The sequence below is a fragment of the Melospiza melodia genome, chromosome 3 (genome assembly GCF_035770615.1).
Source record: "Melospiza melodia melodia isolate bMelMel2 chromosome 3, bMelMel2.pri, whole genome shotgun sequence".
Classification (NCBI taxonomy): domain Eukaryota; kingdom Metazoa; phylum Chordata; class Aves; order Passeriformes; family Passerellidae; genus Melospiza; species Melospiza melodia.
The window spans coordinates 34,145,164-34,253,245 of NC_086196.1; the positions used below are offsets into that span (position 1 = coordinate 34,145,164).

The following is a 108,082-nucleotide window of genomic DNA, read 5'->3' on the forward strand; positions in this document are numbered from 1 at the left end:
GCCTTCACTGAACAGATATGCAGAATGCCCTTCTGTGTTAAGCACAGGTAAAGTGAACAAGCATATTAATGTACGCAAAGCTTCACTAACCACACTTATTTATATTTTAGGCAATTACTTCATCATGAAGATCAGCATTTATTCCTCATATTCATATCTGATCATATTAAGGCTACTGGAATAGTTCAATAGCATTGCAAGAGAACTGCAGCTAGAGCATAGATAGGAATGAGATCTCTGAAACCTCTTCAGAAACACCTATGCTGTTTCAGCACTTCAGAAACTTGAGTGCTTTAGGACAGAAAGAAAATTCAGCTTCACATCACTTAGACACACATACCTCTGCCACACGAAGGAAAGCCTCAGAGGTGAGTACTGTTAAAGAAAAAAAGTAATGGTTGTGCACTACTGTCTTCTGACAGTCAAAACAAACCTTTGGCAGGGAAAGTGATATGACACCTTCATTTGATCTTATTTTAGGATTCAAAAAGCAATGGCAGTTCCTTTATGTTAAGTCAATGTCAAGATTCATTATGTAATTTCCACTTTTGAAAATCAGCATTGTGGCATTCGTAAATTCCTATGGATTTGGTTATTACTTGAACACAGTTTTGTTGCAGTATGGTAACTAGGCGTTTCATTACACAAAAAGTCTTGTGTGAGTTTCTGCAGGGATCCAAGACTGCAAGATCAGGTTTCATTTCTCAGTGTGGCAAGGATGGCATTAATAGCTCTGGGATTTCTGCCTAGAAAAAAAAAAATCTCAAAATGTCATAGGAAAGACTGAAATGTGTAAAGCACAAAGGACTGAACTAGGGAATCCATTAATGTGCTCAGTAGGTGGAGTATCAAAATCCTCCTCATCATCAGACATGTCCAGGACCACCTGCCTGCCAAGAACATATCTGCATTCACACTACAAACATGTGCCTTTGGATGCCATTCCCAGCCTCTCCCCACATGCAAGCCCAGTCAACTTGGGCTAAACCCAAAGCTTTGCCAGGGGAAAGGCTAACACCAAATCAACACAGCATCCAACTCAGGCCTTCTCCACTGACTGGGACCATCCAAAGTTTGTGCGTCCAAAAAGGAAGAAAAAAGTTCTTTTCAGGAAATCACACTTGCCTTTCAGGCTCATTTACATTTGAGGTAAAAACGTGCTTATTTGTTCAAGCAATGAGCATTCACTTTCCTGTTACCACTATTTGCTGACAGATTGGAGTATTTCAAGTTTCAGCTCCACCATTGGAGAACAATTTGAAATAACTTGAAAATTATGTCAAATGTGAGCTCACAACATCATAAAATTGCCTATTTACAAATAGCACTGCTGGTAAAAAATGCAGACTCTAAACATAAGCCTAAATTCATCCTCTGTAAGACAAAATTAACTATTACTAATGCATCTGGATGTAAAACGAGGAATATGAATAGGATCGTAACTGCTTTATGTAACTGTCCCTATGAAAGAGAATCAGTGAATCATTTATCTTAATGATGCCAATATTCTGCCACAAGTAAGATAAAACTTCACAGTGTGGATAGAAAGTTCAGAAACTCATTCAAGCACCAAGCAAATTCTCATCAGCTATCAGGAAAAGTAACTCATTTACTACAGAGTCAGACAAGGTTTACAAGGAGAGCAATATTTTTATTAGACTACCTGATAGAGTTTCTTAGATCAATGGCTGAGCTAATGCAAAGATATTACAGGCTTTGATTTTCTCTGCAGCAGAAGGCATAACCTCACTTGCACCCTTGGGCAAGCTCAGGTACAGGAGCATTCCCTAATTGCAGGACACACGTGGGACAAAGTGCTGTCCCATGACTGCACATGGAAGTGGTGCTGCACAACCAGCGCTGGCAGGAGCTGCCACGGCAAGTCAGGGTGGCACTGACACCTCACGTCAGAAAGGCCGAACAGCACAGGGGCACAGGAGAGCACGCTGTGCCTGTCCCAAAGCAGGTAAGGTCCTTTATCCAGCCACTGTCCTCCTGTGCCTCACACACACCACAGTGGTGGCTCCTGGTGCTGTAGGACAGACGAGAAGAACCACCTGCAAACCAGGTCAGTATTTTCTGCACTGGTGGAGGAGAGGCCAAGATATTCTTTTTGGGGTACTGCATGCCCTGACATGTGAGATTTAGTTAATCTTTCTTAATACCAAGTGTTATTTTGTAACCAGCTACCCATGTTGTACATATAAATATACACTGTTTTAAGACAGATTAGCATTAGAAGGTCATAGGCAGCTCAAAATAAAATTACACAAACAGTTACCTCCTTCAAAGTCCCCATACACTTCATTGCAATATGCATGTGGGTTAATTTCAGCTGCTGTAACTCACTGATCTCCATTTAGCAACTTCTGGTTTTTTCCCTTTTTTTTTTTTTTTTTTTTGTTTTTAATGGCACTTTGAAGGCATGGGCTTGTAGACAAGTGATGTAAAACAACAACCCAGGAAAACAACCTAAATTAAGCATCTGTTCATATCACTGAAAAAAGAGGGGAAAAATGAGATGTCTTTTCCTTCTGATAGTATTTTCAAAACCCACACAACTAGTGTGTAACTCTTTAACTTTTCCAATGGATATTTTGGGGGTTTCCCCCTGCACAAAGCCCTTTCATGGAACTGTTATCATGCAAGTCTTATGTTCCACTCACATTTAAATATCTCAGATCTTACTACTGCTCTTTACCTGTTGTTTGTTTCTATCACAGCACCAGTCAGAAATGTCAAGGAGAGCCTGACTGTAAGACACTGTGTAGCACAACCCCAGAAAGTTCTATTGTGTCAAGTAAAATTTGCTGCTAGGAGAATTATTTAATAGTAAAATATTGTTGTAAGAATAGATCTCGGACCTTCCAGGAGTCCATGTGTTTTCTGTTGCTCTGCAGTGAAGGCACCTTCACAGGCAGGTGGGACAACTCATTTTCATCATACAAGGGCATATTATGACATAAATCTACATGGTTTCTGTGAGAACTTCTTTAATAGGCACACATCAAGACACACAGCCAGAGCTTCCAAGCAATCTTCTGCCTTTCTTTTGTTTACTGGAGGAGCTGCAATAGCTCCTCTATCGAGGAACTGCAGCAGTGATGTGCAGGGTGTGTACTATACAGTGGCAGCTCGTTCCCCCGGTTATGGTCAATCAGTTTGGGATTCCTTCCATGCTTTCACTGTCTCTTCCAAATTAAAAATAAAAAGAAAAAAGAAAAAAAAAGGGGTGAGAAAGAAAGGAGGGAGGCAAAAAGAGGAAAATTTCTCAGCCTGTTTCTTTCGCATGGAGCCCACGTGCAGCCTGCTTCCTGCTTTGCCATATTCTGTGGCAATCACTTTGATCCCTGGGGAGGTGAGACGGAAGTTGGTCCTCACCATTTAATTTTTTTATAGATAGCAAAGTCCATCCTTCCACCTGCATCCAAAGCATTGAGGCAGCTGGCAGAACAAAGCAGGAGAGAAAAATAGTTGACCAGAATCTATCTGAAATTGCCAGCATACAGGTGCAGCCTTGTTTTTCATCTCAGTTGCAGCAGTCCCCAGTGACTGTCAATGTTTTACTGAGGCTAATTAACCCTTTTTTGCCTAGAAAGGATCAGAGAAAGAAAACAGCCAACAAAAAAACCCCCAAACGCTATCTGAACTAGAACGAAATGACATGAGTAGAGAAATGCAAGAATCATATCTAGTTCAGAACTATGCTACAAATAAAAAGGCTGATATGCAAGTAAAAAAAACCCAGCAAATCTGTGGGGAAAATTTGCATCTCTGGATTGCTGAGACAGTTCCAAGGTTAGCATGTTACTTCTAACACCTGAGCCTGGTGGTAAAGATAAACAGAGAAATCACTCAAGAAGCACCGTCAAGAGTAAAGGAGCAATTGTTTAGCAAGGAATAGTAAAACTGAACAATAAACTTGGATAAGCACTGTAGACGGGAAGTCAGCAAATCTAAACAACTGAAATAAAAGATAAGACTTTGAGGATAGATAAGAATTCCCAAAGCTGCAGTTTGGCGGAGCCGTCCACATTAAACATTCCTTCAGATCCTCAAGGAGAAGTGGCAAAGGAGCATTGTGAGCAAATTCAAGTGCTGAAGGCAGGACTGTTCCCTGCACTGTGGTGCCTCGTGCTCCTTCTCTGGCTGGTTGTTCAGGTCCTAAACTACAGGCTTCCACTGCTACCCTGAGGTGATGGTCCCGTAATCTCAATGTTAAGATTTCTCCATTTACATGTAGCCCAAGTTTTGCTTCTCATTTTCATCTCATTCCTGCTATTTATACCTCCTTCCATTAAAAAGAAAATGTCCATCCTTACCATTATTATACATATTGGCCTCCTTTTCACTCTCTAGCTAAGCAGCTGTCATTAACAAGGGTGTATTTACTTCTCTGACGGCCTCTGGGGAATCCACCTGGCAGTGAAGGGTCTCTCCAGCCCTCCTGGACCAGGCTCACTGCAGTGGCTGCAGAGAGGGAAAGGCCCTTGTTTCTTGCTTCCGTCACCTGAGACCTTAAAATGCCCCTCTCAAAATGCACCGGGCTTTTCTTTTTTTCCTTTCTCCAATCACATGTTGAGTGCACATCTAACCTCACTAGCAGGGCAGTTTCTCACCTTGCAGAAAGTTTATTTGGTCCAGGTTATTTTTTCCCCCACCATCAGTTTTTCCATAGCAACTTGCATTAGAACTAACTGTCCCTCTGATTTGTCACAAATTCTGAGAGCTGCCTACCCACCACTGAAAGCTGAGTGATGGCAGGACAGACAAGTCAAACACGCAGGCAACATCTGGGCTTGTTTTTACCTTCAGTCTTGTGTGCCCCAGCTTTCAGGGTGGAGAGTTGGTAAGGATGCTCTGCAGCTGCTCTTCAGCTGTGACAAAACCCAGAGTTAGCTCTGCCAAAGCCTCTGTAGCTGTAAATAAGGCAGTTTTGGTAAACAGAGAATAACGCAGAGGTCTGGGAGGAAAAAGGGAAAACGGGGGACAAATGCTCAGTTGTGCTGGTACAGCAGGAGCTCAGCGCCGGTGTCAGAGCTACTGAGCCCTCCCTGATTCACCTCTCGCAGGCCAGCTCAGAACAGCTCACCAGGAGCTGGGGATCCCAGCTGCAGTCACACTCCTGGCCCCAGCGACACCGCCCGCCCTGGCCCGAGGAGCAGCGATGGGAAGCGATGCCTGCAGCCCCGAGAGCCCCAGGGCTGCCCCGGGGCTGGAACTGCAGGAAAGCCGGGATGTGATGCAATCCTTTGGCAATCCCCGGCTGCGCTGCAGCAACACTTGCCTGGCTGTGCCTTCCAAAGCCCTCGCTTTGGAGAATGAATGCCATGTGCAGAGTCAGTGAAAGGGAAAACATTTCCCTTGCCAGGAAACTGCAGCAGCAAGTCTTGCATATTCTGTTGGCCGTAAAAATAGGAAACTGTTTGGTGATGGAGATGCCCAGTTTCTTCAGACCTCTCAGTTCTTCACAAAATGTTTTCTCAAAGTCTTACCTGAATCTTCCTCACTGCAGTTCAAGCCTGTTCCTTCTTTTGCAGTCAGCAAGATAATGGAGAATAGCTTGATGTTTTCCTCTTTGCAGCAATGTTAATAGTATCAACAGATAATTACCCTCTAATGAAATGGAATGGGATTGAGAAATATCAGCCATTAGGAGCCTTCAGCTGAAAGGGAGATGAAGTGTGACAAAACCTTAAGTGTAGTAGTTCAGGATTTAACTGGATTCACACTGTTAAATGGAAATTCCACAGCTAATGGAATTCTAGGCTTGCAAAACAACTTCCTCCCATTTATAAATGGTATCACTTTGCATATATTTGAATGGTCAAACATCTATTTAGTCCCTGGAATTATTTGTTCTTTCATTAATGGAGACTAGATGAAAGCTGCAGATAACAGCTAATAGTGACTGAACATAAAGTAAAACCCCTTTTATTGTACAGGATCTGCAGCCCGGGCACCATGGCAATAATCTAATGATGCCAAAACTTGGATGCCCTTCAAATGCTGCAGAACAAAGGGTGCTGCCAGCATGACCTGCACGAGGCAGCGGCGGCTGAGGAGCCGGGCTCGGAGGCTGCGCTTTAACTCTGGGCCTGGCAGCGCCCGGGGCACCCTGGCAGGGCTGTGCTGCACAGAGCTGGGCAAGGGGCCAGCGCTGCTCAGGCCAGCTCCTGGGGCTCCCTCTGCTTTAGATCCTCTGCAGTCCAGCTGCCAGAACTCAGGAGGAGGGGAATCTGAGTCCTCATCAGGGTATTCCAGAGCAGGGAGGCCCAGCAGCTCCCATGGACTCCAGCAAGACTTGCCCAGCAGTGAAGCTCAAAAACATCTCTGTTTGCAGAACTTCCACATTTTAATGTCGACAGGGGCTCGGTCTGGGTAAAGGGTGTGAGATGAAAGGTGCCCCTCCAGCACTTTGGAGCCTTCTCAGGGACAAGCATGCAGCACACTGTGGACAATTAAATGCACTGATTGTGTGCACTCAGCTGTGCATCAGCAACTCCTTTAGAAAAATTCTCCAGCTTCCGTCATTTGACACCAAACCCCAAATTATTTGAATGGCTGGTGGGATTATTCAATGCATGTGCCATAAAATCCACATGTACTCTAAGTAGCATAAAACTAAAGCACTGATGGAGAAAATACATTTTACTAGCAAGCAATAAGTGATTTCTCAGACTCTGAGTAGATCTGGTGCTTTCAGAGAGTTTGTGGGAATGGGAAAATGTAGGGAAAACAACAAAACCAAAACATGGTAACATGGTGTAGTTAATTTCCTGACTATTATTTCTCTCCTGTCCACCACATGGTTGCATTCCAGACTACCCTATTTCCTGAACAGAAATGTTGTTAATTCTGTGTTGTGGAGAAAGAGATCCCAGAAAGAAAAAATGTGAGGACATTACAGACCATTCACCGAGATCACAAAAGAAGAGAAATGGACAGGGAAAAGGCCAACTTCTTTGACAGTGGGACATTTCCAACTGTACCACAGTATTTATTTTAGTTTAAACATATGGCTCAGTGAATTAATAAAATGAAGGTGAAGAGGTCAGGACCCACCAGAACTACCTCTACCTACTGTTGTCATATAAGTCTGCATATTTTTCAAAAGCCTAACTGGTCACAGCTTTTATTAGTCCCATTTAAAAGTAAAGATACTTCCACTTCTTAATGAGAGAGTGCTTACAATTGAGATAAATACTGGATTTGCAGCATGACCCTCCTATCTATGGATAGGACATTATTATCTCATGTTCTGTAAATAAGCAGGGTCTCCTCAACTACTTTTTAATACATTTCTTATTTGTTATCAAATCAAGACGGCATTATATTTGCTGGGCAGGCATTCCTGTTTGTAGAGGACAGCATCTTGGGTCCTTTCCTTGCCAGCTTATCCAGCATTTATCTTTTCTCTCTGTTTTGATGGTAATTATCACTTTTGAATGCAAGAAACCTGAGGGGAGAAGTAACCTCTCTTTCCTTGCCATGGAACATACTTCAAGGCTTTCAGTTTTTCTGGCCAGACTCCCATCCCAGATTTTTGGAGCTCCACTGGAGCTTGCTCTACCATTATAGCTGCCAGCAAAGTGTATTGTAATACATTATAGTGTCCAACTACAGCTGAGTAATCCACCTTTACAAACAAAGGCCTTTCCCAGAGCTTTCTCCTCTCATGCCTGATAGTCCCAGCCCCAAAAATAAAATAATCCAAATTGCCCTTCCAAGCCATAAGACTGAAAAAACATGATTTTACAGAAGTACTTAAAAAATCCCCAAACCCTCAAAACTTAGTCCCACCATAAATACAGACTACTTTTCAACTACTGAGTCATAGGTATTTGACAGCTAAACTTTTAAGACTCTGCTTGAGGACTGGACATTGTCAAGACAGTCTTATACAGATTAGCTCTCGGGCTGTCCACGGGAGAAATATTAGTATCTTCAGCTAAAGACAGGGAAATTGAGGTGGAGGTTCAATTTACCCAAGGTCATGCCATAAATCACTGGAGAAGCACAATAAAAACTGAATAGCCATGGGCTTACGAGTTCTGGAGAAGGACTCAGGGTCAGGATTTTTGCTCCAGCTAGAGATTTATGACAGAAGAGATAATGAATAAAAAAATTTTCACCGCAATTTTCTTCTAAAAGAATGGTTGTTATGCACCAACACTGATCTAAGTGAGTCATACAGATGCTATTTTAGAGGAAGAAAAAGACAACTAATAATAGTACACATAACAAAAAGAAAGAAAGGAAATATATGATCATATAATTTAAATGGACTCAAAAATACTTTTTTTCTCCATCACCCTGCTGTAAAATAAAACTAAACTTTTCCATGAAAGAGAAAAAATAATAGATGATCTTTTTAATGAAATCACATGGGCATAGACTGTACCAAACAGAGCTACCTCATTTCTTGCTTTCTGTAAAAACTTTAAGCATCCCTATTATGTCTCCCAATCTTTACCTCTTCTACACTAAAAATTCCAATCCCTTGCACCTTTTTGTAGGTTTCTAAATCTCTTGTCATGCCACTGGTGTTCTCTGAACCATATTCAGCGTGTCTGCCAGCTCCAGTATGCAGTGCCCAAAATTAAAGCAAAGTATTCCTGCTGAAGATTCACCAGCATAACTTGGGAAGAAGTAATAATCTGACCTTACACACTTCACCTCTGCTAATATCACTCAGGTGACCCTTTTTTCCAAACAGACATAGTGTGTTGATGATTCACTTAGCTTGCCTTTGAACCTGTCACCTTCCACATTTTTCTGCAATTAAACTGAAAAGCCACTTTGTATTTTTGTCTTTGGTTCCTTCTTCCCCTAACACAAATCTTACTGCCTCCAATTTTACTGATTTGCACCATTACTTCCATTTTCCAACGTGATTTTTAATTCCGATCATGTCCTACAAACAGCCTGCAAACTGCTGGTGTCACGCACACATTTTATAAATACAACTACATCATCCAGCTCATTAATGGAAATAGTGAATAGAACTGACAGAGAACTGACCTCAGGGACCTCACTTGCAATATCTCCCTGGTATGATAACTAAACTTGGATAACTCTTTTTTGAATACAGCTTTTCTTTTTTAATTAGTTATGCATCAACTCCTTGTGATAGTTGACCATATATTCCCCCCCACATATTTTTTTGGTGATAAAAAACATCATATAAGACATTATCAAAAATCTTACTGAAATCAAAAGTCTTGTCACTTATGCACTCTTATTCACTTAGACCACTTTTACTGCCCAATGAGTGAGTTGATTTGAATATCCAACATCAGTATTTTTCATAGAAAGATTTTTCCCCAAAATGGTCTTTAAATAAGCGCAGAATTTTTTGGTGAAAAACTGTCAACATTTTCAATATTTCCTATGACAATGTAATCCTATTCTTTTCTAAATTTGTAAAATCACTGCTGGTATTTTTTAATAAATACTGATAAAATATGGCTAATGAATTATGTCTTTGAGTATTTAGACACAAGTTTCAGATTAAAGTTAACTAATCTGATTTCAGTTGAAACTCACAAAACCAGCTGTAAATTAAACTCAGCAAGGTGGAAACAAGTAATCATTTCAACATCTTTTGATAGAGTGTTTCCTTGGTTTTCAGACAGCACTAAGAACCAGATCACAGCTTTTAATTTAACTTTCCAAATGCTTTTCTTCTTAGAGCAGACACTTCAACACCCTGGGACAGAAGAAGCAAAAACTCCTTCCACTCACACCTTTCTAGCCAAAAAAGTTGTAACAATAGCGGCAAATCGGCAGCCCACCTGCCTACACAAAAAAGCCAACCTTCAAAAGGGCCGATGTAAAACAAGGCAGCTATATCAATATTTATACAGATTTTTGCAGGAGTGAGTAAGTTCTTTGAGCCGCAGGAGGCCCAAGGAGTGAGTCACCCCAGGGATGGACGGCAGCGTGTCCGTCAGGGAGATAAGCGGCGCTGGGTGCCCGGGCGGCTGGCACGCTGCCACCCATCCCATTTCTCCATTTCAGCCCGAGTTTTACACAGGAGGCAGGAGGCCAGCAGGGAACTGAGGGCGGCTGGGAGGGGGAATGGGAGCAGCACCACAAATTGCATGTCCTTCCAGGAGTCCTTAATCCCATGTGACATGTGCCACTGCTCACAAATCTGCGCAGAGCCAGGCCTGTTTTCCACACTGCTGCACTGTGCAGAGAGACTGCCAGTGCCCTGCTCAGGCACTTCTCTGCTGGTATTGCACAGGTCCAAATGGCAGCAAATTCTCTTTTCCTGTCTCTGGCTGAGTTCTTACTCAATTTACAGGATTCAATCTGACCCTGTGAGATGTATTCATGACAAGAAACTGCATTTCACACCAGAACTCTGCAAGTGAGGTTAACCAGCATTCAGCTACTGTTGCAGGCACAAACACATGCATCTTCAGTTTGGGAACTGTGGTGGTCCATTGCTGGGTCCTAAGAAAGCAAGTATCTAAATTTAGCTAATTCTAGCTCTAGGAATAGGAAAATATGGCAACGCTCTGGAAAAACATACCAACGGTTGGTTCAAATGAACTAGGAATAGATTTCTTCAATTATACAAATTCCCAATGTTTTACCACACATTCAAAAAAAAAAAAAAAAAAAAAAAAAAGAAAAAAGGAACAAACCACTTAAAAAAAAAAAAAAAAGATAACCCAAAACATTCACAGATGTTACAGCACTGATCTTAGTGTGGGAAACTGGTGGAGTTCAAACGACTCAATGAAGAAACCTCAGCCTCCAAAAAGACCAAACCTTGACAGCATTTGACCAATGTCAGCCCCAATGTGCTAAACTAGTCACTCTTTCCTCTCCTTGCAAAACGTGTCCTTAGAACAAGCAGCCTGAGCTAAATATTAGGTGCATCACCTTTGGTGACAGACCTGGTATGGACATTTAGGCTGGAAGATATTTGAGTCTTACAGCTTTCTTCTTCTAGTTGTCATGGCTCAGGAGAAATCTTTGTTGATAGTGATGTTGGTAATGGCTATCAGAATTACTTGTTCTGTGTTGCCTTCTGTTTCACTGGCATGAAAAAACAATTAATGCTAAGCATTGTTAAAAATATCAACTCTCCTGATGAAGCCAACTGAATCCAGCTGTTGCTAGAGGATAGCACAAACCATCAGGAAATTGTATCTTAGACCATGTCTACACAGGTCTCTTCCTCCAACACAGAACCTGACCAATGAGCAGAACCTCAGAATTATCAGACAATTTTTTTCCTTGTGAATTCAGGCTACTCAGGGATGTAACTGTAGGCAGCCAAGTCTCTAACTCTTGTCCCACAAACTGATACCAAAAACACTGCCTCAAGTAAGTCTCAGCAACAGCCAGGTGCCCAGGTTCCCAAACATGACTTGAAAAGCCGCACTGCTGTGGTGACAAAGAGTGCAAAGGGCAAAATGCCAGAGACACTGAACTCAAAGAGTTGAGGGCTTTTTCTGCTTTCAGAGAAAATCTAACCCTGGCTGAAAGAACAGCAAGGAAAGACAACTGCAGCTACCACCTCAACCGCGTGTGAGGCAAAAGCGCTGCCTAGAAACCCTCCTTCCCAGCGCTGGCTCGGTGACTGGCACTCATCCCTGGGGAGCAGGCAGCCCCAGCCCTGGCCCTGCTCAGTATCAGCCCCTAAGGAGGGTGCCCTGGGTGCCCTTGCTGACTCTAAGGGCAGCCCACCTCCTTCTCATCCAAGCCTTTGGATACAGGCAACAAATTAGAACCGTTGGGGTCTAAACTGGGAGTCCTGATTTTGGGATGTTTCCCATGGAGAACAGGACCTTCAAGGTCCAATGAAGGTGTGTCCCTGGGAAGCAAGCCAGTGCAGGGCCACGTGTTGTTCCACACCTTCTGCGTGCCTGTGCACACCCACAGTGCATCACCAAGGAAAGCCACCCTGGGATGCTCGTGGCTCTGTAGCTCTGTCTCAGTTGACAGGAGAGCCACTTTCAATCACCCTCCAATGCAACCTGGACCTGCTCAGCTCTGCTCATGCTGCTGCTTAAGGAGCAGGGATGTCAGGAGTGCTTGGCCACACTGCAGAGCACATTTACTGCCCCTTCTGCCCTTTCCCTGATGTCACTTTTTTATTATGACATTATACTAAACAACAATGGGGATTAACCAGCCCCGTATAAGCTTATTATAGGCTTATGCAGCCTGCTAAAGCTTGGCTTTGGATGGCATTTATTTTAATTAATCTCAGGCTGATGTCACTATTACACCCATGATTGTATATCCCCATCAAGCTCTAAAAGGAATGCAGAACATAACATGAAGCTGCTTTATACAGTGTCTATACAAGATGTCAAAATCCTGATGACATACACTGAAAAAAAGCAGGCTGATGATGCAATGGCTAAATAAAAACGTTGAGGTGAAACTAAAGGAATAATTATGGTCCATAAAAAACCAGCACTGCCAAGTGAGTAACACTTGGTGATGATGACTACTTGCATGTACTCTGCATGGCTCACCTGCAGCAATGGATATGCAAAAGCTTAACTTGTGCTCTTTGAAACATGCAGTGCAAGTGAGGGAGCAAACCAGCCTATTCTACTTATCAAAAATTTGGGAGAGGAGAAAGAGGATTTTCTTCAAATTATACAGTTGCACAGGGCTGAATTAGCTAAGTTTAGCTGTGGATTAATAGCAGGATGTTCCACATTGAAGAACCTCCAGAAAAAGATGAAATTCAGTATTTATTTTACCTGAGAACTGAGACAATGAACTTAGGATAAGCAGCTGAATGCAAGGACAACCTGCCCTAGTCACCTCTGCAGGAACTAGAGACATTAAAAAACTGGTTTGTGATAGATCTGTACTATTTCTCTTTGCAACTCACAGACAATTTCATTGGAACTCTTTCACTATTGTTTAACAAAACCAAGAGTCTTAAACACAGGCAGTAAAACAAATATGGACTGATCAAGAAGAAAGTTAAACCAGCACTGAGTGTCTCAGCTCCTCTTATTAACTTCATCAGGAAAAGGCATGGCTAGGCCTGCGCTGACTGAGAAAATGTGTGAAAAGAGGTCCCTCAGTCGAACACGTCCACAGAACTTCATTAACTCTCCTTCTGATCCCAGAGCAGTAGGATTTAAGCCAATATATTCTGCAACAATTTCCTTCCCAGCTAGTGCAGGCAGAGGTACTGAGTCTGCCATGTGCACTCCAGGATGCTGGTGAATGTGAATCTGGTGAAAAATTTCTACATAACAGAAAAACAATGGTAACACTGGGCTACCTTTTCTTCTTTTTCCTTTAATACCTGCATTTTATGTGACTGCAGAGTTTTCAAACAGCTATATCATAACAGTCTGTCGCAAGCGTATTGGGTGTTTCAGTTTGCCAGACCTGTCATAATAAATTAATTACAGGATGTTGCAGAAGTGGCTGAGTTCCAGCAGCATCTTGCACAGTTTAATATAGACCTATTTCCCCATTTCGATGTATTTGTGGTTAGATAAATCCTCAGAAAATTTACAGCTGCTACACACTAGTTTATTATACTCCCTGCCTTTGCAGGAGATATAAATGCAAGAAAAATTTGAAGTCTGCTCAGAGCATAGATTTTACTGATATTGCTTTACCCGTGTGGAAACATTTTTTCTGCTAAAAGTGGTATCTGCAGCTTCTGCTGATTGTTTGCATTTGAGCATTACACAGGACTTGTAAACTTGCTGGTCACAGCCAAACACACTGAAAGTTCATTTGGGTTGACAAAGTCCTCACAAACAATCAGGTGGATGAAGTTTTGTATGAAATGCAGAGCTGACATCTTCATGTATGACTGCAAGAGAGAAAATGTTTTCCAGCCTCTAAAGTTGGTATACACAAGTTGCAGCCATGACGTTGTGGCTCAAAGCTGGTTCCTTGCTGCTTTTGCTGGAGCTTTGAGTACAGGAGTCCATCTACTCTGAGCAGCTTGCAGGACTGGCACTCTACATAAACATCCCAGTGCTGGCAAACAAACCCTTCTGAAGGGAAGGGCAGCAAACAACCTGCACACAACAGATGAACAAAAGACAAAACTCTTGTCAAAACCTATGAGCAGAACACATCTACATGTAAGAAAGGGATCCTATGACATTAAATGTTTGAAAGAGCAGCTTGATTCTTGAAGTTCCAATCTCTGCTGCAGCTGTTTTGCACCAGATGAAGAGGGTGGAGAGGACTGAATCAAGGCAGAGGTGCCTATCACAACAGACAACTATAAAGGTGCCTCCTGAAAACCTGTACCAGAAATCAGGGAATGAAAGCTTCATCTCTCCTAACAGCTCTGCAAGTTATAGACTACGTGGAACTCTGTAGGCTGCAGCTCAGAGTTAGAACACCAGAGAGCTAAGAGTTACTGGGGAGACACAGAATGTTGTTCATGGGTCCCGAGAGTTCATCCCGAAAGTTTCTGTAAATGGCACAAAACAAATGTTTTAAAAAGTGAAGTGGTTAAATATCTGAATTTCTAAAGTCTAAAAAACACGACTGAAGCAACCAAAGCTCTGCTATAACACACCTACATGCTATCTTCTGTTTCTTCTTCTGAAGTTCCAATTTCTAATTGCCACATTTTTGCAAGTCTCCCCCAAGCAGCAGCTTTCTTCTGAAGTTGCTTATTTCCCCCTCTCAGACCTCCTCTTGTTTCTATTCCCCACATGCAGCAGTTTTGTTCTTAAAGCATGTACGCTAAACTCCAAGCAATAAACCCCCTTGACTGAACTAACAGTATATTTTTACAAGTGCAGGTGTACTTAAAATAAGTCAATTTGTTTGCAATATTCTGTATGGGCACTGGACACAATGCTAAAAGGAAAACCCTGGAGTACCAATCTTTACATGAATCACTCCACTAGTCAGAACATATTTATATCCCATCCCAATTTCCACATCCATAAAATAGGTTGTACTGCATACATACTAATTTCATACGTGCTGAAACAGGATCATTAAAAAACCCCATCACTCTTTGTGTTTACCAAACAAGTGTTTTTGCTCTAGTCTGTTCCCGCCTTCAACGAAGTATTTCCTATTCACCTGAGTAATTAGAGCAGAAGGATGTAGTGAATGAAGTGCCTCATTATCAAGTTTGCATCCATGGTTCCTGCAGAATGACTACCATGCCGGCTATTTTTCATAGCTGTCTGCTTTTGCTTGCAGTGGGCCATTGTTAACCCTAAATGATCCTGACATTCAATTCTCCGTCAGACAATTGCGTCCAGCCGGCAGATTTAGTTCACTAGTCAACAGAGACTTTCGGTTGTCATGTTCCTCTGTGTTCTCATTAGCCCTTGTTTGACTGTGATCCATCCCCTACTGCCTTCTGAATTAAGTGATGCTACAAATACACTTATTATGTTTTATGATGTCTGCTCCTCAAATTATTTTAAGGAAAAAACTAAATGCAATTTGATGGCTATTGGGAAACACAGGAAAAACACGGCCACGCATTTTCTTCTGCGTTGCTGATTTACACACAGTTCTCAATATCTCTGCCCTATCATAAAAACATAATAGCCACTCTATGGTGTAACCACACACACAAAACCTACAAACACCAGAGCAACGAAAGACCCACGATGCTGCTATTGCCAGGCAGCTATGAATGTCTAATATTAACACTTTTAAAAGCAACATTTTATCTGGTTTCTTCCAGCAATGAACTCATGTCACTCTCTAAGGAAGTGTCACAGAGACTTTTATAACTCTTGCATTTTAATTCGCACATCATGGCTCAGGGAACAATTTTGCAGGACACTGTAACGCTTCATCTAATAAAAAAAGAAAATTTTCAGTAGGCAATCTGAATCCTTCTGGAATTCTTTCCTTCCACTGAAATTTAAGTCCTCTAAGTACTCAAGCAATATTCAGCAAATATACATGATATTCACTCTAAAGTGATTTTAGAAAATATGTAGATTGCATATTTTCTAAAATCACAGAAACAAGAAGCATTATATAAAGTTTTTTAATAAAAAACTTCCTTTTAAACCATTAAAGCATTTAAAAGTTTTATCCTTTTTTTGAAAATTTAAAATACCAACAGCAATATCTGAAGAATAAAAACTCTACTGATACCAAAAAGCAGTTCTTCTAAAAATGAATGCATCAACCATATTTTTGAACAAAAGGTAAAAGCTGTCTTTGCCATTGTGCCACACTCATAATTTGTTAAAGAGATTTTAGGGTGAAGGCTCTAATTTTAATACTGAAGGATCATAAACCTTTTTAAATTTCAGATATTTTTGTTCCTTTTCTGTGAAATGAATGCAGAAAACTAGCACCGCAGTGACACTGTGTATAAAGTAAAAGAAGTCTCTAACCAACCATGTGGTAGGGAAGAAAAAAAATTATAGAAGCAAAACAAAAGCTACTGCAATTACAAGAAAACATTATGAAAAGTTTATTTTCAACTCCTGCATTTTCATGTTTGGCTCTTATCTGATTCCTTCTGCTTAATTGTTATTTGGAACTGTGCCTTGGAAGACACTACTGCTGCCTCTCCTCTCAATTTGGAAAGTGTGGCAAAGCAGCTCTATTCAGCTTCAGAGCAGTGAACATAATTGGAGCCCTAGTTCGCAAGCATGAAAGGAGGTGCTGTGCCTTTGATTAGAACTACCATCTCTCCGTGGTGTTTATCTGAAGTGTTATTTCTGTCTTCAGTGTCGACAATGGCAAATTAACATTTTACAATGCTTTCCAATGAGCTCCCAGATCTTGGCTACTGCTCAGCTCTTCCTGATGTCACGCTCTGCCCTTGTTTTAAATGTGACCCAGGACATTTTAAGAAATGTAAGATGTGGAGATTTTTCCCCATTATAAAATCTCTAAATGGCACATGTCACACAGGATGATGAGCTGGAACACACTGCAGGAACATAAGAGGTGGGGAGCCTGGTCAGAATCAGGCAGCCCCAGGAGTGAGGTAATTTTACACCACCTCTGACTGGGGAAAGAGACATTACTAAGTTTCCAGTACACACACGCAAGCCCCATTTAGGGCAAGGCTCCATGCACACACTCCAGGCAGAGCAAAGTTAGGACTGCTGGCAAATAGCAACTACCAGTGGGGGGAAAAGAGAGGATTTGCTGCTGTGCTTTACTAAAAAGAAAAAAAGTTTACAGATTTTTCTGGCTTCAAAACATGTGCAAGGAAGATATTACAATATACAGCAACTAGTCCTCTGCATCTGGCTGCATTTCACACATCAGTGCCCAGCATTGTTATTTTCACTTCTTTTTTTAATGGAATCAAGTGACCTGTCTACTAAATAAGGGCTTTCTAATTTTATGTTATTTATTGCTTCAGAGGGGGAGGAGAAAGAATTTCCTAGCAGAGTAAAAATAAACTGGACATCATCAGCCAGAAAAAATACCAACACTAACTGATAGAAAGTGTTTTGTTTAATATAAAACATAACTTATTTAACACCGTAGTAAATTAGTGAAGTCATTAGTAAAAGTTCACAAAATAATACTCAAGTAAAAAAATAGAGTAATGATGCTTACAAGTGAATAAGGACTACAAGTAAAACAAACAGCATAGTTGGATATGAAATATTTCATTCAGACAAAAGAAAGTATATTTGGCAAGACTGCTGCCAAAGCAGCCAGGAACTCTGACAAAACTGCAATGAATCTTTACTATGTGCAGCACACCTCCTCTGAAAAATACAACTGCCTGGAATTTGCAACACTAATTAATTTTTATAAGAACAAGTAGTCCTACTGAAGACAATGTAGTTGCATAGGTAGCTACTCCACAACTCCCTTCAAAGCTGCAAAATGCAGTCCAAACACGTATTTGATGTCAGGAAAATATTTTTTAAAAGCTTGTGTTTTCAGGTACACCTTAATGTCAGCACTCCTTTGGTATTTTACCATCCTGAACACTCTTCTATTTAACTTACATCAGACTTCAAAATGCTACTTTAATAACTTATGTAGTGGTTGGGCATGTTTTGCTCTAGATCACACTTTTTCACTTGATTCTTTGCTTGCCATGGATTGATCAACAGCCTACACAAATGCCTAAGTGACAGTTTAATCAGATATCAAATTAGGAAACATTGTATTTGACAGTTTCAGTTCTTTTCCAGTCCAGTGAGGAGCTGAACCTTCAAGTTCTGTTGAGTTCAAGGAAGCCAGGGCAAAAGTCATCCAAAACAGGTTTGTACTATTGATAAGTCACAACTGGTACCATTTTGCATATTTAAGTATTTTAATTTATTTGTTTGTTGTTAATCCTGGAAGAGAGATCATAATTGCAGCCTTCAACGCGTGTAATGAACATCACCCCAGCATTCAGAAATAAATTACGCCTCTGCGTCATGGTGCTCCAGCTCAAAGGCAATATTTGTCCTTCCACTTGTGCTTAAGTTTGAGCCTCTTGCTGCCTTTTTCTTCTTCTTCTTCAATTCCACCCCACGGGATGCAGGTTCGTTTTCAACACCATTAGTTGTAACTGATGACAGAGGAGTATCGACGCTCATTAAGTTGTGCTGATTTTCTCTCTCATTCCTTTGTATCCTTTTCTTCTTTTTCTTTGTACCTCTAGAGGAAGGTGGATATAAAAAGAGTAAAAGAAACACAAAGTTAGCCCAAATTTAGAGCTTTTTCCACCTACAGCTGATGTGTTAGAGCAATTGTCTGCCTGTCCTCTTGAGCACAATGCTGAAACAACTACAAAAACTACTGTTCCACAGCAGAACAAAGGCAGAAAAACCATGAAGACAAAATATGAGACCACTCCACTAGTCTACTTTTTATCATAGCATTGCTTTGAAAAGAACTGCTCATGATCTTAAAAATCAGCTCGTCTTGATCAACAGACAACAGATGCAATTAAAAAATACAAATTACCAGTCTTCTCCTCTCATAAAAGCAATTGCACTTGTTTTTTTTCCACTTTCCTAAGCTCAGACACCAAAATACTTACAATTATGTAGATATTCCTGGTGTATTTATGCAACAAGAATAAGACACCCAGTCCAAGTGCCTAAGATTAGTTTTTCCATTTTAATATACCTGAACAAGGACAGAGTCGGAAATGGTTTTAATGTCTATTTATTTCTGCTTATCAGTCTTCATACAGTGCCAAAAGGATTGGTCAAGCTCCTGTATTCCAGTTGATGCCTCTAACTGGTCTTACACATGATGGCAGGGATTATGCAGATGTTACACCACTTTTATCACAAATTCCCACTCTTGGCAAAAGTTGCAACTTTAACTATAAATACGTAACAATACCTCAACTCTGACCTTTCAAAGGAAGGTACTGTCTTTGCTCAAAATTTGTATTGTGCCTAGCACAAAAGGCTCTTGGTTTATGACCTGAACTGTTTAATGCTGCTGAAACACATACGCAAAGGGATGAATCAAAACTGAAGAATGTAATGTGTGTCTTTTCCACAAAAATGGTGTTAAAAGTGCTGCACTGTTGATGATACTGTCCTAATGTAATTGGGTTTTACGGATGAAAATGTTTACACATCAGCCTTGCTAATGAACCGATGAATATCTGTCTGTAGTTGGAACTTTTTTTAAAGCTAAACTGTATACTCATGAATATGTGGATTGCTGCAGCTTGAGTACTGGAACATTCTAAGGAAAAGGTTTGAGAGTCTAAGAACCTCTGTGTCAGGATTCCTAGAACAATTTGAGGAGTGCTGCTGCATGAGGAAACTAGGGTACAGAGCCATAATTATTCAGTGTTGTAAGTGCCAGTGTACCAAACCCGGTGTTCAGCTGGGTCTTGTGTAAATTTATGCAGAGCACTACCTAGTGCAGCTCAAGGAAACCACACAATGGGAACACACCTAAGGACATACTGGCTGTGCTGACAAGTAGCAGCTAACCATTACTATTCAAAGGGTAAGGTTACTATGCTATTTCCAATATAAAGGTAGTCTAATTTTGAGAAGCAGTTCTCATCTTTTTATTATTTGAACATCAGATGTATCAAAACTTAGACTAAAGTAACTTAGCATAATTTCACTATTTCTTCTATCATGTGTCTTCTTCATGCAGAAGACACAATAACTGCTTGGCTAAGATAAAGATCTACTACCATCTTGTATAAAATCTGTTTTACTATTGTAAAACCTTATTTCCCACCCAGAAATTCTCAAAAACCAGATATTTCATAAGGACTTGTCATTCATGTTCTTTTACAGTAGGTATTGTGGCTGTAGTGAACAATACTGTTCTAATAAACAAAGCAGTAAACATTCATTTGGCTTAGCAAGTGTGCAGGTATTAAAGTTTCACTTCTCCATACTGAAAGTGTGTATTTGACAACCACTGGATTCTTAGGAATTATGCAGTAAATAAATTTCATATCATATATATCAGTGTGACATGAATCTTAAGTGTATTTTCACAGAAAACAGGAAAAAAACAGCATGTTTTAGGTGGAGCAACCATTTAAGTACAGATTGGACTGGATCTCAAGTCATGTTGATATTGCTGTTAGATGCTGAAATATAAACCTTTTCCAGTTAGGATGGCATGTATGTAAATTTTTAGGGGTATTTCAAGACACATTGACTGCAGTGACCAAGAAAACTAGAGTCCTGGCAGGTCATATTTTTGGTAAAAGTAAAGTGAGAGTTTTCATGAAAAATAGGCAGCCCTCTTTCTGAGCTGTTTCATTACCTGACGTGTGCTGTATAAATACCTATAAACTGAAATACTGACAGTTGTTCACACTAGTGGCATCAGCAGTGTCAGAGGATTCTTTTCTAGCTTCAAAATAAGGCAACAGATTGTAGTCTTTTCTGAAAAAAACCTGGTCCACGTGGTCACTGCTGCGAAGTGCTATGTCATGGAGCATGCATGATTCAGACTGGAATCTCCATGATGCTCCTGCTCCCTATGGTTCAGAATGAAGGAGCACATTCCAGTGATTCAAGCACATAGGTGTCTTCTCTCACTTTTTTGAAAAGTAACTGAAGTAATTTTTGGGCTCTATTTCTTCAGTGTGACACCTTTTCAGGATAGCCCTAGCTTCAACTGAAATGAAAATTTGTATTTGGTTTGACCCAAAATTCTTGAATCTTCTTAAATCATTTGTGATTCCACATTTTAAATCTCTGGTCCCACATTTTTCAGTGGATGCTCTGGAAATGTCACTCAAAATATTTTTTCCTGAAGTCCTACCAATGGAGTTGAATTATCCCAAATTTTTGATACTGACTTCTAACAGACTGTGTCAACTGTCACAATAACTCTGCTTTTAAGGCATTTCCTTATTAATGAATATAACACTAGAATAGTTGTGTCCAAAATTCAACACTGAATTCTTTCAATGTGTGGTTGCACAGCCCACTCCTCATCATGGTTGAGAGTTAAACTTTCCACTCACAATTTCTTTTCAAATTGAGAGACAGCTGGAGATACAAAATTCAGAATTTGTATCTACTAATAATCTACGTAATCTAAATAATCTACATAATGCTGTAAATGCAGATACATACCTGAAAAGGCAGGTTCAAATGAGGTATGTATCTGCATTTGCAGCATAATGTCAATTATTTATATGAGGAAGGAACCAGTCTGGAAAATGAGCAGTGAAATAACTTTGCTTAGGTGACAGATACAATGGCAAGCATAGGAAGTATTTTCAGATATCAATTTTTGAAGCAAAAAAGATTGCAAAAGTTAAAGATATTGTGGAAGCTCCTGTTCAAAATGCTGGGATCTTATCTGCTTACAGCTTTCACGCAACAGAGAGCTACGATTTTTAAGAAATGCAAGTGTCATCATCAAAGGTGCTGCTGGCATCTTTTTAGAATGTGAAAGCCTTTTGGAATTTACATTAATTAACTTTTAGAAGGTGTCTGCAGCAATAAATCCTAATATACAGCTAAGGGAAGCCAGTGAGCAACCACATATCCCAGAGTTTTGACTGCCATGTACATTATAGTCCTTGCTCTTCTGGTGATGGCATATGTGTATGAACTGTTATTTCCTCCACATTTTGGGTGTGAAGCACTCTCCCACTGATCACCCTAAAGCTAACTTCTTGTTTTGCTTGAAAAAAAAAATCAACCCTTCCAACCTTTCTCACAGTTTTCAAACAACAGTTGTAGGAATAACACTGCAAATTGTTAAAAGCATTTCTTGCTTACTGTGTTGCAGCTGAGTCTCTATCTGTGTCATGTCTGGAGGTAAATTTCAGGTCCCCTGACTTACTGGTGACTGGTGACATCTGTAAAAGAGACAATACAAGCAGGAAGGTAAAAAGACGACAGACAACAGGGCCAACATGTGCACAGAAAACCCACCAGCTTCCTGAATAAGGAGAGAATATACCTCGTTTGAAAAAGAATGTCTATCAGCCATAAAATGTTAACTCCTGTGTGGTTACAAACAAGGAAACAGTGCCCGGCTACAAAAAAAAAAAAAAAGAAAAAAAAGAAAAAAAAGGCTGCTTGCAAATGAAAGACAGTTTTCAAGTATGTGTAGAAACAAGAGGTTATGAATCTGCTTGAAGCCAGCTTAAAACGCACATTGTTTTAAAAGAATTATTTGTGCTTCTACAAGTAAAAAAGCAGAATGCTAGAAAGCCCTTCTTATCGCATAGTTTTCATGAGAAAAACCTGTATTTTTTAATCCTGCAAGTTTCATTCAAAAGCAGTTCAAATCACTCCAGGTTACCTTGTAGTTCAGGGCTAAAATTTCCCCAAATCTGGAGAAGCAGATTCTCTCACTTCCAAAGTAATTAGAGGGTCTCTGTACAACTTGCTCCCTCTACAAATAAACCTAATTCTAACAGGTCTCAAACCTAATGGAAGAATTCCCATAAGGAAATATGAATGCCCTTCCTGAGTCTTTGGGGACAGATTATTTTTTTAGTTCAATATTATTTTTCTGCTGACTTACAATAAACAGGATGAAGCTCCCATTGACTCACTGAATTCATACATTTACACAGCACACAACCACCATGTTCAAACATTAGTCATTAGAACTAGTCTGCTGTAAAAACACAGATTGCTGGATTAGTTTAGACAAAAGTCAGCCTATTAGAATACAATAATGCAGCACTGGCAGGGCTAGGAAGAAAAATCATCTACTTCACACACAAAATCCTTCTTAATACAGTAATAAACTTGAGACTAAGTCAATGGTAAAAGTAAACACAAAAGAAGGAAATATAATACCACTGATATGAAAAATACAAGGGAGTGTTGTAAAGGGAATGACTCCAAGTAATTAATACTTCCTTCAGCATTTATAACCTTGTCGTTCCTTGCCATACATACAACCATTAGTTCATTCTGCTTGCAGTGAAAACAAAATATTTTTCAGAAAATCCTGTGTGAATGATGTTGAACCATTTTACCCACATTCTTGAGCAAATATTACGGAGTCTTCTCACTATACAATTACTATAATAAAATATAAACCATTCCAAAGAACTGTAGAATTCCCTGAAGTGCTGCTACAGAAGACTGACCTCTTATAAAAACTACACTAAGATTTTGAATACTTTCAGATACCTAAACACAGAAAATTATCCTTGTTTTACAGTTAGAAGCTTAAAGTATCCACTAAATTAAGCTGCTTAACTGAAAATTCTTATGATCTGTTTTAAAAAGAACTCATCACATAGCCTTTCATATATTAAAGCCCAGCTTTTTAGTATGAGTACCAAGGAAAGAGGAGCACACATTTGGAGGCCTTCAGATAGCTGTTCATCTCACATGGCAACTCATGAGAATTCCTAGGTCTGTGGAGACCCAACAGTCCAAAGTACTGTTTATGACAGCTTTCTTACTTCATTCCTACAAACTTTCAAGCATGCAATAAAGGAGGAACTAGATAGTAGATCTTTATGAATCAGATCTTGCTGCCACTACCTGCTTTTGTCCGTCCCACACACCTTTGTGTCCCTCAGTCTACTACTCCCTGACCTTCTTTTCCCATCTTAGTGACGTTAAGAAGTAGCAGTACTGAAGAAACAAGGGGATCAGGGGCAGATGCAAGGAGCTGGTGAAACAATGGGATGAAGCATCAGGAGGAAGAAGTGGAGGCTGGGAAAACATGCAGATCTTCGGCAAAGGATGTGTGGTAACACACACTGGGAACTCACTAAGGGCATGTCACTGTCAGGAGCAAGCCAGGGAAGGCTGGAATATGGAGGAGTTGAGGAGGCTGTTGATCTCATCTTTGTTCATTTCTAAACATCTCAATCACTTGTTATGCATGGGCAGATCTCCCAGGAAGCTCCAAACAGCTCTGCACTATCATCACTGCCTCTGTACGAAAATGCAGTAGAGCTGGTGCTGGAACAAGCATGGTGTGAGCCATGACACTCCTCCAGATCACAGAGCTTAAATATTAATATAGCATTATTAGGGCAGTGTTTGCTTTAAAGAAAAACACCCTAATGTTTCAGACACTTCTGAATATTTTTCTGTTCACAAGAACAAATGCTGAACACAGTACAAAAAAATGAGCTTATTTTTATAGTGCCACTAACAGTGTTCAATTTTGTTGCCATGTTCTAATTCTCCCCCTGTTTGTGAGATATAGCCCACCAGAAGAAGAGAACATTAGTTCATGTCAACTGTAGAAGCCTGGCTTTTCCAAAGGGTTTTTTTGCTTTATGATCTTAGAAGTGAAAATTGTAATAAAGTACATATTGTCCTTTTCTAAAGGGCTTGCTTGCTTTACAGCTCTTTCATTTCATACTTAACATTCTCTCTTGCTTCCACATAAGAAGCAACCAAAGCAATATCAATAAAGGCAAAATACACAAAAGCATATCAAGTTCCTGATCCCTGCTATAGAGTCCACAGCAGTAAATCAAGCACTAAACCCTTCCTCTGCAACTTGTGGGAGCAATCAGGTATTTCAGAACACACTTTCTAGAAGAACCTGAAGCAGAGGACATCTAAAGGAAATACTAAAGACATAGTCCCATCTAAATCCATGTTTCTGGTGGTGCTTTCCTCTAGGCTGTGCAGAGTTGTCCCTAAGATTGGTCTGCAGAGATTCTCTGGCAGACTAGGAGGTAGATGGACAGAATAGAGTGGTGCAGGGAATCTATTCAGATGACTCAAGCCATGACAGTAAATGAATTTGCTCCACAGCCTACAGAGGAACTCTCCCATAGAAGCTGTTTCTACAGAACTTCATCTAATTAAAAACTCATTGGATCACAGATGGCAAGAATGAACATGTCTCTGTGCCTTTTCATGCTTGTCTTTAGGACACTACACTCAGCACTAACCCTCTATCTTGTTTTCTATTGTGCAGTCCATGGATAAAAGATTCACAGCCACGTATTTAACTACCCAAAACTATGCCAATGCCTGCTGTCAAAACTGTTCTAACAAGTCAAGTTCAGGAGAAATGTGACACCACACCTCCCTCATCACTTTCTTCCCTGCTATTCTGCATCCGTCCACACATTTCCCCATTAAATGAACAACTGGCAGAGACCTTTGCTACCAGAATTACATATATTTATTTCGTCATGATCTTCCTATTTAAAATGCAATTAACTTACAATTACTTTCCCCCCCTTCAGTGTTTTTAAAGAACAACCCTGTGTAAATCAGACCAACCATATTCTGGCCCTTATATCTAACAGTATTAGCTTAGATCCAAGTGAGAATCTAGAAGAACCATGGCTCAGTATACACGACAGACATTGGCATGAATTTCTCTCTTCTGCATACAGGGAAAAATCTGTTGGGTGAAAACTGTAGTCATGGCTTAACACCAGCAAATACTGCATCTCAGAAATCAAATCCACTACATGAGTTTTTGAGGGATAACAAAAGGAGGAGGAGGAAGAGTGGAGACAAGATACTTCAGATTGAAGCAGTATGGTTTAGAACACCTGTTTTCACGCTTAACGATTTGGCCTCTGGGAATTTATATGGGATCACAGCTTTGCATTAACATTTGCATTAAAATTTCAATTTTCTTCAGAAAGAGGCTAAGAGGACCCAAGGAGAAAAATGAGTAAGGGGAAAACCAGCTTGCTCCTGAGATAATATGTATCACCAACTCAGCGGCTCAGCTTGATTCTTCCTGTCTTTAAACAGACTGGTCACCTACAGCAAATGTCTATGCATGAAGTTCCCCCTTCTCTTTTTTCCCCCAACAGGTATTAATTTGCTTATAAAGCAGATACCTTTTCTATCAAGGATTCAAGTAATACTATAGACACAGGTGTAAATATTTCTTGAGACAGAACACGTAGTTACCAGCTTACCAATAAAGTAGCACCACACATGCTTAAGGGAGAGTAATTCAACTTGCACGTGCAGCTGACACACTGGAGGGAAGGGATGCCATCCAGAGGCACCTCGAGAAGCTTGAGAGCTGGGTCTATGCAAACCTCATGAAGTTCAACAAAGCAAAGGACAAAGCCCTCTACCTGGGTTGTGGCAATCCCAGACACACCTACAAGCTGAGCAGAGAAGTGATTGAGTGCAGCCTTGTGGAGAAGGATTTGGGGGTGATGGCTGATGACAAACTCAGCTAGCCATGTGTGCTCACAGCCCAGAAGGGCTGTATCCAAAGAAGTGTGGTCAGCAGGTCATAGGAAGTGATCTGGCCTCTCTACCCTGCTCTTGTGAGACCCCACCTGGAGTGCTGTGCCCAGTTCTGGACGTGGAACTGGTGGAGCAAGTCCAGAGGAGGGTCACGAAGTTGATCAGAGGACTGGAGCACCATCCCTATGAAGACAGGCTGAGAAAGTTTGGGCTGTTCAGCCTGGAGAAGAGAAGTTGTGTGGAGAATGTATGGAGACCTGATAACCTTTCAGTGTCTCAAGAAGGCCTACAGAGAACCTGGAGAGTGACTCTTTTTCTGTGTCCTGATTTCAGCAAGGGCAGGGTTAAATTTTGTGCAATAGCTGAGAGGGGCACAGCAAAGACCCAGATGTGATAGGACCTCATATCATTGCCAGGGGTGGGGGAAAAAGGACTCTCTTGGAGAAGGGTGTTCCTTCCAGTCCAAAACTTGGTGAGGAGAAGCCAGAACCATCTGACACAAATTTATTGTAGCAGGCTCCACAGAGAGCATCTTTGGGTGTGAATCACTTTCTCTTTTGTACACTTTTGTTATTAACATTGCTGATGTTATTGCTCACTTTCTTATCTCATTGCTGTTTACAGTAAATTCTTCTTATCGCAACCTACAATCTTGACCTTTTGTGCCTCCAATTCTCTACTTCATTCTGGTGCAGTGGAAAGGGGGAAGGAAGCAGGAGCAAGAGAGTGGTGTGTGGACTGGGAGAGCCTCAGTGGGGGCACTGAACTGGGGAGTACTATTCCCACAACAGCCTGTAATGACAGGAAAAGGAATAATGGGCATACATGGAGAGAGGGGAAGTTTAGGTTACATATTAGGAGGGAATTTTTTACTGTGAGGGTGGAGAAACACTGAAACAGGTTGCCCAAGAAAGTTGTGGATGCCTCAACCCTGTGAGTGTTCAAAGCCAGGTCAGATAAAGCCTTGAGCAACTTGGTCTAGGGGAGGTGTCCCTGCCCATGACAGAGGGGGTTGGGAGTGGGTGATCCTTAAGGTCCATTCCAACCTCTTCACATTCTATGATTCTATCTCAAACAGTACAAACTGCATTTTAAAGGAAAAACAGAGTACTAAGAAATAGGAAATCTAAGAACTTAAAAGCTAAAATATGTTAATACTGGGTAAAGATTAAGAAAAATGGCCCATTCCTTATAGATAGTGCCATAGTAACATTTCCTTCAGATGAATGATTTCTTAAACAATGATCAAAGTAATTAGTACTTCAAAAGTAGGATTCATAAAGAAATATCTATTTTATAATGCTATTAAACAATATATGTAGAAGAGTACACAGTAGCTTTGCAGATTGATTCTAGAAAAGCAGTTTCAGCCCAGATGTCGATACCTGCAGAAAGAGAGATCTGTAATCATATCAGCTGGGAATGAAGCCCAGTATTATGAACTTCACTACAATACATTCTAATTCAATTGAAAATCACTTTTTTCTGCTATCTCCCTGAACCTTGAAAATGAACAGAGTTCATGATGTGTCAAAAGCCTTTAGCTCTATTCACTGCAAGAGTTTCACTGTATTAATTCCTTAGTATTTCCCTCATTAGCATAATCATATCTTCCTATTTCTCCCTCCTCTTCCTAAAAGATAATCAGTCTCTGAAGTGTTCCTCAGTAACCTGAAGAAAGGTAACACTAATGGAGAAAATAGAAACTGTACAAACTATAAAATAGAAGTACTTGATGAAACTAATAGGAAAACTTCTAGCTATTATTTTTGAAATATGGAACAAGCTTTCCATGCTTTTTAAACTTTTAGATTCAATAAATAAATTTTAAGCCCACAAAATTACCCTCATGTAAACAGCTCAAGCCCAAGGGAAAGCATCAATTGCTTGGCAGGTTGGTTTCAGACACACTGGGCTAAGTATTCACAAAGTCTGACAAGGACCTCCTCCAGGGGAAGAAGAGTGAGACCATGAATTATTTATGTGAACAGTGATAATCCCTAACTTTGTTTAAATATACATGGAATCAAGTTTTGATGACCTTTGGGTAGATTATTCAAATTGTGTAACAATAATGTGGTTCTTGTCAGTAAACCTTTTCTTTTTTTTTCTATTTACATCTTGACATCATTTTCCAAAGATAAATATACCAGAAAGAATACTTTTTTACACTTTTAATGGAAGTTTTAAATTTACTATTTTGTCTATTACTACTTCCTACTATTCTCATGTAACATGGCATTGCATATTTAATATTCAAAATCCAGCTACATGTATTTCATGTAGTGAGTGGCAGGCCACTGAATTATAAAACATGTTCACAAGATCTTATAGCCAGCAGAAAACTTCTGGGGGAAAAAAAAGGCACTCTATCGACTTTGAAATGTTTCTGATTGGCCAAAATTTTGCAAAACCCACACTGGTTTCTAACAGAACCCTATCTGAATCCCTGTCCTTTCCACCTTCATCTTAAGGAACCTGAAAACAACACATTAACTGGAGCAGCCAGTTGATAAATCCATCTCTGTTTCTTGAAAGTCTTCATCAGTGCAGTGAGAACTTCACTCCATGAAATTTCAATTGGCAGTTTACATGCATGTTGTAATTAAAGATGATTATGACCTAATTCTGTGGCTCAGGAGTTAAGTAACTCCTAAGGCAGGAAAACAAGGTTTGCATAAAATTATTGTTATGAATGCAAAACTGATGGTAGAAAGTATTTTGAAAGAAAGTTCTTTGAACTAAAGCTTTTCTAGAAATTATTTGCAAAGCTTAATATTAGATCTTAAGTATTACACCCTCTTCTAATGTTAATAATTCCACTTTATTCACTCATAAAGCCCTGACGATTAGCTAGATATGCATGTGTAATATCTGCAATTTTAAAACTATTCTTAATAAGACTATTCCCAGTAATTAAAATCATAGTCATAGTCAATATTTTAAGTGCCTTATTTAGTCTTGAACAGTACCAAAATCTCACAAGTAATTGCAAGGATGATTTTCACAGTAACTGTTTTGCAGTCTTAACAGTGCTAAATATTTGAGTAATCCTCAAAAAAACCCAGAAAGAACAATAGATATAGCAGACCTAGGTATAAGTAAGTATTTGGGAAAACATTCTTGTGTCCGAAAAAAATCCTAACTAAAATATTAATTTATATTTTACTGCTTGTGTCAACAACTTAAGCAACAATCTAATTACTCAATAAATATTTTTGGATTAAAAAAATAAAAGCTTTTCTGCAAAAGCAAGGAAAAAAAAACCCAAACCAAACAGAGCCCCAACAAAATGCAGGGTTTTACTAAATTTTTCTAATCTCCCCTATAAAGGAAATTGGCATTCCCCTTCATCAGGTCTCATACTGAAAAAAGTGAAAGGAATAGGAAGAAAAGCTGCTGTGTCACTGCTGCAAGACAGGAACTGCCATAACCGATGAGCCCCCTCAGTGGTCATCTTAGCAGTTTTGTCTCAGAAGTCCCTGGTATTGCCTAAAGCCAAAGCCCTGTAAAACTTTCATTCATTCTAGCAAACAGCTGAATGACAAGTTGTTTCTTCTTTGCAGAACTCTGCAGCTTTTGTAAATCTATTACATTTCAAGGCATCGTAAGTACTACAGAGATTTGATTCATCATTGGTTAAAGTCACTATCCTCTTGATGGTTTATACAGTGATGATGTGACTTGAAATTTAAAAAAATCCATCAAATCGTCTTTCCCAGTCATTCCAATGCTTCTGAAATCTCAGCCATTACCTCAGCCTAAAACATGTTATTAAAGCAATTAATCCCTATGCACACACATTTAAGAGTGTCTTGTAGTAGTTGAGCTCACCAGGGTAACAAAGCATGGCATAAACAAAATTTTCCTTCTACCAATAGTAGATGTGTTCCATTCCAGCTCTTAATGCTCCCTGATCTTGTTTAACAGCAGAAGGAAAGAACAGTGAAAGAAAGAAGAGTGCATTGACTTCACATCAAGTATTACTTTGTATGCCCTCTCCAGTGTTCATTCTTTGCTAGTTTAATCTCATATGTATATCCCCTTAAATAATTTTTTCTAGGACCTGTTTCACAATATCCCTCTAGACTCTGTATGATTTTGTACTACTCTTGGCTGCTGTGCAAGATGAAAAGCAATGTATTTGCTTGGTTTTGGACTGATACTGTACATTTGATTCATTATGTCTTTCTTGTAGACTACTACAAAATTCCAACTAATTATTAAATATGTAGTTAATTTAACTCAAGGTACAAGCAGAATTTAATTTAAGAGCATTTTAATTAAATAATATTAAAACTCATTGTTACTAAAACAAGTACTACCAATAACAAAAAAACTAGTGTTAAAAAAATAAGTTAGCCATAGACACTTGAGAAATTCTAAGCAATCAAAACTAATCAAATGTTGCTTCGCACACAGCTGAATAACAAATATGGGTTGCAAATGTTAGTAACAGTAGCTGGTGAACATAAAAGTATTGTGATACAGTAAATTGACTAAATTCCAACCAGATTAAAACAGAAAAACATGTGTGGATAACAATGACAAAGTCTAATAAAAATAGGTATAACAGCGCTTCTCTCTCTCTTCTAATCCAGGTATGAGTGAAACTGGGTGGTTTCAAAAACATCCTCTGGGATACCCTCCTTGCCTCTAGCCATGTACACAATAAATTAAAGAAATCATTAGTAACATGATTTTTCCTATATTTATTCCAGTCTACCTTTATAGAAGTATCTGGAAGTAGAGCACCCTTGCATTTCCTGGACAATGGTTTGCCTAGGAATTTCTCAGCTACAGAGATGTAAAGGATACTTCAGATTATTTACTACTACTAGTAGTGATTTTTCAAGTATAGTTAGGAACAAAACACTGAGTAATTCAATTTATAGCAGTTGGCTTCAAGAAGACAGCCAGCTTCAACAAGATTGCCAAGTGAGTACTTAAATGCTATATCTACATTCACCTACTAAAACCAGAAGCTGCACAAAAAAGGGCAACAGAAATAGTCTTGAGGGTTTTAACCTTGAATATTGCAATGTCTTTTCCAGCCTAAATAATTCTATGATTGTATACACCATGGAGCAAAGATTAGATGAATCATTTGAGAAGTCCCCAAAAGTTGTAACTAAGCAACACAGAATATGCTTGGAGTCTTGCAAATCAGATACAAAATATTAGATTCAATTTTAGAAAAGTACATGTTCAAATAATTTGAAAGAAATCTGAGCAATACTTTTAAAGTAGTCATGTTAGTACCATCTCAGTAAATGAAAATGAAAGTTGTGGAAAGTACACTTATTAAGGATACAAACATTTTGAAATAAAAATTTCTTAAATTCTAACAATTGTTGAACTAATTTTTAATTACTCTTTTTCTTAGCAGATATCCCATGTTTTAAGACAATCATTGGTTTTATTTCACAGAAGGGAAACATAAGCATGCAAAGTTTCTAATTCTCTGAAGAAAGGAGATTTAATTGGCCTGCTTTACATATAGTGAAATCTCTGAAATTCAGGGGAAAAAACCCCAATCCATAAAAATCAAAAGTCCACTTCTTTTCCTGGACTAAAACCTGGGTCCTGTTTCTTCTTCTTCTGTACATATTGTATATTCTGACTAACAAAAATCACAGGAAGAGGAATGCTTATGTACACATAACGTCTGTAAACTTGGAGTCAATGGGAGATTTGCCACCCATTGCAATGATGGAAGTAAGCAGGATATTTAATTGCCACACGATGAAACAGCTGATTCCACACAAGATAAATATAAACTTCTACTGGAAGTATACCTACTTGCCTGGAATGAGATCTACACTTAAGAATTTTTTACATAAAAGATCAAAAATTAATACAGTTCATGTGGCACACAAAAGACAACCTACCTCTACTTACAGAATCCTTCCTTCTCAAATTATTACCTTATCTAGTGTCAGAAAACCTTCCTCTGCTTCTGTTGGTCCTTCTGGTAGGAGAGGAGCAGAATCTGGTATTAATCCTGAAGGTTGTTCTTCATATTCTTCTAAAAAGAGGAACCACAATTCACCATTATTAGAGCTATGAAAGAATTTGTGAACCACCATGATGTTACAATCTAGCCAAAATCAGGATGTGAACAAAACCAGGTGAAAAATTTTTGAAGGCAAATTATGAGAATTTATGAAAATTTATCGCAAAAACCTTCATTTATACCAGCAAGTTTAGATTTAAATGTGATTTATATATTGGTTAATGTATAAAACCATTCAAACATTTACCTAAGAACAAAGTCCATACTGTTAGGAAGCAGTGGATACTTAACAAATGTATCTTACAGGTTTCTTTTGATTCAATAAGATGATCATCAACTGCAATAGCAAATTATTTACCAGAGATTTTTTTTCACAATTGTACAATGGCTTCAAAAATTTTGTTTAGGTCTTGTCTTTCTTTGTTTTTCAGAACACTTTTTTAAGGCCCTCACTGAAGACTCTTCCTTCAGACTTCTCTCTGGGTTATCTTACAAGGAGAAAAGGCAGGGGAAAGTGCACAGGATGTACAAGGAGAAAACAATAGGAAAGGGCATAGTCAATCTAACTTTTAATTGACCCCATGAAGTGAGCACAGTGTTATGTGCAAGTGTTTTTTAGGAAAGAAGCTTAAATACTGGATTTCACTTTAAAGACATAGGGAGGAACTAAAAAATGGGGAAAACCATCTTGAGAAATATTGGGTTAAAAGATTTCTAAATACCAGTATAACTGATAATTTGATAGTTTAGGAAGGCAAATGAATTTCTTGTAGTGTGCAACCACATGCTGTGTCCACAAGCTGAATATTTACACCAGCACACTGAGCATCTTTACAGCAGTGGACTAATTATTTGTTCAAAATCATCTAGGTTAGTCTGTATCAGTTTAATCAAAACTGTTTTAATGAAAAGGACCTGGTAGCAACTTCAGTGCTCAAATGTGAGATTTAACCATTACTGTTCTTTTAAAACTTACTGAAATCCAGATATTTGGGAAGTGAACATTCTCCATTAGAGCAGGGGGAAAATTAAGAGTTTGTACAAAAGCTAGATTTAATGGAAATTGCATAAGAAAAAACCCCAAGATGTTTGTGAAATACTTTGATGTGTCTTAAAACATTGCCAAGCTGGGGCCTGAATTAGGTGGCTCTGTGTTAGAAGAGACAAGGGATCAATCCAGCTGACAGGTAATTAAGTCAGTAGTAAGCTGACTTATTCCATAAGCTGAAACTGCAATGGTTAGCTAACTTAATACAATTTTTGCACCACAATAAGTCATCATTATGCCACGTGTGTACTACATAAATTCCTATCTTCGGAACAATAAGCAGAACAGCACGGTAAAATCTTGGAGCATCAGTTAAACCCACACCGGTATACCAGGAAGACAGCAGTAAACTTACTTTCACCAGCCACATAATTAGCTGGAAAATAGCCTTGCTGTCCATTTGCTAGGCTGCCAAACCACCAGTTATCATTATCTTTGTATAACACTTGGATAATGTCACTGCGATGGATGGTTAGCTCATCTGATCGATGCGCTGTGTAGTCATAAAGAGCCACTACCTAAAAGAGAGATAAGAACACCACAGCTTTATCACAACCATGCCACAGAGAAAAAAGCGCAACATTCACTTCCTCTTGCAGAAAAGCAGCTGAAACCAAAGCTGCACTTTGGTAAAAGCTGAGGCTGCCTCAAGTTTTGCTAATGGGATCAGGGGTGGTGGGAAAGCAGCAGGAGAGGCAAGATAAAGGACTGTGGGATTGCAGAAATGGTTAAGAACATTCAATTCACTAAGATTAGCTTCAAAACAGCAGCTGTTAGTTTTATAAGCAATTTGCTTGTGAAGCAAAAGGGAAAAAAAAACTTCATACAGTCACTTTCTCAGAATTGTTACACCACCTTCAGATCCCATTCTCTGTGTGCTCATGAAGCATATGTGTTTGAATAAATACTTCAACAGTATGACAGCTTTATCCAAGGAAAAATTTAATACAAAAAGACATTACAAAGTTTTGCTTTGATCAGTCCATTTTTTCTTTTTTACTTTCTATTTTTCATTTGTTTTGTTTAGCAATAAACATTTGGATATACAATTTTATAAATATCTGCAAAAAATACTTTTATATTCAATTTCACATAATAAATCTATTTGACATTGAAATTCAGTGTAGCTATACTTTTATGAAAAAAAGTACTAACAGTCATCAGGACCATGGATACTACATATAATAAACTACTAGAAGCCCGCTTTCTACCCTGAATATGAAAATATCAAGTACAATTTCTTATTTGCCTTATGAACAAAAATCTGTCCTAGTGAACTCTGAGCAGAGAAGCATGAAAGGAAAACAAATGAACTGAAAGAATAACGGAATTGCTCACTTCCCTCATCGTAAGTGAAGAGCAAAATTATGACCTATTTTACACACAGAATGCTGCTTCCCTACCTACAATCTTCACCTCATATTCCTCTAATAAATTGTAAGTAGAGGTCAGAAACAGGGATCATTAGGACCAATAGGAGGGGTAATGGGATTGAAGAAGACAGATAGGAAAAAACTCTTATTTTTTTATTACTCATGCATGCATTTAAATTTTAATTCTGCTGAATTCCACAGTGCTATTTACGTTTGTATTTCTGCTGTGAGCAGGATCACCTGCAAGTTGCGTGTGTAGAAATATAGCCAATGTCACTTGTATTTCCATAATTCCATGTCACCAATTAAAGAGATTAAATCAGTTATGAATGGGAAAAGATGGAAGTGATTCTACCATTGTAAATTTTATGTGGCAATTTGTGAGCTGGTCAGCACCAAAGAATTAGTATCAGCATAGTTTTCAGTAGACTGGAAATTTACCTAAATATGCATTCAGTAGTCCTGAATTTACATAAAGAAGCTTAACCATGAAATGTATTTTATCATAACTCTCCTCCCTGCATTAGGAAAGCTAACAGTAATTACAGGTGATGTTGGCAGTACAGAAATATGAACTGTAGAACAGAACCAAACTAAACCACACTAATGAGCACCATGGCCATGTCCAGTAAGAGGTGCTCTAACAGTGCCCACTTCAGTTAAGTGACAATCTCATGAAACCATGAGGTCACTTAAGGTAAAAAAACCCAAACCCCAAAATGGAATGTAGGAATGCAACACTAATTACTTGGCAGCATGAAAAACAATGAAAGGCTAATCGAGAACTACTTTTTTTTTGCCGGGTCTTTTGCATTATACTTCCAGTGCAAATGCTGTATTTTTTTTTTTTAATTACAAAAATTCTGTCACATGGAAACTGCCACAAACAGTTCAAACCAATCAAGTCCGTCTCTCAGAAATAAGAAATTAATATACCAATGTGTCCTGTAATACAACTAGTTTAGTAAGCCAGGGAATTGAAATAAAATGTGGAATTGCCATTATATTCTCTGTCAAAATATGATCAGAAAAATGACCATAACAGGATATAAGAAATGCACCTCAGAACCAAAGAAGAATGTATACCACACACAATTACACCTAAAGCAGTGGAATTTCTTCTGGTGTAAAATTTAAAAATTTGTCAAGTTCTATTTGGGTCAATGTCCAAGCAAAAAAATATAAAAAAAAATATATTCAACAAAATTTTATGATATTGTTTTTCAAGACTGATAAACCCAGAAGTAATGCAGTAATACAGTTATGAACATCTCTGTAAGAATTAAAAAGTCTACAGCAGAAAAAAATGTCCTTGGGATCATGCTAAAAGAAAGACATGATTTCAAAAGCAGATACAATATAACAGGTACAAAAGATATTGCAAAAAATTACATAATACTTACTGTCTCTTGCCCGGGTGGACAACTGTTTCCTCCTCCCACTCCCAGTGCAGTCAGGCTGTCCTCATTCTAGAAGAATAAGTTGTTTTAAATTTTAATATGAAGCATTTTGCTAAACTATGATTATATTTTCATTTTCCCTGTAAGACAATAAGAATTATCTACAACAAAACGCTTTTTTTACAAAAGAAAAAGCAGAATTGATGTTAAGCAAAACTGAGTAATATTGGCTATTGGCTGGTAGATGTTTAGAAAAAGATATTAAACTTTTCAAGTATGTACACTGCACTAAAGACACAACTGGACTGAAGACTGTGCAGTCCAAGCTTGTTTACGTTGCAAACACTACAGCAGATATTTAAGAAGTTGTTGCAGTGGACTTTACCTCTAAACCAGTATGCAAAAATGTCACTTCCATATAATGGAGAATTTTAGGTTGGTCTTAATACTCAGTACTTTAATTCTAATTGTTCTATCCTCACCACTTGCTCTTCAGACTTTCAATGAATTCAAAAGAATAGTAGGTATATATTGCAATAATCAGGATAAGCCTGTACCTTAAAATCATTTGATTTCTGTAAAATAATCGAATGCTTAAGCTAAAAGAAGTCTTAGAATAGAAAAATTATGAAAATTAGCAGAGGAAAAACAGACTAGGGGGAAAAAAAAGGAAAAGGTGGAAATCCTTTGCTGGTGTTACTTAATTTTTTTTACAATGGTCTTCTAAACAAAGGGGAAACCAATTTCCCCTTCATTTTGTGTGCATCACAGTATACACACTACCATACAGTATAGAAATACTAAACAGCAATTAAAATATTTTAGAAGTGGTAAATGTGTGCTTTGTGAAGTAAACATTTCCACCTCTAAAAGATATATTGCATTATAACCATTTAAATCTGAAAATTTTAATCCAACATAGTTTATCTCTTTCATATTTTACAACCATTCCTATATATATATCTTTTGCATGAACTTCTTTCTCTTCTTCTGCTTTAAAAAAAATCTATCTATAATTATTGTTCTTTTTATTTTCAGCGTTTGCAGTTTTTTAAAAATTTTTTTCTTATGGTGGTCCAAGGAACATCATTACAAATTACAGAGAAAATCCTTGCAAATGCTCAGTAGAATAAATGCCATTCTTGAGAATGGATTCTTGCCCTCAACGTGGTTTCCATAATTTAGCTGGGCTTATCCCATATGGGAAAGAAATCACTGACTATCCTGATCTCCATCCAGTCTCCAGATTGTTTTGGTACTGCCACACTAGTTACAGACATACACAGTAGTTACAGATGAACTCAGTACAAAAGCAAACAGTTGCACTCAGCTCTTATCATCTACCAGAACATCTAAGCCTACCACCTAAAGAGTTCTGAATAATTATTTACATGCACAGAAGGAAAAAAAAAAAAAAAAAAAAAAAAAAGTGTAACTGCCTGATTTGATAAACAAATTTTGAACAAAGACTGGTGGAGCTGCAGTTCAGAGTACACTGCTTGTTCAGTGGTCTATTGGTAGTCAGCACTGTTGTACAGGTTTTAGCTAATTCTCATTTTCAAGGTTAAGAGAACTGTGCAGGCAATGTGCTTAGCCTGTGGGATGGGAGTGCCTCCTGTTGCTCAAAAATGATTCATCAGAATTATTAGCAGTATTATTTAGGTATCTAGCTCGGGTACTCATATTGCCCCATTATTGTGTCTCAATCTGTCTCTCTCTCATTTTTTAATAAAGTATTTATGTGACTCTCAAACACTGGAGAACAGCTTGAAGAGAGCAAGCTGTGTGGAAATAACAAGCTAACATCTATGAGTCACCCTGAGACTATGCTGAATGTTCTCAGACACTGCCTTAAAACTTTTAAGGCAACAACAATCCCAAGAGGTGCCTCCTGAAGAGGTGCCCTGGGTACGTCCCCGGCTGCACACAGCTCTACCTCCAGCTGTCAAGGGCAATTTCCACGGCTGCCACCACACACAGCAACTGCCTCTGCTGGGCCCTGCCATCCCTCCAGTAGTGCCAACTACCAGCTACACCAAAAGAAACATCCAACAAAAGCTAGTGCCCTTTCAGCTTAGAAATCACATTTTTTAAATGCTGTGTCACAAGATTAGGGCACATTTTCAGGTATTTGAAAAAAGCAACAGCCATATTGAATGGTATGAATACATCATTCTTAATACAATATTAATGTCTCCTTTTTTTCCTGCAGGATGGAAACTAGCTAATCCTTTTCTTGCACTGGAACAGATGTGGGGCTATAGCTTTGTCCTGTGGAGTTGGTCTTTCTGGGAGGCAGACCATCTGTGGAGGCAGAAACAAAGTGCTTGCTAAAAAAGTGTGCCATGTCACACTGATTGTGGTTGAACAAAGCTATTAGGAGCTTTCAGCATTAAGGAACATTCTCAGAGGAAGACAAATAGATCCATCAGTTGATGCAGAGTTCTACACCATGGAGTATCACACTGGTTATCCGCGACTAACCCTCTTAGATAACCTTGACATTTCTAACTCAAAACTGAACAAAGATGTTTCAACATGCTGATACAAAAGAGACCATTGCATGTGAGAGTAACCTGACACATTGTCGTATCAATTTGTATAGAGTCATGATAATATCCCTAAATAAAATGTTTAGGACTAGTTTTTAATGGGTCAGTTTCAGTGATTGCTCAAATGGAGCTTTTGCTTTTTGATGCAGATGTATAGTGGCATGTATACAGAATTTGGACATTAGACAGTACTCATTCCCTTAGGAGAAGGAGCACTGAGAAAGAACAAGTGATATCTCATTGCTGCCTTTTCTGCAAAAACATAAGGATTTCATTTCTAGTACTGAACCAATATACTTCAATTATCACAACATCAAAATTCAAAGAAAAAAAAATTATTCATATAGTTTCATATGCTTCTTCCTTATATGTAAACATACTCTTCAATGTAACAGAATAAACATACAGACTAAATTCAACCTCTAATTAGCCATTAACTCTTAATAGTAGCACGTGGAAAATAAGCTTTTCTAAGATTAATTTTAGGCAGACCCAACACATACTGGGGTGAAGCCCACTATGCACACATGGCCAAAGTCATGCTTCCTCCTTTTCCCATCAGTGACAGACTCAGGGACATGAAGAAGGACAAACATCTATTGCCTGGATGCTTCCCAGTAGCACTGCTTCCCTCCACTCCACCTCCCCACACCTGCTGACACAGTGCAAGACAAACTGGGAATATTACTCATGCAAACACTCCAGAAAAAAAAACACAAGGAATATGTGTTACAGCTTCTCTCGTGTGTCCAGTAAATCTGAGCCTCAGTGTGAAATAGCCAACATTCTGAGGCTGTTACCTTTAGCAGATTTCTTTTGTTGCTGCTTTTGGTTTTTGGTGGTTTCTTGATTAGTTTTTTTTTAAAGGAGAAAGAATAAGAAATTAACTTTTAGAGTCTGATTGAAAACCCTTGGTTGGCTTAAAAGTTAATATGCAAAACATTTGAAAATTCTACAGAATAAATCTGAGATTTTACCGTTGCTCCATTGTCCTTTTCCTTAATATCCTAAAGGTCACAGATTTTCCTCCCCTAAGAACACTATGCAATCTCTTTACTCTTTACTAAGTGAAGTTTTAAATTAAATGCTATGTAAGATGAGACTTAGAAGAAAACAGCTGGATACTGTTAGCACTTTTGTATTTTGTTCTCACTCTCTGGTCCTAGCTCAGGACAACTAAGTACAAATTTAGTCTATAGGAAACAGAAATACAAATACTAGTATTAATAGCTAAATTAAAATCATGCTAGAACTATCAATTGGCAAGAATGATAAATTCTTCTTCAGTCATAATTAATGTGTCCATAGACACTGTAAAGTGACTTTCTTAGGCTTCAGATAACTACAATCCAGATTTGATTACAGCCATTCAATATTTAATAAGCATGGGAATCTATAATTTGCCTAGAGGAAGAAAGGACCAAAACTGCACCAGGCTGCACTTTATAAATACCTGCAATGTACAAACAGAAATCAGAAATGCAAACATCGCTGCTGCAGAAAAACCTACAAGGATTACAAAAAAAAGACAGAAAAGAAAAAAATAGAAAAAGACCAATTCAAAAACATGTTAAATACCCAACTCCTGAAATTATTCAAAACCTCCTCAGGTATTTCACCATTTCTAAAAATGTTCATTTTTAATTTTAATTACTTGGTTAACCTGCATTTATATATATTAATGCGTTTATAATAGAAGAAGTAAAAAATATATTCAAAACCTTAATTTAGCCCTCTCAAATAAAAGTATTTTAAATTAGCTGCTACCTAGCATTTCACAAAACAGTTGGTCCTGCAAAAGTTTATCAAGCCTGCTGTGATGGAGAACACTACATTACTGGTTGAACAATATATATTTTACCTAAAAAATTAGATATGATGGCTAAATATTTGAAAACAGGAATCATTTAGCAACTAACATAACCAATGTAAAACCATGCTTTCAAAATTTCTGGGTGAATCCTGTGTATCTAAGCTTTCCACAACTATCTCAACAGATTCTCTTAAAATAGGTACATCCAAAAAATCCTAAAGCAACCCAAACCAAACCCCAAACTGAAATTGTAAAAGAGATATAAATAACCCAAGGTAATTTATGCCCATTTATTAAATTTCTCTCAAGAATTAAAGTTAGTGCAATTACAACAGAATATTAAACCATGCCATTCTGTCCATGGGAGTAGGAGGATTAACATCTCCAGTACAACAGGCCCAGCTTCATGGAGACACAAATGCACTCAGTATTCAGAAGCACCACTGATTCTTTCTTCTCTAGTTTCTCCATGTATTTTGTGTTTAATACAGGTTCATCAAATGTATAGTTGCAATTATTGGCATTTACAGATTCTGTTGGATTTTTATTATGGTGATCAGGAAACCAGAAATAAATGAAATAACGAATATAATTAGGAGAAGCTTACAATCAATATTTAAGAGATAAGCAATGGAGTAAACAGAGGATAGCTGTGATTTAACTTGTTACAAAAAGATGAAGTATGAGTAAACAATGAAAACATGGGCTGCAATGAGAATTTAATTCCAAGTTATTGTCTTTGCTTTTCTCTCAGCTACTCATCAATGCCTGTTTTTTTAGTAAAAAATAAAAACCATATGAGTGTGATCTTATTTATTTATTTCAAACAACAAAAATTAAGTAATGAAAAAATACAAAGCTTTTGATTTGCAGATATCTGATCTCACTACCAGCTGGTCACAGCATAAGCTAATTTGGCCATGTAGACAATTGGTTTGAAGGCACCTCTTTTGGATAAAGACAGGATAAAAAAACACCGCTCTACAAGAGAGAGAACTTGTGAATAGTGACATTTGATAGTTAAACATCAATTTAAAAAAAATGCAAAGAGAAAATTCCTTACCTTCTGTAGTCTACCCAATAGTGTTCGACTAAGAGGATTTCCTACTGGGCTGAAGCACCCTGTGAAAAGAAAAGGCTGTGAATTTTCTGCTTGTTATCCTTTTCCATCGAATAAACCATTTTATTTTAAAATCATTATGTTAGCAGGGTGTGTTTGACAAAATTCTAATGAAAAGCAGCAGCATCTTTCAATCACAACTATGCATCCTTCAGTCAGGAACAGTTGGAGGGTTTATTTAACTAACAGACCTGACACAAGGTTAACTAATCCAATATTTCCATTCAAATGATTTGGAGAAGTAGCTCAAGCTATGTCCACATGCCACCTCGTGCTCAAAGCTGACACTATTATCTAGGCTGTATTGCTTTTCTCTTCATTGAAATTCCAAGTAATGCATACAAAGTTTTCCAACAGAAATGATCACAAAAACTCACAAAGGAATTACTTCCTTATTTTATCTGAAAGAATAACTATTCCTATTCAGTGTTTCCCTTTGATCATCTGAGTTCCTATCACAACACATCTTGCTGTTTATTTTATTCACTCTCTACATAGAACACTTGAACAAGTACTTGTAAATTCTTTTCTTTTCAGACTATTATGTTAACTACTAAGCTCAGGAAAATCCTTTCATCATCTATGGATTTATCTTTCTGTTATTGGTCTCCTCAGCTGTATACTTAAGAAAACATCTTAAAAAGAAAAGATACAAAAAAATTGGAAAATCGTTGAACATGACAGTGAAAAATGCTACCGCTTCACTGGAGAACAGTTTCTCAAGTACAGAAATGCCAGGCAACACAGAGTTAAGCTCACTGGATTTTCTCTGTGAGACACTAGCTTTGAAACAAATTTTGTTTTTAAAGAAAAATAAGTTCTGAAAACTCATTTTCATCTGCCACACCAAAAACCTGCTTTTGAGGAGTCTAGTATCTGAATAAAGGGGACTTTACAGATTCAGATTCCCATGTAGTGACAGAGCTCCACAAGGAAACTTGCACAACTCCACCTACAGTATATTTTCTAAAGCCTAGTGGTTTTGACTTTCACAGGAGATTTACTCATAAATGTTTAATCATTAAGATATTTAGATATTTCTAGCTAGAATAAAAGCTGCAAGTTCAAATAATGATAGCTAAACCACGCTCCTGCAAATCTGCATGTGACTAATCTACTTGTGAGAAATACTAAATACGTGCAATAATGGATTATTCAGCTTCGTGTATGAATTAAAGCATCTTTATCTTAATAATTTTGGAAAATCTTGTATAAATTCGGAAATACTTTATTTTGAAAGGCTTACTTTGCTTTTAATACTTTTTCCCATCTCTTTTAAGAAGAAGAATGAGATGAGAATGTAAACCATTTTCTGAATTCAACCCATACTTAAAGACAGTAGTCCTGAAGGCAACGTTTTTTCAAACAAGCTGTTTGCTAAAACATTTGTTCAGCACTAACCAAAACTCAGTGGGGATATTACTCCTATTAATATTGTTATCTACACACTCTCTAAGTCAGAAAACCATAGATGATACTACATATGGATATACTATCACATACACATGTTGTATCAAGTCTTTGAACAAAAAACAAACAAACTGAAAACCAATAAAACGTCTGCATGATAAATGTTTTTTGAGACAGGCAATCTGAGCATTGGAGTGTTGTGCCAACTCACACAAACCCATATTAAGATAAAAGATATATAAAATATTTGATAAAAACAATTGTTTGTCTGGAAAAATATTCAACTTTTAATTAAAAACAACATTAATCTGCATTTTTATCTGTAACATCATTGACCTTCACATTTTTCTAAGGAAAACATGCATTACTTCCAAGTGCTCCTGGATTGTATGTTTATGCATGTCAGTACTGCTGTGCAGCCTCTATATTCAGTTGTTTATCAGGTGAAAACTGTATGGTTAGACTGATATTCCCAATTCAGCCCCAATGAAGGGCAGCACAGAGCTGCTATGCTGCAAGTGTAGGACAGACAGATTTGTTACTCAAAGATATAAGGAGCGCTGTATGGAATTCTAGAAGCTGGCACTGGTTCAGACTCAGTGTTTTCCATTACTAGAGACAAAACAAATAGAAAATTCTTATTACTTTGCTTGAGGTATAAACAGACCACAGCACACCTGCGCACAAATATTCTATGATCATGCCTATTGCTTACTCCAAAGTAGACTTTAGGGCTATCTCTTACTTTTTTTTAATTATCAAGCATCCATTTTTGTAGCCCCTACATTCAAAATGGTCATATTAAAAACTGCCAACCAAACAAAACAACCCCAAACCAACAAAAAAATTCTGCTCACATCTTCCTCATTCACAAAACAAGCTCCATTCAGCAGGCAAGGGAATATCCATTCCTTCTTCCCCAAATGAAGCAGTAGAATTTTAAAGCAATGTTCCACAGCTATGGGGTTGATATGGTTCCATGCTTGATGAAGCATGTAAATGACATCAAGCAGGTGTGACTAACAGCCTCAGAGTGCTTGCTCTGGTTCTCTCCCATCCAGGCAGTACATGCTTTTTAACTACTATATTGACACTGAGGTCTGCATTCCAGGAGGACATTTCCTCTTGATCTAAAAATAAAGTTTACAGCACACCGTGACCTGCTGAGACTCTCGCTTAGTCTGAGCTCATGGAAAGGTCATTAAATTCTTTGTAAGGTCAAGGCCAAAACAGCCCCAACACCCAGGGTAATCTGAACTATCCTATCTTAAGGTTGCCTCAGAATCACTAATGGAGAAGCATTTTTATTGATGCAGATGCTTTACTTGTTCTCTCCAACAATCTTTTTTCTTATCTGCTGTCTTCCCATTTAAAACATATACATCTTGAGAAGATAATCTTCCCAATGAAAGTATCAATATCTGAATAACTGCATTTCATCTTACTCTGCATGGATTCTTCAGTGGTTTCCTTTACATGGAATTTTATATGAGAAGATCATACTACTTCTAGAAGAACTTACCGCTAATGTCTAGTTGCAAATCAGGCATCTCAAAACAACAGATGCTGATCCTTTACTTCAAATGATCAGAATTTTCACATCAACACAATTTAACAGCAGGACATTTCTTTAGGGTCCACATAACCCTATTGTTACAATTATGGCACGAGCCTATCAAAGAACTGGTTTGAAAAACAGTGTACCTGTCTGCCTTGAGAGGAGTCTGAAACCATGCTAGTTTCCCATACTATTTGAACAGAGAACTGAAAGTGTACCCTCAGTTCCCCTTGGTCACTTCTGGCAATTTATTATTTGCCAGTATGACTGCAGCCTGAGAGGAAAGAAGACAGAAGTTGTCCTGTCCAAAACGTGTCTGTAACACCAAGTCTCAGTCTTATTGCATGCTTTCACTGAAAAGCTACTCTCTGCTCTAGATCACCTCACATCAGCGTGAGGTGATCAAATTCTAAGTAGTTGGACTGAAATGCACAAAGTAGATGAGTTCACTACCAAATAGACTTGACCTATATAGAAATTGATATGACAGCAGCCCCTGAATAGAACTTGTAATAATTAAGAACACTTCCTTTAAAATAACAGCATCTTTAGTGATTTCGTTTTAAACTAATAGCATGAGAAGCAGAAGAGGGAAAAAGTCTTTCTAAGCAGTCACATCATTCCACTTTTATCCTACTGGACTGTCTATAATCACCCAATGTGAAAAGTTTTTGTGAAAAAATGCTATTTTGAAAAAGGCCTGGAGAACATTTGTTACAGAAGAACTCCCGTTTTAGTGAACTTTTCAAAAGAAGGCCTTTTCTCACTTTCTGAAATGTTCTTGAGAAATTAATTTTGTAATTACTAAAGGCATGTGAGTATAATAAATCTCTAAGGCTTCTAGTCACATAGAATCTGTAGCTAATGAAATCATCCAGAAGTTCACCCTGGAAAATTCGCAGAAAATCACAGCGCAAAGGACAAATATATATCTAACAAAACTGAACTATGTTAATATTCAGACATTTCTGTGACAAACACCTCTAAAGCATGCAGAGAGAGAGAGAAAAAAAAATCTCACCTACTCTAGTCACTATTCTGTTTTTAATTGAGTTTATTTAGGTTTATAATAATTGCTAATGTCTCAAAACCCACAAAAAATCCTGGAAGACATGAAAATAAACAATGCCTCTAGGAAATTGTATTTCTTATTGCAGACATTCTTGTGAATTATAAAATGGTCTATTGCAACTCAGTGCAGTTAAAATAAACCAAATTAAATAACAAACAATGGAAAAAAGGTCAATTCAGAAATGAGATGAATATGTGTAGATCAGTTCATTCCTCTTCCTACTCATCTTCTGAGACTTTAAAACTGTTTCCAGTAACGAGAATGATGTTCTCAGCACAGTCACCTTTTAGTATGACCAAAAGTAAGGCCTTTGTGACCAAAGGATCTTTTAGCGTGCAATATAACCTCTACTTTAGGTTCCATAGGTTTCAAAGGAAAGTTTTGAGGTTAATAAAGTAAAAGCTTTCAGCTATTTCTGAAATTTCATTTTCCTAACTATGTATAATGTAAGGGAATGAAGATAATTTTGTAATGACCTAAATATATATTAATCTTCCCTCAAAGACTTTATCCTCAAACCAAGTATACTCTAATAGATCAAATATTATATAAATATAGTATTAAATATATAGAACATTAAATAACATAGAATTCATTCTATAAAAAGATTGTTTATATATTGGGTAAGAACCTCTTTTCCTTTATTTAAACACATGATCACAAATAGATTTAAAACCCACCACAAACTTTTTCAGATGCAGTTCACACAAGATGAAAGGAGCACCTACTTAACACAAGCATACCTTTTCATTTTACCAGCAAAGCAGATGTTTCACCAATATCCATTGCTTTACTTCCAACTCTGCTCTCCATAATTTAGTCTAGCACCTATGATTTTGAAGATAATCCAGACTGAACAGCAGAATTGATAGGAGCAAAGTGTATTGAAAACTGGTTTAGTGAGGTTTAATCTGCATCACAGTGACAGGACATGAAGAAATTATCTCAAATTGCATTAGGGGAGGCTCAGGTTAGACATCAGGAAGAATTTCTCGTGAAAGGGGCTGTTTAGTTATAGAATGGGCTGTCCAGGGAGGTGGTGGAGTCACCATCCCTGGAAGTGTTCAAGAAACTACTGGATGTGACACTTAGTGCCACGGTTTAGTTGACAAGGTGACCCTTGGTAAAGCTTGAACTCAGTGATGTTGTAGGTCTTTTCCAACCTAAACAATGCTGTGATTCTGTGATCTTGCAAACCACTTAAAATGCAGGTGCTTAAAACAAGCAGCTCTCATGTGCTGTATATACAAAGGTGTTTGTGATGGCAACATTACTGAATGCAAAGGCCTTCTATGAACACTCATAAAATTCTTGCAGAGTATTCTGCACTGACAGAAGTCCACCCAGTGTCACCCCATGCCATTACTACCACTCTCCTTGTCTCTTCCACACCTTTTTATTCTATCAAAGCATCTGGAAAAAGTTGAACTATATCCTCAATGTCATTCTCATTTTCTAAGTGGGGTTCCAGTTTATTAAACTAAATCTATTCACTTAAAACCAAACCCCAAAATCTATAGGACAAATGGAATCCCTCTCTCTTTACTGTCTCACTTTTTCTAAGTTATATAGAGAAACATCTGTTTATTTATTTTGCCCATTGGATATGAGAGCTGTTTACATGCTATTACACTTCAGTAAAATGAGAGACAAGAAATCTCTGGCAGCTCTACTGCTGCCAGAGGTCATTCCTCCAGTTAGTGGAGATTGACTTAGATGGCAGGCATAAAAAAAACCCAAATCCACCCCACCTTACCCTCTCCACACTCAGCTGAAACAGCTGGGCTGATAGGTGGAAAAGCATTACTTATTTTTGTTTCCTTTCCCCATCCCTATTAATACAATGAAAACTTGAAAACAAACAAAATAATATTGGGAAATTATCTCAATAGATCAAGCTTTGTTTGCCATTCAAAATATTACACTGTATAGAAAAGTCTGTACAGAAGGATATGCTTTCAGTGAAAAAGTAAGTAATGGTTACCTTTTCAATCAACTGTTTACTAAATACTGGTATGAAAAAGAGTTATCTAAAAAAAAAAACCTCTAGGGAGTAGCACAATTCAGGACCATGCAGCTCCATATATTGTGCTACAGCTTTTTTAAACACAGCATGTGATTTCCCAGTGGATGCCTGAGCTACTAGGAGAACCCTGGCTTCCCAAACCATGAGCAAGTCACAGTTTTCCTGAAGTGAGAGACACAACTGCTCTAGTATGCTTTAACACAGTAACTTCCTTATCTAAGGATTGAGGCAGTTATCTCTAGCTAATGCATCTGGTTGTTTGATTCCACAGCTCAAGTGACCAGGTAGTTTGTCCTTGCAGCAGAGTTAAGTAAACACTGGAGCAGTGGAACAGAGCAAGGCTTAAATTCACACCTGTAGATCCACAGAGAGATACCTTTGCTGTAACATCAACCAATTCCAATCTCATACAAGAGACCTCAGAATCAGACAGCACTCACATGAAAACACTGTGCTTCTGGCAGTGCCAGATCCCACAACATAATTATATCTCCCATCAGCTAAAAGAATGCATAGAGATATTCATTCAACGTTAGCCATCATTTTCATTCCTGGTTCAAGGTATATAAGAGCACATATATGTGTTTGCTCAGAATAATCCTCCACGAGGAGGACTATAGAGATCATCTGCCTGTCACTGGCTTTGGGTTTCATTTGAAAACATTTATTCTGTACCTAGGCACAATGAAAAGGCTGTATTTGGCCCCTATTTACAAAAAGCATAATGAAGTAAAAACTATTGCATCACAAAAACAATTTAAAAATCCAACTTTTTAATTAGAGATTAAAATCAAATACATTTAGCAGCCTACACACCCACCTAATTATTTCTGAGTAATCTTATCAAACCATCATCTCACATTTTTCTTGCAAATGTTAAGTTTCTACAGTACCATATATAAACAATGCAAGTAGTAGCACGTGTCCCAAGTATTCTTTTGAAGTAAAGAACATTTATTGAATTCATGCTAATCAGGAACGTGCTAATTTACGACAACTTCTAACATTACATCACAATGGCAGTAGATATCACTGAAAATGAGCACAAGTTATAGTATCCAGTTGTTTCTTTCTACAACTTGGAGAACATAAGGTGATTCTACAGCAAACATCAATAAGCCTCCAGAGATAACATCAGCTTTGTGAAATCAGATTGGCAGCATAATTTACAAGCTTTAGATAGCAGATAAAAAAGATGTAAGGAAAATGCAGACTATGACGCATTCTTTGTATTAATAAGAGTTATTTTTCTTCTAGTGCTGCAGATATCCTGAGAAAGTCATTATTAGTTTTGCTAAGCTCACCTGGACTATTTAAAAGCAAACAAACTATAACAAAATAGAAAAGAAACTTATTTTGCATTCTATTACATGCAGTTTGTGGTGCTCCCTATCAAAAAATACTTTACAAAATATAAAAACTGCAGTCCCTTGGAGTTGTAGATGCCCAACACTGAAGTAGCAACCTTCACTTTTGGGCTTAATATTTTTGCCTCTTTAAATTACTTTAAATTACCCTTCCTGAATCAGAGGAAATGGAGCTCTTAAGCAGGCTTTATTATTATTATTATTGCTTTCTAAAAATATGTAGAACAGTTAAATTTTATTTATTAATACAGTTAAAAAGAATTTAAATCTATCTGCATACAGTTAAATAGAATTTAACTCTTCCTGCAACTCTCAAAGTCAAGTATCTTATCACCTCATAACTCTACTTGTGTCTTTAAAAAAACATACTTAACTACAGATAAAAGACAAAGAATGAAAATTATGCAAGGAAGGAAAACAAAGTAATTTTTTCACATGGCTCTTCCCACAACAGGAATTCAGCAATGGCTAGTTACTAAGAGTTACTTAAATCAAATTAGTTTGCCATTCTACAAGTGGAAAGTTGTAAGAAAATATGCTTAGGATACCACAAATACCTTTCAAAATTAGCCATTAACACATTTTTGCAATGCAAAGTCTTGTCAGCTCAGTAAAAACAACCAGTTACTGCATAAACTACTGAATTTCTATATTACCCAGTAAGCCTCACAATGTCAATACACATCTTGACTGGAAAAAAAAATCTAAAAAAAATTTCAAGTCTTGTAAATGCTTCTGTAGCATGTTCCTAACATTTACATTCAAGGTAAAATAGTATCACCAACATCATGTGCAATATGCTGGAAAAAATAAGTCAGCTTGATATTTCAGGTCTGTATCATGACCAGAATAGCCACTACTTTCTCTATGACATCAGCACTTTCAGCCAGTACTCAGTATTAATTCTGACAAAGTGTTACCAGAAAATTCTATGAAACAGCAAACAGTTCATACATTATCAAACCTGAAAAAATGCAAGACCATTGGCAAACACTGTATCAGGAAACCATTATGTAAGATTTTAAATTTTGCCTCAAATCAAGAGTAAGGAAAAAAGTTCACAGCAAACATAGTTCTATATTCAGAAATAGATCATGTCTTTAAAATACACCCCCAAGTTTACTTTCCATTTTGTAGTTCAGAAATTAAATTAGTCAGATATTTTATGGAAATATGTGTGTGGTGAAACCAAGCTACTCCAAGAGAATTTTCCCATACACACACTTTTTGAGTTTTCAGAAAATTTATTAATAAACTATTTTTAGAAGGTTTTTCTACATATCAGTGACTAGAACATGTATTAATAAGTAAGCCTTTTCTAATTAGTATCCAATTGCATAGGAAAATAAAATAATGGCCTGCAACCACTTTGGTAACAAAAATCTGAATATAGTTCCTTGTAAATAACATATGAAAAAGCACTTGAGACTAATATTGGTATCATATGTTACAGAGTAAAATATACTGAAATGTTATGTACAACATTAAAGCAACACACTGGAGATCCAACTGGGCACAGATTTCAATTACATTGATTTTTCAGTTTCCTTTACCTACAAGGTCTGCAAAGCTTTTTAGAATGCAACAGCAACCTGTTACTGCTTTTACAGCAGTGGATTTTTAGAATGTTTGGGTCTTAGATGGGGAATGTGCAAAAAAATTAAGCATGGAAAATGTTTGCATTGAACATATTTAGGAGGCAATACTCCCTTTAATTTACAACAGTAGTACCTGATCTGAGGTGAGGTAAAAGAAGGCAAATCAAGACAGGCAGATTCATAAAGAGTGGCTGTGCCCAGCTTTAGGCTAAGACCATATTTCTAAAACTCTGGATTATCCTGGAGGGAACGGAATTCTCTACAAGGTTCAATCAGGAACACAAAATGCTATATCTGGGATTAGAAGACAGTAAAACTTTTCACTATCTCAGTGGCAAGTGAGAAAGTAGAAGTAACAGTCCTATCCAGTGAATTAGTACCTTGTTTGTATAGGAATTTGCAAGCAAGACTATTTGCACAGTAAATCTAAAGACATAAACAGAATAATGAAAATTAAATTCTGAATGAAGAAGTAGCATTTAACTAAATATTTTTTATAGTATCATGAAATACAATGTAAGTGCCTAATACAATACCATACTAGTTCTTTTCACATCATCACATAGGTAGTGGCAAACTCCTAAAAACTACTTTAACATGTAAGCCTAATGATATGACCCATCCTCTCTAGTCTGACTACCAGCTTCAGCTAAAATCCCTACTGACTATACTCATACAGCATCTCCAATAAGCCAAAACCCACACAAAAGCAGCACGTTTTCATAACCATCAGTAAGAGGGAGGTGATTAAGGCCTGAATATTCAAGGACAGGAAATTCTTCTCCATAGCCTTTCTAAAAGGAATCACCCATTTCTATGCATTATGAATATCTGAGTTTGTTTCAAACTGACTTCATCATCAACCGTTACAAATATTTGCTTCTTCAAAAGGAGCAAACAACTGAAAACCATAGAAAATTGTCTAGTAACACTCTTAAGTTTGGAAATCTCAAAGTACTTGCTTTAATAGCCTTATTCAGTAAACCTTCCTAGATGGTTTTTGCACACATTTGCGTGCCAATTATTAACTCAAGAATGGTGATACAGACAACCCTGGACACACCTTGTTCTCTCTGAGTGATTACTGGAACTTACTCTGAAAATTGTTTTGGTAAGAAAAGCTGATTTGCAGGAAGAGTCTTAATTGAAACCACATTTTCAACTGCTGAAGATCCTTTACATGTGTGTGTAGTAAACAAAGATGGAAGTTTCCTTTATGTTCTGTACCAGAAGGAAAACAAATTTCCAATCAAGTACTGTTATCAAGGTACACTTGATGTGGTAAGTTATAGATGTGCATTAGGTGGGCACTACACCCCAAATCTTGCAAGTAACAGTAGAACAACTATATTTCTCCTCCTCTTGTTGCTGTTTTTTATGCAGAAGCAGCCAAATCAGAAGCAAATACAATTTAGCAGAACATACATTGTATTAGATTGAACTGCTGGACACAAAAGGTGAAAAGTCACCACCAATTGATCAATATATATATTCAGAACTTGTGTTTTAAATTATTTCAAAAATGAAAAATTCCAAGAATATGCTTGGAATCCTTACAGGAAAGAAACACCTGCTTGGTTTTAGCTAGGGCCCAGCTCACAACAGAAGTTGTTCAACTAGCAGCATGCATAACTCTGTTACATTCTCCTGAACAAGCAGAAGAGGCTCACACCTCATGGATACCTTCTCAGTACAGAGACAGACACAAACTACCCCTGCACCCCTCCCAACTTTAGGGATAAGCTCATCCTTTTTCACTACAGAGGTGAACTCTGCTTAAATGTGATTATCCATTAATGAAAACTCAAAGATGCAGGAAGTAGGAAAATGAAACCTATTCAAGGTCTTCACCTAAAAATACAACACCTCACAAAGTGAATCTTATGCTCTGTAGGTGCATAGTGACAACCAGAAGTTGGTGAATGAATTCTCACGCCATTTCAAATTGCCACTAGGCAATTTGTCACACCAAGAGATGCTCAACACATATTTTGAAAGAAGCTCCAATTTTCTGTATGTTATTATTTGGCATATTAGCTGCAGCAGTCTGCTTCCTTTGACCAGTCAGGCTCTGGAAGGATTGCAGAAAGACCTGTATCAACACATGCCACTGCAACACCCTTCAGCTAATCTGTAAAAAGCCCCAATCAGTGAGGCACCAGAAGCTAGCATAGATAGACAGCTGGAGTAGAGATTGACAGGACAGGAAAAGGGGATGTGCAATCTTGAATCATATGGGGATGCAGTATGCTGGAGTCAATCTTTAGATGAGATACAGAGTGTCAAATATTATCTGTTACATGGTCGAGTAAAAGCCTTCTGTAAAGAGACAGTCCAGCAAGCCAGAACAGAGCCCTGGGTCAAGTGAGCAGGGGAGACACTAACAGAGCTTTTTTGAATTTGCCTATTTGTCACTTGAATATTTTTCTTTGCCAGCAAGTAAAAACTGGAGAAACTGAGCCTTAATTGTAAGAGGAAAACATGAGAAAGGAACCTCTGCAATCCTTCACTGCATGCCATAAGATTGCAAAAAACACCCAAATACAGGTTTTCAGAGGCAGAGTTTTAAGAAAATTCTAACGCTTCATTTGAGGCCAGCAAGGAACGAGTCACTGCTCCTTACAGCCTCCAGCGAGCAAGAAAGCAAGCTAGCAATGAGCATGCAGGCTCCATGAAGCTCTCATTTCATCTGGATCAAGGCAGCACATTGAGGTATTTAACAGCAAACTACTGTGTGACAACAGCAATGTCTGAGTTACACACCTATAGAAGCCCTCACTTCTCTGCACCTGCCTTCTGCCTTCTTAATGCTTTCCCAAGCCACCATCCTCTAGCATTACCTTCTACAGGATCAACGTGATCCATATCAAACTACAACGACCAAACTGCATCAGTACCACAATCTAGTGCAGAGCACACTACAGACCACATATACTCAAAGTCAACTTAAAAGATGTTATGGTGATAGAATTAATCGTGTCAGGGAGGTTTGTTCTCACTGAAATCAGTGCTTCAACAACAAATGTAACAAGGTGCATATGAATCCATGGAAGTTTAATTGCTTCACACATAAATATCTATCAACAAAATTAGCAAAGGCTTTTTAAAGCAGTTGAAAAAGTATGCATGTGTACCAAAAATGGGATGGATAATGTACATTTAAAACACAGATTTTTTTTTTTTTAATGCACTTAGGATTTGCTAATTTGTCAAAATCAGCAATGAAGTCAAAGTACTTTGGTCTCCTCTTGGGAGATGGAGCTGGCTCCCTCCTGTGCACCATGGCTGCTACTGGGGATTTTGCATTGTCCTCCCAGCTCCTCTGGAAATTACAGGAACAGAAGAATTGGAGCAATACAAGCAGGGATCAATTTCCCCATTTTATTCACTCATGTTTACTGCTGTGCAGACAGCATCCTTGCTGATGTGAGTTTTCTGCTGGACAAGAGGACTGACACTTTACTGCACAGTCCTTTGCAGAAGGATTGTTTCCCTCTCTGTGACCAACTGAAATTTCATTCAAGCATGTTGTTGTCTCATGGCTCAACAGCCCAAAATTACAGACAAGTTCAGAGTGAAACAGTTAACAGGACCTCTCAACTTAGGAATTAATTAGATTCAGTTGTTTTAGGATCCACAAAACTGAGAAAGTAAGGGCACACTTAGGCCAAATCTCTTTTGGCAGAGACTTACCACAGTACTACGTCACACCCCGATTTTGCAATCCATATCCATTGCTGCCAAGCAGAGAGTAATGCTTCATTTAATCCACACCCTTGTATAATTTGGCTGAGAATACTTCCTTTAGCCTGAAGGCTCAGCAGTAATTACCCTAACATACACCAATTTCAAGTAAATATAAATGGTGTTCTTTAGATAAAGTTTTTGGAGTCTTCAAAGATTGCTGTTATTGTGCTCTGTATTTAGTGTAATTTTTAGAGAAATATTTTAATTAACTTACCTAGAAGAAATATGAGAAAGAACATATAAAAAAGGAACATGTGTATCTTTGATCTCAGTATAAACAATTCTAGCAAGTTTAACTAGAAAATACAAACTCTTCTGACATTTATAACATCTTATCAATCAGACAGAAGAAACTGGATAAGCAACCTTTTACAATAGAAGAACTAGACTGTCAATGTTAATGGTTATGTCTCTCTGTCTTTACTATTCTATTGGAACATTTTTGTGGTTAGATGAATCAATTTATAAAATTTATTGTTTTCAAATTAAAAAATCATTTTTACTATTCATTTTTCAAGTGTAAACACCCAGCTCTTCTACCATAAGACAAGGTCCTGTATTCGTGGCTTGAGCCAGAACTCTGTCCAATGATGTGGGCAGCACAGCAGGGTCACAGAGCTCTGAGGAAGCTCCTTCTCCTGCAGAATGGCCTGAGCTGCCTGTAAGCCATGATGAAGGCACAGGCGTGTCCTGATACTCTTGATTTTTATTTACTGCCAAAGTCAGCTGTAAGCTGGAACATCATGAGCCTTTGTAATCTATTTGCACTAAAGAAACTGAGTCACAGCTACTTCAAAATGTAAATGGTATAGCCAAATAGGTTATAAAAGGAGGAGGCATAAAAAAATAACAAAAACATCTTGTGATAGATATTCCTATTGTTTTAAAAGAAAACTAACTTTGAGAAAAATATCTGTAAGCTGTATTTTTCAGTTCTTCCATAGCATTATAAGCAAATAATAAAGAAAAAAGTTTTATTTTCTTTCTTTCTCCCTTCTCTTACACATTTCCCTTAAGTCAAAGTGAGAGACATGAATATCTTAAAATGAATGATCATTTTCCCCAGGGGAGTTCCCATTCAAATTAGCAGACATATATAAAAAAAAGTACTTTAGACTTAATGCTCTTCTGTTTATGGTAAAAATACTTAGCAAACAGTGTAATTACATCCGTTGCCGCTGAGAGCTGATCTGTGGTGTTGAGCTGGTGATTTCTCTCTACTGAGTTCTCCTACCAACTTTTAAAAAATAAAGAGAAAATCCATTAACTGGATCTAAAACTTAACTAATTATAACAAATACTCAGTGACTATGCAGTAATCTTTAGTTAAAACAAAGGCTTGTAATGACTGTAAAGGTATGTTTACCTTTGGTTAATAGGAGGAAAAAATCTCACAACAGAATAATATATTCAAAAACTACGTGCTAGTATTCTGCATTATTGCTATCATTATTGCTATCTATTATTTAGGACCAAGTGGCAGTGGGGATGTTTAAGTAATTCAGTTTCCAAAAGAAAGAAAGCATACATACTTGATCCAGTCACAGAGTTAAAATCAATTACATCCTACAAATTACAGAAAATGTGAGAATTGTTCAAAGTAGCAATAACATATTTATTGCAATAACAGAAAGCAACTCGCATTTCTACATTTAAGAATGTAAAAGAAACTACTAGGCAAAATTCTTAAGTTTTTTGGCATCAGTGTCCCATTAGAATAATTAAAAAAAAGGATCACATTTTCAAAAAATCCATCTCCATAAAAATATAAGAATAGTCCTCTTAAGAATTTTTAAAAGTTTAAATTTCTGAAAAGTGTGTCAGGAAGAATTAGTTCTTCAGATATGTGACAGAGCAGGAAGACAGCAAACTGCATAAGACCATTGAAATATAACTGCAAAGTGAGAGACAAGTACTAGGCACTTATTTCTTTCATCATGATGCACATTCCCCTTTTTCAAACACATGACACAATCTACTAGCAGCAGATTGCAGCTTGCAGGAAGCTAACCACTCCACAAGCATTTATTCTCATGCATCACTTCCTATGTTGGCAGCACCTCCATAGCACACACTGAAAGTGTTCTGCATTTCTGCCCAGCCCCAGACTCCATGGGTAGCAGAGTGCTATCAAAACATATTTTGCTCACTGTCTGATCAAGGCCACTAGGAATATCCCTTAGTGAAGGGGGAACTTGCATTTCTTCCTCTGTAGAAGAAGGAGGGAGTAATTGTAGCAAGAATAAACGGAAAAGATAAACAGATCAGGCAAACAATGAAAAGACTACTAAACAATTTTGCACAGGCCTCATAACATCACTTCATTATTTTCTCAATCAATAACACAAAAAAAGGCCAGCAGACTCACCAATGCTAATGAAATTGAGAAACTTTGTGAAATTATTATACATTACCTACTTCCCTTTTGTAAGTTTTTTCATAAATAAAAAATAAAGTAAAATTAGTTCCCCATCGTGACCTATAGCAGACTGTAATACACTCACACCACTAATAGTGTGAGTTCTGATTAGTCTCAACTAGTAGTGTGAGTTCTGACCCATTTTTAGGTGCGTATTTGGTTCTCTTCGCCGTAACATTTCTGCCCCAATTTTAAGATGTGGGGATAAAAAGAAAAATGTCAATGGAACTTAGACATTATGACAAATTGCTACAGCATTTCCATAGCTCTGATCTGTGCAGCCCTGCTAGCTTAATTGCTTTCACCATCACGGCAAATCTAAATGAAGCTGCTGGGCAAGCTAATGAGGCAGCATACATTACAATTCAACAAGGAACAGATATACCCAATATCCTTTCAAAACAAAATTGAGTTATTTTCTTGTGTTTATATTCTTAGCAAGAAGTCTTTTATCCATACTCAAGACATTTCTCTTAAAAACTGGATAGGAAGATATTTCACTCCTATGTTAAAATATGATTTGTTAAAACACAATATTAACACAAAAATGCTAGGAACAAAAAAAGTATGTTTTCAGTGATCCATGTGCCATTCAATTTGCCTGATTTCTCCAAAGAGCACCCCCTCTAAACAAAAACATTCCCCCACCCTAAAATTACATATTTCCAGCACAGTAGTGCAGGGAAGATGGCAATGCTGCCGCCCGTACCACATGGCTTCTTTTAGTCATCTTCTGTCTTCCAATCACCTCTTTCACGAGGTGCTACAAATACTGTACTTCATCCTATACTTGGACTATATAGTTCACATACATGCACTCTTCTATTAATATATAGTCTTGTCATTTTTTAGTATCTGTCTGGAATATTTTGTTAATGATTATTCTAAAATTAGAAAAAAAAATAAGTTATTACACTAACAAAATTGAACTAAATTGTTCATTTGATACATGTTCAATTACACCTTGTGTAAGTCTTATTTCCCCTAAGAGTTTCTCAGTAAGAGATGAAAAGAATAAGGCAACACTGAACAAGCTTTCTGTAGAGATTCTTCCTTGAGTGGCACAAAATTATGTGAAAGGCATATAGCTACCAAAAAACCCAAACAAGTCCATCCAATTCCTTCAGGGCTGTTGCAGTACTGAAGGATAGATGTTACAGAGTTGGGGAGAAAGTATGAAATATTGGGGGGGGATAAATGATTTAACATACATATGAGATTGCAACTTTTGACATGCATTTCTGCAGCATTTCTCCACAATGTGAATTTTGCTACTTGGTGTAGCAAAATTGTACCTCCTTTTTCTGATTCTAAAAAAAACCCCCAAGAATAAAAAAATGTATTTTAAGAACATTTAACTGATGCATTAATATTCCTGATATCTTTATGTAGAAATCTATTTCACCATCTGCTTGGGACTGAAATAAGCAGTTTTAAATAGGCTATCAAATGTAACAGAGGACTTAAATATGAAGTCAGTTTTGTTAATTTTTTTAGAGAGTAATAAAGAGTGCTTTGAAGCTTTCCCTTTATATAGGTGGAAAACACCTTTGACTGTCAGTTGTGTTAATGGAGAGAAAATTTCTAATTGTTCTCAACCCTGCCAAAATGTTGTGTTTTTTGTTTTTGAGATTTTCTTTAAAGATACAAGAACCATCACGTTTCTAGCACATACGTAATTAATTTTTAAGAGCAAGTTTAATTAACTGGTTTTATTGAAGTCCAAATTTCAGTGAACAGATCTGTGTAGTATTTATAGTCAAGCTTCAATCTCCCACATAATTAACAATTAGGGTCACTGTTAATTACAATGACTTGAAACCTAAAACTTATTTTAGAAAGCATGTCCTGAACATTATGGTAGTTACTGAAAAATCACTGTTGAATAAAGCCCAAAGATGCCAGATATTTCTTTCATGGCATGCCACAGACCTCCAAAACAGTGTCTCATAGGAAGGTGATTTCACTGTCCAAAGATACTCAGAGTCTTAAGGACGAAAGGCAAACAAAATTTTCCAGAGGGGATTTTAATGTCTGTGAGCTAGAATGAGCAATTGAAAATCTGGAGGTTTTGCTACTTCTCTATTTGTTAAAAAAATAACAACTAGGAAATGGGTCATCCTGGAAGAAGTTATGAAAGAGGAGGATATGAGAAGAAAGAGCCAGGAATGTTTAAGACAAAGTTCTGGATAATGCTACAGTACAGTGCTGCAGAACAGCACTACAGGCCAGGTATGATAAAACTGGCTCTAAGCATGAGCATAGCCAGGGCTATACAGCACAGGCAAGGTAAAACCTTAATTCTGACTTTCAAAGACAGATCTCAATCAAATTGCATTTCCAAGGTAGGAAAAAAAAAACAAAACAAAACAAAGGAAAGCAAAGGAAGAGGAACAGAAGTTAAGCAACCTTAAATATTACATACCTCTAGGGACAGATTCCTGACAGTACTAAACACCCATAAGACTTTGTGAATCTAAACTACAAATGTAAAACCCAAAGGGGATGACTTTCTCCAAAGACAAACATCTAGCAGACTTTTCAAAATTACTGACATGTTATGAGCACAGGTACAACTATACTGAGGCAGACACAAAAATTATTCTGATGTGGTAAAATGAGTCACAATTCTGATGAAAAATTTCAGCAAACAGGTCGTCATGACAGACAGTAAGAAAAACTAAATTCCACGCCTTTCCCTCAAATTTTAAACAAACTTTGTGAGAGGAAGGCACACAACACACATTTTCTTTAATTCTGTTAAATCTGATGAAATGTCTCTAATGAAGTGCTTTATACGTAACACATAAAAATAAGTGGATCCATGTTGTACCTGCTTTGTGGCACTTATTTGCTAATTACTATTTGACAAAATTCATTATGTTTTTCTAGTAATTCTAACCACACTCTTGACCAAACTCTCTCTTGCACAGCACTGCACAGAATCAATGGGAAAGCAGTAGATGTTAACTTTGAATTTGGCAAGATTTTCAACACTGTCCCCCATAACATTTCCACAGATGAACAGCTCAGGTGGGCACTGTGTAAAACAGACAGTGCAGCAGACTGGAAGCTGGCTGAGCTGGGGAGTTTAGAGGCTTGTAACCACTCACATGAAACCTAACTGGAGACTTTAGACCAGTGGTGCACTCCTCAGGTCAGTACTGGTGTCCACACTTGAACCTCTCCATTAATGACCTGGATGACAAGACTGAGTGCATCCCCAATGAATATGCAGATGAGAAAAATCTGGGAGGAGGAGCTGATACAGCAGAGGACATGCTGCCATTCAGAGGCACCTTGACAATGCACACAAATGGGCCAACAAGAACCTCTGGAAGCTCAACAATGGGAAATGCCAAGTCCTGAACCAGGGGAGAAATAATCCCATGTACCAAAGCAGACTGAAATACACAAAATATAATTTCAACATAATTCAAAATCCTTTCATGTGAGAACCGTCAAATATTGTGATAGGTTGTCCAGAGATGTTTTAGAGTCTCCATCCTTAGAGATATTCAAAACCCAAATGGACACAGTCACTGAGCTCTAGGTGAATCCACTTTAAGGAGGAGGGTTGAGCTCCATGGTCAATAATATGATCTTGTCTTTACTCATCTCACATAAAGAATATTCTGTCATTGAGAAAGATACTGAAGCTCTCTATCAGATAATTAAACAATTAATTACTTTATTTAGAGCAAACTGGTTGGAAACAAAGGCAGTCCTGCCTTGGCATCCATGAGCTAACTATTCTTGAGGGAAGTGGGGAAATAGAATAAATAGCAGAATAAGGCTGGGGCTTTGTTAAAATCTATAAATCTGTGAAATTACGCACTTGAAGAAAAGCCAAAACACACGATATGTCAGGGTATACAGAACCCATTTGTCAAAATGAACTCACATATTTAAAAGCCATAGCAGTGAACATTATTTTTATTTGAAGTATTATATTACAAAGTCACAAACAGCCAATTCTGCAAATGTATCTGGATATGAAAAGATTTAAACGTCAGGAAAGATCTGCTGTATTACTGCTACTGCCCATATAGCACATAGATGGAAACACTGCTTTTCCACTGCTTCCTGCCTCAGGCAAGACTGAGACAATTAAACCGTCTTTTAAAAGGAAAGGGCTGCATATATTCAGGCTGCTACACTCCCCATACTACAAGATACCAGCTACCACCTTACCAAACTATTAGAGCATGCACATACACCAGTTACGTGGTTAAAAATCCTGCTAACAGAGCTTTACACATGTAAATGGGAATTCTGCATTTTGCTTTAAGAAGCACTAAATGCACAGTAAAAGGTGACAGAACTGAACTGTCAACATAACCTTCAGGAATATGGAACCATTTGCTGGATCCCTAGTACAGGCCATTGCTAACAATGCAACATCCCAATTAAAATAAGTACAAAATGAAAATATATTTTGTATATAAAACCAACACAGAAAATAAAGGTTCTGTCCTCACAGCACAATCAATAAATCAACAGAAACATTTAAGTACAGATTATCTATTATTCAAAAGCAAAATTTATCTGGCAGTTAGGACCTATGAACACCAGCACTTATCTTCACAATTTATAACCAATAGGGAATGATGAAATAGATAAGTAAATCTTTTTCATATTTCACTGAAAACAAGTCTACGATAATAGAACAACCTGGAGGCCCAGAAAACGACAGAGAAGTATTTCACAATTTTAAAATATTTTCTTATAGAAAAATCTATTTTAATTGTGGCCCATTAGTATTTTTATGGTTGCTTTCCCTTAAAAATATTCCTGTTCACATGGCGGCTTCTTAACTATGTTTCCTATTTTACTATGCTTCCCTGGTATAAATACTTTCCTGTACCTGTGGATCATCCTGGAAGTAGAGATCAGCTTTGGAAACAAAACCACAGAGTGTTCATACACAGCTGTAACATACACCTATGTTCCCTCATGCTACTTAGGAAGTCACCATCAACATTTTTATCTGTGCTTCTGCATAAACTGAAATTCAAGAAAACAGAATTACTTGGTTTAAGCAATACTAGGAACAGCCATGTAGAACAACTTAAAAGCATATGTTAATGTTCTTTAAAGGGTTGGTCCACTTACTTTAAGTGTTCAAAATTTGTAAGCATATGTGTTCTACTGCCTCTGTGAGATTCACACACAGTGGAAATAACATGTATCCATTAGCAACAGATGAATATTATTATGGTTCCAAACTCTTTTGTTTAGGTAGACAATAAAAACACTGAAGTTAACTGGTGTATGGCCATTTGCATTGTGAATTAGTGACTAAAAGTGATTCTGAGACCAGCGGTCTATCTTTTAGACCAAGCTAAGGACCATTTCCCCAGCTGCTCAGAAAAAGTAATCATAACTTCACTTGCAAAAAAAATTGTCTGCCTTTAGGAGATAATTCTATATAATTATAGAGATTATTCCTATCTTTACTATCTACATTTTAAATCTCTATTACGTGTTTTTATTTCATTATATATTCCACCCTCCCTCTGGAATTCTTTTTACTCCTCTCAAGGATACAAAACAAAAACACTTTGAAATTAAGGTGCCAATTTTCTGTCTTATTTTACAGGTGCCCAGAAAAAATGGCATGAAATTATAAATTTTATTATTAAATACTGTGATTATCAATGAAACAGATATTATTAGCAAAGTAAGCATCACAAATGTACATAATTGCATTGCTTACCTTTTTCTCCAAATCTTTCAATATAAAATATCTTTAGGGGAAAAAAAAATCTAAAAATAGATTAAAAACAACTGCAAATAGACTATCAAGCACTAAGGTTTTGTAGTAGTATATATGCTTTTAAATCCTATTCTTTTTGAATGCTCATGTTTAAGATACTTCAGTAAGCATTCAAATATTATCAAAATATTAAATTAAGAAAAGCTAGCAATCTCATCCTCTTCTATGAATTTACAGCACTAATAAATAGGTGTACAGCTTAAATAAAGAAAAATTTTACAAAGAAACATGCATCAGCATTGGACTGTATCACACTGGACTTAAACAGTATCACATATAACAAAACTGGGTTAGTCCCTGAAAGAGTTGCACAGCAAAATTTTAAAAGGCAGAAAATAAAAAAAATCTCATAGAAGTTATCACTCCTTCTGTACAAAGAGTGAAGAAATAAAGAAACTTACCACTTTCAGCAGTGAAAGAATACAGAGGATTCAGTGGAAGACTCAGAGCACCCGACAGCCTTAGCTTGGAGTGCGGTGACAGAGATGATGGTGCAGGAAGCAAGAGATTTGAGTTTGCCTGTAATAGGAAGACAAATCAGAAAGTGAAGTGTAATTTCCTGGGTCACTTACTGATGCAATAGCTAGAAGAGAAATACGTGTTTACTGTAAATAACTATTAAATTCCAGGAAAAAAAATTAAAGCTCAAGTCGATGAAGACTGACAACTTCAATATTTATTTTTTCTTAGTATTTGGAGATACAGACTTGGAAAAATTACTGGCACAGCAACAAACTCAATTGCGTGTTTATATATGAATACTAACTCTCAAGCAATGCAAACAATGAAACAGAATTGTCTGGACCAGCATTTTGTTGCATCTTCCTGTACAAACATAACAAGATGCATATATGCTCATAAACTTATAAGTGTAAAATAATTTCTCATCTTTGAGTACTCAAACTACACTACATCCATGAATAGATACTCCACTATAGGAAAAAAAATCTTAAACCAATCCTAGCACAGAACTGATTTCTGTAAAGCAATAAACACCAAAATCTCAGGCACTTCCTACATTTAAATCACATATAATATAATTCCAGTCCTAATCTCCATAGCAACAAAGACAATGTAGTTAAAATCCATTTTCCTATGGACTTTCTATATATATATACACACACATACAACTATTACAAAACAAAAGCCCTTCCCAAACTTTACTCTTGTAATATTATCCAATACAGTCTATGAAAAAAAAATTTAATTATCTCAAGTTTTTGGTTGATCCAAATGAGAATTTTACTGTTTGTCACATATATTTTCACTGCCTTAATACACCAAAGCCAAGGCAGAAGAAAAACAGGCCTTGAATAAAATATTTGTAACTTTCCTCAAGTAAGGTATTCATATGCTAAAATTCATTAGAGTTATTTACATAACATAATTCTTGACCCTTTTAAAAGTCAAACCTATTTCATCATATAGAATAAAAGAATATGGTTACTCAATCCAACTAAAATTTCCCAGTTAGTAAAGTACTACCTCTGGCCTCAGTAAACTCTAGATCAGAACCTTAAACATAAGTGGTTGGCCAGTGATATCTTGCGAGTTTTCAAACTACTGCATTGTAAATTCTGTTTAAAGAAAGGAGACAATCACCATTCAACTGGGTTTAACTATCTCAAAAATGACATATTTTATATAACAATTCTTTCTCTAATTCAATATTTATTATTCAATTCAATAATGCATAGTATTTGGGTATTGGCAAACTACCTGAAATGCAGGTAATTTAGCAATAAAAATGTGTGTTGAATTACTTGACTGGGCCAGAGGGTATCTGCCACCAAATCCTCTGCACCACTACACCTGACCACCTTGATGTGTCTGGTTTTTGTGCAGGAATATGGATTTCATTATAATGTGGAAAGTTTATACAAAAATTATCTTTGACTAACAAGGAATCTTGCAGCAAAAGTGCACAACTGTAATGACTATACTCCAAAGCTAACAGAAAGAAAAGTAAGATAAAAAAATCAGATTAATTCATTGAACATGATTTCAAAAAAGCATTAAACCTACTAGATTTTACTACAGTATACAAATCTAAATGAATGCTAGTAAGCAGTAGCTGGGAAATGTTATCAGAATGGAAGCCTGTTTTTCTGAACAACTGCAACAATAAAATCAATCTGCTTTTCTTACATTTACATATGCAAGCAAGCTTCATTAATATAAAGTTTTCCCTTATACAAAAGAATGGTGGAAAGCCATTAGCATACATATTTACTCAAATACAGAAAAAATAATCTGTTCTGCAAATGTTTTGATCTCAGCTTCCAGTATTTCATCTTCTTTAATCCACTGTAAACTCTAGGGAGAGCCTTTTTCCCTAGATAAATGAGAAGATCTCCCCTTTGCATGAATTTATTGCTAAGTGCACAGTACACCACAAGACAAACAGAGGCTTTCCAGTCAAATACTTTAATGGAACTCTCTTTCAAATTTACTATCAAAAATTAGATTTCAGATAACACCAGGAAATGAAGAAAGGTTGAATATACTGGCCTTTGGAAATCAAGTTTAACAGGACAGAACAAACTATTGAAAACTAACACTTAATAGATGCCTCCCCAGTTCATCCTGGAAGGAAGAATTATAAAGCTAAGCTTGTCTTGATTCTGGTCCTTGAACAAAGTATACCAGGGATTTGGAACTCTATGTAAATTATTCCTGTGCAACAGTTAATTTACTTCTTTTTATTTTCCAGCTGTATACCTGCCAAATAGTGTGCTTTGAAATAAAATGCAACAAGACAAAGAGAAGAGAGGGCTGAATGTGCAGTCCTGAGGATTTAAGAAAATCACCTGTTCTAAAATGCAGCCTAAGTTCCATTAGAGTACTTCCTTTCTGTCCAAGGCCTTAAAAACAAGAGGACAACCTTTTTAATAAAAAAGATATTAAAAACTAAGTTTTAAGTAGTCTTACAGGAAGTGATTTATACCTCCCCTTGATGGCAGTGAAGCTGAATTCAGGTGAGCAATAAAAGACTCCCCATCCAAAGCACAGACAAAACTAGAATTTTAATGACCTTTCTGCCACTAGCTCTTAAGCATTATTTAAAGCTCTAAGAGGCCCAAGGAGGAAAAAAAGTCACAACATTGTAACAGAAATGGGAAGCACTCAGCTAATAAGTGAGGAGTTGTGATTCAAGCACAACTGCTTCCAGGTGAAGTACACTGTTCTATGAAAAATAATTATCCTACAACAGGCAGACATAAGACTATTCACAGAACCACATTACTTTTTTTTTTTTTTTTTAATATAGGCTGTGGGAAATCATTGCTAAATATCTTCATAACAATGAGCAAAGCTGGCTAAGATAGCCAACCATGAATTTACTTATTTTTCACAACAGGCTCTGCTTTCTTCATGCATGAACCACAGCTTTATCAGAGACACAGTTTACTACTACTGTAAATTGAGCAAAACTAAGAGTTAAAACACTCTTATTGTTTCCATCACAATCAAGATACCTATGTAATTTTTGCCAGGCTTAAAGAAAGATGATTTGCATTTTCTTTTCTGGGTTAGGGCAGCTCTATGCAAATTATGCAAATACACACTTTCACTGAAACTAGTTTTCACATTAAAAGTGAATTACATGAGACAAAAAATAGAATGCTCTAAGACCTGACAATGTGGCAAAAGCATATATTGAGAGATAAAGCAGCCAACATGTAATTTTTTCCAAAACTAGTACTACAGAGTATTTACAGATGCTATTTGTAAGTGCCACAAAGGTGTCAGACATCTAAAAGGCAAATTTCAGAGCTAGAATACTACACCTTCAAAGAAAGCTCTTCTCTCCATACCTACACAACATATATCATCCCCTTGTTATGGACAGTTACAAACTGTTTTTTTTTTTTACTGCTAGATGGAAGCAAAACTAAAAAAACATAAATAGTAACATTGAATGAAAAACTCTTATAAGAACTTCCAAGAGCCAGAGATGAATTAAATGTTTTCCTATCAAAAACCTCCATTAACAGAATCATGCATTAGTATTAGTTCCTTGAGGTAGAGACAAATAACTGCTGCAAAGATTCACTACTCTGTAATTTCTCTATTTGGAAATGAAGCTAATTCTGCATTCTGGTTTCACACAGAAATTAATTTTTACATTTGTATCAAAACGTCTTAGCTTTTGTGAATTGCTAAAGCTTTAGCACAATAATCAACTCTTTGTTCTAATTTCTGGGCTAAGAATGGCAATGCTGCAGAAGAGAAGAAACTTTATCTATAATTTGTTAAGGTTCAAGTTTAGGTAAAAGGAAGAAAAACAAAAATAAAAAAAATTATTGGCTCTAACAGGACCTGGAAAGGGGGCATGGGTCATAAGACAAAGAACCCAATCTTATATGGGATCAGAGTATTCTCTATCTAGCTTAACCCAAATGTAATGTATTGACAGTACATTTTCCAATCCGTACCTAAGTCACAGAACTCTAAACTCTACACTTTAAAGTTAGTTTTAAATCCAGTAGCTGTTAAGTTTTAAAGTTCTAAAGTTTTAAATTTTTCAGTTTTTAATTCAGTATGCTGTTAAGTTGACACGTGTGAAAACCAGAGACACCCACGTTGGCAGATTTGCTATTTGTCTGTTCCAGCACATTTGTCTCACAAAACATGACTCCAGGTGTGACCTTAGGCCAGGTCTGCAAGGTGTGCTGCCACCATGCTTGTCCCAACATAGTATTTCCCACATGTCTGTGACAAGGGCATGCAAACATGACCCAAAGACCAGGATTACTCTGCGCTGGGGCCGCCTCACCTTAAACGCCTTGCGCAGTTTCAGGTGCCACAATGTAAGAAAGACATTAAACTATTAGAGAGTGTCCAAAGGACAGAAACAAAGATGGTGAAGGGCCAGTAGGAGAAGCTGTACCAGGAGTGGCTGAGGTCACTTTGTCTGTTCAGCCTGAGAAGGGGAGACCTCAGTGCAGTTACAGCCTCCTCACGAGGGGAAGAGAAGGTGCAGACACTGTTCTCTTCTCTGGGGTGACCAGTGACAGGGCTCAAGGGAATGGCCTCAAGTTGTGTCAGGGAAAGTTTAGGTTGAATATGAGGAAAAATTTTTTCACTCAGAGGGTGGTTGGGCACTGCAACAAGCTTCCCGGAGAAGTGGTCACATCACCAGCCTGACAGAGTTCAAGAAGTATTTGAACAATGTTTTGGGCACATGGTGTGACTCTTGGGGTTGGTTCTGTGCAGTGCCAGGAGGTGGACTTAATCTCTGGAGGTTCCTTCCAATTCAAAATATTCTATGATTCTGTGAAATACATACAAGGTAACACACCTGCGTTCTCATTTGGATTTTTAATGTTCCAACTCGACCACAGTGCAGCAAGCCATCCTACATGTGGTTTCATTTTTCTCCATTTTCACTCGTCATTCTCAGAAATATTAGCACATTCTCACAGAAATATTAGCACATTCATGTGGCTGAGTGGCCACTTTTAAGAGTTCTACTTTGACAAACACTTTAGCAAACCATTCATGTGAGCATGCAACTCTGATAAGCCTTCCAGCAAAGCCAGTACTCACATACATGCATCATATCTCATATGGGAAAGAGAATTGCATACACATTAAAAACTAATTCTCAATTACAAATTAATAGAAATTTGAAGTTTTATGTTGTATATTTTATTCTGGGGCTGTCCAAAATGTGATAATCAGGCAGGCAATACTGTGGCCACATGCAAAAAATTATCCCATGCCAGCTTGAAAAGTATCTACTGCTGTCACCTGAGTCTCATGTTGGATCACTGAAAAGATCAGCATCAAGACTCCTTTCAAAGAAATCTCCTCCCCCATATCTCAGTGGGTCATAAAGTCCTGCAAGGAAACGCTCTCAGTGTTCATAATTACTACTGCTATGTGACAGATATCAAACTGGATGTCCATTCTTTAAACCACCATCCTGTACTGTTTGGAAACTCACACAGGGAGAAGACTCGGATGAACTTTTGGACCTCTCCCACGTGGCTAGACGGCTTGGAGGATGCTGTCAAAAGCATTGATCATTACTCTGCTCACAGTGGACTTACTCATCCCAAACTAGTCAATGGAAATCTAGTGTTACAAAACTCCAGTGGCTGAAAGTTATTCTTTCAAACACAGTTGTAGGCTTACCTATTTTATCTAGTCACACAGGAACATGGAACTTGTAGATGCTTCTGCTAAACCAGATTTGTCTTCCACAGTCCAGAACTACTGGTTAATCTGGGACTAAAGAGTTGCAATGATAAAGGTTCTCATAAACTCTCTAACCCCATCATTTTCTTCATATGGCCAGACATCCAGAACAGTAAAAATTTATCCTGGAGTATCTTCCTGGAATACTTGTCCCAGACACAAGGCTACACGCTCCATTCTCTCCATGTTGTGCCTTTCTCTCATAAACAACTTGACAGCACCAGCACTCACTTTGTAGGTGAGCAGAACAGAATGAGCAGAAAGTAGAAACAAGGTTTGCTTCCTTGTGTCAGGCCACACGTAATTGAAAGGTAGAAGCAGCATACTAGTGTTATTCATGAGAGCTACCGTGTGCTGTTTCATGAAGGGGTTCACTGGGAGTTCACAGTTCAGAAATCTGTGGTCTGTGTGAAGGTCTGTAGGATAGCTTTCTTCCAGACAGTTTCAAAGTTTAGGCCTAATGGGGATGCCAAAGCCAAGGAACCAGAATAAATCTAATCCAAAGTAAAACCCCTAAAGCATGATGACAGTAGTTACAGCAACCCCAGCAACAACAACTTTCATCTACTCACCAGCTTCTTTTGTGATTCACTACTTATTAATGCAGACAAAACCTAAAACTACATTTAAAAAAATCTACACGCACTCAAAAGTACTTCAAAATGAAAAACAGTAAATGCAAACTCAAATGTGGTTCATGTCATTGTGAAAAGTAATTATAACTTCACAGTGCTATTCAGGAACATTCTGCATCCTTGTTGCATGCAAAATTGTCTCAAGTTGGGGAATTTAACTTAATTAAATTTATTGCCAATTACAAAAGTTTAATTACCAATTTGAGTACTGAGAAACAAGACAAAGAGTAAAACACCCAGCCAAAGAAAACACTTTTCATCCCTTTTTGTCTGTCTCCACTTCAGGCACCTCTTTTTTTCTCCTTTCTAATCCCCAGTCTCCTTAATTTTGACATTATATTACACTCAGTCCCCTTGGAAAGGCAGTGGAAGGGTGGGGCAGTAGAGTGAGACTAGTGCATAGTGACTTGCTCTTTTTGACTCTTCTTTTTTCTTGCTCTTTTCAACTGCTTAATATGGATCCTTCACCACCCAACATCCTTGGGGATTGCACCTGTCCAGCATGGATTCTTCCACTGTTTGCAACACGGTCAGAGATGTACCATCATGTGTGTTTTCTTTTGCATGTCCTCGTGTATCTCCTGTCTTTCCCTTCAAGCCTACTCTGTTATTTCCCTAGTATTTCCATTTCTGCATTGTTTTGAGTCTCTTGCATCACCTTCCTGCCTCCTTCTGTGTCTTCTTTCATATCTCCTCATTTCACATGACTCCTCGCATCCCTCCTCCTGTATCTTCACTTGCGTCCCGACACGTTTTCCTTTGCATTTCTCCTCTGCTGTGGTGTTTCCTGTCTCTAGTAGGTTCTGACCTTTGTTAAGTCTCTTTTCTCAGAGGTGCCATATTCTGTCTGGTTCCAGTTTCAGTTGTGCAGTTGCTCCATACTGCCCTTCAATGAGCTGCCTTGAAACAGCTGTGCCCAGCACAGGACATGCTCTCCTCCCTGCCCTGCAGCTCCCTAAACCCCCTAGCATTTATGCCACATACAGTTTTTAAGGTGGATAGGAATCTCAACCATAATGATCTATGGATCACTGATTTCACATAAATGGACAAACAGCAATGGGCACCAGCACAAAAAAAAAAAAATCCCTTGTCATCAGTACTTAAAAAACAGAATTAGGTTTTTTATGATTGCTCTTAAGAGCTACTTATACCTGCATTAGTATAAGTGACAGATGTATTCATTTCTAAAGACCAGATGCCATGATAATACATATGTGTTTTTTTAAGTATACCAGTTCCAGAATATGGGAAGACTATATTTCTGAAATTAATTACATTTGACTTACCATAACAGAATCAAGTTTTTGTTTCACCTTCTGCATTCTCATTGATGCTCTTGCAACACTGACAAACTGATCTGCTGGAGACATCACTGAGTTTTTTTGCACAGGAATTTCAGAAAAACTGCCAATGAAGTGTGGCCCCCTTGGTGCAGCTGTGGTAAGTGATGAACTAAGATCTCTTACAAGTTCAGCTTCCTGTTGAGCAACTGTAGAAATAACCAATATTAATGTCTCAGGTGAAGCCTTACATTGCCATGGGAACAAAAATGGAAGGATCACAGTAATTTTGCCAGCCATGTCTCCAGTCAAATACCATCAAAAACTGTACCAACAGTACTATTGGGAAAACCTGATAGTGACATGAAAATTTCCCCTTACTACCCCATTTTCCCCCTAACGCTTCTGATCACAATATCATACTTTCAGTTATTTGATTTAGTAATCTCTCATACAGAAGTGGTACTTTTGTATTGCTTATAAACAATAGTGTTCCTCATACAGAAATATGGCATTGGTGGGGGGGAAAGAGTGGGAAGAGAAAGGAATTTTTCAAGGGCAATGAAGTTGTAAAGCCTGCACTGAGTTCAAGCTGGGGACATTTCACATTTTTTCCAGCCTAGTTCAAGTGAGTTTATGATGCCTGAGCAGTACTTCATAAGTTGACAGACATATTATCCAGGCACAGGACACAATGACTGACAAGTTGACTTTTGCAATTTTTTTGTACTATGGTCTCAAGCCAACAAAGGTTAGAAGAATTCTTCATGGAAGTTCTGCCCAGGACATTAATAAAACTGTTGGTGTATCTAAAACACATGCTGTCAGAGTCTTAAAAATTGCGTGAGTGACTAAAATTAGTATTACTATATGTTTAACTCTTTCAACACTGTGGCAGTATGACTATTTTCTGAAAGAAAAAAGAGTGCTTTTAACCAAAAAAGGAACATAAAGATAGTAACCAATAATACAAAAAAAAAAAAAGACTACAATCTATGAAAAGTCTTATTGTTAGCAGTTGGGCAGTCAGAAGACACAAATAACTACGATTGTGCTGTGTGGTCTCTAAATGTGTATGCCCATATATATATATTTCAAACTACTATGTTAAGTTTTTTAGACTCACTGCTCATCAAAAAATTCTGAAGAAACCCTTCACCCCCCAAAATCATATTGTTTTTTTACAATACCAATATCTTTCTTAATTGAATATAGCACTGAATATTGATTGCAAAGTCATTCCACTTAATGTTCCTGTAAAAGTTAACCAATTCAACAGATAACCTACACTGAGATTTTATATGAGTAATCCTATTACTACATGTTACTTAAAAAGCCAGTACATAAAGACAGGATCAATTTTACAGATCTATGTCCCCTGCAAACATAATTAATACAAAAAATAACTGCATAATTCATATTAACACATTAACTCCCTAGATGAAAATGTCCTTATATGCACACAACTATCAAAAAAGCCTGTGAAGGACAATCTGAATTTTATTTTGTATACCAAAAATTCTAAGTTAGCATTTATTACTATCTTCTCTTCAATAAAACATGGGGAACAAACACATCTCTGACATAATGACATCACAGCTATAAGAGCTACTTATCAGAAGTCTATACACTCTCATCCATTTCTATACAGCTCCTCAACATTATTTTGTAACATGGCTGGCACAAAATACTCAGATTCCAATTAAGCTACTAATTGGCTTTCCAAATAATTGTATTTTCTGGATTCATAATCTACCTTGATACTGCAAAAAGGGCTTTTGTACAATGCTGCCTATATATGATAAAGTGCTGCAAAAATCACACAGTGGGAAACACAAAATAACTGAGGGACCTCTGGTGATTTTGGCTGGGCCAAAATGCTTGACGCTTAAAGCAGCATCACATAGAACACGTAGTGCAGGATCATGTTCAATTCAGTTTTGGTATCTCCCAGAAAAAAAGATATGCATTATCATCAAATGACTGTTTTCTTTTCCTCTCAAAAGAAGTACAAATACTACCAAATTGCTTCTAAAAATAAAATACTTACAGGTGAGTACCAAGAAAATTTGTACTGTACCTTTATAATCATAAATGTATACAAGTATTGGATGGTTTTGACCAAAGGCACAGAAAGACACCATGTGCTCGTGTGGATGAAAGGCAACATCACGAAGTGGAGATGTGAAGGAGAGATCAGAATATATGGCCACCTGATCTCCTGCAGAAGTGAAGTAAGTTTATTAATGCTATGGAAAAATATTTGAAACATTCAATACAGCAGAATAAGAGCTGGTTAAATCTTGTATTACTACAATGTTTGCCACTGTAAATAAATGTTCTTCAGTCAATTTCCTGATTGAAAAGTTGTATTTCAGCATAAGACGAAGGAAATATTGCAAGCTTTTAAGTTATTCAGTATGTCAGAAAAGTTAGTGCTGTTGTGATAGCTGCAGGAAATGCCAGAGGAGGATGCACCAGGTTAGATGAGTTCTCTCGTCCTGATAAGCACGTTCTGGAAAGGTGGCGTTCCACAGTATTTGTTTGTGCTTGCATTGTACAAAGATAGGCATCTTAGCTGTGGATCTCAGCTATATAACACTGATAACAGGAGTGAAAGTTGAGGACAGAATTATTAAAAATATAAATAAAATTAGCTCTTCAGCTGATGGCACTATAAATGCAAATACTGTGTGGAAACAAAAGTCAAAATCCGATAAAAACATACGAATAACAAAGTTCCTCCTTCCTTTTATTTTTGTGCTTTTTAAAAAGTTTTTAGGCAAATTATGTAGTGACAGAGATTCAAGTTAACATAGTTGGAAACATGGAAAGAAATTCAAAGCAGAACTGTTAGTTATCCTGCCAGTTTCAAAATATTTAACTTTTTTATTTAAAAATACTATATAAATTACAATTACAGACAGAATATAATGTCATCAAATCCAAAATAGTATTCTGCTACTTTCTGCTCTTATTTTCATCTCTTTTACCTCCTGTACAAGAAACTCTACCCTACATTTTTGTCACATTTTTTCAGAAAGATTTTGGTAGTTATTTTGAAACTCCTTGGCTTGGGGACTAATTCACAGTGAAGTCTTATATACCACACACCAAAAATATTCAGTCTCTGACCACCCACCACAGAGATGAAGTGGTTCAGCACAAGAGCCTCATTCTCAAATCTAAACAACACAACAGAAAAACTTACCTGACCTAAAACATTTTTGTGCATTCCATCTTAAGATCCTCACCACATGTAAAGAGCTGCAGTACAAAAAAGCTGAGCCTCAGGTGCTCCAGTCATGCTGGATATCACAAATATTACCCCTACTAATTTCCTCTAGAGAATTAAATCTCAGAGATTAATAACAGCTATTTAGAAGGTTGAGCTAAAGCTTCAGGATTTAAGAACATCTTACCAAAGTTTCATTCCATATCAAAAGTGTTTCGATAAACCTTAAAAAAATCTTTTCCCCCTCAGCTTTGACAATTTGGCTTAAGCCCATAAAATGATTAGTTACCTGTTTCTGGATTCCAAACATAAGCCTTTCCATCTTCACTTCCTGAAAATAGGAACGTACCACATGGTGTTAAGGTGCTGTGAATCTTTTCTCTGTAATTTGTGGCACCTACATATTTCTTTGTCGCCAAGCTAAAAAAAGTTTGCAAATATAGAAGATATATTCAGAATAGACAATGTAACTTTTTAATTCTCAGTTCCCCCTCTATTTCTCAGAAAAATCAGTAAACTTTGCATCTCAAATACATATGCAAGCACACACTTTTTGCAGAATGAAGTATTTATTTTCCCTAACCTTCACACTGCACCTGACAATATAGATAAAAATGTACATCCTTGTCTTTCAGTAGAAAAAGAAAACCCTCAGATCTAGACAACAGATAAAGATGCAGTAATTTGCACTATCTTGATCCTGGGCTTTGCAAAAAAACAGGGAGATTAGCACAATTACACCAAGCTCTGTTAGAAAAGTTTTCATGATGCTTCTTGAGCTTGAATGATTACACCTATGCAGCAGCACTCTTCAGACTAATGTCTCCTTGATCAGAAACAAGCAGTAGAATCACCAAATTTCAGACATAAATGCTGATTTACTATAAATGTTCGCTATTTTTCAGCTTAGGTATCCTAATCTTTTTTCAGTGAAACACTATTGGTCAGCACGGTAATAATGATCTACTGTCAAAGTCTGTTTGCATCAAGTAAGAGAGAATCCACAAAAGGATGGAAAGAAGATAAATGAGCTTGAAAGAGGCATAGCCTGGAAAAAAGATGTCGAAGTTCAACATGGAGACTAACCCAGCAGCAGTACTACAATGCAGAATTTAAGGCAAGAAGAACAGCAATAGGCCATCATAGCCTCAAGGACAGAAGACAGCATTATTTCACATTTGCTACTGCAAAAACAATGAAAGTATGCTGGGAGAAGTACAGTGCATTTAATATTACAGGAAAATTATTTCAAACAATATTCCAAATAAATATATCCTAGATGATCAAACAGCAATATTAGCTCAAATAAAAGTTCCATATTAGCCCAAATAAGAGTTTTAGCTGTATGAATAAGAAAGATAGTATCTCTGAGATGTCATGAGAAGAGCCCTGCAAGATGTAAAACTAAGCTTCATATGAAACCCTAAGGAGAGGGCTGAACTAAAACCAAATCCCTGATCACATACCTAAGTGACAGGACAGCAGTATTATCCAAAAAGATCAAAAAAGCAAGTTGAAAGAGGAAAGTTAAGAGCAACCAGCTGTCAATCAAAATGAATTGTGTTCATCTGTGACCTCCACCCCCTCTTTTCTCATGCAGGGAATGAACAGTTAATGCTGACGTGTAAAATTATCACTGCTGGGTATCTGACCCTGTGGTTTATTGATAGACTTAAAAGTCAATGTAACTGTGGGCTGTGGTCGAAGTAGAAGTCCTGGTGGTGTCCTCTCCACCCTTATTTTCCCAGGCTCTCCCTCATTTCTTCTCTTGGGTAGCTATCAGATAAATTGGATCAGAGTTGATAATAAAATGAAAATTAATCATTTTTATTTGTAGGCTAATTTTTAGTCGGATCAGCTCACTGATCTGACTTACCCCACATCAGAAGACCTCTAGAAATTATAAAAAAGAAATGCTAGGAATATACAGCCAAAGGTGTGGGAGATTGCAGGAGATTGTACATCCAATGGATAAATTTGCTTAAAATAATTGTGAAATTGCACCCCATATTAAACCCTTTCTTAAAGATTAATATGCATGCCAATGTTTCCCTCTCAAAATAAAACTTTCTGCACGTTTTAGAAAGAGGAGCAACAGAAGAACACTGGCCTAAAAACAACAGGTTCCCTCTCTTAATCCAGCAATTTCTTCCTTTGACTGAGTGGATAGTTCAGCTTCTAGCATGGTCATTATATTTTATCAGTTACAGAAAAAGAGAAATGTGCACCGCACCATAACACAGCAGAGTCCTCAGCCAGCTCAAACATTCGATCCAGGACAATAACAGAACTGCTTAATTTCAAAATGACCTTCCAGATCACTAACTTCAACTGTTAACACAGCACTGTCCCATCCACTACTAAACCATATACCTAAGGGCCACATCTACACATCTATTAAATAGCTCCAGGGGTTTTCTGTGTGCTGAGGGGCAGAAAGAAACCTATCAAATTAAGGATGAAACATTTTAGAAAAGTTGTTCATATCTTTAATGTGACTTTCCAGAACAGAATGTGCATCTTATCTACATATGTAAGTGGTTGGTGAGAGACTCTGCTCACTCCCACCCAATTAAAGGACAAGAGGGAATGGCCATCAATTGAAATATAGCTAATTCTGTTTAAAAATAAGAAAAAAGTATTTTATTTTGAGGGTGAATGAACACTACAACATGTTGCTCACAGAAGCTGTAAAATATTCATCCTTCAAGATGTTAAAAATCCAATAGTATAAGGCTCTGACCAGCATGCTGTTGTGATTTGATTGTTGGGTTGAACTGGTCACCCTCCAAAACCAACCTCAAGTGAGTCTATAGTCCTCTTGCTTGTTATTTTCATTTGTCATTAAAAAAATCATGTTTATAACAATTAAAAATGAGAAAATCATCATAAACTGCAAAACTATCTCACAGCCTGCTTAATAAACCATAAAAAGTACATCACTACATTTTTTAGCATTTATGATGATAACCATTTCCATTTCATTATCAAAATATCCTTCCCAGAGTCTTAAAAATGCAAAACTACCGCACAAATATTACCACTTCCAAGTTCTTTTCATGCCCAGATTGTATTTTAAAAGGGATTTCAATCTTTAGAAGACTAACATTGTATTCTTCATACCACTTTAGGCTCCCAAAGAATCTAGGAAATTTTAGATATTCTACTCTAAAAGACTTAGTCAATATCACCCAAAGACTTACTCAATATCACCCAAAATGTAACACAGCAGTGTTTTGAAACAATTTCCTAACCCTAACATTTCTATCCTTGATTATTAGGACATCTTTTTTCTCCCCAGCTACACAACCAATACCTTTGTGGTATTTTATTTCCCCGTGTAAATTTGAAAACATAAAGGAAATACACGTTAGTCACCAAAAATACCAACATTCTGAGATCCATAATTCTCAGGGTACTGTCTTTGGCATGGATTAATAAACGCCTTCCATTTGGATGCACTTCCAAATGATTTACTGGTGTTCCTTTAATATCATTTTCTTTTATTTCCTACGGAAGAATGGAAAATACAGAAAATTATATAACTTTGTGATTTAAAACTCATGTTTTTATACATTATTGCCCATTTTTCTCTTGCATTACTATTTTTCTACTCAATTCATTTTATTTGGTTAAGGAAAACGTTTGTTCTTATATTAAAGCATTACATCCTAGACATCAACTTTTTACAACTATGAGGCAGATTTCTGTTGTGACTGAATTTTCAAATTTCTGAATTTCTAAAAAAATTAAGCTGATGACAAAAAGGCTGACTGAACATCAGGGCTCTAAGGTATGAACAAATGTGTTTTTTAGAGCCTGTGGTCTATTTTATTTTTGTGTCTAGAGAACAAAGTATTTACCTGTTAAAAAAGTTTTATCAAACCTCAAGTATTTTCATGTTTTACATATATAAAAAAATACAGAATCACAGAATCCTACAATATCCTTAGTTGCAAGGGCCCCGCTATGAACATCAAAGACAAACCCCTGGCCCTACACCGGACAGCCCCAAGAATCACACCATGTACCTTGACAGTCCAAATACTTGAGAATTTTCTCAGGCTTGGTGGTGTGATCACCTGCCTGGGAGCCTGCTCCAGTGACCAATCCAATTAAGTTGCAAAACAATTTTAAAAAATTAAGTCAGCGAATCACTGAACATTGTATCAGTTCTTCTATGCTAATTTTTAAAGAAAATACATCTCTGCAGTTAAACAAAAGGTAATGTATCAAAAAAATTAAATTCAAATAAGATTACTAGATTTGGAACAGTACACATAAAAATTACAATGCTAGTTAAGAAACATGTTTACCTGATTGACCTTCCAGTGTTGAAAAAGGTGTGGAGAACTTCCTTTGACAGGCGTGTCCCAAACTATTATTAGTCCTGAACTATCTCCTGAGAACATGTGGTGTCCTGAGAAATAATGTCTTATGAGTAAAATACCATCCACAAAACAATACAGAAAATAAACAATCTTTTGTTCTCTCATTTTTGTGAATAGGCAAATACCAATTCTTCCATCTCTTTTGCTATAATATAGTCATTGCAAATGCATTTTGCTCATATTGGATGACATAACCTGATACCATAAATCTGGATGTAGCGTATACATTAAATAACTCAGGTGCAGAACATATCTTTAATTTTTTTCATTCTTATTCATATTCTAAAATCAGCAAAAAGTGAGCATTTACAGCTCAACAAGCTTCACATGATAGCTCAATGATTGCATATGCATTCATTAAGGGAACCTTGAACTAGAACAAATAATGTTTTCCAACACTTATTCTTTAAACACAAATATTTATTCTTTATAAAAGTACAGCTTTCCTCTTTGTAGTACCTACTCCAGTGACTAAAATGAACCACCTAACTACTAATGATGTCACTAATACTAGAAAAAGTCGAGCTTTAACTTTCACCCATCTTCGACTCTTGCTCCACTAGATCATCTCAGTACAACCCTCACTTTCAGCTGTCAACCTATCAATTTACATGACTCACAATGGTCAAACCTCTGTTCCTTTCTCTCCGTGTTTCCTATTCTCTGTCAATATTGAAAAGTTCACGACCTTCCCACTTCAGTTTAGAGCTAAAATTCTCACAATCTAATTACTACCACCTTGTTTTCTTTATCAATTGATTTGGGTTGAAAGGGACCTTAAAAATGATCTAGTTCTGACCTCCCTGAAATAGGGAGAGACACCTTCCACTAGAACAAAGCCCAGACCAACACGGCCTTGAACACCTTCAGGGACAGGGCATCCACAATTTCTCTGGGCAACCTGCTCCAATGTCTCAGCATTCTCCCAGTAAATAATTTTTTCCAAAGAAGAACACACCGTCTCCATGAAGTAAAGAAAATTAGTAGCACTCAAAATGGTTTTCAGTTGGAAAGACAACTATTTGTAAAAGCAATATTAATTACATACCTTCTGCATCAAAACAAAGTGTGTTGATGAAACTTTTATGGCCATCAAGCTCCTGTAGCAGTTGCCCATGGATTTCTTTCACATTTGCATTCCAGATTCTGATCACTGAGTCATAACATCCTGTCACAACCAACGAGTCAGCAACTGGGTGGTACTTGGCAGTGTAGACAAATGAAGGATGAGGGAAAACTCTCACTGCAGACGCTGCCTTCATTTCTATTTTCCACATTCTAAAAGGAAACAAAGTTAGACTTTCTACTGTACAAAGCAGTCACACACACAGGTATAACTGATGCCCATATTTTTGGCTACTGGTTCTAGAGGCAAATGCTTGCAAACACTTAACAATACCTGTTTATCTCACCAATTTATCCCACCTCTATTTAATCCTTTAACATGGTACTTTATAACAAGAATTAAGAAAAATTTACTACTTTAATCGGTATTTGGTCTTCAAAGAAAATTAACTACCACTTACTCACTTAATGGATATATTTCTCATTTTAAAATACTCATAAAGAATTCCATTAAATTAATTGGTTTCCTTCTTTCAGGAGTTACAACCAAATTAAGCTCTTCTGTGGTATAATTCATTTAAAACAATATTATAACAAGAAAAGCCATAGAGGAACATATAGGGCCACTAAATATAAATATAATCCCAGAACATTTTAGAATAATAATTACCAGCCACACAGTGATCATGATCTCAAGAATCACATAATGAATTTATGTGTTTACATCAAATAAATTCACTTCTTACTATTCATCTACTTCCTATCCTTTGCCAACCATAGATGTAAAATCAGATTTTTGTTATTGTTATCTATTTGATGGTATGCATTTTCTTAGTGAGCCTCCCCCAAAGATGAGTCCACAAAGAATAAAACAGTACCCAGATCACTAAATACAGGTGAGCAGCACATTACACACAGTATTCAGTTACAAAATGTTATTGAATGGTTTTAGTGGCACCCACTTCTGGTGAGGCAACCACATCTGGGGGCTGCTGAAGACTTCTAAGCTTACTCAGAGGTGACTTAATTACAAAATTGCAACCCTTTAGAGTACAGCAATTAATCTGCAATTTGATGCAGAAAGGTCACAAGGAGTTTACCTATGTTTTAGAATGATTTTAATCTAACAAAATGAAACTGTATTGCTCACAAATAATGTGGAACTAAAGCCTGGGAAGGCTTGAGGATAACACTGAACACTGTATAAAGAAGAACTTTCAGAAGTTCATGAATTTGTCTTCACGTTAACTTAGAACTCAGTTTGAGATAATCCAAATAATAAACTGATAATTACTTTAAAGCAGTGGGGTGCTGAGACTTTTTAAGGAGCTGAAGGCAACTCACAACAAATACAGGAACTAATAACTCATACAGTGACTGCACAAAGTATAGAGAAAAGGAGGCAGACCACTGCAGTTTCAACTCGCTGCCACAAATTCAAGAATTGAGGAACAGCTCAGCCTTCTTATAGGCAACATAAATGACTGAAATTGATATTTATCTCAATATATAAAATTCTTACATAATCCACTCCCAAATGAAAAAAAACCATGCTGAACTCTCAACACACTCTTTTTATGCCCACATACAAGCAGAAAAAAAACCCCTAAAACAGTTCCACACACACAACATATCATTTAACAATTCTTCCGGCGTTTCGTATATGCAACTGCTTGTACCATTACTGAGCTGCATAACAGAAATAATAGACAGGTCTGAAGGGCTTAAAAAACCTAAAAAGCTCGATGAAAACCAATGAAGTTGTTCACAATAAAATTGTACAGTGTCCCAATGATATTTGCATGCGTATCCACAGCTTTGAGGGTTTTGGTTTTTAAATCTGAGCAGATCAATATTTTAACATTAACGCTGTAAGCAAGTACACTGTAATTATAGGGGATTTGATTTAAGCAACAACACTATCAAAATTAATTTACACCAATTTAAGCCGAATTACTTTACCAAGTGTAAAAAACCAAAAGAACACCACCAACATACATATATGCAGTGTGGTAAATTTACACACATAACTTGAATCTTAAACTTTCAATTTCCTGCCTAGTGTTCAAATTTGCAAACTTAATACTGCATTCATAGTATGGCAATTTCTCCAGGAACAGAAGATTACAACTGTCTCGAAATAACAGCTTCTCGAAATAACAGCTCTTTTGGTTTTTTACTGCACTGTAGATTAATATATTAGAAATAGTAAATACAGTATAACTGATTCACACAATTACAATTTTGGTATTTTTTTAGTCACACGGTAACCAAATCTTTAATTAAAACATTATAGCACAGGTTGTAGTAAAACATTGAATTTCTGATGGTATCTGCCAGAACATCTCATCATACTGACCTGACAGTGCCATCAGAGGAAGCAGTAAGAAGGAACTGATTGTCTTTTGACCAACAAAGATCATACACTATGTTAAGATGACCATAAAATTCTCTCAAGAACTGTCCAGAAGGAATTTCATACACTAGGTAATTAGAAATAGAAAAATAAAAGTTTTGTAAGTATTTGCAGTCAAACAGATGTACCTACTAGAGCCAAACTTTAGTCTAATCTTAGGCTGATTTTCTGTTAGCATAAATCAACTCACTTTCTTTATCTTCTCATTTTGTGGCAACAGGATGAAATAATTGCTAGATATGAACAGACAGCAAGTATCTACTTCCACCTAGTGGTTCACAGGTGCCACAAATGTCTTACCCCTTAAGAAACAGTTTATTTGCATTAAATTATTAGAACCAGATTAGGATTATGTTGGGTTCCTTGAAATTTTGACAACTAATTGACCAATCTCAGAAATATTTTAACACTGAGATAATTTTATGGGGCTGTGTAATAAAGGAATCTAGATTTAACGTTCCTTGCATTTAAACACTTATTTGTGTACACTTAAAATTCTGCTCTCTCTAAATCTCAAAATTTTTATGCAAAGTTTAAGAACTATGCAGTTGAAGCTAGTGTGATGAAGCAGTCAAAAATTTGAGTTACAAGGAATGTTTGTACTTAACTGACCTGGACCACAGAAGAGAGTGGCTTCCAGTAGTCTGTCTGGAAATGGTAACATTTCAGGATCTAACTTTCCAGAAGTTTAGAAGAAAAACTTTTTAGAAGAAAAACTTTTAATATAAGTGTGTGAGGTGGATGCTTAAAATGTTATTTCCCTTAAAAAACATTATCATCAGAAACTATGTTCTTTCTGCAAACTGATTGTGTATTTCCATTAGGCCTCTGGGCAGAAATGGTGTCATTTCATACTATTAAACTGTGTATACGTAACCATGTAGGAAAAGCCAATTCCAGCCCTATCACAGAAGGAGCATTTTCCTCAATGCTCTTTAATGCACAGAACAACAGTCTAATCACAACTACAAACCAGAAACTCTAAAAAAGCACAATTTAAAAATTAGCTTCCCTTAATCTTTATTTGCAAATACATGGATTATAAGCAAAAAGCCAAAATGCATTTAAACTTACAAGCAATGGGATAGCCATTCCTTCCTGCACATGCAGCTGCCAGCGTTCTCCCGTCGTGAGAGAAGCGGATACAGAAGCAGCCCAGATCTCCAGCTCGCAGGGAAAACAGGGCCTTGTTGGGTATGCGGCATGCCTGGCTTTTCAGGGAACAATTGGTAGGAATATTAACTATCCAATGCAGGGAACACACCCATAGCTCCTGACATGCACAAGCTCTAAAAGGCTAGTAACATCTCAATGGCATTGCAAAGTAAAATTCAATGTATTATAAACAGACATTTTTGCAGCATAACCTAGGCCCCATGAATGTGCATCTCTTTCTGCCCCATTATTGCAAACAACTAGCATGCTTAAAAAACCTCAAAAAAAACCAAAACTGAAATAAATTCTTTACTATAAAGAAATGCTTAAAAATATCTACAATCAGTCATGTAAGCTGTGGAGTTAGACTGTAAGTCAAGGTTGTTTAAGGAGCCTAAGCTCATCTTTTAGTACCAAATGACTGCAGTGTGAACTCAGAAACCCAACCACAGGCACTCAAACCTTTGGTCTTCTACCCAATAATTTCAAAATTCCTCATCTGTATTTAAATATTTGACTTTTAAAGACAGAACCAGAGATGAAACATCTCAAAAAACTGAACTGGTATTTTAGACCCCTTTCCTTTCTCCCAACATATTACCTCTTTTTGACCCAATGGCTTTTTCTCCAAAACTAAATTCAAAGTTTAAGGTGAAGGGCAATATCCATAGTAGCTACATGGTTCTTCCATGTAAACTCTTCTTTCATATTTTGAAAATGTCTTCAATGAACAAAAAGGAAAGTTAAGAAAATATATTTCTAATCAAGCTGAAGTCTGAGAACTGGCTTCCTGTCTTCTTATACTTTCAAATTTTTATCGAATTCTGCAGATAAAAATACATGACTCTTCTGGTATAAAAATGGTTAAATCAACCATATTTGCTAAGGTTAAGCCTCCTCTACTATCTATAAGAATTTTTTATGTCTTGTTAAATATCTTTGTTAATTATTTCAGTTAATTACTTGCTTCATAATACTTATAAAATATTTAAATTCTTTTCATTTAAAATTCAAAGAAAAATGCTTCACCTGTCCGGGCAATCTTGACCATTTAAATGGCTCCTTTTTCTCATCTAAAGAAGGTTCACATCCTTCCCTCTGGAGCTCAGACAGTGCTGTATTACCTTGCTCCTGTTGAACAGCTGCCATAGAGTGAAAAGAAGCACCAACCTTAAAGCAAACAAAAATAAGTATCAGGGAAAAAATATTTTTAAAGTGAACAATGTAATTTCTAAAAAGGTTAAAAGGTACCTTTAACTGAAATGTCTTGCATTTTTATATCTGGAATACAGAGACTGGAAAAGCTTAATACATGAAAACTGCATCGCAAAATATAATTTAAAGCAACCAGGAGTCAGAAAGCAATCCAAGCTTCCAAAGTTGTGTCAACCCAATGGTACCACAATTTTTCAAATGATCGATTATGTCCTATTTTTGGTAACTATCAAGGTCAGTGAAAATCAGAATTACTCCACTACTGTATTGTATTGTACTACTGATAGGGTGCACATCTCACCAGGCTTCCACAGATCACCCTTCATAGTACAAAAGTGAGCACACCCTTCATAGTACAAAAGAAACAAGGTACTATTACAGCTCTAAATACAAACAGGAAATTATATAACAGAACAATATTGTACTTGCATCAGAGAAAAGAAAACGCCATATTTCTCTTGAATGCCCATCTCAGCACATACCAGTGTAAGCCTATTTTACAAGTAGCTTTCATTCATGAAAAAAAATACAGCTCACTACAGCTAGAGTGTGCAGGGAAGCAAAGATAAGTAACTTGCATCTTTTCTCAAAGAACTTTTACACCTGCATGAGTTCAGTTACTTAAAAATGGCATTTCTGCTAAGAAGAAATGTTAATCTTCAAGAAAGTACTCTGAAGGTTTTCAGACTGCCAGTGGCAAAATATTCAAAGTTATAGGTAGAAAAGTATGCCTATTTTTCAAAGATAACTTTAAAGGGCTGAGTTTGAAACACCTATCTTGAGATGTAACATTCTTATTATATATTTTCTATACTGCATGTAAGCACAGCTTTTGTATACATACCTACAAAAACAGACTCACATGCTCTACCTAGGTATTAGTTCCTACAGAAAAGTCTGCATTTTTGCAAATACATTTATATATTACATATTTAACTTACATGATCTGGCAGTTTCAGGCCTTTTACAGTTATGTATAAAGTTGATGGGTAACGATTTCTAGGACATTTTGCCCACCAGTCATAAACCTCAACAACATTTGAATGTGACTTTGTCCTTGAAGGTGGGTAAAATAATTGCAGACGAAGTTTTCCACCAACGTTTAGAACTCCATTTGCGCCTACAAGCTGGAAGGGTGATTAAAAAGAGGAAGAAAGATGAACACAAAAGTAATTGATAATTTCTAATATCTAATCTCACAGTATAAACTCTTGAAATCACTTCCCATTGCAGAAATACACTAACTCTAAAAGTGATAATGAACTAAGCATGTATTTAATCCTCCCAGGATCAAATAATGAGGATTAAATCTTAGATGGCAGCCTGGTTTCAAAAGATGCTTCACAGCAGTAATAACTTGAAAGTGGGAAGACCTCTGCAGTACTTATTTTCTTTTTTTTTAAACTACTACTTGCTAAAAACAACCAAATCTCAAAGGACTGCCAATCCACAAACAGTGTCTTCCAAATCTGTCCTCTCTGAATGCAGCAATGAAGGGCATTGGGTAAGGCTTTGGTTCAGAGCAGAAGATACAGCAGTGTAGTAACCTCTCCAACTCCAGAGGAGACAGAGTCATCTCTACTGAACTGAAGAATAACAGAACTGAATAACTGCCATTAACACTGGTCAGTCTTGAATGGAGACATTTCCACTCTGGCTGATACAGATAAAAGGATAATGCAGGCAGATGTAGTAAGAATGAAGAATAGGCAACTATTTTATTCATAATTATGAGCTGAAAATTTATTCTTCCCTCTGTTCAGGAGTAGGCTGTACTGAATGCCTGGATGCACAGCTCCTACCAGCTCTGGTAACAGACACAGGTTAGCAGACCCTTGATTCCAGCAGATTTCTCTTGGTCAGAGTTCAGAGGAATCTCTGTATTGAATTACTGTGGAGGCCCCCATCCCTTCACCTACACTGGCAGTCCATTATCTTCTCCTGTATTTCTCCCATTTCCTCTATGTTGTGGACTGCTCAATGATTGTCAACAGCTATCACACATAGGGGGAGTGTAAATAAACAATCCTCGGGAAAACTGAAGTTTGTCAGCTCTCAAAGAACTAATTGACACATTCAAGTTTCTCTCAAAAGGGTAGAAAGGTACACATGTGCTGGCTAAATCACCCATATCTCACATTTGGCACATTTGTATCTCAATTGCCACAGCACTTCAAACTCTGCAACTGAAAATGAAAAGCATCCTATATTTAAGTTAGTGAGTCTTTTCAAAGACTGGACAACTGAAAATGTCACTAGAATATAGAACAGCTGAGGCACAGAAATTAGTGGATTTGTCATTTTCTTCACATTCACATAAATGCAAAGAAAACCCTAAAAGAAAACAACTTTCTGTACTTTATGAACAAAAAAAATCTTACACCTTCTACACTTTCTTGAAAAAGACATATACTTTAATATCAAGCCTGTTGCTGTGTTGATTTCATGGAGTGGAAGATGAGGAAAATGGGAGAACAGCACACAAGGATTTTTTTCTTCCATCTCTGTTGCTGAAAATATTTTAAAATGCTTTCCTCCTTAGTATTGTTAGAAATTTTCAGATAAAAAGATTTATTCATTTAAATATTTACAGTACCTTTAGAAATGCCCAACAAATTTTTCGGTAACGACCTTCCTGAATTTTTACATCAGAGCTGGCTCTCACTTGGTGCATACTTGGAGAATCAAGGACCTAGAAGTATCAGCAGGAATATAAATGTATTTCTAATGGATGTATACTTCATGGTAAATAATAATAAACTACTGAAAATATTTGTGGTCAATTCATTAAATTAAACATATTTAAATTTTAAAAAATTACAAAACCAATGTTTCTTCCACACAAGTATGAAATTAGAAATAACAGGTCCTTATGCATTTACCTGATGACTACTTATAAGCTCCATTAAAAAAGAAGTCTAGTCTTAAAAAAACTTATTCTTTCTCCTCTTACATCTCAATAAGAGCTAAAAAACAATAATGTGTAATTTTCTTAATAATTCAGAAATCATTAGGATCACAAATCTGACAGCTAAAACCAGCTGCATATTAATCTAGATGGGAAATGGCAGTCAAAAAGTTAGTTTTTCTTCCTTAGCTTTATCAGTTTTGTCATTGAATCAGTCATAGAACAATTTGGGTCGGAAGGAGCCTTCAAAGATCAGAGTTCTGAGCCATGGGCTTGGACATCTTTCACTAGATGAGGCTGCTCAAAGCCACATTCAACCTGGCCTTGAACACTTAGAGGGATGCCAACGAGTCTTCATTTTTCTGTCAGGGACCTGAATTTTCCTGTATTTCACTATACCGGGAAGTTTATGTGATATACAAAAAACCCTTAGAATAATACTTGTTTCAAATTTGTATTTCATAAACCACACTGAACTCAAATAGTTTTTTTTCAGTGGAATCATACTTTTGGTTCCAACATTATTTCCATGAAGAATCTTTACATACAAATGTAATAAGTTTTTTGTTAAGCAATTAAGCATTCTTAATTATATAAATATGTTCATTTACAAGCATCACAAAACATTAAGAAACATATGGCAATAAATTATATTCCATCTATTCGAAATAGGAAAAAAAACAAGGAACGAGAAATATTTATTGTATTAGGTTTCCATTTTTATGTTAATTCTACAGAATCACCCTGTACAAATATTGAAATGCCTAAGCCAAAAATTATGTTGAATATATGACCTAGATTTTTTCCTTTAAACATAATTGTATTGGAGGACAAATTAATAATTACTTTATGAAAACTGGGACAGGAGGGCTGGATGCGTAAAATGTTAATGGCAACAATGCAATGGTTTGCTCATTGGTACAATGAGGTGCTGCTACATGCAGACAAATTCTACCTTTGATTTTCTTGTTCTTACACCTCTTTTCAGATTTCAAGAATGCAAAAAGAGTGATATCCACCATATCTTACCAGCCTTCCCCAGAAGTTTAAGGGCTGATTTTGGAAAAAAGCTTTGTACTCCTTGTTACCATTAAAACAAGTTCCTTCCTTTCCTATAAAAAACCCCACTTTTGGTATCTCCACTTAACTTTGTACCTTAGAGCTATGCTGTAACCCAATTTAACTGAAATAAAAGACCAATTGAGTCAAACAGATACTGTTGAAAAACAAACCAAAGCACAAAATGTGCATAAATCAGATGCAAAATATTTCATCTTACCTCAAAAAATAGGATAACCTGAGGGTTTTCTTCAGTGTTTTGAAGAAAATAAGTAAAACGCTCATTAAATATTACTTGCTCTTCCCACTCTGGAACTGTTGATTTAGACTTTCTAAAGTCACATGGTTGTGTCATTGTAGGAAGAATGTGCTCTATTTCTCCTTGTTCATAAGATGAATCTACCTTCTTGCTGTTTGAAGATTTCCAAAGAATTACAATTATTAGAGCATTTAAAAAACAACCTTTAACAAAACAGTATTTTCAATTACTGAAAGCTGACAAACATGTAAGATAGTATTTGTCTGATGCTAGAAAAAATTTTCTAAACCCACAGAAAATTTAAGACAATTTGCAATGCATATAGAAAAACTACAGGGTGAAGTTGGGAATCCTAACAATTAAGTTACTGTTAGCAAATTAATGCATGATGGTCATGGTGGAGTCTACTGCTTAAGCCCCATTACAACTTGGTTTCAGTAAAATTATGGGTAATGACAGTGGAAACAAGCAACTGAAGTAATTTAGAAAATAAAGAACTAGACTTCATTTAAGGATTTGAAAAGTTCTTAATATAGAAGGCAGACATACTACAAGAATTTTGTTTACATGTTCTTGGCTTTTACATATTTATGGCACTTCAGAAATTTTGTCTCTGGGAGGAATACAGAATGAACTATGTTGGAAATACCACAGATTCACAAAATATGCCGAGTTGGAAGGGACCTACAAGGATCATCAAGTCCAAATCCTTGCCCTGCACAGCAGCATCCCCAAGAGTCACACCATGTGCCTGAGAGCATTGTCCAAACACTTCTTGCACTCTGTCAGGTTTGGTGCTGTGACCACTGCCCTGGGGAGCCTCAAGAGCAATACAGCAGTGCAGAGCATTTAGATGTGCCAAAAGGAAAAGAAAAATATCACCCTCATTTGTGATATTTCATGGTGTGTGTGTGTGTGTATGTATATATATATATATATATACACACACACACATATATATATATATATATACACACACATATATATATATATGTATGTGTGTGTATATATATATATATATATTAAAATACCCCCTTGTTTTCATTTTCATATTTAATTTTGTAGGGAAGAGTATATCTATTTATTGTAATCAGTGAAAATAGAAACAGTTTATTAAATGTCACCTATAATCCTTCTTCACATATAAGCCACTTCTCTGATCAACAACATGGATTTTGACCACAGGATTAGACACCAAGTGATCAATTTTAAGTTGATCCGATCGATGGATATAAACTCCCAAAACAAGATCATCGCCAAAACCAAATTTAGACTGAGTTGAAATTTCTGAATTCTTCATTTCCTCATCATTTTCTGCAGCAACTTCCGTGGTCTCTTCTAGAAATTGGAGCAAAGTAAACAAACTGTCACTAGTGGAACATAGTAACTTCTGTCTCAACTCAAAACTACTTACAGTAAATGAATTTTCAAGATTTTAGACCGATTTATCAAATAAACATCCTCACAAATGAGCCTCAGAATTGGAAGAACAGAGGTACAATTGAGTACCCTAAGAAATATAAGTAACTCAAACAGCTCAATCACTTTTCTGCTACTACTATGGACAAGTATTTCTGTAGCAGCACAAAAAAAAGCACAGCTAAGTAGGTACAGTATTATAACATTTTGTGGGCAGACCTTTTCTGCTTTTCTTCTTAACCTTCTTGGCTTTAGGTTTCTGCTTTTCCGTGCTTCCCTCCAGTTTCTGTTCTTCTGATGTAAATAATCTTTCAGGTGATGGACTTTCATTGCCACCTGCTTCTGGATGATGATGCTGCAGCTCAGAAAGGGACATTGCACTGCAAGGTAATGGATCACGGTCAGCAACTGCAGTCCACTGCATATATTGGTACAATTACTCACTGCCATTATTAATTCATTTGAAATTCTCCAACTCATCACCTGTGTATCTTGAAAACATAACAGCCCCCAGCCCCATTAGTGTCTTGCCTTCTTCAGTGCTCTCCCCTCTTCCTTTCCCCCTAACTTCCAGACAATTGCAGTAGCATTTGTGTGAAGAGTTAAACAAATACCTTTTTGCTGGATCCCACCCATCACTTATCACTAAAAAAAAATCATGCACAAAACTATCTTACGTTAGTTAAGAGTGAATTCCACAGTAAACAAACATCAAATGGCAATGAAGAATATTTAAAAAAGAAGTTAAAAAGAATCCATGAGCTAAATATTAATCATGACAGCCTTCTGAGGAAGGATTTAGTACTATTTTTTCATAACAGAATCATCCAGTTAATCACTTCAAAAATATCAACAATTTATCAGAAAGCTGCTGCCTATGTTAAAATGAAACCCGTTGTGTAAAATTCACAGTTTGTCATGTTACCTTGTTTCAGCTTCACTCAAAACTGCTCGCTCTTTCTTCTTTTTCTTCTTTTTACCCACTTCATTATTCAGTGCAACTTCGAGCCTTTGAACAGTAGAGGTAGATTCAGACATCTGTTCTTTAAGTTTCTTTCTCATTTTCGTTTTAATTGCATTTGCCTCTTCCTCAGCCACATGCAGCTGATAGGCTTGAATTAGCTGCTCTTCCTCTTCTAATTCAGTTACATTTCTCACTTCAGTCAAGGAATTTTTGATCTTTCTATCACCTTCTTGATCAGGTACATCTGTTGGTGATTTACTTTTTGTTTTCTTCTTTGGAAAATCATTAGTCTTTTCTTCAAAACTCCCCAATTTAGCTTCATATAAATCTTCCTCCTCATTAAATTGTTCTTGTAACAGTGATTTCTTTTTCTTCCTGTTCGACTTTGGCTGCTTGCTCTCTTCTCCACTAACAACATCATTGTTTATTTTCTTTGCAATTGACGCTTTCTCTCTTAATTTATTTTTTGTAAATCTTGGGCTCTCTTCTTCAGGATTATATGTGTTGTTTATAATTGCTTCATCATTCACACTTTCCTTAGACAGATCAATATTATTTCTAAAGGTATCAAGCTATAAATGAAAAGAACATAAAACATATTTTTACTAAAAATCATGTTCCAAGGATAAACACTGCACTTCATTACTCAAACAACATTACTCAACAGCAACATTACTCAAAGTAAAATTAAATCAAAGATCTAGTTATTTTGTTGTTTCAATTTGACAAGCAACAGATTGAAAGTCAACAGAAAGTTCACACTAGAAAAAAATATTTGGTATTTGGGCACCTCATCCTCAATGTTACACTACGTTTTCATATGACTTTTACACATATCCAGTACAAAGAGGAAATCAAAAAGTCTACTCCATAAACAGATGCTAGTGTTTTACACTGTGAAAGATGGGAAGACTTCATGCACCACAAAAACAAATACTTTCATCCACTGAAAATCCAAGTTAGAGACAGATTTCAGGCTCAGTTGTTTGCAGTCTCTTATACTGAAAGTCACTTGTCAGAACTAAATTTCAGCTGATGCATTTGTTTAAGCACTTCTTGATGGTTTTATAAAAAACATTGTAAACTTTCCTCTCTTCTTCAAGTTTCTATTTCTGGTTACTAAAGGCCATAGTGCCACTTCCCAGCCTCCCTGGATATGTTCAAGGTCAGGGTGGAAGGAGCTCTGAGCACCCTGATCTAATTCAAGATATTCCTGATCAGGGCAGGGCACTTGGGTTAGATCACCTTTAAGGTTCCTTTCAATCCAAACTATGATTCCACGATAATCCCAAAGATCACAGCAAGTAACTGAGGTCTAATTCTGTCGGGTCAACATGGAGATCTCTGTTCTTTGATATAACTTCTATAAAGTCACTGAGGTTCATTCACACTGTTGTCTTACAGAAATCTCTCTTAGAGCTTCAACATGAAACATCAGAAAGGGCTTTAAAACACAACAAAAGCCAATTTAAAAGTTTGGAGAAAATATACATATCTGCCTACAAAGCTTTATTTGCCAACACCTTCTTCCTCAATAAACACAGACATTGTTCCCTTCTAGTGAGGATACAACTCCCAGTCATAGAATCATGTTTGTCTCAAATACTTGTAAAAATGTGTAGTAAATATGAAAAAATTGTCCTTTGATTTTCACCTTATATGTGCTTAAAGAAACCACTAACATCACATTTGTTTGTAAGCCAATGATTCAAGAGGACGGGGAAAATTTCATAGAAATAACTTGAAATACAGAACAGAGTAAGGAAAAGAGAAGAATTAAAGAGCAAGCTTTGTATAAACTAAGAAAAACCCCGGAATGGAATAATGTTCCTAATAGATTGTTCACTTCCTTATCTTTATTTCTGTGAGTAACTTTAACTGTAGAGTATGAGAAATGAAGATTAAAACACACTGACAATTAAAACCCAATAGTGGCCAATAACTAAGGTCTTGCTGATTTTTGTATTGGATAAATTATCAATCCACTAAGTGCAAGTAGCAGGATTATTTGAGAAATCCTAAACAAAAAGCCCTCATCTATGACCTGGTAAAGAGTTTCTAAAATAACTCTGATACTCAAGATTAATCTCCCTAAAGGAATCTACCTGATGCAAAAGCTGGCTTGAAACACTTACTAGAACTTGCTATTTATTATTGCCTCCAAACAAAAAATCATAGATTCATAGAATCAGTCAGGTTGGAAAAGACTTCTAAAATCAAGTCCTACCATTAACCCAGCACCCCTAAACCATATCCCCATGTTCACATGCCTTTTGAACAGCTCTAGGGATGGTACCCCCATAATTTCCTTGGGCAGCCAATGTCTAACTATCCCTCCAAAGGAAAAATTTTTCCTAATATCTAAACCTCTTCTAGCACAACTTGAGGCCATTCCCCTATAATGAAAACACACCACAATCTCAAACTACAGCAAATTTCAGGAACATTAATAGATACTGCAGGCAGCACAAAGCTGCTACAGCAGTTCAAACATAAATTCCTCAGATAAATAGCCTGTACAATCTCAATTCAGACCAGTTTTCCCACAAGCTATAATTACATGACATAATTAAACATAGAGGAAAGACACAAAGAAGTTACAAAACAATAAAGTAAAAGGCAAGAGGTTCATAAAAACCTTCAGATTAGGATTCTGGCCAGGAGGGAATAGATTCTGGTACAGATTCTCTGAAACACGTGACTGAGAGATATTAACTAAGAGCAATCAATACATAAACACTGAACTAAATTAGAGGAAGGAGTTAGGGTGGAAAAGCAGCTCAGTAAGACAGGCCAGTCTCTGGAGTAACTCCAGAGGACTGGTGACCTGAACTTGGCTTTCTCAGCTTAAAATATGGAACAAATAAGAAGGCTTTGTTTCACAACATCTCTGTGGCCACATTACACCAGGGCAGAGGAAGCACTCCCCCCTGGAAACAGCCTTGCTTGCATTACTGGCTTGGGAGGACCAGGGAATGGATGCCAGCCAAGGGGCACACACATGGGCTGACACTCAAGGCTCACACCACAATTAAAAAATTAGTCAATCAGAGGTCACATGACTGCCATTCATGCCCCAGAGCTGTCAGCAGGGACAAGGCCTTTTCAAAGGACTTACACCTTTCCACAAGGACTTCTCAAACATGCATGAGTGAAAGCTGGCATTGTAGAGTGAGTTTGTCATGGGTGTTTGAAACTTGTGCAACCTGATTTACGGAGGTACCTGAATTTCTGCCCTTAATCACACCTTGAAAGATTGGGGATGGACACTGCCAGCCCACTGAAGCACTGATATACTGTCATTATATCACAGGGGTTCCATACTGCTGTCTCCTTACCACAAAAGTTTCACACCTTCTTGGTGTTTCTCATGGAAAGCTCCTCAGAGCACTGACTCTGTCTTCTTCACAAAGTAGCCAACCAACTCCAGTTCCCTTCTCAACCAGCCACCCCACTCTTTTATAGCACTCTTCTTCTCATTGGTTACAGCTGTGTAAGTCAGACAGCCTTTACAGACCTGTTTAAGTCAGGCCTGTTCCTAATCTTTGATAATTGGCCCAGCTGTGACTCCTTAGGGGTAAGATTACTTTCTACACTATCTTTATTATCTTATATTCTATCCCCCCACACTGATATGTACTGGTTATAAAAGACCCTTAACCTACAGCTAGATTGTTACTTAATGTACTTGTGATGACGGCTTGTTGGGTGGGATGTTTAAGAAAATCTTAATATACTACGAAACCAATTTTACTGCCATTGCTTGTGTAAGGCTATAAAATATAGACACTCAAAGCTAGAACTTTAATTTACAGATAAAATTTTGAGCTTGGAATTTTTCCACCAAATTTTAACAGAAAACATTGAGAAAATGTGTGGATCAATTATATAGTCAACTATTATCAGTTCTCCTATTTTATGCACAAGAAACAAAGGGGTAAAATCCAGTGGAAATCTCAACAATTATTCAGTGCCTTTCAGCCTACAAGCCAGATAAATCTGCTGCAGCCCTGCCTGGAACACAAAACCCAAGTTACCAATGCCTGTCCATTCCAATATTGTAATCTGATCAGATTACAGTCTAAGAAATTTTTGCCTCCATACAGTGATCTAACATTTTCATCTGGTAAAAAGTTTTTAAACATCCTCTCTTCAACCACATAATTTAGATTGAATGAAATAAATTCAACCATTTTCATGATGACTTTAGACAGATTAATGTACCTGGACATTCCCTGATCTGTGGCTTGCCTCACTCTAACAAATTGTAATAGGAGCTACAATTGGTAAAAAATAAATATAGTAGCTGCCCTAGAAGGGACATTAGCCAATTCACTTTCTAAATGTGTCTCAACTGCTTGTTTTTTCCACAGTGCCTTTAAGTCACACCCACTGCCCCAGTAGCTATTTACTGAACAGCAAAGCAGAGCTTTCACTGGCCACAGCTGATGTGTATTTCCATCTCCATTAGAAGCTCTTCATTCCTATCAGTTGGGGCTTCAACTCATCCTGCCCTACAGACATCAACCTTTCCTCTTCCAACAGACTGCTTCCCTGCTGTCCAGGCAGGCTCTCCAGGCAATAGGCACACAAGGCAGAGTAGGCAAGCAGGCAGGCACTCTCCTTATCCTCACTTCTGTCATTTAAAACCAGAGCAACCCCCTGCAGCTCCAGAACTCAGGTTTCAAAGAAACAGTGGAGTATAAGGGAAAAAGTCTTATTAATCTTTAAAAAAGGCTAGAGCTAAGACAAAGGAAACAGACTGGAACACTTCAAGTGGAAACAGGCTCTGAACTATGACCTGTTTTTGATCAAAGCTGGGAGACCATTTATGGCAAGTGCATGACATGAAGCCAACCATCACTGACAAATTTCACATTATTTCAAGATTTGTGAAACTCTGTACTGTTAAATCATACAAACTGAAGAAAACGGGAACAAAACCAGTCAACCCCCTCCATCTACCTACTCTTCCACTCCCACACACAGAGTGGAATTTTTTACAGAGAAATGACTGTTTATTTGCTGAAGCTTTTACAGAAATTTCTACTTGAACGCAACCAGCATGGAAAATATCAACCTGAGCTCCTGCAACTTTGTCACACTTTAAGGAAATACTCCAAGTGGTCAGTAATAGGTTTCAATACAAGCTCTCCTCAAATCCTTAATTTTTAAGTGGTTTAATTTGTAATATTCATAGCTTCAATGAAGACAGAAATTTGACCTCCCTCACTGATCCTAAAAATACTTCTTAATTTGCTTGCATACCACTGAGTTTTGATTCTGGTCAGTATGATTTTAAGTGTTTCTACATAACTCCAAAACACTAGTGTTTCACATCAGAGACTTCTGGAATGGAAACCAATTCTAAAACCAAAGTGAGCTTAAAATACTTACAAGTAATATGAACATACAGTTATGTGTTCAAAAATATATATTACAGAATTAAATATTCACATTTCATTAAAAAGTAATCTTAAATGAGAAAGAACTTACTTTTTTAAAATCTACATACATGTAAATAAGGAAAAAACCCCCACCTTCGAACTCTCTACTATTTTAGACATCAAGTTGATTCTTTGTATAGACTATTGACTAGCATATACGTCAAAGAATATAAATTTTTTAGAAGTCCGTACAAAATCCAACTTCAAATTGTCAACATAAGACCAATATTTAGCAATACTAAGTTTAATGTATCTATTCTGAATATACTTAATATATATAACTACACGTAACACTTATGATATTATATGAAATACCACCCATTTGTCTTATGATATAACATGAAATACCATCCATTTGTCTTAAATTAGTATTAATGAAGGAATGTTCATTTCCAGAGTCTGATATGGACACAATTGTAAGAAAAAAAGACTAAAAATAGAAAACCTATCAGAAGGAAAACAAAAAATCAGAACATTCGTCTCCTAAATAATTTACATTCTTTCCAAATGCCAAATCTTCTAAGTCAATAATCAGGTATATAGAGAATAAGTTCATATTGAACTTTTATTCTGCTCTTCAGGAAAAAGATTACAGTATGAATCATAACTCAGAGGGATTTCTGAGGCTCCGTTAGTGACAGATACGCCACAAACAAAAATGTAATCTAACTATAAAGTCGGCATGATGGAACCCTTCCTAAGCTGCAAGTCACAAGCTGAGGTCAAAAGCTTCAAAATAAAGTTCACATGCGAACAAGGATTCACTCAAGACACAAAGCTCAGCACATGCAGAAATTCACTAATTACTGAGATTTTAAAAAAAGTAGAAAATTGCATAATTAATTATTATGTCTAATAGTATTATGTTTTCCCATCAGTTCTCAATTCACAGCTGTATTAGACAGATATACCTGTATTACACAGATATAGCACTCTCAAAATTAAATACTTCACAGATGTAATTCTACTAGCCCTCAAATATCTAATTAACTCCCAGTAAAGTCAGTATTGAATTTGAAAAATTTTATGAAAAATTTATGAAAAATTGTACAAAAAATGTAAAAAATTTTATGATAAAGGAGTATGGAAAAGCAAGTACTGATGGACATTAAACAAGTGCATGCCTGCATGTGACATTTTCTTTTCACCACCATTATAGTCTACAGCATTTTGCCAAACCTCCAAGCTACAAGGATGCTTTACTGGTACACAAGAAAATAAAAGCCACACCAAAAACAAGGGGTATGTGCAGAAACATACTTTACACTTCATTTTTTTTTAAATGATTACATCTACTTTCCGCAATATATTTTCCTGATCTTTTTCTGTTAAGGAAGGCAGCCAAAAAAAGCCTGCATGTGTTGTAACTCACCACAATACTCTCTTGAGAGTCAAACTTCTTTTTCTTTGGATTCTTTGCGTCTGCTAGGCCAGCATGGCGTCTGAAGATCTCCTCAAAACGGACTTTGGTTTTTGCCTTCGCCTCACTTTCAACTGCAAAAAGAAATCAAGACTATGATTTGCTATCTCATTAATCATCATTGCTGAAAAAGGTGAATAGTCATGCTCTAAAATTGTAAAGGATGAGAATTATTTATCAAGGAAAGTTTATCAAGAAATTCACTTTGTTAAGAATTTCCACTGGCAACATAACCCATGCAAGGATAACTCAGCAGCTTTGCACAGACTCACACACACCAGTCTTTCACTTGTTGCTGAAGTCAGCACCATCCACCCTGTCTCCTGAAGAAAGCACATTTTGAAGAGCACACACATCAGGATCAGTACAAAACTTGGGCTAGCCAAAGCAGAGGACAGATTACTGCCCTCCGTGCCTCTTTATGAGCAGAGGTGACACACTGTCTTCCAGGAGAAGCAGCAGCTCTGTGTTCTTACTGGCTCTGGAAACCAGCACAGCACCATCCTGAGTCAGTCTTGTAAGAGCCAGGGACTGGCACACTTGCCTTTCTGTGATCATGACACTGTCATCAGCAGCATTTCAACCCTTGAAGCACTAGGTGTTCTAGCTCCCCTCAGGTAATGCTTAATTTGTAACTAAGAATTGAAAATGCAGCCTGAAACACCACTGAAAAAGGCTATTGAATCTTCAGCTATAGCATATTTATCACTGTCATTAAACTTTTTGCAAAAGCCCCTGAATTTAAAATAAGAAAATAACACCACTTTGAAAACCAGCTATAATCACAAACTCTAAAAGGTGACAATGGAGCATTAAGGATTTATATAGGACAGAAATAACTTCTATCATTTGCACCTAGTTCTAACTATAAAATATGTACAGGAAATCAAACACGAAGTGTCCTTACCTGCTCTCATTTTCAGTCCTCAGTTAGAAGTGGCTCAACACAACAGCTGCTTCTTCCTCAGAATTCACCATTCTATTTAAAATATTTAACAACTGTCATTAGCATAAGTGCTCCATAGACTTCAAGTTAATAATTAAATCTGTGCTAATTAGTATTAGGGATGACTGTGTTTTATTTAGAAATAAGTATTTCCCTATTTGTCTAAATTATTAGAAATTTTCTGCTATCAAATCCCAGCTCTGATACTTATTATTTGTGGGCAAATAAAAAACAACATTATAGTAATTTAATTAGCTATTTGGCTATTTCTGGGTGGTAGCCAAGTAATTCAGGACTGTTGTCCTCCAGCCTTCTAAAAAATCCAACAGTTTATTTAAATAATAATGACCCATGAAACCATTTATATTGAAGCCATTCTAATCAGATTCCTCTCCTGACAGTATCATTGAGGAACCTGGCTGACAATTTTCAATACAAAGGTTAGTATCTGCCAGCAGATCTAACTTTATTACAAATCTCTAAATATTTATGTTTATATAAGCATTTGTACTTTTATAAAGCAGACAAGCAACTACATGAAATTTATTTCTCTAAAGAAAAAAAATTGTCAGGCTCCCGGTTGTGAAAAAAAGCCTGCAAATGCAATCCAAACAAAGCTTGAAGGCAAATAAAAATATCACACAGGTTTATCTTTTCATCAAGAAAATTCAGACTGCTCTACAAAACAGCTTAATACAAAGAGCTGTTTTGTAAACAGCAGAACTAATGAAGTGTAGATTCCTAGGAAGGTGGGATGCTCCCCTGAGCCTTCCATGCAAGAACTCTGGTACCTGTGTCCCCCAATCCCAGCAGGTAACAGCTCCGAGTTCTCCCTAGGAAACACCTCCTGTCAGACATCAGTAACTCACATTCCCTGACAGCCAGACTGCACTGATCCTAACAAATTCAGGCACAGCATTAAACACTGCCAGGATGTGTGGCTGCTTTATTCTCACACCATTTTGGTCCAGGCCACCTAACACGCATCCAAACTATGCCTGAAATGACACTGATGAGGTTGCAATATTTTCACTATCTAAAACATCTTCTGACTCCTACAACAAAGCTTCATTGTCACTATTAAACCAGTAACTGTTAAAAATAACACTTCTTACAATAAATTAAAAAACACAATTGAAAAATAAAACTGCTTTTGCAATTTATACTTGGTTAAACCTAATGGGCATTTGAAAAGTACTAGTTACTTAGTGCTGCTTTCCAAGTAGTCAATTCACAATTGGCTAGAAAACACGTAATTTAGAAAAGCAGAAAACTAAATAAATTCAAAAAATACAGCAGATTCTATCACTTTAATCACTAACTGAGAACAACAGAAACATGGAAGAGCATCTTATAATTAGCTGAGTGATTTCAACAAGCCCTCAAAAATAATTAGAAACAAGAAATTAAATACCGAAGGGCTCTTAAAATTAAAGCAAAAAATATGAGAGACAATATAGCACACAAAAGCAAAACTAAATAAGTGCATACCTATTCTAAGTACAGAAATAAGCTTCTGGTCAAAGGTTAAATAAATCAGTCCACCAAAAAACCCAACCAACCTATAGGTTAAAATATTAATTTTACAGATCATTTTTTATTATAATGGAATAAACATCTTACCAAAAGCTAGGGTCACCTTGCATCTACAAGCACTCTAAAATGAAGAATTAGCAAAATCCACCAATGACTGCATCACTGTTTGTTTATTTATTCAGCGTCTAGCCTGTTGTGGCAATAAAACTTAGAGATAAAGCCTTCAAATGACAGTGCTATTGTTTAATAGGTATTTCCAATTTAGAGCTTCATGGTCTTTGACAGGCTGCATTAAAGCAACTATCAGGCTTGTGTAAATATAGATCATTAATCAACAAGGATAAGAACAAGGCTGTTTACTTAGTGTAATCTCACCTTAGAATAGGAGAGATTTAATTGTGTATCAAAGTTCAGCAACCACCATGCCCCAGCCTGAGTAAGCTCAGTTACCATTAATTTTGTTAAAACACATTTTTGTCTGATCAGATTGGATCTCTTCCATGTTAGTAAATATAAGACAATCCAAGACTGACAAAAACACATACCTGGGAAGTGACATAGTCCAGATACCAGGAATAAACAACAATACAAATTGATAAAGCATAAACTTCCAATTCCTATACTTTCCTGAAAATAACCCAGTTTGCTCTTCTCCAATATTCTATTCGTATTTATAAAGTGATTCTACATTAAACTCTTCATCTTTTCACAGTATTTTACAGTACTCATTGAGTTGCTATATTCTGTATCTGTAATACAGAGATTTTATGCTAAACATGCCACAAGAGTCGCTACAAACAAAACCTACTTTTACTGACCGCTAATAAAAGATATAAATTAAATCCATACTGCAATGAGCAAAACATACAGAATTTGCACTACACAATGGGAAGTGAAAAATTTCCTACCTAATTATGGCCATTCAGGAAACTGAGCTGACAAAATAGAATTACACACTTAGGATTTTCCTGAACTACACTCCTCATTTTTCTTTCCTTGTAATAAGTGAGCATAAACTTCAGTGGCTGGAAACAAGTAGAACATCAGGCCTTGTTTATTTCTCACCTTTTGGATCACAGAGGGAAATCTTGGGTTTTACTAGCAGGCTTCTAATTTAGCAACATGTAGGGATCATTACTCTGAGATATGAAAGAACTTCAGCTCAGAATTATGCAGCAAAATTACACGGAGATGAATCTGTTCCTCTTCACTACTGACAAATCTGACATTAAAAAAAAATCTAATTTTATTAATGAAAATTCAGTATTTCAGTCCAGAAAACTGACAGATGAGGAAACACCTATGTAAAAACTAATAGAAGTGCAGCAGTTTTCTACCAGTTTAGATGTGCCTGTAAAGACTTTACACTCATACTAATAAAAGTTTTTTAAAGTGTTTTTAAAAGCTGGCGCTACCCTTGGTTTTCTAGTAGTAATGTATCAGAAAGTTTTTGCTTCATACGAACTGTCAAGTTGGGGCTTTTACTCCAGAAATTTGGCACCGTTAGTCAAGAGAAAGTTGTGAATAGAGTCTTGACATCAAAATTACTGACTTCAGTTCTATGTAAGGAAATATAAAAGACTTTTATTAAGCTTTAAGTTTCTGCTTTATCTTAGATGATAAATATGAAACAGTGTTCTCAGCAAGAGACCACCCTAAGTATTTTAATTTCCAATGTCACATTCTGCTGTGCCCGGAAGAATAGTGGTAGATTTAAAAGACACGAAGGGACGTTCCCGCTACACACCACAACTGGACGAACCGAGGCAATTATTTAGCGAGGATGTGATGCATCCACACGGGCATTCCGCGTGCAGGAGGCATCCCCGCTGTGGAGCCAAGGTGCCAGGCATGGAGAAGCACGTGGAAGCACGGAGCAGTGTGTTCACTGCAATGCCCACGCACGTCACCCCAGTGAACTACGAAGCCCGTGAAAAGCGCAGGATGGGGGGGGGCGGAACAACGCCGAGCTGGGATTAGGGCTTCCCGCGGCACTGCCCCGTGCCGCCGCGCCGGCACCAGCCAGCCACAGCGCGCAGGCCGCCCTCGGCCGCCGCTCCGCCGGCCCGGCTCGGCACAGTCCCGCCGGGGCCACTCCGGCCGCGCCACCGCTCCCGCTGCCCGCTCTCCGCCGGGCGCGCCCAGCCCGCCCGCGCTCCCCGGCCCGCGCTGGCCGCCGCCCAGCCCGCCCGCGCTCCCGCCCCTGCTCCCGCTCCCCAGCGCAGCCCCGATCCCGATCCCGATCCCGCTCCCCGCCCGCGCGCGCCAACGGCGGCGGTCCCCGCGCGGCCCCCGAGCGGCTGCGGCCGTGCCCAGCCCCAGGCTGAGCCCCCCGCCCCGGGGCGGGAAGGGGAGCCGGGGGAGGGAACAGCGGCGGGAGGCGTTACCCAGCCCAACCCGCCCCCGGGGCCGCGCACTGCGACCGGCGGCGGCACACGCCCGGCGGGGCCCGGCCCGGGGCGCGGCCCCGCTCCCCGCCGAGGGCGTCGCTCAGCTCGGCCATCGCTCACCCGGCCCCGTCCGCTCCCGTGGCCGCCGCGACGTGGCCCGGCTGCGGCCGCCCCGCCTCCCCCCTTCCCTCCGCCAGTGGGCTCTTCCTCGGCCCCGCTCCCCCCTCCGCAGCGCCGTGCCGGTGGTTCCGCCCAAAACAATCCCGGCTCCCAAGGAAACGGCGGGCGCGGGGAAGCGCCGGGAAAGGAAATAAACGCAAAGCAAACAAACCCGGGTGAAATGCATTAGAAACGGGAGCCCTCCCACGGGTCCGCTGTAAAAGAAAAGTGTGCCGAAAGTACATATTAGCTCTCAGAGCTGAGACGAACAAAATTTGTTGCGGAAGAATTGAAGTCCCTGGGTAATGGGCTCTGTTGGGCAAGTGACAAAGGGTGGGAATGCGAGTGACAAGGGCTTGGAATGCAAGTGACAAGCTTTCTGCAAATAGCTGCGCAAGTAGCGAGCTATGGAGAAACTTCCATTTGTTGCCTCATTTAGTAGTTGATTTAAGCAGCATATTTGTCATATTTGAAAACTTGTAAATTTACTTCTGTGTAAAATTTATTTAAAATTGTAGATGTCAATGATCTCTCATACACTAGAAGGTTTGAGAAATCAGTGCAAGGTTTTTGATGAACGTGGTTAGTTTGTTTAAGAAGTAGAGTTGGGTAAAATTAGCCTTCAGTTGGCAGCAATTCGCAGAAACTAGAGGTGAGCAGGTGCTTGTGACATAGTTCCCAAGCATTGCATCCCTCAAATTCTGTCAATGAATAACACTGGCCTCCAAAAGAATGTACCTTCTGAGACCTGGCTTCCCTGTTCCTCATGTGTTGTCAGTGACAGACACTACTATCTCTTTTTGTACTCAGCTGCCCTCTGCTTTCTCAAATGCTGGCATGCCCTCAGCTGATGGGTGGGGATATTTCTGGTTTCCTTAGGCAGGTGTCCTGGGTTGCCTTGGCATAACACAACAAAAACCAAGTGCTCAGCATTCCTGTGCTTCCCTTTATCCTTAGTGCATCTCCATTCTTTTATCTCTCTGTCATTCATAGTACCCCAGACTCCATGAAATAATGGCCTTGAGCAACCTGGTCTCACCTTCAGGTTGGCCTTGCATTGAACAAGAGATTGGACCAGAAATCCAGATATTCCTTCCTAACTAGCTTCCTGGCAGCTGAGAGGCTCAGTTATGGCAAACTCAAAGCCTGTCATTTTTAGTCGCTGACATGGAAAGCAGATTTGATATTGTCTAATTTGACCAGCAGTGATGGGGCTGTGAAGCCTTCTAAATAAGCCTGGCACGAGACGTCAGCAGGTTTTCCGTCACTACCAAAAGCTTGTGCCAAGTTTCCAGGAACACTTGCTTCAAAAGAATGTCTTTAAGATTTCTGTGGCCATTACACCTTTGACAAACATGAGGTATTTTGTGCCATCTGAGATCCATAAGCAAGTAGTGGTCAGGGCCATTATCAGTGTCAGGGGAGAATAAATCTGACCTCTTTAGCTGACTTGTTTAGTTGGGTTTTTGGGGATAGAGAGAGATGGCAATACTGCAGTTCTTACTCATAAATAATTGATAAAACAAATAAGTCTGTGTTAAATTTGTTGCTTTCATCCTGGACTAGTTAAAAATCACTGCTCTGCAGTTAAGAATGTTCCAGATAGAAAGCTCCTGTAAGCCAAGGATTGACATGCTGATGTAAAGAAGACTTTTTCACTTCATGTTACTTCTTGCAAGATCCTATGTCTTACAGTTCTTCTGATGTACTTTGCACAGTGCAAAACATGACCTGCTGATATTAAGCAGTTCCTGAGGCTGATAATCAAATTTCCATTACAGCTAAAGATGTTGCAATGTGTATTCCTGTGTCAGTGTCCCAAATATTTTTTTTCCATTTCCTGACAGTGAAATTTAAAAAAAAATATTTGGACTTTGCTCATTATTGCAAAAGCAATGCGAGTCAGGAGCAGCAGGGGAACCTGTACAGCCCCCAAAATAACAGGATGAGTTTTGTCTGTACTTTGATGGCCTGTGGAACAAACCAAAGAAAAGAAAGCATACTGCAAGCACAACACATCCTGTTTGTAAGCAGAGACAAGTGTGCAATTTCTATTCTGCTGGAAGGAGAAAAGCAAGGCTTTTGAAAAACATATGGACATGTATGTAGAGAGTTTTTCAATGGCTTCAAAAGCATGTGCTGCCTGTGTTCACCTGCTATTTCAGTTTTAGGTGTTTGTTCAGAGAAAGCTTTCCATTATCTTACATTTGGGATGTGTGGGAAGCAGAAAGGGACATGAGCTAAGGTGGCATGTTGTGGGTTACAGGTGAACAGTTTGTAGATACCAGATGCATTCTGAAAATCTCACAAGAATTCCAGGATGATGAAGAATGGATCAAGGTTCTTGTCAGAGCCTAACTTTCAACAGAAGGTAAAATCTGTCACAGGCAGGGACAGCCTCGAGGTGTCACTCGAGTGCACAAAACAGAAACAAGGTCGGGGTTGGATAACTTAGAGTGCTAAAGGTGCAGGGATATTTTGGCACAAGTTAATTGTTTAACTGATCAGTGGGTTATTTTCTCTTGATAGCAATATATAATGGTATTTGGCATTCTGAGCAAACGATCTGATTGATACAAGTTGAATCTTGAGTTGGGGCAACTGAGAGAAGAAATTTACATATATTGTATTGATAAGAAAAAAAAGGATCAAAAAGTTAAAGTTAATAACCAATTTATTTAATAATAAGAGAACAAGTGTGCAAGATGTTCTGCATCCTGAGATAATTGCATCTTGCCTGCTAAATTTCTAGTGCTTTGAATGCAAGTCATAAGGACTAACTATGCTAGAAAGCTGGTGTGCCCCAAATATGTGGATATTTATTGGCAGTAGAAATGCCTGTACATGTTTATTTGGCAATCTAAATTTCTGTGACTACTTCTCAGAGATCTGAAACTCTTTGAACTGAAAGGATTTCACTGTTAGTTCTGTCCTCGACTTGTCTCCTCATCCTGAAGTGTGTGGCCTTAATTCATGGGGGCAAGTGAGCAGTCCTTTCTCAGAAGAGAGTTTAGGAATGTTCTTTATCCTCATTGCCTTTGTTGAGCCACATTTACCTTCTCAAAGTTCTCTCCAGAGTAGGTACAAGACCAGTTATGACCATGGGTTTTATTTTTGTTGTGTATTACCAGCTTCTTGTGGGTGGCAGTTCTCCCAAAGCTAAAATGCCTAGTTTCTTCTTTCTTTTTTGAACATGTTTTCAGTTTAGGACTTCAAAATGTTTTAAGGAAATCAGATTTTTTCATATTAATGCAGAGACTTGAAGCAAGGCTGGAATTATGAAGTGGCCCAATCTTATGGATCTGGTATTAAGAGGGAATGCAAGACTCCTAAAATTTTAATAAGTAATTTTGAGTATTTTTAATAAATATTTTTCATTTTAAATTGGCTGAAGTTATTAGTCACATGAACAGTCCCTCGTATTTCAATATGCTTAACATACTAGAATGTCTATTTACTTTGCAACACGAGGAAAAGAAGGTGAACATATTTTATTTCACTGCCAGAAAACTAGGTTTCAGAAGCCACAGGTTCAAACTGTGTGTCCAGACAATGATGTCATGAACCCTCTGAAGACAAATTTTATTGTGTTTTCAGTATTAGTGTTTCCTGAGCAACATCTCCAGAGGTGTAGCTAAATCTCTACTGATGTTTTCCTGTCCTCAGAACAAGAATGCTGAGTCTTTTTGAAAGCAGGTTATCATTTGTGTTCTCAGGAAACTTCAGGTACTTTGCCACAGGATGGCATTGTAACAGCACTTGTCATTAAATCTAATTTTTGTGATGTGTTCTGGAAGCGTTGGATATTGGAGCTAGAATTTGCCTGTAACTCAGTGCAGCATTGTTGCTTTTTAACTTTTCAAAATACAGTTGTTCCCTTTGTACTGTTAGTGCATATTTGCATATGTTTTTATTTTTTTTCCTTTTGTGCTTTTTAATAGCTAAACAATAAGCTTTAATAGAGAGAAACCCAACTCCTCAATATCCCTATCATATCCTGTGGCTAACAATACTTTATCTGTAGACTAAGTCCCACAATCTTTTTTTTTTTTCAGAAAAGTATTTATTTTTTTGGAATGCACTTGTTTTGTTTCAGAGTGTAATTGTTGATGTGGTTCATCAGATATCTTTTCTTTCTTCTAAAGGCTTGGTTTTTTAATCAAGTCCATTTGGAGACTAATTTGTAGTCCCAGAATCCCACATCTAAATAAACTATATTTTGGAAAATTCAACCTTGGTTTCAGAAAATCTTGCTTGTCTGGAAAACACCTTAAATTTGAAAGAGTTCAAATCAGTGTAAATCTAGGCTAACTCTCCTGCAGGGAAATGGAGAAAGAAGCACCCACAGGTGAGTGAAGCCTCCCAGAGCCATGGAATCAGGCCTGGATGGTGGAAAACGATTGCCACTGAAAGTGTCAGGAAAGTCTGGCTTAGTCCTTCGAGCAGTACTGCAGTGACCGAAGGAAACTGAGTGGGGCATGTTCCAGCAGCAACAAAAATCTACAGAAACACATGAGACCCCCAGACTCCCAGTTAGTAACCAAAGCTAATTCCAGAATTTTTAGCTGTTGTTCTAGTTTACTGTGTATCATTTAAAAACATATCACCTCCAAAGAGAATATGTATTGATGTACCTATGAAAAAAATGCACACCTGCCCAATAGAAATGGACCTCTAAATCTGAACAAGAACATCTAGATTTTTCAGTCTTTCTGTTGAACATCTCATAGAAAGTATTTATATCTAGTATTTAGGTATTTTATCATTGCTATAACAAACCCTACAAAAATTCATTTTGGGATTTTTAAAAAAGCTACAGCTAAAAAGCAGTAAAATATTTGCAGATTCTCTGCTTACTCCCTAATAATCTTCATCAATGATTTATGGCTTCCATTCTAACCCATTCATCAATTTCTTTTGTTTGAATAGCTCTTCTGTAAGAGTCTTCCTTGACAGCACCTTTTCCTTGGATTCCTTCCAAGTCCTGAATATTGTTCCTGTCTCCAAGCTCCTGCTCTCCCCTTCAGTCTGCCCTTAGCTCTGTGTCCCCACCAGGGCCATAAGAGCAGGCTGCCTTTCCCAAGCACGTGGGCCTTGGTGTGGAGTTTGTCACAGTACCCCAGGCCCTTGCA

At 37.4% G+C, this 108,082-nt stretch overlaps 1 protein-coding gene across 4 annotated transcripts; it reads right to left on the reverse strand.

Moving 5' to 3' along the window:
• Nucleotides 1-17,412: 17,412 nt before the first annotated feature.
• AHI1 (Abelson helper integration site 1) lies at nt 17,413-102,958 on the reverse strand. Of its 4 annotated transcripts, none has more exons than XM_063151239.1 (26): nt 102,912-102,958; nt 101,467-101,623; nt 98,827-98,898; nt 97,872-97,993; nt 91,014-91,624; nt 90,308-90,468; nt 89,794-90,007; nt 88,631-88,820; nt 87,040-87,135; nt 85,385-85,570; nt 84,258-84,398; nt 83,148-83,280; nt 82,017-82,140; nt 79,641-79,870; nt 78,518-78,621; nt 77,593-77,711; nt 74,491-74,621; nt 73,047-73,187; nt 70,973-71,175; nt 63,243-63,360; nt 41,809-41,867; nt 36,384-36,449; nt 33,963-34,125; nt 32,471-32,571; nt 22,158-22,237; nt 17,413-18,579 (listed from the first exon to the last, which is right to left on the reverse strand). In XM_063151239.1, the coding sequence occupies exons 3-26, from the start codon at nt 98,834-98,836 to the stop codon at nt 18,342-18,344; spliced, it is 3,741 nt and encodes a 1,246-aa protein (XP_063007309.1). In that variant the 5' UTR covers nt 98,837-98,898; nt 101,467-101,623; nt 102,912-102,958; the 3' UTR covers nt 17,413-18,341. The 4 variants fall into 4 exon arrangements, with proteins under 4 accessions (XP_063007309.1, XP_063007307.1, XP_063007308.1 ...); XM_063151237.1 differs by lacking the exon at nt 102,912-102,958 and adding an exon at nt 102,149-102,330; XM_063151238.1 differs by lacking the exon at nt 102,912-102,958 and adding an exon at nt 102,164-102,328.
• Between the last annotated feature and the right edge of the window lie 5,124 nt (nt 102,959-108,082).

Bases quoted from the DNA above. Each gene is read 5' to 3' on its own strand.
- AHI1 (XM_063151239.1), bottom strand. The intron at 83,281-84,257 runs GTGAAGCATTTT...CTGAAAAGCCAG, and splicing joins GGTCAAGATTGCCCGGACAG to GCATGCCGCATACCCAACAA. The intron at 36,450-41,808 runs GTAAGGAATTTT...TTATTCTTCTAG, and splicing joins TATTGGGTAGACTACAGAAG to AATGAGGACAGCCTGACTGC.